The following is a 144,179-nucleotide window of genomic DNA, read 5'->3' as shown; positions in this document are numbered from 1 at the left end:
TTCAGCCTCCGGAACTGGAACAATAGCTTTGAGCTCAAGAAGTCATTCTGGAGTCACCTGGACCGCCTCTCGCTTGACACTTGAGGACACTCGGGACTCCACAAAAACCTCCCGGACCGGGTGCGAGAACTCCAGTGCATACCCATCATTGATCACTTCTAAGAACCAGTGGTCTGATGTAATTCTTGCCCATTCTGTGTGAAATTTGGATAATCTGCCTCCGATAGCTTTGACGACGGAATGGGTGCTTGTGGCTTCATTGGGGATTTTTATTACTTCCTGCACCAAGATGTCTCAAATCTCTTCCGGGCTGGCGACCTCCTCGAAAGGACTGCTGGCGCCCCGAAGCAGGTTTAGAAGCAGGAGGTGTGCAGTATCTACCCACTCTGAAGCGGCGAGAGTCCCGAAACCTAGCTCGAGGAGGGAAGACTTTCTTAGAAGATCTTTTATCTTCCAGCAACCGATTGCCCTTGGATTCGGCAAGCAGCTTTACCAGCTGATCCCAAACCGGAGCTTGCCCTTAAAGCGTAGATTACAAAGCTGGGACTTGGAGAACAAATCCGCTGCCCAATTTTGCAGCCAGAGGAGACACCGCGCTGACACCAAGGAAACCATACCTCTCACCGAGGTCCTTACCAGATCATACAAAGCATCTGCAACATAAGCGATGCCTGCTTCTAGGCGGGCGGACTGCAGAGCCCCACTGTCGCCCGTACCGGTCCCGGCAGCCAACTCCTGGACCCTACACAGACAGGCCCTCTGCATGAGGCTAGCGCAAACCGCCGCCCGAAGGCTTAGCGCGGCAACCTCGAATGCTCGCTTCAACTGGATCTCCAGCTTGCGGTCCTGCATATCCTTAAGGGCATCCACCCCAGCAACCAGGATAGTGGTTTTTTTCGTGACTGCCGAGACCACAGCGTCCACCTTTGGAATCTTCAGTAAATCCAAAACATCAGAGATAACGGGTACAGTTTCGCCATAGCTCTGCCCACCTTCAAGCCGGAATCCGGAGTCTCCCACTCCCGGGACACTAGTTTGCGAACCTTCTTAGGCAGAGGAAAAGATGTTGTGGGACCCCTAATGCCATCGAGGACTGGATTGACACCCTCGTTGTCTGACTCTTCTTGAGAAACCTTAAGTCCCAGAACTTCAAGGACCTGGGGAATAAGGGGTCTTAACTCATCCTGCTTGAACAAATGCACCATGCTGGGGTCATCCCCCTCCGCAGGAGGGTCAGCGGGCTCATCCGGATCATCAGTATCCAATTCAGCCGGATCCAGCAGCGGGTCCGGGTCTTCCGCCCCTACTACCCCAGAAGCCGGCGCTGCCCCAGACCACAGGATTGGATCTTGTGTACCCTGGGGAGAATCCCCTGTGTGGTGAGCCTGATAAGGGAGGCGTTGACGAGGGTCCATACCCCGACCTCTTTTCTCAGGCGGGTCTGAACCTGCCCCCAGGAGACCGGGCTGCTTTACCGCCGAGCGTTTCCTTGCCAGGAAAGCCTGGTGCATAAGGAGGACAAATTCTGGGAAATACCCCTCCGGGTCCCCCACCCCACTGGAGAATCAGCTGGGGTGATATCATCAGTTCCCCCGGTGAGGTCTTCCCTCACCGGGGCTAGAACAGGCAGAGAATCCTCTTCCTGCGAAGCCGAAGGCGAGACAGATGTTCCCTCCCAGAGGGAGGAAGCAAGAAGCCCTGAAGAGCCCTCTGACTCCGGGGAACAGGCTGCGCATAAGGAGGCCGCATTTAACGCCTGGCCTCGTGACCCACACGCGGGGCAGGCCTGCGATTCTGTTTTCGGTCCCATCCACAGCAGCGCGCCGATAGTCTGAAGTGAAATAGAAAAGGGCGCAAAAAAAAAAGAAACGCTCGGAGTCGCGACACGGAGAAAATTTCAGTCACGTAGGACCAGAAAAACAAACTTTTCGTGCTGCGGGTTAAGAGGCTGAGGAGAAAAAAAAAAACGCGCGCAGCCGTGCCGCGGGAAAGGAGCCTGTCTATAGTGAAATCGCAAGGCCCCCAGCAGGGAAGCAGCGAGTAAACAAGGCACATGGAGAAAAACTCACTCTTGCCCTCAGAAAATGACCCGGAGCCCCGGGAGCTGAGGGGAACACTGCTGACAGCTTCCCCGGCCGGCCTTAAAAGACCCGGTCCCTCCTGCACCTCTCCTTACCTCAGCACTGAAGACTATCAGTCAGCCGCAGGGAAACAGCTCTTTTCTTTTTTTTTTTTAAATAAACTTTACCAAGACACAGAGAAAAGCTGTTGCAGGAGACAAGGAAGCAGCTATAACAGAGATGGTGGTGAGTAGCCAGGAGCCCCTGGTTGTCAGACACCAAACTGTGGTGAGCGAAACCCTGACAGGAATATCTAATTCCCCTGACGCTCGGCTTCTACTGAGGGATGGCCCACGAAGGCGCCTAACACCTCAGGAAGCAACCGTAAACCAAAAAATTTAATTCAAACTATCTAAATAAAAAATATAACTAAAGATTGCAGGTGTGCATCTGTACCTCCCGCTGGAGTCAGAGCAATACTGAGTGGCTGCAGGTGGCACTCTCGTCATATAGCAGTGCCCAAAGTTCTAATTGTTCTCTGACTCCACCTGCTGTTAGGGATACACAACCCACTTTTCTGGACTGAACTGGGTATGTTCAGGAAACAGGCTACATCTGACACTGCGAGCCAGTGAAGAGACATTTTCCAGTTTTTTTCTTTAAAGGAAAGTCATGCTTTTATCATTTTTGAACAGACGTTTTTAGTGCACTTTGTTTTTTGATGTGTTCTTTTGTTGTTTGTCCACATTTGTGTTATCTTTCATGTTTCATGTATAGGTTATGGGAGAGTGGTAAAGTGTTTAGGCAGTGGTCACTTATGTAGCTTGAGTTAAGGGATGTTTATTTGACAAGAAAAAGTTATTTGATGAGATATTTAAACTAATAAAGCTTTTGGCATAGAGATAGAATTAAGTGTGTATTTGTAAGCAGAGTTTGAGGACTGTCCTTTGTGGTCTTCCAGTTATGGGATCAACGGTATTTTGGATAGGAGATCCTGGCCCCCACTGCTGACACTGGGAATGCTTAATCCTAACATTATATAGTATATACAATAACAAAATAAAATACAATAATGTTTAAAGAAGGGAAAAAGAAAACAAACTAAAACAGTATAGTTAGTAAAGAAGATAAATACTGAACTGATGAAATCTTGGAGAGGAATCTTGGAGAGGAAAGTGAATGATCAAAGGTAACCGAGAAAGGAAGGAATCGGAAAGGTAACAGAATCAGCAAGGAATGACATTGTAAAGGGGAAAAGCACTTTGCCTGATTAATATTTTGATGAGTAATAGATTGTACCTCTGAGTATACATCGCCATTGGAGACGAAAAATGCATAGCCTTCATCAGCTGGAACTTCATCCTAGCAGGTAAACAAAACCAAAAACCAATAAGAATAAGAATGTAACAGTCATTCTCTATTTTCTTTATAGATTATATGAAAACAAATGCATCACCTGAATTATGTCTTCATTTTTATTTTCATTGGATTTATCATATGTAAGGCCACTGGTTTTAGCTTTTTCTTCTTGTACAGTCTACAAAAAAATAGTATATTGAATACAAATTATACAGAAGCAAGAGATTCACAAGTGCCTTGGAAATTAAAAGAAAAGGATGTATTCATCTACCAAGTGCCAGATGTACTAAAGGGTATTTGGGGTATACAGGCAAAAAGCTTGTGGAAAGGCACCACTGGGACCTTTACCAAGACATGTTGTGGTTGGTGAGAGTAGGTAGTGGACAGAACTACAGCCCAAAGGCACTACACATAGAAAACACAGAAACAGAGAAATGACGGCAGAAGAAGATCAAACGGCCCATTCAGTCTGCCCAGCATGCTTTCACACTTATTTTTCTTATACTTATCTGTTACTCTTGGCCATTATTAGTAACTTTTTTGTACTAGTTACCTCCCACTCCCGCCACTGATGTAGGGAGCAGTGATAGAGCTGCACCTAAGTGAAGGAGGTTGCTAGAATAATTCATTATAGCTGTTTATTAAAGTGATCCCTAGACTTTTTAGACTGAGATGAAAAGAGAGCATGATAAGGAGAGAAATGTGTTCATTCCCTCTCCCCTGCAAAGATTTTTTGCAGGAGGGATTTCCTCAGTATTGGATCTTGAATTTTCCCTGAATAAACAGACTATTTATTTATTTATATATTCAATTTCTAAGAAGATTATGATAAATTGCAGGAAGATTTTGTGAGACTGGAAAATTGGGCATCCAAATGGCAGGTGAAATTTAATGTGGGTAAGTGCAAGGTGATGCATATAGGGAAAAATAACCCATGCTATAGTTACACAATGTGAGGTTACACATTAGGAGCTTCCACCCAAGAAAGAGATCTAGGCAACATAGTGGATAACACATTGAAACTGTCGGTTCAGTGTGCTGCGGTAGTCAAAAAAGCAAACAGAATGTTGGGAATTATTAGAAAGGGAATGGTGAATAAAACGGAAAATGTCATCATGCCTCGGAATCGCTCCATGGTGAGACCGCACCTTGAATACTGTGTACAATTCTGGTCGCTGCATCTCAAAAAAGATATAGTTGCGATGGTGAAGGTACAGAGAAGGGCGGCCAACATGATAAAGGGGATGGAACAGCTCCCCTATGAGGATAGACTAAAGAGGTTAGGACTTTTCAGCTTGGAGAAGAGACGGCTGAGGGGGGGATATGATAGAGGTCTTTAAAATCATGAGAGGTCTAGAACGGGTAAATGTGAATCAACAATTTACTCTTTCGGATAATAGAAGGACTAGGGGGCACTTCATGAAGTTAGCATGTGGCACATTTAAAACTAATCAGAGAAAGTTCTTTTTCACTCAACGCACAATTAAACTCTGGAATTTGTTGCCAGGGGATGTGGTTAGTGCAGTTAGTGTAGCTGGGTTTAAAAAAGGATTGGATAAGTTCTTGGAGGAGAAGTCATTACCTGCTATTAATTAAGTTGGCATAGAAAATAGACACTGCTGTTACTAGCAACAGTAACATGGGATAGACTTAGTTTTTGGGGACTTGCCAGGTTCTTATGGCCTGGATTGGCCACTGTTGGAGACAGGATGCTGGGCTTGATGGACCATTGGTCTGACCCAGTATGGCATGTTCAAGATGGTGAGATGGACAGTGAAATGCTAAGAGAAATTAGGGAAGCTAACCAAATTGGTAGTGCAGTAATAATGGGAAACAGAGAGTAGGATTAAATGGTCAATATTCTCAGTGGAAAAGGGTAAACAGTGGAGTACCTCAGGGATCTGTATTGGGACCGGTGCTTTTCAATATATATATAAATGATCTGGAAAGGAATATGACGAGTGAGGTTATCAAATTTGCGGATGATACAAAATTATTCAGAGTAGTTAAATCACAGGCAGACTGTGATACATTACAGGAGGACCTTGCAAGACTGGAAGATTGGGCATCCAAATGGCAGATGAAATTTAATGTGGACAAGTGCAAGGTGATGCACATAGGGAAAAATAACCCTTGCTGTAGTTACACGATGTTAGGTTCCATGTTAGGAGCTACCACCCAGGAAAAAGATCTAGGCATCATAGTGGATAATACTTTAAAATCGTCGGCTCAGTGTGCTGTAGCAGTCAAAAAAGCATATAGAACGTTAGGAATTATTAGGAAGGGAATGGTTAATAGAACGGAAAATGTCATAATGCCTCTGTATCGCTCCATGGTGAGACCGCACCTTGAATACTGTGTACAATTCTGGTCGCCGCATCTCAAAAAAGATATAGTTGCGATGGAGAAGGTACAGAGAAGGGCAACCAAAATGATAAAGGGGATGGAACAGCTCCCCTATGAGGAAAGGCTGAAGAGGTTAGGGCTGTTCAGCTTGGAGAAGAGACGGCTGAGGGGGGATATGATAGAGGTCTTTAAGATCATGAGAGGTCTTGAACGAGTAGATGTGACTCGATTATTTACACTTTCGAATAATAGAAGGACTAGGGGGCATTCCATGAAGTTAGCAAGTAACACATTTAAGACTAATCGGAGAAAATTCTTTTTCACTCAACGCACAATAAAGCTCTGGAATTTGTTGCCAGAGAAGGTAGTTAGTGCAGTTAGTGTAGCTGGGTTCAAAAAAGGTTTGGATAAGTTCTTGGAGGAGAAGACCATTAATGGCTATTAATCAATTATACTTAGGGAATAGCCACTGCTAGTAATTGCATCAGTAGCATGGGTTCTTCTTAGTGTTTGGGTAATTGCCAGGTTCTTGTGGCCCTGTTTTTGGCCTCTGTTGGAAACAGGATGCTGGGCTTGATGGACCCTTGGTCTGTCCCAGCATGGCAATTTCTTATGTTCTTATGTTCTTACCCCAATATAGACTGGGTAAATGTATCATCGGGTCACGCTAGAGAGATAACGTTCCTGGATGGAATAAATGATAGCTTTATGGAGCAATTGGTTCAGGAACCGACGAGAGAGGGAGCAATTTTAGATCTAATTCTCAGTGGAGCACAGGACTTGGTGAGAGAGGTAACGGTGGTGGGGCCGCTTGGTAATAGTGATCATAATATGATCAAATTTGATTTAATGACTGGAAAAGGAACAGTGTGCAAATCCAAGGCTCTCGTGCTAAACTTTCAAAAGGGAAACTTTGATAAAATGAGAAAAATTGTTAGAAAAAAACTGAAAGGAGCAGCTACAAAAGTAAAAAATGTCCAAGAGGCGTGGTCATTGTTAAAAAATACCATTCTAGAAGCACAGTCCAGATGTATTCCACACATTAAGAAAGGTGGAAAGAAGGCAAAACGATTACCGGCATGGTTAAAAGGGGAGGTGAAAGAAGCTATTTTAGCCAAAAGATCTTCATTCAAAAATTGGAAGAAGGATCCAACAGAAGAAAATAGGATAAAGCATAAACATTGGCAAGTTAAATGTAAGACATTGATAAGACAGGCTAAGAGAGAATTTGAAAAGAAGTTGGCTGTAGAGGCAAAAACTCACAGTAAAAACTTTTTTAAATATATCCGAAGCAGAAAGCCTGTGAGGGAGTAAGTTGGACCGTTAGATGATCGAGGTGTTAAAGGGGCACTTAGAGAAGATAAGGCCATCGCGGAAAGATTAAATGATTTCTTTGCTTCGGTGTTTACTGAAGAGGATGTTGGGGAGGTACCCGTAATGGAGAAGGTTTTCATGGATAATGATTCAGATGGACTGAATCAAATCACGGTGAACCTAGAAGATGTGGGAGGCCTGATTGACAAATTGAAGAGTAGTAAATCACCCGGACCGGATGGTATACACCCCAGAGTTCTGAAGGAACTAAAAAATGAAATTTCAGACCTATTAGTAAAAATTTGTAACTTATCATTAAAATCATCCATTGTACCTGAAGACTGGAGGACAGCAAATGTAACCCCAATATTTAAAAAGGGCTCCAGGGGCGATCCGGGAAACTACAGACCGGTTAGCCTGACTTCAGTGCCAGGAAAAATAGTGGAAAGTGTTCTAAACATCAAAATCACAGAACATACAGAAAGACATGGTTTAATGGAACAAAGTCAGCATGGCTTTACCCAGGGCAAGTCTTGTCTCACAAATCTGCTTCACTTTTTTGAAGGAGTTAATAAACATGTGGATAAAGGTGAACCGGTAGATATAGTATACTTGGATTTTCAGAAGGCGTTTGACAAAGTTCCTCATGAGAGGCTTCTAGGAAAAGTAAAAAGTCATGGGATAGGTGGCGATGTGCTTTCGTGGATTGCAAACTGGCTAAAAGACAGGAAACAGAGAGTAGGATTAAATGGACAATTTTCTCAGTGGAAGGGAGTGGACAGTGGAGTGCCTCAGGGATCTGTATTGGGACCCTTACTTTTCAATATATTTATTTATTTATTTATTTAAACGTCTTCTATACCGATGTTAGTTGAAACATCGCCTCGTTTTACATGGAACAAAAGCAACGGAAATTACAAGTAACAGGGGAAGGGGAAGGGGTACAAAAAACCAATAGGAGAGCAGAAAAGCATAGGAACAAACAACAAGTGAACTATAATGTCATAAGAACATGGTCATAGTCAAATTCAGGTCATGATCCATCACAATTCAATATTCATCAAGGGTGTTGGGGAAAGGCTTGTTTGAATAGCCAGGTTTTGAGCTGGGCTCTGAATTTGGTGATGCAAGGTTCAAGTCTGAGGTGAGTTGGGAGTGAGTTCCAGTGCATAGGTCCAGCAATGGAGAGCGCCCGATCCCTTGTAGCTGATAATAATTTATAATGATAATTTATAAATGATAATTTATAAATGATCTGGAAAGAAATACGACGAGTGAGATAATCAAATTTGCAGATGACACAAAATTGTTCAGAGTAGTTAAATCACAAGCAGATTGTGATAAATTGCAGGAAGACCTTGTGAGACTGGAAAATTGGGCATCCAAATGGCAGATGAAATTTAATGTGGATAAGTGCAAGGTGATGCATATAGGGAAAAATAACCCATGCTATAATTACACAATGTTGGGTTCCATATTAGGTGCTACAACCCAAGAAAGAGATCTAGGTGTCATAGTGGATAACACATTGAAATAGTCGGTTCAGTGTGCTGCGGCAGTCAAAAAAGCAAACAGAATGTTGGGAATTATTAGAAAGGGAATGGTGAATAAAACGGAAAATGTCATAATGCCTCTGTATCGCTCCATGGAGAGACCGCACCTTGAATACTGTGTACAATTCTGGTCGCCACATCTCAAAAAAGATATAATTGTGATGGAGAAGGTACAGAGAAGGGCTACCAAAATGATAAGGGGAATGGAACAAAACTCCCTATGAGGAAAGACTAAAGAGGTTAGGACTTTTCAGCTTGGAGAAGAGACAACTGAGGGGGGATATGACAGAGGTGTTTAAAATCATGAGAGGTCTAGAACGGGTAGATGTGAATCGGTTATTTACTCTTTCGGATAGTAGAAAGACTAGGGGGCACTCCATGAAGTTAGCATGGGGCACATTTAAAACCAATCGGAGAAAGTTCTTTTTTACTCAACGCACAATTAAACTCTGGAATTTGTTGCCAGAGGATGTGGTTAGTGCAATTAGTATAGCTGTGTTTAAAAAAGGATTGGATACGTTCTTGGAGGAGAAGTCCATTACCAGCTATTAAGTTCACCTAGAGAATAGCCACTGCCATTAGCAATGGTAACATGGAATAGACTTAGTGTTTGGGTAATTGCCAGGTTCTCGTGGCCTGGATTGGCCACTGTTGGAAGCAGGATGCTGGGCTTGATGGACACTTGGTCTGACCCAGTATGGCATTTTCTTATGTTCTTATGTTCTCTACCCAGACACAAAAAAAGAGGAGGCGGCTTACTATTAGCGGCCAAAAAAGAACTAAGATTAATCCCTCAGACTTTAAAGACCGCCCCCAAATTCAAAATTGGCCTCTTCAAATCTAATCGATTACAAATACGCCTAGTCTACACCCCCCCATGCCTTGTAGACTCTGACGCTTCCCCCCTCATAGAATTCATGGCCAAACACATAAACAATGACTCCCCAGGCATTATCCTGGGCAACTTCAACCTTCACGTTGACACGGCCCCTCTATCCCCCAACTGTGAAGCCGTTGTAGCCGCCATCAAAGCTATGGGATTTAACCAAATCATAGACCGCCCCACCCATAAAGCAGGCCACACTCTCGATTTAATCTTTATCAACTCCAATCTCACATTCACAGCACCTGTATCCCAGTCCCCTGGTCAGACCACTCGATGTTCAACGCCAACCTCACGGTAAAAGAAAAACTGATCCCTCCCCCTCCCCACAAGACCACTCTTCACTTTAGAAAATCCTGCACCTTGGAAGATCTCAGTTCCCAGCTCCCAGCTCTCCAACGAACTACACAAACTAGACCTATTAAACGCAGATTCATCCCTCTCATTGTGGCTCAACATCACCAACAGGATTGCCAACAAAATATGCCCCCTAACTGTTAAAAAACTAAACCCAGCCCTTAATAACAAGAAACCTTGGTATTCCCCAGAGCTAAGAAAACAAAAACAAGAACTCAGACATAAGGAACATAATTGGCGTAAAGACCCCACCCCCACCTCCCTATCTGCTTACAAATCATCATTACACCTTTACAGCAAGCATCCTTCGAGCAAAAAGAGACTTCCACGCCCACAAAATCCATAACTTCAGTTATGACGCAAAGGTCCTGTTCTCATATGTCTCAGAACTCACTAAATCATTCCCACCCCCCCATCCCAGACAACAAAGCCCAAAAAAAATCTGACAAACTCGCAACCTTCACCCAGAAAAAAAATCTCCAACATCTTGGCCCATCTTAGTACTTCCCCCCCACTCCCGTACTCCACCTCCTGCGAACAGAGAGCCTCCTTCGAATCCTTCAAACTGACTTCATCCCTCGAAATTGAATCCCTCCTAAAGAAGATGAAACCCTCCTCCCACCTATCTGACCCCATCCCAACAAAACTGCTACTAACCATTCCAAAGATTATATCCAAACCTCTAGCCGAAATCATAAATTGCTCCGTGTCCCAGGGAACAGTCCCGGATGTATTGAAACTTGCCTCCCTTAAACCCTTACTGAAGAAACTGAAGAAACCAAACATGGATCCAAGGGATCCCTCCAACTTCCATCCTATCTCCAACCTCCCATTTCTCGCCAAACTCATGGAGAGAACAGTCAACTCCCAACTCTCAGACTATCTCGACAAACACAATATTCTCTACCCCGCTCAATTTGGTTCCCGTAAATTCCTAAACATGGAATCTCTCCTATTTTCACTCACAGACACCTTACTAATGGGATTAGACAAAGGACAATCATACCTACTGGCACTCCTTGATATCTCTTCAGCGTTCGACACCGTTAATCACTCTATCCTACTAAACCGCCTTACTGACATAGGTATCTCAGAATCAGTCCTCAGCTAGTTTGAGTCCTTCCTGAACAACAGCACAACCCCCCATCAGCACAACCCATGGAGTTCTCCAAGACTCTTCCCTATCCCCCACTCTCTTCAATATCTATCTACTACCTCTCTGCCAACTCCTCGCTAACCTAAACTTAACTCACTTCATATACGCCGATGATGTTCAGATACTCATCCCCATAACAGAATCTCTCCCCAAATCCCTCAAATTCTGGGACAACTGCCTTCACTCTATCAACCGTCTCTTCACTAGTCTCAACCTCGTACTGAACACGGCCAAGACTGAACTCCTCCTTATCTCTCCCAACCACAGCAACTACTCCTACTCTGACCCCCCCCCCCCCCTACCTCAGCCATACAAGTGAGAGATCTCGGAGTTGTACTAGACAACCAGCTGAACATAAAAAAATTCATTAACACCACTACATAAGACTGCTTTTACAAACTCCAAATTCTAAAAAAACTTAGACCCCCCCCCCTCCACTACCATGACTTCCGCACTGTCCTCCAAGCTACTCTTTTCTCGAAAATAGACTACTGCAACTCTCTTCTTCTAGGCCTCCCCGCAACTACCACTAAACCCCTTCAGATGCTCCAAAATGCAGCCGCCAGAATCCTAACCAACTCCAGTCAAAAAACATCACTCCTATCCTCAAGGACCTCCATTGGCTCCCTATCAGCTTCAGAATTATACATAAGATTCTCACTATCATTCATAAGACTATTCACAACCAGCACTCTCTCAAGCTAAAAGAGCCACTGTGCCTCCAAAAAGACTTCAAAAAGACCAGCTAGATCGGCTTACAAAGAAACTCTCCACATTCCCCCCCTCAAACTCACTCTCCACACTTCCACTAGGAAACGTGCATTCTCCTCAGCTGGGCCATCCCTATAGAACTCCATGCCTCCAGATATACGTCAGGAACACTGCCCCCTGACCTTCAAAAAGAAACTAAAAACCTGGTTATTCAAACAAGCCTTTCCTTAGCCCTTCTGCCCTCCACACCCCTTAAACCACACCCCTCCAGCCATCTCTCAGACAGCACCTACTGCACTTTGCCATCTCATGGTCCCCTCCACCGTATGGCCGCCAATCCAGCAGCAGATACTTTGTTATTAATACATCTTAAGTGTATTTATTTATGTTATACAGCCACCAATCCAGCAGTAGATACTCTGTTAGTAATTTAGGTCAATTGCATATATTTATATTGTTATATATATTGTTAAATAGCCAAAAATCGTTATAATTTTTTATATATCGTCCAATCCAGCAATAGATACTCTGTTAAATAATTTAGTTCAATTGTATATATTTATGTTAGATTTGTAATCTTCACTTTCTGTTCTTCTTAGTTTAACATCCCTTGTTTCATTGTAATTTATCTCTTAACGCTATCAGTAGCATTCTCGCTACATTAATGTTAATGTTAAAGTTCTAATACCCCTTGTTCCATGTAAACCAATATGATATGATAACCTTCATGAATGTTGGTATAACAAAAAAAAATACATACATACCTCTTGCCTGAAACCACTGACCTCCCAATGCTGCCTCACCATCACGCTCCTCCCTGCCAGACTGCCATCTCACTATGCATCCTACGCGGAGGTTTTTCCCAAGCAAGGAGCAGATACTCTACCACCGCACCGCCAATACGACTGGGTCATCAATTTTCTGCCTAACACGGAACGCCCTTGGGCTGGGTCTATCCATTATCTCTCACCGAGACCAAGGCCATGTCTGAGTATGTGCAGGAGAATTTGGCCAAGGGCTTCATCCACAAATCCACATCCTGCACTGGGGCTGGCTTCTTTTTTAAGAAAGATGGGTCTCTCCACCCCTGTATTGATTACAGGGGTTTGAATGCCATCATCCAAAAGGACCGCTATCCTCTACCTCTTATTGCAGAATTGTTTGATCGCTTGCAAGGAGCCAGAATCTTCTCCAAACTTGACCTTCGTGGGGCCTACAACCTGATTCGCATCCGGGAAGGCAACGAGTGGAAGACGGCCTTCAATACTCGTGACAGGCACTACAAGTACTTAGTGATGCCATTCGGACTCTGCAATGCCCCGGCCATCTTCCAAAATATGATGAACAAGGTTTTCCGCAACTTGCTGTGCAAATGTGTTGTTGTCTACTTGGATGACATCTTAGCCTTCTCCAAGGATCTTCTGAGCCATCATCTGGATGTCGCCCAGGTGCTCCATCTCTGAGACAACCAGCTATTCGCCAAACTTGAAATATGCTCCTTCAAGAAGGAGAGCCTGCCGTTTCTAGGCTACATAGTCTCCCGGCATAGATTCCAGATGGACCTGGAGAAACTCAAGAGTATCCGGGATTGGCCACAGCCTACGGGCCTGCAAGCCGTACAATGATTTAATGGGTTCGCCAACTATTACCGTACCTTTATCCACAATTATGTCAAGCTAGTGGCCCCGCTCACAGCCCTGACTCGCAAAGGAGCGAACCTCAAGCAGTGGCCTCAGGAGGCTGTAACAGCACTTCCAGCACTTAAAGGCCACATTTCTCCAGGAACCTTGTCTCCGGCACTCCAATCTACTACGCCCCTTCGTGGTAGAAGTTGACGCCTCCTCCGAGGGGATAGGGGTGGTACTGAGCCAACATTTCTCCACCGGCACCCTCCACCCGTGCTCCTTTTTCTCCAAACAGTTTTCTCCTGCTGAAAAGAACTACAGGATCGGCAATAAGGAGCTCCTGGTGATCAAACTCTCCTTTGAAGAATGGAGCCCCTGGCTTGAGGGGGCACAATACCCTATCAACATATACACGGACCATAAGAATCTAGAATACCTACACCAAGCCCAGCAGCTGAACCCCCGTCAGGCCCGCTGGGCCCTCGTCTTCATCTGCTTCATCTTCACTCTTTGCTACCATCCCATAGCCAAGAATATCAAAGCGGACGCCCTTTCCCTGTCCTTCATCGCTGAGGATGTTGAAGAACCCCCGCGACACATCATAGACCTTGCACGGGTCCTACTTTCCGTCACCACTACTGTTCCTATGGGGAAGACGGTGGTTCTTTCTAGGCTCCGCAACAAGATCCTACACTGGGCTCACGACTCCGGCACTGCAGGTCACCCCAGACGAGCTCGCACCCTCGCCTTTGTACAGCACTTTTATTGGTGGCCCACGATGAGGACAGATGTCCGAGATTACGTAGATTCATGTCATGTCTGTGCCCAGCAGAAACCCCTGGTGGGCCGACCATGGGGCTTCTTACAACCACTACCAGCTCCCACGGAACCGCAGTCACACATCGCTACTGATTTTATCGTGGATCTAACACCCTCTGAAGGCAAGATGGTCATCTGGATAGTGGTCGACCGCTTCTCTAAAATGGCGCACTTCGTCGCCCTGCCTGGTCTTCCCTCTGCTCCACAGTTGGCACAACGTTTTGTCCAGCACATCTTCTGCCTCCATGGCCTCCTGAAACATGTGGTGTCGGACTGTGGGACACAAACTACAGCCAAATATTGGAGGGACCTCTGCAAAAAATTCAACATCACGCTAGATTTCATGACAGCGTAACATCCGCATGTGAATGGTCAAGCAGAAAGGACCAATCGGACACTAAAGCAGTTCCTCCGCAGTTACGTCAAGATATGACAGAATAACTGGGCATCTCTCCTTCCCTGGGTGGAATTCGCATTAAACTCTAATTCCTCTTCTGCCACCAAATCCTTGCCTTTTCATTTCGTCTATGGCAGGCAACCTCTTCCTCTGCTGCCCATACCTCTGACGGTACCTTCTCCAGCAGCTCAGCTGACGGCACGGGAACTGTTCCTCCTATGGGGGTGCACACAATTTCTCCTCCAGCAGGCCAGCCGGAGAGCCAAGAAGACCGCTGACACCCACAGGAGATTGGCTCCACAGTTCAAACCCAGCGAGAAGGTCTGGCTCAGTAGCCGATATATCCGCCTCAAACTTCCGTCCATGCGTTTAGCTACACACTATATTGGACCCTTCCCAGTGCTCTGTCGACTGGGACCTGTCACCCACCAGCTTAGTCTACCTCCATCCTTAAGGATCCACAATTCCTTTCACACCTCCCTCTTCAAACCTTTGTTGCTGTCATGGCCATCTAGAAATCTACCCAAGCCTCAACCATTAATCTCTGAGAATGAGTCCACCTACCAGGGGCGCGACATACTAGATGTAAGGAAAAGAGGCCGAAGGTGGGAATACCTGCTAGCCTGGGAGGGCTTTGGCCCAGAAGAGAATTCCTGGGAGCCCGCCACCAACATACTTGCTAAGGCCTGAACAGGCAGTTCCATATCTCCCATCTGAGGAAGCCAAAACTACCGGGGAGGGGCTTTAGAGGAGGGGGTATTGTTGCACTCACCGACCACAGAACCCCAAGGCCGGCTCCTCCTGCTCGGCGATGCCTTCCTGTCGTGCCGCCGGTTCCCGGCTCCTTGGCTTCAGCGGCCTGTCTCCTCTGTTCGACTCCACTTGCACTCTCTGATGCCAGGGCCTCCCCAGCGCATGGAACGCCGCCAGCTTCCAGCCCTGCCCGGGGTTCCCCTGCGCGCGCGTGGCTACAACCACAATTTAAAGGGCTAATGGCAGGAAATCTGCGCCCGCCCCGAAGGATGACATCAACTCGGGCCTATTTAAGGCTCTTCCAGGCTGTACCCGGACGGCTTGGCAACGACTCTCCTGCATTGCTTCCTCTTGGTATCCTGCGCTGCTTCCTCGAAGTACTTCTGTTCCAGTTCCTGATTCCTGTTCCAGTTCCTTGCTCCTTGTACCTTCACTCCTCGGACAGATCTCTCTGGCTTCTGACCTTGGACTGTCCCTCATCTTGCCTGCTAGCTGCCTGCCACTGGACCTCAGATTGGACTTCACCCTATCTGCTAGCCGCCTGCCTCTCAACCTTGGACTGGACTTCACCCTGTCTGCTAGCTGCCTGCCCTTGGACCTCGGTCTGGCCTTCACCTTGCCTACCAGCTGCCAGCCATCGAACCTCACGACGGGCATCACCCTGCCTGCCAGCTACCTGCCTCGAGCCCTCGGGTACACTGACCATACTCCGGTGCATCTCCATAGGGGCCCACCTAAGACCAGCCGGCCCCGGTACCCAAGGGCTCAACCTGCGGGGAACGTGGGCTGGTAGTGGCGAAGCTTCAGCTGGCCCCTGTCTTCCTCCAGCCTCACCTCCTGACGTTGATGACCTGCGGGGGGGTTTCCCTCTCAGGTAGCGTGAACACCAATTCAGGCCAAGGGTCCACAGTCTACATCATGCTGTCAATATCGATGGTACTCACTTATAGTTATAAGATGAACCCTGACCAAGCTGGTTTGAAGCCCAGACTCGGAAAGATGCCACAAGTAGTCCAACAGTTTGGGCAGGAGGCATGTGAAGGGATCCAAGTCATACCCCGCTCACCAAATGTAGCAACTTCTCCATTTTAAACTGTAAGACTTCCTGGTGGAAAGCTTTCTAGAAGCCACTAGCACCTGGGAGACACTATCCGATAGGGTCAGGGGCTGAAGAACTAAGCACTCAACATCCACATGATTAAGTCCAGCGCCCCAAGGTTCGGATGGTGCCGGGTACCCTGGCTCTGAGTTATCAGATCGGGCACGGTCCCCAGCCAGATAGGGGCCCTGATCAACAGATCCTGAAAGAGAGGGAACCAAACCTGTCGGGGCCAAAAGGGCACCACGAGGATCATGGTCCCTCTGCCCTGTTGAAGCTTCAGCAGGGTCTTCAAGAGGAATGGAAGAGGAGAGTACACATACAGTCGACCTCTCACCCAGTGAAGGGAGAAGGCATCGCGGCCCAGATGTCCACCACCCGGTGACAGAGAGTAGAAGCTGCTCACCTTGTAATTGCAAGGGGAGGTGAAGAGGTCCACATCTGGAGTACCCCACCGACGAAACAGTCTGGCTGCTACCTTCGGATTGAGGGACCATTCGTGTGGCTGGAAGGAGCTGCTCAACCGGTCTGCTAGTATGTTCTGAGATCCCAGGCCAGTACTTTGCTCGCAATGATATCCCCTGTGACAGGGCTCAGGACCACACATGCATCACCTCGTGACAGAGGAGGAACAAAACCATGCCTCCCTGGTTGTTGATATACGACATTGCAACTTGGTTGTCCATCTGGCTCAGAACCTCCTTGGGTGACAACCAATCCCTGAACGCCCAGAGGGCATACATCACCCGAAGCTCCAGAAAGTTAATTTGGCAGTGGGCTTCGTGAGCGGACCAGAGACCCTACATGTGGAGGCTGTCCACATAGGTTCCCCAGCCCTGAGGAGAGGTGTCAGTGGTGAGGACCACTTGAGGTGGGGCAGACTGGAAGGGAATTCCCTGCTCCAAATCGGAGAGGTTTTCCCACCAGGATAGAGATGTCCTCAAAGGTTCCATGACTGAGAGATGAGTCTCGAAGTCTTGGGAGGCTTGTTGCCATTATGACCGCAAGGTCCATTGGGCCCTTCGCATGCACAAGCAGGCAAGAGGGGTAACATGGACCAAAGCCACCATGTGGCCCAACAAATGGAACAGAAGGCAGGCAGTCACATGCCAGCTGCTGTGGATGAGGGTGCCAATGAGGTGAGGGCAAGAGCCCAATCTTGAGGCAGAAATGCCTTTGCTTGCACCATGTCCAGCCTGGTTCCATTAAAGTCCAGCTGAGGAGATGGGCAGAGGTCAGACTTTGGGAAGTTGATCATGAACCCCAAGGATTGCAGAGTCCGCTCTGTCAGGACTAAAGCACTCAGGGCCCCTGTGTGGGAATCACTCTTGATAAACCAGTTGTCTAGGTACGTGAAAACATGTACCACATGATGTCTGAGATACGCAGCCACCACCCACAAAAGAGAGATCCTCCGGAGGGGATCGACACCTCTCCTCTGGCGGGGAAGTCTCAGAGAGGGGGTCATCAGAGTACTTGGATGAAGACTCCGAGGAAGAATCGTCCCCTCAAGGGCCATAGGGGCCTTCCTCCTCACTAAGGCCATTATGGCACGAGCGAGGCCCACAGGGGATTCCAGCCCTGGGCTTCAATAGCTTTGGAGGAACTGAGGGCACTGCAGGAATCGACGGTTCTATCAGCTTTGGGGGACCGAGGGCCACAGGAGGCAAAGGCTTGGGGAAACAAGGCCTCAGAAATGCGGCACCAGCCGCATCTTCCTCCTCGGCGGACCCAATGATAGGGTACGCTTCCGAGTGAGGCATTGGTGGCCGCCGGGGAATCGAAGATCTCTCAGATACCAGTTGTGTCGGTAGGGAGCCCAACAGGATGTCCAAATGCTCGAGCAGAGGTGCCAGCATGGACAGCAGAGGCTCTGACACTAGTATGGGGGCCGGTGTCACAGGCGGCTCGATGCTCCATAGAGCTCTGGGCACCGCAATCTGCACCCTGCGGTCCAACTCCTCCTGGAAGTCCGGTGAAGTGAGGACTAATGGAGGTGGACGAGGCGTCACCAGCTCTTCCTTGGTTCTCCGTGGAGGCACGGTATCCAGCACCAATATCAGTGGGGAACGCCTTGGACTCCCGGGTATATCGGAGGATGGGGCCTCTGAGGCACTGGGTTGCTTCAGTGCAATACAGCCACCGCAATGGTACCAGAACTGGAGCCATGTGAGGATGGCAATTAGTGCAATTCTTGTGGGATCTCCCACGGTGCTCTGCCCGGTCCTTCCCCAGCGCCAAGGAAGCGGCGGATCCTGATGCCCTGGAAACTGGTGAAACCAGAGGAGACTGGTCACTATTCCCATGATCCTTGGCAGACATAAGAGGGGGAGTAATGAGAGGGAGCGTATCGAGGGGCTCCCCTCGACCTCCCGATGGCGATGACTCGGTGGTGGACAGAGCAGACTTTTTGGAACCGAAAAGTTTCTCCATCTTGTCAGGGCATGCACGACAGCCTTTTGGAGTCATCTGGTTATGCAGCTGACACCCTCGGATGTTGTGCAAAGCCCCCAGGCAGAGGATGCATACCTCATGTGGATCTGTGATGGACGTGGTCCGCGAGCACTGGGGGCACCGACGAAAGCCGGATAATGCCATGAAAAAACAATCAGTACATGGTTACATTTTGAACATTCACAAATTAAAACATAAAAATACAAAATAAGCATACAAATGGTAGCAAATCAAATACAAAATAAGCATAAAAATAACATACACCTAAAAACACATAAAAAATCATAAAAATATAAAAAATAATTAAAAAAAAACACTAAGAAAAAAAATGCTAACAACTGTAACAAAACAGCACATGAGTCATAGGAGCTTCAGTCATGGAATTTGGCTAAATTCTTAAAAGTTACCCAAATGGTAACTTTAAGAATGGGGAGGATTTCTGAGAGTGCTACCCTGAAGGCTCTGGATTTCAACTTTCTACATAAAATCCTAAATTTGGCTTCCAGAACCTCTTTTCTTGGACTCCTTTTGTGACTTATTAGTTGAGTTTTGTTATCCACTTCACCCTTTTCCATTACATTTGTATTTGGGAGGTGACTTTCTAATTTCTTTCTGCCACCCCCGGCATCTAGTTTAAATGCCTTATGGCATAGGATTTGAATTTAGCTCTTAGGATCCTTTTTTCTGCCACAGCCATCTTTGACAAAGAGCTTTTTACTGTTCCATACACAGCCCCAGCCCCCAATAAATCCAAAACTTTGTTCCTTACACCAGGATTTGAACCATACATTGAAGTTATTAATATGGCTTAGCCTCCTTCCCCTTTCCATGAACAGGTAACACTTTTGAAAAGGCAATGGTTGTCGCCAAGTGCCTAATCTGCTTCACTAGAGACTGGAAATCTCTCTGTACCTCTTGGATGTTGTTTCTAGCAAGGTCGTTGGTTCCCAGATGGATGACAATATCACCTTTAGAGTCTTTGCTTTCTTCTTTGATCACTTTGACTATTTGAATAGCATTTCTGCTGGCCGATGATCCTGGGAGGCTTTTAACTGTAGTGTTTCCCTCTAAAAGAGTTCCCAAATTAGTGCCTCTGATGACAGAGTCACCCAGCACAATGAGCTTTTTCCTTTGGTTATTGATAATTTCTGTATGCATTGGGTTTCTTCTTTCTTTTTAGATACCACTTCAATCTCTTCCACAAGAGCTTCATCATTATGTAATAGAGAGAAGGCGTTTTGAACTTGTGTCACTTGAGAGAGCGTGTGTTTCCGCATCACCGGTCTTACTCTACCAGAGCCCACAGTAATCCCATTGATTTTTGGGTCCTTTCTAGTATTAGTTTTAATGTGTTTTTGGACTAGCTGCAGAAATTCTATCTTTTTTCATGCATTTGTCTTATTTTATTTTTTCTTGTGGTATGATGTCATCATACCACAAGTGTCTTTCTCTCTCTCCGTATCATGCTCACTGCTCATAACTCCAACTAAACACACTAACCGTGCCTCAACTTCTCATAGCTGCGATCTCTGCTTCCCACTGCTCAACTCCTACACTTTTAAATGTTTTATAAAACTTATTGGTAAAAGTAATTTATTGCTGTAAAAGTAATTTTCATGTAATTGCGTAATCATAATTGTAAGAAAGGTTCACCAGCTTAGGAGGTTAAAAAGGAGGTTTCATGATTTGAGTCAATACTATGTTGATATTCCATGACCAGAGGACTGGAATGCCATTATCCTGTTGTGAATTTCCATGGAGATAGGAGCCCCTTCTACCTGTTTCAGATACTCTGTAATAGCAATGAGATGAACTTTGACTAAAGAAGTATTAAGGCCTGAGGATGAAAGGATGAATAGATACTGAAATAAATCCCTCGGGCCACAGGAGAAGTACTCCAGATGGCTGGTCTCATACTAAGTTGAGAACCCCTTCTACTTGAAATTGTTGAATCTCCTAGTTGAAGGATGTCTAGCCAAATCATCATGTCCTCCACTGCCTTTGTAAGGAGCAAAGAAGACACTACGCTGCTTTCAACATCCAAGCTGCAGTGACCAGGGATGTCAGATTTGGATGGCAAAATCTGTCTTTCTCCTGTGTGATAAGAACTGGAGAAATCCCCAGTAGAATTGAAGACTGCACTGATAGACATACTAGATATGGCAACCACAATTGCCATGACCATGTGCTGATGCAATGAGCATCATCCTTTCCTTGTCCAGAAGGTCTTCTGGACAGATCTGGTGATTAAAGAAATAATGTGTTGACATAAAATAGACAAACATTCCAGTTTATCGGAAAAAGGTCGGGAGTTAATTTGTACAAACTTGAATGCATGGAATAGAATTCTTTGACCTTTCTATTGTCTTTTGAGGCAAATGATCTTTCACTGGCTTTCCTCAGAAACTGAATAGATCATTTGCAACTCTTTAATCCAAGGGCCATTTGCACGGTTGTAATACTCTGCTGAGGTGATCCACCAACGTATTTTGAATACCTAGAACATAAATTGCCTACAGATGGGCATTGTGATGACTTGCCCATGACCAAATTTGGATGATAACCCATGCCTTCCTATTTATGTAAAACATGGCCATCTGATTATCCATCTGGATTAAAAGTTTCTTTCCTGAGAGGATGTGAGAGAAGGCTCTTAGCGCATAACAAATGGCTCACTGTTCCAATATATTTATCTGCAGATAACTCTCCATGGGGAACCACAATCCTTGTGTCCATGTAGCTTTGATATGAAACTCCCACCCCTTGGTAGAAGCATTAATAGACAGAGACACTTGATAGGGTGGGGTGATGGGATATATGTTCCTAACTAGCAAATAAGATGGCTTCTGGGAGCATGTAAGAACAGAGAATCCTCAGAGCTAGGCAAATGGTTTTCAAACTGCAATCCCCAGCATGCTACACTAATGATATAAGAGTTCAAATGACAAAGAAGGGGCTCTGGGGGTAGATTCTCAAAGGTGAAGAGTGAGTAGGGACTCCCAACATACTATATAAAATGATTACAGCTATGTAATCATTTTACATAGTTGGGGGGGTCACCAACCGCCGGGAGTCTCGCGCCAGCCCCTGCCATCAGGAGGAGCCGCCTCGCTTGCCCGCTCTTTCCCTTCCGCCGGGGCTCTGATGGTGCTGCGGCGGGACTGAGCCTCCCCTCCGACGGCCTCGTCACTCTCCCCTTCCCAGCAAGCATGGAGTCTTCCCCGCAGAGTCTGCCAGCCGCTGCTGCCTGCTCCGGACCCCGACGGCGCCTGCTTCTCTCTCAGCGCCCGGCCTGTGGCCGCTCCGTTAACTGCCGTCGAGATGCCGTTGCCAGGCTGCAGCAATCTCACACCGCTGCGGGCGCGCTGAGCAGGAAAAGCAGAGGCGGTGCAGGCCCCTTCTGGAAGTGTCCTGGCGGGCGCTGGTACTGAAGACGGGATCGGACGGGCGTGAGGACAGAAACGAGGCCGAGCGATGAACCCGCAGGCTGACAGGCCCGGCCAGCAGCCCCGGGGGAGCTGGTGGCTGAAGCTGCTGGCCCAGCTGTGCCGGCCGCTGCTGGAGCGCCTGGCACCGAGCCGCTGGCTGCAGCAGGCGCTGATGGGCTGGGCGCAGTTCGTAGGCCGGCTGCCTCCCCTGCTCCGGGCCGCAGCCTTGCGGGAGGACGAGCCGCAAGACAAGGAGACCCTGCAGCGCTGCCTGGGCTCGGAGGCCGCCTCCCATTGCTTCCTCGCTGTTTCCAAGGAGGCCGAGCTCATCCTGAATCAGCTGAGAAAGCTAGAGGAGGCGACCCTCGACGGACAGATAAACAATATGGTCTTCCATGTTTTAGGGCCCAGCACTGCGAAAGCGCAGTATTTCAACTGCGTAGGACCGGGGTTCACCCTGTGCGGTGACCTGGACGCCCTCCAGGAGGCCCTGGCCAAAATGAACCTGGAAGGACGGACACTTAAGAACTACCTGTTTAAAAGTGATTTTCCACAGGTTTTGAGCTTAGACAATCCTAGATTTGCTGCACAAGGCGAGGGTAAAAATGCTTCTAAAGAGGGGATACCAGAAATTCACCACATCAGAATGAAACGCCTAGAATTTTTACAACAACAGAGCAGGGAGGAAGTAATGCCCACACCAGACCAGGATCATGGTTACTGCAGTTTGGAAGAAGGGCACAACATAAAAGTTCTGCTGAAGGGTGCTAATCCTCCCTTTTCTAAGGAAATGGGTGGCATCCCATTTGTAGAGGTTGCTTTCCCAGAACAGGGTGGTCTCAAGGATAAAATGAGCAAAATGCCATTTGCCTGTGGAGAGGATTGTTCTACCTATGCAGAAGAAATAACAGAATTATCAAAACACATCTCTGATCAGCCAAGCCAGGGATCTCCTAATAATTTTCAAACCTGTGATGAGGCTGTGGAAGGAGAGATGTGGGTTGCAGATAACTGTGAGGGTGATGTCGACTCTGACATTGATGAAGATGTACAAATGCCTACAAGACCTGTGTGCAACAATAAATTGATTGAATATATTTTGGGGGCTCCCTGTAGCGATGAGGGAGATACAAGTTCAGATTCTGGAGAAGACTGGGGGGAGGAGGAGGAGGCAGATGAGGATGAGGATGATGGTTTTAATAGTGAAAGCACCCTGTCAGACTCTGACAGTAGAAACAAGGACCATGAAAGCCTGCATCTTTGGAACTCATTTTACAGTGTAGATCCTTATAATCCCCATAACTTTACAGCAAGAATTCAGACTTCTACATGTGTAGAAGATGCATCTGTATTAGAAGAGGATGTGTCTGATGAGGACTCCTCACGGTGTGAAAGCCCTCCTGGTTCTGAGGAGGACAGTGATTCTGAGGAAAGTGCAGATGAGGCTGAAAACCTGAAACTTTGGAATTCTTTCAGTAACTGTGAGGATCCCTATAATCCCTTACACTTTAAAGCCACATTTCAGACTGCAGCAAGAAAGCACCCAGGGTGTCATTCCTTGGACAAACAGACTAATTCTCAGTGTTGTGTTATCTTGCCCTACCGGGTGTAGCCAGAAGGAAGCCACGAAAGTGGTATCCTGAACACTGGCCAACATGGGGTTCCTTCCCAAGAAACTGGTACACTTACGAAGCGGAAAAAGGTAACATTCCTTGATAGAATTACTGAATACTATGTCAGCAAAGAGGAGGATCGGAAGGGTCCCTGGGAGGAATTTGCTCGAGACAGATGCAGGTTCCAGAAACGTATTCAAGAAACAGAAGCAGCAATTGGACACTGCTTGTCAACAGAACATCGACAGAAAATATGGGACCAATTGCAGGAGAAGGGCTGCAGCTAACATCAAGCTGTGTCTTGACGTCGCAGATAGGACAGCACGTCTATTCTAAAAGTGCCATCTTTAAATTGTTGCTTGAGATGCAATCGGGTTCAGGCTGTTTTCAGATGAAGAAGATCAGAGGATCCTCTTGAAGTGCGCGTCTCCACATCTGGAAGACTTTATATTCAAGACAAGTCCCTTACCCCATGATGCAGGGTAGACCGAAACATCAGCTGATGTCGGGGTTATGTGCATTAGTGCGTCTTTTTGGTTACACCATATGAGACATGAGATGGAGATCGCTATGAAGAAAAACAGTGAGCATGAGACCCGCCCCCTTGTGATGTCATCCAGCCCAGCGTCGAGCCGGTAAACGGCGCCATTCCATCTGGCGTCGTGCGCCGGGCATTGCGCACTAAAGGGGCGTGACAAAGGGGCACTTCCCTTTGTGCACCCCTTCGTGCAACCCTTGGTGCTAACTTCTTTTTGTTTTTTTTGTTTTTTTTTCTTTTTAACTTCTATGTTTCTTCCACTTTTGTTTACCTTTCTCTTTTTTCATAGTTGTTATCCCTTGTTAACAATTTTCATTGTTATTAATTTTAAATGTATTTGACAAAGGTAACTTTTTTCCTGCATCTCCTGTTTTAATGTAAACCGGTATGATTTGTATATTATACAAGAATGTCGGTATATAAAAATTAAAATAAATAAATGTTGATTCAGAGGAGGACAGAGAGGCAGAGACTAACAGCTAGGGATCTGCAACCCCAAAATTTTCAGTTTGGTTCATTTTTTGTTCAAGGAGAGGGATTTGGTTTTATTTGTTTGGTTTTCCTGCCATTGGCCCTTTAAAGGGCTGCAGGTTGGCCATGCGCACGCCTAGGGGCGGGGTCGAGGGTGCCGACGACGCGGAGCCCCAACAGGAGTTCCGCTATGAGGCCTGCACGGGAGACTGTGAGTGGGGGAGCCGGGGACGCCGTGAACTGGCTGCGGCTGCGGAGGAGGAGAGCCCGGAGCTGGTGGTCGAGAGAGCGAGGTGAGCAGGGCTGGCCGCAGAGCGGACGCAGCCAGGGGAGTAGATTTTACAAATTTGCGCACACGCGTACTTTTGTTCGCGCACCAGGCGCAAACAAGGGAACGTGGGATTTTAATAGATACGTGCGTAGCCGCGCGTATCTGTTAAAATCCGGGATCGGCGCGCTCAAGGCTGTGCAAAATCGGCAGCCTGCGCACGCCGAGCCGCGCAGCCTGCCTCCGTTCCCTCCGAGGCCGCTCAGAAATCGGAGCAGCCTCGGAGGGAACGTTCCTTTCGCCTCCTCCCACCTTCCCCTACCTAACCCCCCCAGCCCTATCTAACCCCCCCACCTTTGTTGTACAATTTACGCCTGCCTGAAGCAGGCGTTACTTGCGTGCGCCGGGCCGACCGCCGGCGCATGATTCCCAGGCCCGGGAGCCGTTTCGGAGGCCTCGGCCACGCCCCTGAAATGCCCCTGGGCTGGAACCACACCCATGGCCCCGTCCCAAATGACGCACCACAGCGACACGCCTCCCCCCCCCGTCCCGGAGCTTGTGTGCGCCGCCGAGCCTACTCAACATATGCTCGGCGCATGCAGGGGGTACTTCGGCTAGGTTTTCGGGGGGTACGCGGGTACACCTTTGAAAATCTGGCCCAGGACGCGCAACAGGCTCAAACTGAGACCTCGAGCCAGGGAAGCTTTTGTCCAGGAAGGCCCAGCCAGGCCTGCTACCAGAGGCCTGGTATTTTTTTTTTTTTTTTTTAAATGCCAGAAATATGAAAATTCTCAAAAGTTTTTATGTTATGTATGACGCTATTGTGCATGTTTTAATTCTTGTGAACCGCTAAGATGGATAGTCTACTACCCCTAGTGCGGTATATAAAAACTTTTAAATAAATAAAATAAAATAAATAAATGTTGGTATTTTTGTAGGATGCTAGTTTTAATTTATTCCATTTCAAATGAATCAAAAGTGGCTGCATTCGTTGCATTTTTGGCATTCTAATAAATCAATGCATATCCTTACGGCAGCATTTTGATGAACTGTAACGTACTAAATGCTGCATTTATTCCAGAACTTGACTAAGCTACAAAAAGATAACAAGAAGCAGTATATTGTGGAACTGTGAGTACTAAATGTTGCATATAATTCCAGAACTTTGACAAATTACAAAGAGATAATAATCAGCAGCAATTTTGTTGAGCTAGCTTTACTGAGTATCAGAGGAGTACTGCAATGTTTAGAGAAGTTGTGAAAATTGAAGGCAGAATTTCATTGTCAAAATTTGCAACACATAAAGAGAGTAGGATACTGCAGTGGGAACAAAAGCTAAAGCAGAAGTTGTGTTTCTAGATTTCTGAAGAAAGACAAACGGCACCTTTGTACAGACACATAATGAGAGACCCAATCTTAGAACTTCCAGATACATCCACCTCTGAATGGTTATCCTCATCCTTGATATCATTGAGATTTGAAGGGATAAAGGTTGATAGAACTGATACCATTGGTTTCATAGGTCCCACTGAAGGCCTCATATGTGTAAACGAGTCCCAGGAACCACATACACTGCAGCAGCTACATGCCCAAATAGAACAAAAACTGACCTTGCTAATAGTTAGTTTTGCTGCAGGAGAGACTTTATAACACCTCTCAGCACTTCAGCTCTTATAGTTGGGAGAGATGCTTTCTCCTGAAGACAGTATATCCAGGCTCCTATAAACTGAATCTGTTGAACTGGAATCAGGTTCAACTTGACAAAATTGACTAGGAAACCCAGGGACTGGAGGAGTCCAGTGATATTAAGGGACTCCAGAATGCCTGACAGGGAATCAGCCAGGTAAGACAGCATACAGGAACGCTTTTAATGAAACTGTTCTACTGCCACCACTAAGCATTTCATGAATACTCTCAGGGCCGCAGATATGTCAAAGGGGAGAACCTTGAATTTTTAGGATGTGCTCTTCACCACAAACATAACTAACTTCCGGTGGGAGGTGTGAATGGAGATGTGTGCATAAGCATCCTTCAGATCAAGAGCACACATCCAGCTAAGCAAGAGGTGACAAGCTGAGTGGAGCCGACAAAGGATAGTGGTAAATGGAGTTTTCTCTGAGGAGGGAGTGTTACTAGTGGTGTGCCTCAGGTATTGGTCATTGGACTGATTTTTTTCAACATTTTTGTGAGTGACATAATGGAAGAATTATCAGGAAAGGTTTGTTTTTTTGCTAATGATACCAAAATCTGTAACAATGGGGACAGCCAGGAATGTATGGAAAACATGAGGAAGAATCTAGCGAAGCTCGAGGAATGGTCTTAAGTCTGTCAGCTAAGATCTAATGCTAACAAAATGCAGAGTGTTGCATTTAGGATGCAAAACCCCAAGGGAAAGGGACAGTATTGGAGGTGAAATTCTTCTAAGCACAAAGGAAAAGCGAGATCTGGGGGTAATTGTATCTGATGATCTTAAAGTGCCAAACAGGTGGATAAAGTGACAGTAAAAGCCAGAAAGATGCTTGGCTGCAAAGGGAAAGGAATGGTCAACAGAAAAAGGGAGGGGATAAATCCCCTGTATAGGTCCTTGGTGAGAACTCACTTGGAATACTGTGAACAATTTTGGAGACCTCACCTTCAAAAGGATATAAACAAGATGGAATTGGTCCAGAAGGTGGCTACTAAAATGGTCAGTGATCATTCTAAAGTCTATGGGGATAGACTTAAAGATCTAAAATGTATACCTTTAGAGGAAAGGTGAGATAGGGGAGATATGATAGAGACATTTAAATATCTTAAAGGTTTCCATGTACAGGAAGTGAGCCTTTTTCAACATAAAGGAGGCTATAGAAGGAGGGGTAATGCAATGAGGTTGAAAGGGGTAGACTCAGTAGTAATTTTAGGAAATATTTCTTTACAGAGAGGGTGGTGGATGCATGTAACAGCCTCCCAATGGAAGTGATGGAGACAAACACAATATTTGAACTCAAAAAAGCATGGGATAAATACAAGGGATCTCTAAGGAAGTGATGAGAATTATAATGCTAAATTAATTGGATGGATGGGCGGACTAGATGGGCCATACAGTGTTTTTCTGCCATCATGTTTCTATGTTTCTTTCCAAGCCCTCAATTGAATGAAAGGTAAGATTATTCAGAGGGAGTTTATCTTTAACCTCTCCCAAACCAACAATTTGTTCAATCTTCCTAAAGCCAGTATAGGCCTCAGTCTTCCTGATTTCTTGGGGATTAGGAAATTCCAGGAACAAAATATTTGGCCACAGTCCTTGGAATGTACAGGCTCAATGTAAATGATTTCACTTCCAACTGTAGTTTGGTAGATTGAGATGGGTCTGAATTGAAGACCGAAGTCTACTGGGTCAGAGAAGGATAATAGAAGTGCATGTAGTAGCAAATTCCACAATCTTCAGACCCACCAACTGTTGATGATCTGGTGCCTCTCCTGTAAATAGGACTGGACCCTTCCTCAAACTGGTAAAGATGAGAGGCGGTACTCTGAGACTTCAAAAACTGGGAACCAGCTCAAGCTCCATCTATTGCAATCTTAGGCTGATGCTTCTCTCTCTGATACCCCTGAGCAGGAAGCTGCTGCCTCTTAGAAGGGGCTGGCCCTGTATAGCACACTGGAAAGTGTAAAAGGGGTGTTTTTGACGGAATATACACTTGTAGAAGAAAAATTGGCGTCTAGCTGGAGCCGTCTGATCCCCTGCCACAGATGTCAGTGATTGTAGTATGGATTGATGATCCTTAATCAGAACAACTAACTCCTTAACTTTATCACCGAACAGGTTGTTTCCCGTGCAGGGTATATCTGTGACTGCACATCTCAGAGGCTGCTACTGTTAGGGTTTTGAGGTGTTGGAGTGGATTCAAGGGTACTGTGGTGATGATTACTCCCACGGGGAGGAGCCCCATGAGGAACCGCAGTACTAGGCTAAACTCAGACACGTAGACACAAATGATAGAATTTATTATACAGCTTGATGGTTCTGCCAGGAGGTGGCAGTAGTGAGGTAATCCAGATGAGGAAGTCCAGGGACCCTCGGCAGAGGAGTCCAGTCTCACTCCAGATAGATGATAGGCTGCGCGAGCTAAGATAGAAAGATTTGGATGTCGGCTCCCAGTGCTGAGCTGTAGGTGAGACAGACTTGAGAATGGTTAGATTACTCACAGTAGATGGTAGCTGTATAGATGTAATACCTGGCAGGCAGAAGTAGTAGAGTTGCAGGCACCAAGACTGGGAGTGCAGGCCCTCGTGGAGCGAGTACCTGGCATCCCGAATAAGGCACCTGGAAGGAAACAGAAGGGTCCCCGAGGAGCGGGTACCCAAGTTAGCGATGACAGCCCCAGAGGGCAGAGAGAAAGCTTCCAGCAGCAGCAAGGAAGCGGCAGAGTTGCTCAGACTGAAGGTTTTCCAATCCTATCGCGATCTTTGCTAACTCGATAAGCTAGCAAACAAGGGCAGGGTAAATACCTCTTCAGGAAGGGGGTGGAGACCTAGTTGAAGATGTCCTTCCCGCACTGACCCCTTTAAGAAAGGGGCTGGCTTCGCCGCGTGTATCTAGAAGACGTCAGGGGGCGGGGCTTCCATGGCGTCAGCATCCTGGCCGCAGGGGTAGGCTCCTCGATGTCGCGGCAGGCCCCTGGGATCTTGAGCGCGTTGGGCCATGGCCAGAACTGGTAAACTCGGTCAGCCTCCTCGGTTGACCAACATAATGGTACCCCCTCTTCAAGGGCCCTCCTTAGCGGGTCATCGATCTCCATCAAATAATCCTCCTCTTCCTCTGTGGTCCAATCTTCCTCGTCCATATCAAGAGCCTGTTTGCTCATGGCCTGTAAAGAAGGGTGAATCCTTTGTTGTAAGAGGGCATGTAGATGCTGAATCTCCTGTTCCTTGTATGCCAGTACGGCTAGAAGGCCTTGCGAGGCTAGTCCCTGCGACTTCATCAATACCTTGTTCTCCAAATCTTTGCAGATCAACTGTTCACCTTCGTGCGTAGGTTCGTCTTGCAGCGTGGACACCCCTGATGGATCAGACCTCCCCTGGCGGAGTAAGGGCACCGATAGTGCCGTTGGCTCAGACGTGCTCCTGGGTAGTCCAGAAGTTTTTAAGCAAGATTCTGCACGAACGGTCCCCATTGGATCTGATCTGAAGAGGACCAATCAAACTGCGACTGATGTTTTTGTAGCCAAGGTAAATCCAAGATTATAGGACTCACTGCGTCGGGTAGGACAAAGAAGGAGAGATGTTCGATGTGATTCATTCCAATCTTCAAGGGTAACAACTGAGTGATGCGAATGACCTCCCGGGGAAGAGGATCTCCGTGCACTGATGAAAGAACTAATGGAGGTTTCACTGGTGAGGTGTGAACTTGATAATACTCTATGAGGTCTTGCCAAATGAAATTTGATCCGGCGCCCGAATCCACCAAGGCCTGCATGAGGTTATTGGAAGTAGACAACTCCAAAGAAGCAGGCAACAGAAATAAAGGTGAGGCCACCGTAAGGCTGCAGTTAACAACTTCCGCAGTCTCTGACACCACAGCGTCTTCTTTTGTTCTGGAAACGTGAGGATGGAGGATCTGACGTTACCAACACATCCTGGTTACGGGTGAGGAGTGGTTACAGCTGCCAAAACATGGGCTCGACCCAACTGCATTGGTTCTTCTCCAGGAGAAACAGGGTCCTCTGACAGAAGGATAGGGTCAGAAACATGACCACCTCATAAGAACATAAGAAAATGCCATACTGGGTCAGACCAAGGGTCCATCGAGCCCAGCATCCTGTTTCCAACAGTGGCCAATCCAGGCCATAAGAACCTGGCAAGTACCCAAAAACTAAGTCTATTCCATGTAAACATTGCTAATGGCAGTGGCTATTCTCTAAGTGAACTTAATAGCAGGTAATGGACTTCTCCTCCAAGAACTTATCCAATCCTTTTTTAAACACAGCTATACTAACTGCACGAACCACATTCTCTGGCAACAAATTCCAGAGTTTAATTGTGCGTTGAGTAAAAAAGAACTTTCTCCGATTAGTTTTAAATGTGCCCCATGCTAACTTCATGGAGTGTCCCCTAGTCTTTCTACTATCCGAAAGAGTAAATAACCGATTCACATCTACCCGTTCTAGACCTCTCATGATTTTAAACACCTCTATCATATCCCCCCTCAGTCGTCTCTTCTCCAAGCTGAAAAGTCCTAACCTCTTTAGTCTTTCCTCTTAGGGGAGTTGTTCCATTCCCCTTATCATTTTGGTAGCCCTTCTCTGTACCTTCTCCATCGCAATTATATCTTTTTTGAGATGCGGCGACCAGAATTGTACACAGTATTCAAGGTGCGGTCTCACCATGGAGCGATACAGAGGCATTATGACATTTTCCGTTTTATTCATCATTCCTTTTCTAATAATTCCCAACATTCTGTTTGCTTTTTTGACTGCCGCAGCACACTGAACCGACGATTTCAATGTGTTATCCACTATGACACCTAGATCTCTTTCTTTCTTTCTTGCATGGTTTTCCCAGGCTCGTACCTGGAGTTTCCGATCAAGCTTATCCATGAGGTTTATAAGGGCCTCAAAGGAAATGAGGAGTTCCCGGGCTGCCAGTTCGTCCTTGATCTGTGGAGATAATCCTTCCAGGAACATGGCGTTAACACAGTTCCCCTGCCAATTTAACTCCATAGCCATGGTATGAAACTCTATAGCGTATTCGCCGAGGGACTGAGACCCTTGCCGGAGGCGAAGCAGGTCGGATCCCATCGTAGGTATCCTGCCGGGTTCTTCAAAAATCTGCATAAAGGCGGAAATGAACAGGGACAAGTTGGATAGTAGAGGATCTGAGTGTTCCCATAAGGGAGAAGCCCACCCCCAAGGCTCTTCCATCCAGGAAGGAAAGAATGAAGGTAGTCTTTACCAAGTCGTTCGGGAACAATGCGGGCTGAAGTGCAAAGTGCATTTGGCATTGGTTTAAAAAACCACAACAGCGTCTTGCATCTCCGGAGTAGCGAAGTGGGTTAGAAAGAGGAATTACCGCATGATTAGATCCAGAGTTAATGATGGAGAGGCATTGAATTGCTTCAGGAGGTCCTGAAGAAGTGTTAAACGCTGAATGTCTGTCATCACTAGCTCCAAGGAAGTCTGGAGACTCTGTACTTTCTGAATAAGGCCAGGCAGAGTCTGGAGTATCTCCAATTCCTCTGCTTGAGAATCCAGTCGAGCATTCAGATGGTCTATAGCTGTTCTCAGCGTCTCCAGAATCCTTTGATGTTCTTGGCCTCTCTGGGCCAGACCTGGGATAGCCTGCAATGCGGTGAGCTGAGCTGAATCCATGGAGTTAGCAATCTGTTAGGGTTTTGAGGTGTTGGAGTGGATTCTTGGGTACTGTGGTGATGACTACTCCCACGGGGAGAAGCCCCATGAGGAACCGCAGTACTAGGCTAAACTCAGACACAGATGATAGACTTTATTATACAGCTTGATGGTTCTGCCAGAAGGTGGCAGTAGTGAGGTAACCCAGATGAGGAAGTCCAGGGACCCTCGGCAGAGAAGTCCAGTCTCACTCCGGATAGATGATAGGCAGCGCGAGCTAAGATAGAAAGTCCCGGATGTTGGCTCCCAGCGCTGAGCTGTAAGTGAGATAGACTTGAGAATGGTTAGATTATTCACAGTAGATGGTAGCTGTATAGAAGTAATTCCTAGCAGGCAGAAGTAGTAGAGTTGCAGGCACCAAGACAGGGAACGCAGGCCCTCGAGGAGCGAGTACCTGGTATCCCCAATACGGCACCTGGAAGAAAACAGAAGGGCCCCCGAGGAGCGGGTACCCAAGTTAGCGATGACAGCCCCGGAGGGCAGAGAGAAAGCTTCCAACAGCAGCAAGGATGCGGCAGAGTTGCTCAGACCGAAGGCTTTCCAAGCCTATCACGATATTTGCTAACTTGATAAACTAGCAAACAAGGGCAGGCTAAATACCTCTTCAGGAAGGGGGTGGAGACCTAGTTGAAGATAGCCTTCCCGTGCTGACCCCTTTAAGAAAGGGGCTGGCTTCACCGCGCGCGTCTAGAGGAGTCGGGGGCGGGGCTTCTGTGGCATCAGCGTCCTGGCCACAGGGGTAGGCTCCTCAATGTCGCGGCAGGCCCCTGGGATCCAGGATGCGTCGGGCCGTGGCCAGAACTGGTAAGCTCGGTCGGCCTCCTCGGCTGACCGACATAACAGCTACCTTGCAGCCATATTAGTTTACAGGCCCCAGGAGCTACCACGGAGATTCTGGCTGTGGTTTGAAAGCTTTATGGATGACACATGCTTTATGGATGAAACATGCCCAATGAAGATCTGTCTGCCTGGGTCTGAAGACTATCAGGGGTTTTAACTTTTTAACACAGTCATACAGATACTGCATCATATAGATTTAATGAACCACAATTCAGGCACTCAACATAGAGCACTGGAAAACTTTTTTGTCAAATGAGTCCAATAACTTTTGGTCTTTTTCCAGGGGCATGTTGGAATGGTCATGGGGGCACTTAGCATCTTCATTGTTAACTTGACTACCATTGAGTGATATGGGAGTTGTACCACCCCGAAACCAAGGGGACTTGCACTCTATATTTAAATCCAGTTTCTGAGACACTGGAAAGCACAATGTAAGCATCTGCCACATCCTTGTCTGGAAGTGCTGGAGAAACTTATGAACCAGGTGTTGTGGAGCGCTAGGAGAGCGATCCCACTTCCTGAGAGAGGTGTGTCCTTGGGCCGCGGCTCGACCCCAGAGGATTCCGAAGAGGGCCGCGGGAGGCGTGGCATGCCCAAGCATGGGCAGGACAGAAGCAAGACTGGAGTGATGACCAGGCGACAGGCCCTCCTCCGGACCTGCACGCTTCGGAAGACCCAACAACGCAATGTTGGTCTTGTGAACAGTCCTCCGACCGTTCCCAGCCCTTTCGGACCTACCGCAGGGTACGGCACGAAGCGGCAGGCCGGACAGAGGCCAGGACAGCGAAGACTGGAACATAGATTCAGACGAGACTCAGGAACAGGGTACTGGAAGTGCAGACATAGACTCAGAAGCAGTGAACTGGGAGTGCAGACGTAGACTCAGAAGCAAGGTACTGGGAGTGCAGACGTAGACTCAGAAGCAAGGTACTGGACGTGCTGACGTAGACTCAGAAGCAAGATACTGGAAGTGCAGACGAAGACTCAGAGACAAGTTACTGGGCGTGCTGACGTAGACTCAGGAGCAAGGTACTAGAGGTCAATACAGAGGTGAGGTACTGAAGATGCTGAGGTAGGTTCAGAAGTGAGGCACTGTAGATGCAGAGGTAGATTCAGAAGCAAGGTACTGTAGATGCAGAGGTAGATTCAGAAGCGAGATACTGTAGGTGCAGATGAAGACTCAGGAACAAGGACTAAAGGAAGACATGAGCACAGTCCCTCAGGATACCTGGCTCAGACCACTCCTGGGACTGAGATACGAGCCACCCTGTCCCACGTGTCCCTGACACTGCCTTGGAGGGCAGGTCACAGACCACGCAGAGAACAGGATAATGCAGGAGAGAACCAGGCGACGCGAACTCCGATGCTGGGATACTGACATCCGAAGCCCCGACGGCTGGCAGGGCAGAAGCTCCAAAGCGCAGGGACGAATCCCACCTGTTGGCCACTCCAGGGCCCAACAGGCCAGAAGGCTCAGGAGCCAGACAGAGACGAAGGGCAGCACAAGTAGGACTGGATTAGGAACTGGATCTGGCACCGACATCAAGGTAACAGGATCAGGAACAAGGACTTTCTCAGAGACTTGGAAACGAGGTACATGGCTTGCATCACAGATGGCCCTAATCAGCCCGCCCCGAGGGCTGATCACGGACCACAGCGTGGCTTGCCGCGAGGTACCAGGACATTGGAGGACACAGGATCAAGGTGCTAGCTTTCAGGAGATTCAAGGCAAGGTACTTAGGTTTCAGGCGAGTTTCAGGATCAAGGTATAAGGACTTCACAGAGGCTTAGAAACGAGGTACATGGCTTGCATCACAGATAGCCCTAACCAGCCCGCCCCGAGGGCTGGTCACGGACCATGGCATGGCTTGCCGTGAGGTACCAGGACATTGGAGAACACAGGATCAAGGTGCTAGCTTTCAGAAGATTCAAGGCAAGGTACTTAGCTTTCAGGCGGGTTTCAGGATCAAGGTACAAGGCTTGTAATATCTGGACTGGATCATGGATACCGGATAGAGATCGGACCTCTAGGCAGGAACAGGAACAAGCGAACATCAGGACTGGAACAACTGAAGACATCAGGACTGGAACACTGAAGACATCAGGACTGGAACAACTGGACAAGAAGCTTCAACGGAAAACATGGAACACTTAGACCTTGCAGAAAGCTGGAACACAAGGCAGCTCCTGGAACGAGGATCTCAGGAGTGACCAACTCCTTGCGAAGGCAACGACAGACTGGACGCGGAATCCTTTTGAAGAGCTGAGGTGGACACCGCCCAGGGAGGAGCCAGTAGGGGCCACACCTGGCTGGCCCTTGAAGAATAGACGGGAGGCGCGAGCTCGCGCCCTAGGAAGCTGGAGAGAGCTGGGTCGTTGGTGGCGTTCCCAGCCACATGGAGGAGCCGTGGAGAACCAGAGGAACGTCGGGGCAGCCCTGCCCTGCAGCTGAAGAATGGCAGGCTGCTGGGACGGCTCCCGGCCACGAGAACTGAAACAGGTAAGCAAGAAGTGAAGCTGGCTGCAGGCACCGGCAGGGACGACCTCCCTGCCGGCCAAGGACCTGGACTGTGCGACGGGCACCGGCAGGGACGCCCTCCCTGCCGGCTAAGGACCCCGGGAGCGGCAGAGCATGCCGGGGACGGCCCGGAGAGACAGCGGGGGTCCCGACCACGAGGGAGCGCTCGTGGCGGGTCGGCCCCGCTGCAAGCGGCAGAAGACAGCCGGAGAGGAGCCCAGACTGCAGCGAGGGACTGCCGTGGCAGCGGCAGCGTCAGCGGCCCGGCTGGCCGCGAAAAGGTGAGGGCCTGCCCGCGCTCCTGACGGGCAGGACCGTAACACCAGGATAACCACAGATTCTGCTGGAGGTTGCAGAAACTGAAGAAGCCCATAGACGTCTGTTCATAGGTCTTATCCTTTCTAACACTGATGTCTAGGCTGTTAGCCAACTTTTCCAAGAATTAGATAAGTTGGCTAACATCATACCTCCATGGTTTTCAGGGAGGTATGATGTGACAAGACCGGAAGGGGGTGAGATGGAATTCTTTAGTTGGGAATCTCTGCCGAGAAGTCAAAGATTGGTGGATATGTTTGAGGTGAACAGGAGCAGTTAGAAACAGGCTAGAGTCAAGATAGGTGGCAAGCAGGGAAGTTCAGTGGTCAGCAGTGGTCAGATGTAGGTAGCAAATAAGAGGAGTCCGGTGGTCAGGCAGTGATTGGTGGCAAGTGGCAATTAAGAAAATTCCAGAAAAGTCAAAGCCAGGGATCTGTCCAAGGGGAAGAACAGGATGGTTGGGCTGGGCAGGAGGACAAAGAGCAAAACAGAAAACAAGGCACACTGAATGTAAAATAACTGAAGACTGACCACAGGGATAGATGGACGAGACAAAGACTACAACGGAGAAATGCTAATCCATGACCCTGATGAAGAACAAGGCCACTAAGATGAAGACCTCTGCTGGTCTGGAGAAGAAACATCTAAAAAGAACTCAAACTGGACAGATCCCACTTCTTTACCCTTTAATCCATGAAGGGACGTCCCTGGAGAAGGAGAATCCAGCACTTCCTGGTAAGGACTTACAACCAGTGCTGGTAACTCCTGTGGTAAAGCATACACTGTTGTGGGTCTTGGAACATCTCCCTAAATGGAAATATTTTCTCCATCTTGAACAGTAGAAGCTCTAACCCTCCTCTCCTGTCTTCAAGTGTTAAGGAGGCAAAGAAATTCTTCACTAGCTCTGATAGTTGGCCTCTACTGTTTAGGGGAAAACATTCTGCCTCGACTCCTTATGCTGGGAGTCTGAATACATTTTGCTCCTCAAAGAAGAGTGGCTCCACTGCTTGGCCTCATGTTGAGGCTTAGAGCTCTTACCCTTGGTACCTTCTGAAAGGCCTCCATCTTCTAGGTGTGATACTGATGCATCCTGGAGGACATATAAACCCAGCTGTAACAGTTCAATGAATCATGGTCTGGGCCTAAGCATCGATAACAGTGAGTATTTGTGATGGACATATGGCGCACATAGATGCAGGCCTTAAACCTTTTGCATGGGCTTCTTGGCTTTGCGCTTCACCAACTTCAAAATCTTTATTTTTTTGCTAGAGCTTAAAAGTTCTGTTGTAGGAGCTGCCGAGATAGCAGTAAAAAAAAGTTAGCAACAAGGCAAAAAAAACAAGGAGGTATTAGGCCCCAAAATATAGAAAACAATTTTTAGAAAGAATGGAACATGTCCATTCTTTGCTTCCGTGTTTACTAAAAAGGATGTTGGGAAGATACCAGTTCCAGAGATGGTTTTCAGGGGAGATGAGTCAGACGAACTGAACGAAATCACTGAGAACCTGGAAGATGCAGTAGGCCAGATTGACAAACTAAAGAGTAGCAAATCACCTGGACAGGATGATATGCATCCTACGATACTGAAGTAGAGGAGGACCGGAAGGCTCATCTGCATACTGTTCCCAGCATCCCCCGGGAGAGGAGTCCAGAAGTCACCGCAAGCAATCCAGGGATTGACTTCCACAGCCCAGCTTCCAGAGGCCCTGCTCGGTTTGCAGTAGAGGAGGACCCTTCCATTAACTGAGTGAAGATTAATTTAACTGTGGTTTAAGAGGATTGGTAAGTATAGTTTTCAGAAATTTTTGGGCTTATAAAAGTTTGGTGAAAGGTGAAATTAAGGGATATATTCTTTAGAGTTTGTGTGTGTCTGAGGTAAAAAGCAAGCCAGAGATAGTTAATTCTAGTGTCTGTCTTTCCCACCCACTCAACCCTTGATTTTTAGGTACAAGACACTTTCCCACCCACTCAACCCTTGAATTTTAGGCACAAGACACTTTCTCATTAAAAATCAATCAGGGTCTTACCTAAAACATAATATTGTACCAGCCCTTATTGAAAGTTTAATCATCCCCTTGTAGGACCCTAGCTGATTAATTACTAAATTCACCTGTAAATTTAAAGAACTCTCATTCCAACTCCCTTAGTATCCTAAACTTAACTAGGAACTCAATAAAACTAAGATGAAGGCAGCAGTCCAGCAGCAAGAGGGGGGCTTTCCAGTCTTTTGCATTGAGTGTCACATGCTCTCACCAGGCCCAGTATACTTCATATGTATTTAATTTATAGTTTTGCCGCTGTCTTTCTACTTCCTGGCTACTCTAGCCTCCCAAGTTCTATCTCCTTGTTATATGTAACTTTGCTTGCTTTGACCTACTTGTTATTTGATTGCCTAATTATATAATTATTATTGGTTTTTCATTTACTTAGACCCCTAGTTCCATGTAAACCGGTTTGATATGAATCCTTTTCATGAAGATCGGTATAGAAAAATGTTAAATAAATAAATAAATAAATAAATGTATGATTTTTTACACGCCAGTGAGAGATTGTATGTGTGCACTCGGTGCAAAGAGCTCCTGGCTCTCAGGGAACAAGTCTGATCTCTGGAGGCTAGAGTAGCAGACTTGGAGGAGCTGAGGGAGACAGAGAGGTGCATTGATGAGACTTTCAGGGACATAGTAGCCAAGTCCCAAATCCATTCTGGCAGCCCCAGTGCTGCCTTGGATCAGAAAGGTCTCCCAATAGGAGAACATCACCCTGGTGTAGCAGGAAGTGATCCTGTAGCAAGGACCTGCTCTCCAGGTGATGTATTGTCCTCTCGCACTGAGGACAAATCTCCCAGGATACTGCCCAGGAGGGAAGGGTTAGGCCGGCCATCATAGTTGGTGATTCGATTATTAGAAATGTAGATAGCAGGGTGGCTGGTGGACGTGAAGACCGCCGGGTAACTTGCCTGCCTGGTGCGAAGGTGGCAGACCTCACGTGTCACCTAGATAGGATTATAGACAGTGCTGGGGAGGAGCCGGTTGTCGTGGTACATGTGGGCACCAACGATGTGGGAGAGAGGTTCTGGAAGCCAGATTTTGGATTTTAGGTAGGAAGCTGAAATCCAGAACCTCCAGGGTGGCATTCTCTGAAATGCTTCCTGTTCCACATGCAGGTCCCCAGAGGCAGAGAGAGCTCCAGAGTTTCAATGCGTGGATGAGACGATGGTGCAGGGAAGAGGGATTCAGCTTTGTAAGGAACTGGGGAAACTTTTGGGGAAAGGGGAGACTTTTCCGAAAGGATGGGCTCCACCTTAACCAGAGTGGAACCAAGCTGCTGGCACTAACTTTCAAAAAGGAGATAGAGCAGCTTTTAAACTAGAACAAGGGGGAAAGCCGACAGTCACTCAGCAGTGCATGGTATAAAGTCCAACAGGATAAAGATCATACAAGAGACTAAATGCTCAGTAGAATCTATATGGATAGAAATCCCATGTGTGTGGGGTAAGAGTATAGTGACAGGAGTATACAACCATCCACCTGGACAAAATGGTCAGACAGATGATGAAATGCTAAGAGAAATGCTAAGAGAAATCAGGGAAGCAAACCAATTTGGCAGTGCAATAATAATGGGAGATTTCAATTACCGCAATATTGACTGGGTAAATGTAACATCAAAACTTGCTAGAGACATAAAGTTCCTGGATGTAATAAATGATTGCTTCATGGAGCAATTGGTTCAGGAACCAACAAGAGAGGGAGCTATTTTAGATTTAATTCTTAGTGGAACGCAAGATTTGGTGAGAGAAGTAACGGTGGTGGGGCCACTTGGCAACAGTGATCATAACATGATCAAATTTAGACTAATAACTGGAAGGGGGGCAATAAGTAAATCTGCAGCTCTTACACTAAATTTTAAAAAGGGAAACTTTGATAAAATGAGAAAAATAGTTAGAAAAAAACTGAAAGGTGCAGCTGCAAAGGTTAAAAGTGTTCAACAGGCTTGGACATTGTTTAAAAATACAATCCTAGAGGCGGAGTCCATATGTATTCCACGCATTAAGAAAGGTGGAAGGAAGGCAAAACGATTACAGTCATGGTTAAAAGGTGAGGTGAAAGAGGCTATTTTAGCCAAAAAAACATCCTTCACAAATTGGAAGAAAGATCCATCTGAAGAAAATAGGATAAAACATAAGCATTGTCAAGCTAAGTGTAAAACATCTTGATAAGACAGGCGAAGAGAGAATTTCAAATGAAGTTGGCCATAGAGGCAAAAACTCATAATAAAAACTTTTTTAAATATATCCAAAGCAAGAAACTTGTGAGGGAGTCGGTTGGACCATTAGATGACAGAGGGGTTAAAGGGGCTCTTAGGGAAGATAAGGCCATTGCAGAAAGACTAAATGAATTCTTTGCCTCCGTGTTTACTAATGAGGATGTTGGGGAGATACCAGTTCCGGAGATGGTTTTCAGGGGTGATGAGTCAGACGAAGTGAACGAAATCACTGTGAACCTGGAAGATGTATAGGGCAGATTGACAAACTAAAGAGTAGCAAATCACCTGGACCAGATGGTATGCATCCTAGGGTTCTGAAGGAACTCAAAAATGAAATTTCTGATCTATTAGTTAAAATTTGTAACCTATCATTAAAATCATCTATTGTACCTGAAGTCTGGAGGGTGGCCAATGTAACCCCAATATTTAAAAAAGGCTCCAGGGGCGATCCGGGTAACTATACACCAGTGAGCCTGACTTCAGTGCCGGGAAAAATAGTGGAAACTATTCTCAAGATCAAAATCATAGAGCATATAGAAAGACATGGAACACAGTCAACATGGATTTACCCAAGGGAAGTCTTGCCTAACAAATTTGCTTCATTTTTTTGAAGGGGTTAATATTTATTTATTTAGTTAGTTATTTAAAGGTTTTTATATACCGGTATTCGTTGAAACATCATATTGGTTTACATGGAACAGAACGTGGAAAGTACATAAAACAGGGGTGAAAGTAACTTGGAGGGTAACTTGAAAAGCATTAATGGGAAAACACTATATACAAAAGACTCATATATACAAGGGTCTGATCATGTTATGTACAAATGAGGAGAGAAGTTTGGGGAGACTACAAGGGTACCATGGAGTTCAGGTTATTTGCTGAGGGACGGTGGGGGGGGAGAAGGGGCAGGAGCAGTACTATTCCGGGAAGGCTTGTTCGAAAAGCCAGGTCTTGAGTTTTTTTTTAATGTCTGTGTGCTAGGTTCAAGCCGTAGATTGGTTGGCATTGAGTTCCAGAGTGTAGGTCCGGCCAGGGAGAAGGCGCGGTCTTTTGTGGCACATAGGTGTGAGGACTTGAGTGTCGGGGCATGGAGGGTTCCCTTTGTAGGAGTATCTGGTAGGGCAGCTGGATGTGTGAAGGCGGAGGGAGTTGTTGAGCCAGTGAATGTCGCTGTTGTGTATGGTTTTATGAATAATGGAGAGGCATTTGTAGGTGATGCGATAGGGAATAGGGAGCCAGTGAAGCTGCTTGAGGACAGGGGTGATGTGATCAGATTTGCGGGTGCTTGTGAGGATTCTTACGGTTGCATTCTGTAGCAACTGTAGGGGTTTAAGGGTAGAGGCAGGGAGTCCCAGTAGCAGGGCGTTACAGTAATTGATTTTTGAAAAGATGGCAGTTTGGAGGATGGTGCGGAAGTCGTTGAGGTGGAGGAGGGGTTTGAGCTTCTTGAGGACATGGAGCTTGTAATAGCATTCTTTGATGGTAGTATTGATGAAGGTTTTGAAGTTGAGTTGGTTGTCAAATATGATACCCAGGTTTCGTACGTTTTGCTGGAAGGGGGTTGGGCACGGGTGAGGGTTGTGATTGGGATGGGGTGTGGGGTCATTGTGGGGGGAGATGATGATGAGTTCAGTTTTCGCCCTGTTAAGGGCGAGATGGAGGTTGGTGAGGAGGGAATTTATGGAGAGGAGGCAATTTTGCCAGAATTCGAGGGATTTGTGCAGGGATTCTTTGATGGGGATGAGTATTTGAACATCATCTGCATAGAGAAAGTGGGTGAGGCCGAGGTCAGAGAGGAGTTGGCAGAGGGACAGGAGGTATATGTTAAAGAGGGTGGATGAGAGGGACGAGCCCTAGGGGACTCCTTGGGGGAGATCAATGGGTTTAGATTCAGAGTTGGCGAGATGGACTGTATATTGTCTGTTTTCCAAATAGGAGATGAACCAGAGTAGGGCTGAACCAGAGATCCCAATTTCTGTAAGGCGTTTAATGAGGATATTGTGGTTAATGGTATCAAAGGCGGCGGAGATATCTAATAGGGCAAGAATGTATGAGTGTCCTCGGTCCAGGCCTTTCAGGAGGGTGTCTGCGAGGGAGATGAGGAGGGTTTCAGTACCAAAGAATTTGCGGAAGCCGAATTGGGCAGGAGATAGGATATGGTGAGTCTCCAAGTGATCGGTGAGCTGTGTGTTGACAATTTTCTCCATTTCTTTCTCCAGAAAAGGAAGGTTGGAGACCGGTCTGTAGTTGGCTGGGTCAGCAGGGTCAAGGTTATGTTTTTTAAGGATAGGTTTCACTATAGCATGTTTTAGGGAGTTAGGGACTGTGCCATGGGAGAGAGAGCAGTTAATTATAACAGCCAAGGGTTTGGCGATTGTGCTTGCAATGGGTAGGAGAGCTTTGCTGGGGATCGTGTATAATACTTTAAAATCGTGAATAATACTTTAAAATCGTCGGCTCGGTGTGCTGCAGAAGTCAAAAAAGCAAACAGAATGTTAGTAATTATTAGGAAGGGAATGGTTAATAAAACGGAAAAGGTCATAATGCCTCTATATCGCTCCATGGTGAGACCGCACCTTGAATACTGTGTACAATTCTGGTTGCAATGGAGAAGGTACAGAGAAGGGCAATCAAAATGACAAAGGGGATGGAACAGCTCCCCTATGAGGAAAGGCTGAAGAGGTTAGGGCTGTTTAGCTTGGAGAAGAGACGGCTGAGGGGGGATATGATAGAGATCTTCAAGATCATGAGAGGTCTTGAATGAGTAGATGTGAATCGGTTATTTACACTTTCAGATAATAGAAGGACTAGGGGGCATTCCATGAAGTTAGCAAGTAGCACATTTAAGACTAATTGGAGAAAGTTCTTTTTCACTCAACAGACAATTAAGCTCTGGAACTTGTTGCCAGAGCTTAATTGTTCAAAAAAGGTTTGGATAAATTATTGGAGGAGAAGTCCATTAACGGCTATTAATCAATTTTACTTAGGGAATAGCCACTGCTATTAATTGCATCAGTAGCATGGGATTTTCTTAGTGTTTGGGTAATTGCCAGGTTCTTGTGGCCTGGTTTGGCCTCTGTTGGAAACAGGATGCTGGGCTTGACGGACCCTTGGTCTGACCCAGCATGGCAATTTCTTATGTTCTTATGTTCTTATATAGTAGCTTGGATGAAGAAAGATTGAGGAGCTGACGAGGCAGTGAATGTGCGCAGGAACTCCCGTGCATGCTCAATAAAGATTTACTGAGCTTTGAGAGATGAATCCATGTTGGCACCATCAGATGATGTCACCCACACATAAGATCAAATTTTAAAAGTGTTGCTCACACTAAAAAGCCCATATATGCAAGTATGCGGGATGTGCACAAGCAACGCATATTTTAAAAGCCAGAAGTTATGCACAATTATATGTCTGCATGAGTAACATAAAAGGGGCAGAAAAGAGGCGGAGTTGGGGTGGGGCATGGGCGCTCTAGGTCAGGATAAACTGTTACATGCATTTTAAAACCAGAGGTGTTGCATTAGGCAGTCCGCAGGGAGACCTGCAAACCACAATACTTATCCTTTGGATGAGGCCTCCATACTCATTCCCAGATGTTGTGATGCTCTTCTCTGCGATACAGTTGGAAGCAATGCCGCCAATTTTCATGGCAGAACGCTGCCAGTGCTGGCTGCACCTTTGACTCCTAGGGCACATGTATACCCGATCTCCCCAGCTTTAAAGGGCCCATGGCAGGAAAAGCTTGGAGGCGCCTCCTGAAGACATCACCTAGCAAGGCCTATAAAAGGCTTCTGCAGACATCCCTCCAGTGCCTCAGAAACAGGTCACCTACAGACTCTGTATGAATTGCCTCAGTGTCCTCCCAGCACTCCCGCGTTCCTGTTTTCAGTTCCTGGTCTTCTCCTTGGCTTCAGTTCCTGGTCTTCATTCGGTTCTTCACTTCTTGTAGTTTTTGTCTCATCCATCTGTCCCCGTGGTCAGTCTTCAGTTCTTCTGCCTTCAGTGTGCCTTGTTTTCTGTGTTGCTCACACACTGTGCTGAAATATGTTGACAAACAATATGAGATATCGGTGTTAAATGTTGCTTTATTAAGAAGAATTGCCACGGACAATTGATATATATTTAAATAATATCACTATGCACTGGTGGAACAAATCACGGAAGATTAACATCTGTAAAGGAAAGTAACTGTTGCGATCCCCCCTGTTGCTGCGCTACAGGTGGTCTCTCACCTTCTTCCGGAGGCCGCCCCGAAGCCAGGACCTCGCCTGTGTTCCATCCGGGACTTGCTCCAGGGCCTGAGAGGCCTAGCTGTGCCTGTGGCTTGCTTGCCAGCGTTTGGACTTCCTGTCTGGCGACGCCCTTCTCCTAGGGGCCGGCCCGCAGCTCTCCTCCTTATTTATAGGGCCAGCGGTGGGCGGTCCTGGCAAGCTCCTCCCAGGGAGTTGCCTTCTACCTCCAGTATATAAGGACTTCCTTTTCTTTTGCAACTGTCCTGCGGATCAGGCTCTACAGTTGTCTGTAACCTTGCCGATCCAGGTCTACCGTGGTCTGCCATGTATTGATGGCTCCTTGTCCTGACCTTGCCTTGATGTCTGTTCCTGACCTTGCCTTGATGTCTGTTCCTGAAGCTGCCTGATCCTGTTCCTGTTCCAGTTCCGGTTGTTCTGCCCTGTGTCTTCGTCTGGTTCCTGAGCCTTCTGTCCTGTTGGGCCCTGGAGTGGCCAACAGGAGGGATTCGTCCCCCGGGCTCTTGAGCTTCTGTTCCTGCCAGCCGAAGGGGCTTCGGATGTCAGTATCCCAGCATCGGAGTTCCTGCTCGCCTGGACCTTTCCTGCCCTCTTCTACGATGTCCGCTTCAGCCTTGCCCTGATGTCTCCAATGTCTTGCTTCAGCCTGTCTTAGATGTCTGCTTCAGCCCCCGTCTGACGTCTTCTATGTAAGGACTCTGTCTGCCCTCGCCTCTGTCCGGCCTGCTGCCCATTGCCGTTCCCTGCGGCAGGTCCGAAAGGGCCGGGAACAGTCGGAGGACCGTTCATCAGTCAACTTCCCCGTGTTGGCTACCATGGGCGTGCGGGTCCGGCTGAGGGTCGGACTCCCTGCTTCTGTACCCGCTTGGCTCACCATGCCTGCCCAGCTCACCTCCCACGGTGTGGCTGGGGCTCCTCCCTAGCTTTCGCCGTGGCCCAAGGGCTCACCACCAGCTCGAGACGACCGCGCCCGCTCGTAACAGTAACCTAGTAAAAAAAAATTTTTTGAGCGGTTTGTGTTAGACATCTTGTTAATATAGAAATTATTAAGTAAATCTGCTTTATACAAGTATCGTTTGCTGTGCATATCTATACCGCAGCTATGGAGAATTAATTTACATTCATATATCGTGTCGGTATAATGTTTAAATTAAGCTTGGCTTTGAGTTAAAATTAAAGATGGTCAGCAAAGACAGAGAGAGGCAGACCGGTATGATATGTGCGGTTTGCGATATAAAATATTTTTATGGATGGAGTTGTCCTTCAACAGACATGATTTATATGCAACACAGAGTTGTTTTGTTAGGCACCACAGATATAATATTTAGTAAATGTTATTACTTACTGTGGCCTCATTCAGACCATGGTGAGCTGCTTTTTTAAGATCAGCTTATAAAGGGACTGCAATAATTTATAAAAACACCATTTTTAATTGAATAGTTTAATGGTGCTACTAGTGTTACGCTATTGAATAGAACGGTTTTGTCTTTTAACATATTATGCTTTGAAGCACTTCTCTGACTCAATATATTAATGTGCTTGGTTGAACTAAAGCACTCCGGAGTATTACTTTCATTTAACAAACACACATAACAGAAGTTATTGAAACATGTGATGACAGAAAGATTTCTAAACATAACTCGGCACCATGTTAATGACAGAATTGGCCCATTAATGATTTTTTATTTTTTTATTTGTATTTGAAATTAAGTAAGATCTTGATGACTTTTGCTAGGTATCATACACTACATATATGCGGATGACATCCAACTAATATTACCCATAGAGGAAACAATTGATAAGACATTAAACCTAGCAATGATGTACCTTGACATAATTAAGCAATTACTAAATCAAATGGAACTAGTAATTAACATTGAAAAAATTTATACACCTAGAACGTAAAAGCTCTGAGATAATTCAAAACCCCATCAAACTTAAAAATGATCAAGAAATAGTACTAACCGAGAAAGCTCGGAACCTAGGCGTAATAATTGACACTGAACTCAACCTTAAGCAACACATATCACTAAAAGTTAGAGAAGGATATGCCAAACTTATGGTTCTCAGGAGGCTTAAACCCCTATTAACCCAAGCGCACTTCCGAACAGTTTTACAACCACTTATATTCACCAGCACAGACTACTGTAATACACTATTTCTGGGATTACCATACGCAACAATAAGACCTCTACAAATATTGCAGAAGTCGGCTGCCAGAATACTTTCTGGTAAAAGCAAAAGGGAACACATCACGCAAACACTTGCCGAATTACACTGGCTGCCAATAGAACAAAGAGTGCAATATAAAACACTTTGCACAATTCACAAACTGATCAACGAAGAAAAAGCAGACTGGCTAAACACAGCACTACGCTTACACGTCCCACAAAGAAATCTTAGATCAGTCAATAGAGCTCTACTAACCATCCCCTCAGTCAGGACAGCAAAACTAACCCAAGTTAGGGAGCGAGCTCTTTCCTTAGCCGGACCAGCATTATGGAACTCATTGCCACTCGAAACAAGATTACAAACAGGCCGATTCAGTAAAGTCCGTGGGAGAGCGAACGAATGCCCGCTCTCCCGGTGCGCGCGATTGTGTATTTAAATTAGGTGACGCGGTAAAAACGGGGGAAAAGGAGGCGCTAGGGACACTAGCGCGTCCCTAGCGCCTCTTTTTTGACAGGAGCGGTGGCTGTCAGCAGATTTGACAGCCGAATCTCAATTTTGCTGGCGTCGGTTCTCAAGCCCGCTGACAGCCACGGGCTCGGAAACCGGACGCCGGCAAAATTGAGCGTCCGGTTTTCGGTCCGACAGCCACGGGCCGAATTCAAATTATTATTATTGTTTTTTGTTTTTTTTACTTTTTTTACTTTTCAAGACCTCCGACTTAATATCGCTATGATATTAAGTTGGAGGGTGCACAGAAAAGCAGTTTTTACTGCTTTTCTGTGCACTTTCCTGGCGCCGGAAGAAATTAGCGCCGACCCAAAGGTCGGCGCTAATTTCTGAAAGTAAAATGTGCGGCTTGGCTGCACATTTTACTTTCTGTATCCCGCGTGCATACCTAATAGGGTCATCAACATGCATTTGCATGTTGAGGGCGCTATTAGGTGCCGCGGGTTGGATGCGCGTTTTTCTCCCCTTACTGAATAAGGGGTAAGGGAAAACGCGCGTCCAAGAGCAGGCTAACAGTGCGCTCCGTTGGAGCGCACTGTACTGTATCGGCCTGAAAGTGATTTAAAACTCTTTAAAAAAGTTTAAAAACATGGCTTTTCAAAAAAGCATTTTACAGTGAGAAGGGGGAACATGAAGTTTAAGTGGAGAAGCGAATGAACATCTACACACAGCGAAAGTCACCTAGTAGCGTAATTGTATACTTTATTATTTTTATTCATCATTATTATTGAATAATTTGAGAGATATGCAGTATAAAGTTCAATTCTTGTATGGTTTCCTATTAATCATATAAAAAGACAAGATCCAGATCGCACAATTTGAACCTTATATTATGAAAACTTGTTACCGATAAATGTTTTGGCACTCTGTTAGTAAGAATTTAAACAAATGTAAATTTACGTGCCTCCCTGTAAACCGTTGTGATGGTGCACTACTAAATGACGGTATAGAAAAGATTTTAAATAAATAAATAAAAATAAATAAATTTTATTAATAGATCGAATGCTAGTTTAAACACTGCACCCTTACCTCATTTGATTTTTTATGTTTTTTTATGATTTTTAAGGAGTAAACATAACTCAACTCTGGAATATAGGTTTGGTGTTATAAAACCACACAGTTACTAGTATTATCCAGCTATAATCAATGAAAGCTAAAGGCATTATAGTGCATTTAATACTTGAAGGGTTTAGTTTAACGTCTTCATTTTTATTTTAGAGCTTTGAATAATCAACATGATACGGAATTATAGTGTTTGTCAAATTAACATTGTAATCATTCTAAGCAGGTAAATTATTTAATAACATGTAGATATAATGGAAAATTTTTTATTCATGTTTGACAAAGCAAAATTGCTTACCTTGTAATAGGTGTTATCCCAGGACAGCAGGATGTAGTCCTCACATATGGGTGACGTCACTGATGGAGCCCTATCGTGGGAAAAACTTCTGTCAAAGTTTCTAGAAACTTTTAACTGGCACTCTGAGGCCACTGAGCATGCCCAGCATGCCATGATATTCTCTGCCACAGGGGTCTCACTCCAGTCTCGTATGTAGCAATAAGCTTTAGCAAAAAATTAAAGGATAAAAGGTATGAGACCCAACTCCGTGGGGTGGAGGGTGGGTTTCGTGAGGACTACATCCTGCTGTCCTGGGATAACACCTATTACAAGGTAAGCAATTTTGTTTTATCCCAGGACAAGCAGGATGCTAGTCCTCACATATGGGTGATTAGCAAGCTAGAGGCTGTCATTTGATATGGAGGCAACAGTGATGCATTGTTGTTGAAAATGAGTCAGCCGAAGGTCACAGCACGTTGGTTGTAGAAGGAGTTGGGTTTAGACTGGAAACAAGTTCTTTAAGACAGATTGTCCATAGGCTGAATCTTGTCGCCTTCTTTGTCCAAACAGTAATGAGCTACAAAAGTGTGAAGTGAACTCCAAGTTGCTGCTTTACATATGTCAAGAATTGGCACTGATCGATAGTGTGCTACTGCGGTTGACATTGCTCTTACTGAATGTGTTTTTACTCGCCCATGGAGAGGAAGGCCTGCCTTTTCATAGCAAAACTGTATGCAATCTGCTAGCCAATTGGATAGAGTATGTTTACCCACTGCTTTACCCGGTTTGTTTGGATCATAGGAAACAAAAAGCTGATTGGATTTCCTGTGGACTGCAGTATGATTTAAATAGAAAGATAATGCACGCTTACAGTCCAAAGTATGTAAGGCTCATTCTCCTTGGTGAGAATGAGGCCTTGGAAAGAATGTGGGTAAAACTATGGATTGGTTCAAGTGGAATTCCGTAACTACCTTGGGAAGGAATTTGGGATGTGTACGGAGAACCACTCTGTCATGTAGGAACTTCATATAGGGTGCGTACATGACAAATGCTTGTAACTCACTAACCCTTCTAGCTGATGTAATAGCTATGAGGAAGATAGTCTTCCATGTGAGAAATTTAAGGTCACAGGAATCTATGGGTTCGAAAGGAGAACACATCAGTCTTGTTAAAATCATGTTCAGGTCCCATTCTGTGACTGGAGGACGAATTAAACCTCTCATAATTCTGCTGACAAGAGGTTGTATGGAGATAGGTGCATCTCCCATCTTGTTATGGTAAGTTGAGATTGCACTTAAATGGACTCTTACAGATGAAGTCTGGAGACCAGATTCTGAAAGATGGTATAAGTAGTCTAGCAGAACAGTAGTGGGGCAAGTGAAAGGATCAATATTTTTTTTGTCTGCACCACAAAGTGAATCTCTTCCATTTGGAAGAGTAATTCTTTCGTGTGGAAGGTTTAAGTGAAGCTATAAGCACTTGACATACATTGGTTGAAAGATTGAGTGGTTGTAAAATCAAGCTTTCAACATCCATGCTGTCAGGGATAGGGATTGAAGGTTGGGATGGGCAACCGACCCTGATCCTGAGTTATGAGAGTGGGAGTTATTCCCAGATGAATGGGATCCCTGACTGAGAGGTCTAGGAGTGTGGGAAACCATACTTGTCGAGGCCAGTATGGGGCTATGAGTATCATCGTCCCTCTGTCCTGTTGTAGCTTCACTAGAGTTTTGGTTATGAGCGGTATTGGAGGATACGTGTATAGAAGGCCTGAGTTCCAAGGGCGAGCAAAGGGGTCCTTGGCTGGGCTGGTTCTTCTGTTTGTGTAGAGAACAGAATTTGTCCACTTTGTGATTCAGATGTGACGCAAAGAGGTCTATTGTCGGTTGTCCCCAACGTTGGAGTATCCTGGTTGCTACTGAGGGATCAGGGCCCACTCGTGTAGTTGGAACTGACAACTGAGTCGATCTGCCACTACATTGTGTATGCCTGCCAGATAAGAGGCACGGAGGAACATTGAGTGGTTCAGGGCCCAGCCCCAAATCTGTGCAGCTTCTTGACAAAGGAGATACGAGCCCGTACCTCCTTGTTTGTTGATGTCCCACATGGCTACTGTATTGTCCGTTAGGATGAGAACAGTCTTGTGTGAAAGGCAGTCCTTGAACGCATGCAACGCATAACGTATAGCTCGGAGCTCCAGGAAATTGATTTGAAATGTTGCTTCGAGTTTTGTCCAAGTCCCCTGGGTTTGGAGAGTGTCTATGTGAGCTCCCCAACCCAAGGTGGATGCATCTGTAGTTAACGTTATCTGTGGGACTGGTTGTTGGAAGGGTAGGCTCTTGCGCAAATTGTCCTTGTTTACCCACCAGAGCAGAGAAGAACGTAACTGGTGGGTTACTTGAATTGGGGAATGCAGCGGTTGAATGGCTTGGATCCATTGTGATCGTAATGTCCATTGGGTTACTCTCATGGCGAGCCTTGCCATAGGAGTGACAGGTACAGTGGAGGCCATGTGGCCTAGTAAGGTTAGAAACTGATGAGCTGTTGCTTGTTTTCTTGAGCGAATGGAGTTTGCCAACAGGGATAATGTTTCTGCTCGATCCTCAGGTAGAAAGGCTCTTTATAGGATAGTGTTCAAGTCTGCACCTATGAATTGAAGTAGGTGAGATGGAATAAGGTGGGATTTTTGATAATTGGTGAGAAAACCCATGGAGTGAAGTAGGGAAATTGTTCGATTGAGAGAGGTAAGAGCTCCCTCTTGAGAGTGACTCCTGATGAGCCAGTCGTTTAGATATGGAAAGACATAAGTACATAAGAAATTGCCATACTGGGTCAGACCAAGGGTCCATCAAGCCCAGCATCCTGCTTCCAACAGTGGCCAATCCAGGCCACAAAAACCTGGCAAGTACCCAAAAACTAAGTCTATTCCATGTTTCCATTGCTAATGGCAGTGGCTATTCTCTAGGTGAACTTAATAGCAGGTAATGGACTTCTCCTCCAAGAACTTATCCAATCCTTTTTTAAACACAGCTATACTAATTGCACTAACCACATCCTCTGGCAACAAATTCCAGAGTTTAATTGTGCGTTGAGTAATAAAAGAACTTTCTCCAATTAGTTTTAAAAGTGCCCCATGCTAACTTCATGGAGTGCCCCCTAGTCTTTCTACTATCCGAAAGAGTAAATAACCGATTCACATCTACCCGTTCTAGACCTCTCATGATTTTAAACACCTCTATCATATCTCCCCTCAGTCGTCTCTTCTCCAAGCTGAAAAGTCCTAACCTCTTTAGTCTTTCCTCATAGGGGAGTTGTTCCATTCCCCTTATCATTTTGGTAGCCCTTCTCTGTACCTTCTCCATCGCAATTATATCTTGAGTAATTATAGCATGGGTTATTTTTCCCTATATGCATCACCTTGCACTTATCCACATTAAATTTCATCTGCCATTTGGATGCCCAATTCTCCAGTCTCACAAGGTCTTCCTGCAATTTATCACAATCTGCTTGTGATTTAACTACTCTGAACAATTTTGTGTCATCTGTAAATTTGATTATCTCACTCGTCGTATTTCTTTCCAGATCATTTATAAATATATTGAAAAGTAAGGGTCCCAATACAGATCCCTGAGGCACTCCACTGTCCACTCCCTTCCACTGAGAAAATTGTCCATTTAATTCTACTCTCTGTTTCCTGTCTTTTAGCCAGTTTGCAATCCACAAAAGCACATCGCCACCTATCCCATGACTTTTTACTTTTCCTAGAAGCCTCTCATGAGGAACTTCGTCAAACGCCTTCTGAAAATCCAAGTATACTATGTTACAATGATAAAGTGGAACCAGTTCGAAGTGCGCTTACCTCGTGCAGGAGGGTTCTCTGGGATCGGATAAAGAGTATGAAGCCAAGATAGTCCACGTCAGGTCAGGCGGCAGGCGCAGGAACCTGTCTATTGGGTAATCCAATAGACAGGGTAATCCAATAGACAGTCCAGGTCAGGGCAGGCAGCAGACGCAGGAACCAAGCAAACAAATCCAGAAGGCAGGCAGCACAGCAGGGTAATCCAATAGGCAGTCCAAGGTCAGGGCAGGCAGCAGACGCAGGAACCAAGCAAACAAATCCAGAAGGCAGGCAGCACAGCAGGGTAATCCAATAGGCAGTCCAAGGTCAGGGCAGGCAGCAGACGCAGGAACCAAGCAGACAAATCCAGAAGGCAGGCAGCATAGCAGGGTAATCCAATAGGCAGTCCAAGGTCAGGGCAGGCAGCAGACGCAGGAACCAAGCAGACAAATCCAGAAGGCAGGCAGCACCTCAGGGTAATCCAATAGGCAGTCCATGGTCAGGGCAGGCAGCGGGCGCAGAGTAATCCAACAGACAGTCCAAGATCGGGTAGGCAGAAGGCACAAGAGAAACGTCAAGCAGAGTGCACGATTCTAAACTCTATAGTGGCCGAAGCAGTGAGCGTGGGAGAAGGCTCTGATTAAGAAGCCAATCTCCCGCGCAAACTGAGCTCCGTCGGCATCTGACGACAGGGGGCGTGTCCAAGCTTCGATAGCGTGGGGATTGGCTGCCAGCGTCGAGAAGGGAAACCCTCGACGTCATTCGAGGAATCCCTCCCTATTTGGTGCGTCCGTGTGTCGACGTCGGGTGTGAGGCCTGAGGCCCTCCGGAACAGCAACGCCCCACTTCGTGCGGGGCCAGGCAGTCGACCTCGGGGAAGGAGCCCAGGCACCATTGGTGCAGGTAACAGTACCCCTCCTGCAAGACCCGCCCCTCCTCTCTTTAGGTCTGGGCTTGAGAGGAAATCAATGATGAAACCTCTTAATCAACCGAGGAGCTAACACATTAAAAGAGGGCTCCCATGAGTTCTCCTCTGGGCCAAAGTTTTTCCAAGAGCATAAATATTGAAGTTGCCCCTTAACTCTTCTGGAATCCAAGATCTCCTCCACTTCAAATTGATCATCGTTTTGTATGATGTGTGTATTTGCCTTCCACCTTCTATTCGGCCAAGTCATAATAGCAGGTTTGAGTAAAGATATATGGAAGGCATTATAAATCCGCAAGGAGGATGGTAAACGCAGTCTATAGGTGACCGCGTTGATCTGCTTCTCGATAGGGAAGGGGCCAATGAAACGAGGAGCAAATTTTGCTGAGGGTAAACGTAATTGGAGATTGCGCGTACTCAACCAGACAAGATCTCCCTGTCGGAGTTGAGGAGCAGGACACCGACTCTTATCTGCCTGGGTTTTCATTTTGACCGCGTTCTTCACTAGTAACGCCCGTGTCTCTGTCCACAGTCTGGTCATGGAAGCAATGGTTGTGTTATCCACAGGGCAATTCGAGGAACTGGTAATAGGCAGGGGAAGATGAGGATGTCTCCCAAAAACTACGAAAAAAGGAGACTTCCCATTGGCTTGACTCACATGATTATTGTGACAAATCTCTGCCCAGACCAGAAGTGAAGCCCAATCATCCTGTCGCTGATTGACATAAGCTCGCAAAAAGGTCTTTAACGATTGATTTGTCCATTCGGTGAGCCCATTGGAGTGGGGGTGATAAGCAGAAGAGAATTCAAGTTTAATTTGAAGAAGTGCGCATAACTTTGTCCAGAATTGGGCCGTAAACTGCACCCCTCTATTGGACACGATGCTGACGGGTAGACCTTGCAGACGAAAAATGTGATGCAGGAAGAGATGGGCTAATTCGGATGCAGAGGGTAATCCTGGCAAAGGAATGAAATGCGCCATCCTAGAAAAACGATCTACTACCACCCAAATGACCATATTACCTTCTGAAGGTGGCAGATCCGTGACAAAATCAGTAGCAATGTGAGTCCAAGGTGAATTAGGAATGGGTAGTAGTTGTAATAATCCCAGGGGCTTTCATCGAGGTGTCTTTTGTGCCACACATACTGGACAGGAGTCCACATAGTTCTTAACATCTGTCTCCCACCGTGGCCACCAATAGTGTCTGGAAACTAACTCTTTGGTACGCGAAACTCCGGCGTGTCCTGCTAACCGTGCATCGTGGGACCAACGGAGGACTTTTAATCGTAATCTTTTCGGAACAACTGTTTTCCCAATAGGAACCGTGAATGTAGCAGCCAGCTGAATGTGAGCCGGATCTATTATGTATCGAGGAGGATCCGGGTGTCATCCAGATCAAAACTTCTAGAGAGAGCGTCTGCTCATACATTCTTCTGCGCAGGTCGGAAATGCAGCACAAAATGGAACCTGCTAAAAAAAAAGTGCCCATCGTGCTTGCCGCGGATTCAATCACTGAGCTTTAGCCAGGTATTCCAGATTTTTATGATCCGTATAGATAGTAACAGTATGTCGGGCGCCTTCTAATAGATGACGCCATTCCTCCAGAGCCAGCTTCACTGCTAAGAGTTCCCGATCTCCAATGTGTAATTTTTCTCTGCAGGGGAAAATTTCTTTGAAAAGAAGGCACAAGTCACCAAGTGGCCTTCATCAGTTTTCTGAAGAAGAACTGCCCCCACACCTACTGCGGAAGCGTCTACCTCGAGAATAAAAGGTTTAATGGAGTCGGGACGCCTGAGACATAAGTCCTTAGTGAACTCCTCCTTTAGTTGTAAGAAGGCCTTGAGAGCCTCCTCCGGCCATTTCTGTATAGGGGCACCTTTCTTGGTAAGGACCGTAAGAGGGGCCACTAAGGAGGAAAAATTCGGAATAAACTGCCTGTAATAATTGGCGAAGCCCAGAAACCTTTGCAAGGCTTTCAAGCCCACAGGTTGAGGCCAATTCAGAATGGCTTTGAGCTTGTCTGGATCCATGGATAATCCTCGGTTGGAAATAATATACCTGAGAAAGGATAATTTGTGTTTGTGAAAAACACATTTTTCTAATTTGGCAAACAATTTGTACTCACGGAGACGTTGTAGGACTTGTCGTACGTGATGCTGATGCTGTTGCAGATTATCTGAAAAAATTAAAATGTCATCCAGGTAAACAATGACATGAGAGTAAAGGATATCACGAAAAATGTCATTGATCATATCTTGAAAAACTGCGGGAGCATTGCAAAGCCCAAATGGCATGACCCTGTATTCATAGTGTCCGTCATGCGTGTTAAACGCCATTTTCCATTCATCCCCCTTTCGAATTCTTATCATATTGTAAGCCCCTCTTAAATCTAATTTTGAGAAAATTTGAGCTCCTTTGATCCGATCAAATAATTCTGAGATGAGGGGAATGGGATACCTATTCTTCTTGGTGATACTGTTAAGTCCCCGGTAGTCGATGCAAGGTCGCAAGGACCCATCCTTCTTTTTGACAAAAAAAAAAACCAGCCCCTGCGGGCGATGTTGAGGGTCGGATAAAGCCCTGTGCTAAGTTCTCTTTGATATACTGTTTTAAAGCTGTGGATTCTGGCTCTGATAATGTATAAATCCTTCCTCTGGACCGAACCTTCCCGGGAAGAAGATCTATGGCGCAATCATACAGTCGATGAGGTGGTAATGATTCTGCTTGTTGTTTACTGAAGACATCCTCAAATTCTTGATAGGGAGCAGGAATGCCAGAGGAGAGTTGTGTGGTCTGGATTACCATTTTTTGAGCAAATTGTAAACAATTCTGGAAACAGGATGGACTCCAGACAGTGAGTTGTAAAGAAGCCCAGTCTAGGTGAGGTTGATGAATCCTTAACCAGGGTAAACCCAGAATTATTTGATTAACCGAAGATGGGAGAACATATAATTGAATGCGTTCTTAGTGTAGAATTCCAGTCTGTAATAGAATGGGTTTGGTGATGTAGCATATTCGCATTCCCACAGAATGCCCGGACACTGACATAACTGATAAAGGAATGGTTAAGGGTTCTACCGGAATCTGAAATGTTTTGACCAGATCTTCCTGAATGAAATTGCCTGCCGCCCCTGAATCTATGAAAGCATGAAATGGGACCGCCTCCTCCTTCAGCCAGATGGTTACTGGAAGTAATAATTGAGGAGAGGAAAAGTTGAGACCCAGGGAGGCCTCTCCCACCCGTCCTAGGTCCGGAAGTTTCCCGACTTGTTGGAACATTTATTAATGAAATGACCAGGTCCAGCGCAATACAGGCAGAGATTCTTAACTCGTCTTCGATGTCGTTCCTCCGGAGTTAAGCAAAACCTATCAATTTGCATAGGTTCTTCGGTGTTCCCTGATGCTTCAGCTGCCTGTGGAACAGACAGAGGTTGCTGAAAGGTAGGAGCCAAACGATAAGTCCTTCGAGAGGCGGCTCGTTCTCGAGTCCTTTCCTGAAAGCGTAGATCCAGTCGGATGGCTAGCCGGATTAATTCCTCTAAGGTATCCGGAGGATCTCTGCCAGCGAGTTCATCCTTAATATTTTCTGCAAGACCTTGTCGAAAGATGGCCAGTAAACTCCCCAGGCGAGTTCAGCTGCTAAGGTCCGGAATTGGATAGCGTATTCTCCCATGGATCGTGAACCTTGTTTGATCGTGAACCTTGTTTGATCTGAAGCAAGTCGTTTGCTGCGGAGGTAGAACATCCTGGTTCATCAAATATAAGTCGAAATTCTTTTAAGAATCGATCCAAGTTAGTGAGAATAAGATCGTCTCTTTCCCATAAAGGAGAGGCCCATGCTAGAGCTGGTCCCTCCAGTAATGAAAGAATAAAGGTAGTCTTTGTTTTATCGTCTGGAAAAGAAGCAGGTTGTAGAGAAAAATGCATTCGGCACTGGTTAATAAATCCTCTACATAATTTTGCAGTTCCATTGAATCGGGGCGGTGGAGGTACTCTGACAGGGTTGGGAGTCGCCGTAGTACTTGCTATAGGTACTGCAGGAGTATGGGCTAACGCATCGATGCGGGCGACTAAACGATCCAAAACCCCCGTTACTTGATCGAGGACTCCCTGTTGTTGTTGATTTCGGTTGGCCAACCCAGGAATGGTCTGTAGCGCGGTCAGATCGACTGGATCCATGGCTTCGGCCAACTGTTACAATGATAAAGTGGAACCAGTTCGAAGTGCGCTTACCTCGTGCAGGAGGGTTCTCTGGGATCAGATAAAGAGAGTATGAAGCCAAGATAGTCCACGTCAGGTCAGGCGGCAGAAGCAGGAACCAAACAGACACGTCCCGAAGACAGGCAGCACAGCAGGGTAATCCAATAGGCAGTCCAAGGTCAGGGCAGGCAGCAGACGCAGGAACCAAGCAGACAAATCCAGAAGGCAGGCAGCACAGCAGGGTAATCCAATAGGCAGTCCAAGGTCAGGGCAGGCAGCAGACGCAGGAACCAAGCAGACAAATCCAGAAGGCAGGCAGCAAAGCAGGGTAATCCAATAGGCAGTTCACGGTCAGGGCAGGCAGCAGGCGCAGAGTAATCCAACAGACAGTCCAAGATCGGGTAGGCAGAAGGCACAAGAGAAACGTCAAGCAGAGTGCACGATTCTAAACTCTATAGTGGCCGAAGCAGTGAGCGTGGGAGAAGGCTCTGATTAAGAAGCCAATCTCCCGTGCAAACTGAGCTCCGTCGGCGTCTGACGTCAGGGGGTGTGTCCAAGCCCCGATAGCGCGGGGATTGGCTGCCAGCATCGAGAAGGGAAACCATCGACGTCATTCGAGGAATCCCTCCCTATTTGGTGCGTCCGTGCGTCGAAGTCGGGGCGTGAGGCCTGAGGCCCTCCGGAACGGCAATGCCCCGCTTCGCACGGGGCTGGGCAGTCGACCTCAGGGAAAGAGCCCCGGCGCCATTGGTGCAGGTAACATACTATATCTACCGGTTCACCTTTATCCACATGTTTATTAACTCCTTCAAAAAAGTGAAGCAGATTTGTGAGGCAAGACTTGCCCTGGGTAAAGCCATGCTGACTTTGTTCCATTAAACCATGTCTTTCTATATGTTCTGTGATTTTGATGTTTAGAACACTTTCCACTATTTTTCCTGGCACTGAAGTCAGGCTAACCGGTCTGTAGTTTCCCGGATCGCCCCTGGAGCCCTTTTTAAATATTGGGGTTACATTAGCTATCCTCCAGTTTTCAGGTACAATGGATGATTTTAATGATAGGTTACACATTTTTACTAATAGGTCTGAAATTTCATTTTTTAGTTCCTTCAGAACTCTGGTGTGTATACCATCCTGTCTGGGTGATTTACTACTCTTCAGTTTGTCAATCAGGCCTACCACATCTTCTAGGTTCACCGTGATTTGGTTCAGTCCATCTGAATCATTACTCATGAAAACCTTCTCCAGTATGGACACCTTCCCAACATCCTCTTCAGTAAACACCGAAGCAAAGAAATCATTTAATCTTTCCGCGATGGCCTTATCTTCTCTAAGTGCCCCTTTAATCCCTCGATCATCTAACGGTCCAACTGACTCCCTCACAGGCTTTCTGCTTCGGATATATTTTTTAAAGTTTTTACTGTGAGTTTTTCCTCTACAGCCAACTTCTTTTCAAATTCTCTCTTAGCCTGTCTTATCAATGTCTTACATTTAACTTGCCAATGTTTATGCTTTATCCTATTTTCTACTGTTGGATCCTTCTTCCACTTCTACACTTTGCTTGCGTAAATGTGCTGCTATTACTGCCAGACATTTGGTGAATACTCTGGGAGCAGAGGCAAGTCCGAATGGCAGTACTCTGTACTGGAAATGTTGATGACCCACCATGAAGCGCAGATACTTGCGATGAGGAGGGAATATTGGAATGTGAGCACAAGCGTCTTGAAGGTCCAGAGAACAAAGCCAGTCTCCTGTTTGAAGACGTGGAAGCATGGTGCCTAGAGAAACCATCCTGAACTTTTATTTTTTCAGAAATTTGTTGAGATTTCTGAGGTCTAGGATGGATATGTAGGCCTTGTGGGAAATATGCGCTTGCCAGCAAGCCATTTCATCAGGGTTAAACACTAACTTCCCTTCTCCCTGACCTTTGCCTGAATAAAAGCATCACTTGTGCTTAAGTCTCTGCCTAGGAAAGGATACCTGACTATCATGTATTTCTCTGGCTTGTGCTTAGCCCTGAATTCCTGGGGGAGGGGCTGGGTGTTCCCTAGTCAGAGGCAGGACAAAGTCAGGAGGTATAGATTTCAGCAGCCAATGAAATGATCCATGCACACCCCGTGAGCCAAAGCCAATAGTGTAGGGACTCGTCTGTTGCTATGGGAAAGTAGCCAATCATGTAATGACACATCATCTGCCTTTGTATGAATGTACAATAAAAGGAAGAGCCTCGTGAGGGCTCAGCCCTTCCCTTCTCTTCCTGCCTGCGATGAAAGCTGCTTCAAGTGTGTTCCTTGCCTCCATACTCTACATCTGGTGAGCCCGACCGTGATACTCCATGCTTATTTCGGCTGGACATAGCTTAAGGTACGTACCGTTCAACAGATTTGCAATCGTAATATTTAAAAAAAAAAAGTACTTCTTAGTAATTTTTAAAGTATTTCTCAGCAAGTTTGTTCCCCACACTCGTGAGCATGGGCAATGATTTGACTGTACAGCAGAGGCTACATGCCAGGGAGCTGCAGCAAATCATCAATAATCATTATTTCATCACCAGAAGAAAAATAGCGCAAGTCAGCCTGGGGGACTTAGAAAAATTAATAAGTGAAATAGCTTGCCGTTGCCCTTGGTATTCCATGGAGGCGGGAACTCTAAATACCCAGGAATGGATTTCAATCGGCAATTGTCTTCATACGGCTCCCAGAGCTCCCATAAAGCAAAGATTAATCTGTAATCTGTAATGTAATCATGTAAGAGATCTAGGAGCCATCCTAGATAACCATCTTAACCTCAAACCATTCATAAACCGAACTACAAAAGACTGCTTCCACAAATTACATATTCTGAAAAGAATAAAGCCACTTTTCCACGCGCAAGATTTTAGATCAATCCTGCAAGCAATAATCTTCTCCAAACTAGATTATTGCAATTCTCTACTACTAGGCCTCCCAGCTTCTTACACCAAGCCTTTACAAATGGTACAGAACACAGCAGCTAGAATACTTACAAACTCCAGGAAAATCGACCATATCTCCCCCATCCTCAAAGACCTTCATTGGTTACCGATCCACTTCAGAATTATGTACAAAACCATTATGATTATCTACAAGAACATCCATCAACACACTCAACTTGACTTACAAATCCCTTTTAAAAAATACACATCCGCCAGACCCATCAGGGAACATTACAAAGAATCACTTCAGGTACCTCATGCCAAAACTTACCAACATAAATCCTACAGTTCAAGAGCTCTTTCATCAGCAGGTCCAATCCTTTGGAACTCCATCCCACCGGACTTAAGACAAGAACCATGCGCCCCAACTTTTAGGAAGAGACTAAAAACGTGGCTTTTTAAAAAAGCGTTCCCAGAACTGGATTAAATTCCCCACCCATCAGCACAAACACAAAGTTAGTGAACTGTAATAAACCCACTAACTTCATACTCAGTCACAGCATCTTATTATTATACTTCACAACAGCATCATATTTGATCATTTTTGCTACTCATCTATATTTTTATAATACTATACATATTTATTAATTGATACAGTTGGCTAAAATGTTAATATTCTTCCTTCAGTTTCCTCCCCCTTTCAGATCCTAGTTATTTTTCCTTGTTTTTTGTAACTTTCTCACATCCTAAATATTGTTATTATATCTGTTAAGTTTCATTCTATATGTGACGTTGAATTGGGAAATGTTTTACTATGTTACTCTCTGCCTTTACTCACATTGTTAATTGTAAACCGGGTTGATGTGATTCCTATCATGAAACTCGGTATAATAAAAATAATAAATAAATAAATAAATAAATCTGGCAAAAATGCACAGAGGCCATCGAACACATAGAAAAAAAAAGTTTAAAGACAGCAGTTTCAAACCATGTGCTTTTAGAAGCAGGCAAACTCAATCAGAATACCCTTCCCCCATCTTATGCTCAGTCTCCCTCAGAGACAGCAAATTCTTTGTATCAGCTCTCCATACCCACACCCAAGCCCATTCACACTTCTTTAGAAAAGCAACCCTTGAGAACAATAGAGCCACAACCTGGCCTGGGTGGGGCGATTAGCATTGAATTTCAGCAGAAACCGCAGAAAGAAAACTTTACAGGAGAAGAATTATTAGAAGGACTTCAAGCCTTCCCCATCACAGAAAAGAACCATGAACAAAGGGGGACAGAAAATGAAATAGAACATCTGGGGACACACACTCACATGGCTCCTGTGGCTTCCTCTGCGTCCACCTCAGAGAAAAGGCCCCAGGAAATAGAAAACACTGAGGTCAAAAAAACTAGCCTTCCTCCATCTTGCCTGCAACACCCTTCCCCCACCAACCACTCCCTGTACCCTCATTTGCCATTGCCTGAGACAGTCATTGATTCTGCATCACCAATTTGTCCAGGTAAATTACCATCTCAAACCACTGCTCCCAGTAACAATTTATGTGCCGCGGTCAGCATGGGATTTCATCTAGAACATGGAAATCTCACAAGAGAGGAATTATTGAAAGGGATTCAAACCTCTCCTATTACAAAAGGGATTAAAGAGCTGGGTGTGGCAGCAATAGAGTTGAGTGCAGCCCGGAATGCCATGAGCAGTGGCTATGCCCCCAGGTCTTCAAAGAAATCAGCGTATAAGACCTTGGGCCAGGCAGCTGCACTCCTGCGTTACAAGCAAAGAAAATATCAATATGAAAAAAAGGATTTAATTAGACTCCTGCGTTACAAGCAAAGAAAATATCACTATGAAAAAAAAAATGGTTTCTCTTTACAAACAGTACAGATTTGGCAAAAATGGTTTCTCTTAACAAACAGTACAGATTTGGAAAAAATGGTTTCTATTAGTCTTTGAATTCAGTTACAGAAAATCTGCATACTTTGAGAGTATTTTCCCCCACAAAGTGTATGCACAGCCTTATGTTAAAACTGTACTGAAATTTGAATAATATTCTGTGTAAATTACATGTGAAAGTTTCCCTTTTGCAAAGTTTATTTGGCTCACATTTAAAATGACTCCATTTCTCTGAGCTTTAAGTTTATAGTTTGAATTGCTAGCGTACAGAACTTATATTTTTACTGTGATTCTCCCTTTCAGGACAAAGGTAAATAAAAATAGTATCTGTCTGCAAGGAATCAGCAAGTCCTTGCCAAGCCATTGTCTATGGTCGATGTTATCAATTGTTAAACAATGCTATCTTTAAGTTCCTATTGACTGAAGGATTAACTCCTTGGGTGCAGTTCTTTTCTTTTGAGAAACACTGCTCCTCCCCCCCTTTACTGTAACTCTTGCTTGCCACTCATGGGGGAGGGAGGGAGAACTTTTGAAAAGAAAAAAAACTGGACTTAGTACTGCAGTTTCTCTCTCTAGTTTATATATGTTATAACTCAGACAGATTAATAGTAGTTACAGTCACTTTAGCGTGCAGCAGACAGAGCAGAGCAAACAGCGTGTTTAATTTCCTATTCTAATAATTATATGAAGAAATTCTATTCTGATATTCCACATTGAAAGTAAGCTCAGAGTATTATTGATTGCAACTTGGCACAATAGTTGCATTCTATAAAGTAATGATGGTGTCTCCACTAGGAGGCGCTATGCTATTCTACAAGTTATATTATATTATTGTTTTAATAATTCTGTTGTAAAATAGTTTTTATTTTTCAGGCCTACAGACCTTCTGTATTAAAGAAACTTCAGTTTTATTTTCTTTTTCACAAATTTTTACAGAATTCTGAACCTTCTAATTTTTACTGACAGAGGTTGCTACATCTAAAGCAATCCCTCCCAAGCCTTTTCTTGCAAATCCAAATTGATTTTATTAAATTGAATAATAGAATTGATTTATCCAAGGTTAAAAAAGTAAGAAGCTCACTTTTATCCTTACCTTAATAAATTTTTGCTGTATGCCAGTTTTTGATATTTTCCAGATTTACAGCCTTCCTGCCATGAGGAGATGTGAAGGTGAACACTTTGCAGTTTATTTTAACATTTTTCTAACACCTTTTGACTTTTGATTTTTGATCCTTGATCTAATTTTGTTTTTGATAACTTTTTGATAAGATTTTTAGCTTAAATTATGTGTTATCTGTTGTCTGTCTTGATGCCAAGAAGACTATGAATGAATATTTGCAGAATGAATATGAATGTGTCAGTTTTGTGTAAATGCATAATGAATATGAATGTGTCAGTTTTGTGTAAATGAATATTTGCAAGATGAATGAATATATGTCAGTCTTGTGTAACATATGTTTAATGTAATGTCTAATATACTTGTCATTTGTGATTACTGCAAATGACTTTTCCTTTAAATGATTAATTTACATTTATTGCTATTTTCCTGAATGAAAATTGATCACTGCATAAAAACTTTCTTGATAATGGGGCTACCCTCTGTCCTGAAAACTGATAATGGCTCTATTTACTGCAGCCATTCCTTTACATGAATTTTGTCAATAATTGAACATTAAATACGTATTTGGCATCCCCTACAACACCACAGGGCAAGCCATTGTGGAGAGAGCAATCATACCCTTAAGAGCTCTGGACCAAACAAAAAGAAAAAGGAGGGATTGCCCCTGAATTTTCCCCTAAGAAGGACTGGCTGAACAAAGTATTGTTTAAATCATCTAAACATATCAGGTTTACATAAGACCACAGCCATGAGTAATCATTATGGGACTAGGGTTACTCACCCACAGCCATCAGTTTTGTATAGAATATATGGGACTAGGGTTAGTCACCCACAGCCATCAGTTTTGTATAGAATATTTAATGTCTGGTACGGTCCCGTTCCCTTAAAATGGGGAACGAGGATATGTTTCTCTGCTTGCTTCCACAGTTATATCAAGCCGTGGAAAGATGGAAAGGTGTCCAGGTCTACAGGACCCGATCCCCAACTTCTCCATGAGCCTCCACAGCCCTCAGAAGGACAGAGACCGGACTCCTTGCAAAAAGCAGCACCACATGACCTGGGGACAGATCAAGGCCCTATCCAACCAATCTGCACAACTCTTAGAACAGCAAGGCCTTGAGAAAACTCCAGAGAACTTATTAGCCGCTTTTTCTTGCCTGAATGCCAACTCATTAACAATTGTGTTCTGCATCCTCCTCCTTTGCCTTATTTCTCCAGCTATGGCGATTTCAGAACAAGGACTCTGACAGAACTTTTCACACCTGTTGAATCGAACAGACTGTTGGATCTGCGCACACATGCCAACCCAAGCCCGCGGAGAATGACTGATGCATGCTGTACCATTTAACCTTACAGTATGGACTAATTATCCTTTACAGAGAGGTGTTTTCATTAACTCTCCAGTTAATAATACCATACTACACATTGGTAGCTGTATTCAAGAGACTGCCGCTCTTTGTTGTTGGGACTATTGATACAGGGGATGGAAAGGGACTTCAGGTGGGAAATATCCATATTGTAACCGAACATTTGTATTAATCACTGAACACTTGCATAATTATACCACATATATGTATGCAATTGGCAGATTTCAGGATGTGCAGTGGGAGACCCAAGCAGGTACAGAAAGTATAGAGGGGATGAAGGATTTACCCTTTGTAGTTATATAGCCCAAATGATAACCAATGACATGTCCACTAATCTGTTAGGAAACATATGGATGTTATGTGGGCGTAGAGCATATATGTACATTTCCCCAAGATGGAGAGACAGATGCACTTTAGGCTACATCCTCCCCTCATACTATGCAGTCAAAAATTTACCCAAAGCAAGGCTCTGTAACAAAAGGGAGGCGATAAATAATCCCATAGAAAAGTATACAGAAACTCAGATAGCTAGAAGCCTGTTTCCCCCAATGGGGACAGCTATGAATTAGAGACTTACACGTCCTAGCTAACTGGACGACTGCCATATTTAATCAGACAGTCCATGCATTAAAACTACTCACAACAGAAGTTTCTCAGATTAGAGAAGTAGCATTTCAGAACAGCTATACCTTAGAAACCATTTTAGCCTTAAAGGGTGGTGTTTGTGCATTAATTGGATCTCATTGCTGTGTGTACATATCAGTTTATAAAGCAAACCTTACACATACCATAGAGCAGATAGAAACCATGGATGCTGATGCACCACTTTCAGACAGAATACCAACTTCTCCATGGGACTGGCTATGGTCCTGGCTCCCTGATATTTCTGGTCTCAAAAGGGGTGATTTCTATTATAATTACTGTAATTATCTTAATTATTTGCCTGTGATGCTGTATTCAGTGCATACCCAAACCTCATATCCATATTGAAACCTTGCTCTCAGCCCGGATATAAAGATGTCTTGTATGCTGCTTAATAGGGAATCATGAGCCCTGCAGCGTTGGCACACCACCTGCACCAGCTCTGGGTGATATGGAGATTCAGGAGCTCATCAGCAGCTGGCACACCACGTCGAATTAGCTTTCTTCTCTCCATAATCCCCCTTCCCCTATTTCCAGCCCATACCAAGACATAACAGATTTCAGTAAGGGTCTAAAGCTTTATTGAGCTACCTAAACAAAAACAGAAAGGGTGAGATGTGGGAAATATGCGCTTTCCAGCAAGCCATTTCATCAGGGTTAAACACTAACTTCCCTTCTCCCTGACCTTTGCCTGAATAAAAGCATCACTTGTGCTTAAGTCTCTGCCTAGGAAAGGATACCTGACTATCATGTATTTCTCTGGCTTGTGCTTAGCCCTGAATTCCTGGGGGAGGGGCTGGGTGTTCCCTAGTCAGAGGCAGGACAAAGTCAGGAGGTATAGATTTCAGCAGCCAATGAAATGATCCGTGCACACCCCCTGAGCCAAAGCCAATAGTGTAGGGACTCGTCTGTTGCTATGGGAAAGTAGCCAATCATGTAATGACACATCATCTGCCTTTGTATGAATGTACAATAAAAGGAAGAGCCTCGTGAGGGCTCAGCCCTTCCCTTTTCTTCCTGCCTGCGATGAAAGCTGCCTCAAGTGTGTTCCTTGCCTCCATACTCTACAAGGCCTCCAGTTTTCTTTGGAATGAGGAAATAACGTGAATAGAATCCTCTTTCTTTCTGAGACCTGGATACCAGCTCTACAGCCCGGGCTCTCAGAAGGGTGGATAATTCTATTTATAGTTGAAGTATGTGATTTTCGCTGAGATGAGAGTGACTTGGTGGAAAATCTCAGGGCACTGAAATGAAATTGAGTTGATATCCTCGGTGTATTATTGATAGGACCCATTGGTCCGATGTTATTGATGTCCAATTGTTGTAAAACTTGGATATTCTGCCTCCTAGTGGTAGTCCTGGCTGAGGATTTGAGTAAAGGCTTAGTTCTCTGGATGTAACTTCAAAATCCGGTAGCAGGTCCTGTTTGAGGAGCTGGTTGGGGCCTAGCTGCTCTCTGTTGCCGTGGTTGTGGTCTTTGCTGGGTTCTGGAAGACCTGGGTCTGGATGCAGGAGGGTAATATCTCCGTTGTCTGTAGAAAGGCCGTCTGGTGTCTCTCCATGGAGGTCTGCGGCCAGTATGTGTGGAGGGATCATGTGGGAGGGAGGATAGCTGTCGTAAAGTCTCTGTTTGCTCTTTTAATTGAGACACAGCATCCTGTACCTTAGATCCAAATAAGTTGTCTCCCAGGCAAGGGAGATCCACTAGTTTATCCTGCACCTCTGGCCTTAGATCTGAGGCTTTGAGCCAGGCCCACCTCCTGGCACTGATGCCTGACAGCCACTCTTGAAGCCGTCTCATAGCCGTCGTAGGCAGCTCGGACTTCATGCTTACCGATGTCTAAACCTTTGTTTATGATAGCCTGTGCAGCCTCTTGGTATTGTGTAGGAAGGGATGGAACAAACTCCTCTATTTGTTTCCAGAGATTTCTCTGGTACTGGGTCATATATAAGTGGTATGATGAAATTCAGAGTTTATCATTGCACCTTGAAAAACTTTACAGCCCAGTTGATCCAGGAATCTATTGTCTTTACCTGGGGGTGTAGAAAAGTGGACCCTTGTTCTTCTAGATTTCTTCAGCGCCGATTCTACAACCACTGAGTGGTGGGGAAGTTGTATCTTTTGATAACTGGGTGTGGATTGTACAAGATAAGTAGTATCAACCCTTTTATTTACTGCAGGAACAGTGCAGGGATGTTCCCAGAGGCGTTGTTGTAGTTGCAATAGAACATCATGGATAGGAATTGCAACAGTTTGTTTAGGTGGGTCAACAAACTGGAGTACCTCCAAAGTTTGTTGTCTGGCATCCTGCTCTGTTTGTAATTTGAAAGGGATAGAATCTGCCATCTCCTGTACAAAAGTAGGAAAAGAAAAATCCTCCAGAGAGGACTGTTTCCTGGCATGAGGTGGTGATGGGTCAGACATAAATGCCTCTGAGGAGGCATCTGATTCAGTGTCAGACCAAGAGTCATAGTCTGGAGTTTGATGATGAGTAGGAGTAGAACTATGAGGAGGAGGAACACCAAAGGGTCCTGGCAAAGGGTCATCAAGTGGAGTGTCTTCTACATCCTCTTCTACAGGATTAGATGGCAAGGAGGCTAGCAAATCTTGGTATCGCTTGGTAAGGATACCATGCAGTGCTGCTTCTGCAGAACTTGGAACCTCAGGGAGATAAGGCGCTGTTAGTGGTTGTTTAGGCATCGGAGGTTTTGATTTTGTCGATGTCTTTTGTCTCGATACCGATGCTTTTTTAGCAGGAGGTAAGGTGGATGCCGTAGTGTAAACGGATATCGGCTGTGGAATCGACGAAATGGTCGACATCGATGTTGATAAGAAGGAGAACATCGATGCGGGAGTAGTCATCGAGGGTATCGATGGAACCGAAGTTATTGGCATCGAGAGAATTTCCGATGATGACAACGGCATCGAGAGAGGCATCGACACGGATGTTAGTGGTATCGATGACGTAAGCGTCGGAGACGGCACCGGGGTGCTCACCGGCATCGGTAGTATCGCCGGCATCGGCACGGTCGCCAGAACTTGTGGCTGTAAGGCTTCCATCACTACTTGCTTGAGGAGGATGGTTAAGTCTTGCGTAGTCGGTGGTAATAGCAATGTCGATGTAGGCGTCGATATCAATGCATTCGACGGTGGCACCGTGGGTGCGGATGTTAGCGGCACATCGCCATCTTTATGCTGCTTTGCAGTCGGTTCTCCCGGGGGGAGGGGGGGAAGTGACGGTGACACCGAGGATCGACGATGTCGATGTTTGTGCTTAGGTCTTGGTTCTGTGACTGACCTTGTCGATGACGTCGACGGGGCTGGCGATGATGCATCTCCGGATCCTTCTAGGTGACATTTTTTAAGAAGGAGTTTCTTTGTGACTCCTGTGCACATGATTTTGTCGAAGTAGAAGGTGAGGGAACTAGTTGAAGATGGAAAAGATATGTCATCTTTTCCTGTCGAAGTTTCCTACCTTTCGGGGTCATCTCCTGACACTGTTGGCATGATGAAATATCATGCTTTTCACCCAAACAGATTACACATTCAAGATGTGGGTCTGTTACTGACATGGTCCGATTACAGACCAGGCATTTTTTAAAACCCGAAGCCATGTCACTATCGACGGCCATCGATGAAAAATTCTGTGAGAAAAAAAAATCAATGTGAAAGCGCAAAAAACGCTATTAGTTTTGTCACCGTCCGGTGACAAAAGGGAAGTGAGACCCCAAATGGGAAAATATGAGAAAAAATAATTGACTTTTCAGTCAGATTTGTGAGTAAACTCACAGAGCTCCTATCTCCGCGATGCTCTCAGCAGCGCGGAAAAACGAAGACTGGAGTGAGACCCCTGTAGCAGAGAATATCATGGCATGCTGGGCATGCTCAGTGGCCTCAGAGTGCCAGTCAAAAGTTTCTAGAAACTTTGACAGAAGTTTTTCCCGCGATAGGGCTCCATCAGTGAAGTCACCCATATGTGAGGACTAGCATCCTGCTTGTCCTGGGATAATAGTGATTTTAGTTTTTTACATCATAGAAGTATTGGGATTATACGACTTATTTTGAAAATACAATTTTTTATATCTTCATGTAAACATAAAAAATTGGTTATTTAAATGTTTAAAAAATTAGTTATTAATTTAAAAATTATTTTATCTTCATGTAAACATATTTATACTTTTTGAATTCATATTTTTACTTTTTGGATTAATAACTTGCAGATTTTCTCAAACATCTAATTTATATATTTATTTTATTTTCTAGTTGAGGCACAACTTTATACAAATGTGAATGTTGTCATATTTGTAAAGCATGCAATCATAAGGTAACTGTTGTACTTACATTTTAAATTTTGATCACATTTGATCTAATAATTTTTTTTTTGTTTTCAAATTATGTGTTGTATGACTTTCTTTGTTTCTATCAAATACATGTGTTACGTTATCTCTCCTCCTCATACTGTGACACTCTATGTATGTATACAGAATTCCTTTTACGTGGATGGACCTTTTAATCTAATTTATGTATTGGGTTGATTTAATTTTATTTTTAATCTAATTTTAATTTGTTTTTAACTATGGTAATATATATGTAAATAAATGTTTAATAATTACTTTTTACAGCCCCTGATGCAGCCGAAAAGGTGAAACTTGGCCAGAGTTGGGCATTACTATAATCAATAAATTCTCTTTCCAAGGCATCGGTCTTGTTCTTGTTTTTACACATCGATGAATAATTCATGCCTGCTTGTCAATGGAGAAACACCACCTTTTAGCCTGAAGAGAATTTTTTGGAGGGTGTGAAAGTCTTGCACATATAAACCCTAAGGTCAAGCTTCCTCCCTGTTCAGAACGGACCTCGGACTGCAAGACACATAGTGATTTGTATTTGGACCCCTAAAGTGGACCCCCTTACTAGAGAAGAATAGGAGGCAGGCTATACTTAGTATATCTGACTGTATATTATCACGTTAAGAAACGAGTGCATGCTTTGTATGTTGCAAGAAAGAGATTAACAGTTGAGCCTGTTAAAACAACTTTTAATCCATGACTATAAAGAAAAATGTGTTTTATTCTGAAGCTACGCAAACAAACAAATTTGAAAGTGGAAATAAAACACTGAATTCTTACCTTGATAGCTTTCAGTTTCCCTTTCACTATTTTTTTAACAGTTGCACCAACATTGCTTTGGCTTTGAGATGCAAGACCATCTAAAACAAAAACAATTAAATGCTTTATGACTAGTCTGAATTTTCAATAAACCAGAGTTGCTTACCTGGAACTTTGATCTCAAAGATTCTAGAACTTTCAAACATGTCCTACTGCACATGTGCAGCTGTAGTTATCATCCTGCCCCCTAGGCAGAGTCTCTCAGTCCATGATATAGCTCATACATGGAGAAACCAACTCCCAACATAGAAACATAGAAATGACGGCAGAAGAAGACCAAACGGCCCATCCAGTCTGCCCAGCAAGCTACGCACTTTATCCATTTTTATTTCCCTTTTTCTCTCTCCCACCTGTTACTATTGGCTTCCAGTACCCTCCAGCCCTAATTCCCCTCCACCCCACCACCAATTTAGAGAGCAGCGCCGTATCTGCATCCAAGTGACATCCAGCTCAATTAGGAATAGCAACTGCTGTAACAAACAGGCCACACCCTTGCCCCATACTCTTACCCACCCCTGTTATTATTTTTTATTTGTTTTTTTAATTTTTTTTGGAGATAGCAGCCCTCCATCCTTCCGCTCCGTGAAGGTGGAACAATAACTACTGGCCACTGGCATCCTGCTCCGTGAATGCCTCTGTGGCTACTGCCGCTCCGTGCAGTGTTTGAATGCCTCTGTGGCTACTGCTGCTCCGTGCAGTGTTTTGCTGCCTCCACTTTATTCACGCCCTCTAGACTTGATGGATCCACAGTGTTTATCCCACGCCCCTTTGAAGTCCTTCACAGTTTTGGACTTCACCACTTCTTCCGGAAGGGCATTCCAAGCATCCACCACCCTTTCCGTGAAGAAATACTTCCTGACATTGGTTCTTAGTCTTCCTCCCTGGAGCCTCAGCTCGTGACCCCTGGTTCTGCTGATTTTTTTCCGGTGGAAAAGGTTTGTCGTTGTCTTTGGATCATTAAAGTTTTTCAAGTATCTGAAGGTCTGAATCATATCACCCCTGCTCCTCCTTTCCTCCAGGGTGTACATATTCAGATTCTTCAATCTCTCCTCGTATGACATCCGATGAAGACCCTCCACCTTTCTGGTCGCCCTTCTCTGTACCGCTTCCATCTTGTCTCTGTCTCTTTGTAGATACGGTCTCCAGAACTGAACACAGTACTCCAGGTGAGGCCTCACCAAGGACCTGTACAAGGGGATAATCACTTCCCTTTTCTTACTCGATATTCCTCTCTCTATGCAGCCCAGCATTCTTCTGGCTTTTGCTATCGCCTTGTCGCATTGTTTCGCAGACTTCATATCATTAGACACTATAACCCCTAGGTCTCTCTCCTGCTCCGTGCACATCAGCCTTTCCCCCCCCCCCCCATCGAATACAGTTCATTCGGATTTCCATTCCCCATATGCATTACTTTGCACTTCTTGGCATTGAATCTCAGCTGCCATATCTTCGACCACTCTTCCAGTTTCCTTAAATCCCGTCTCATTCTCTCCACTCCTTCCGGCGTGTCCACTCTGTTGCAGATCTTAGTGTCATCCGCAAAAAGACAAATCTTACCTTCTAGCCCTTCTGCAATGTCGCTCACAAAGATATTGAACAGGACCGGTCCCAACACCGATCCTTGCGGTACACCACTTAACACCGCTCTCTCTTCAGAGAAAGTTCCATTTACCATCACACATTGTCTTCTGTCCGTCAACCAGTTTGCAATCCAGGTCACCAACTTAGCACTCACTCCTAAGCTTCTCGTTTTATTCACCAGTCTCCTGTGCGGAACCGTATCAAAAGCTTTGCTGAAATCTAAGTAGATGACATCGAGTGCTCTTCCTTGATCCAATTCCTTGGTTACCCAATCAAAAAAGTCAATCAGATTTGTCTGACAGGATCTTCCCCTGGTGAATTCATGCTGCCTCTGGTCCAGCAATTCTTCCAACTGTAGATAGTTCACTATTCTCTCTTTTAACAGTGACTCCATTACTTTTCCCACCACCGAAGTGAGGCTAACTGGTCTGTAGTTACCAGCCTCTTCTCTGTTCCCACTCTTGTGAAGCGGGACCACCAATGCTCTTCTCCAATCACTTGGCACCACTCCCGTTTCTAGGGATCTATTGAACAAGTCACACAGCGGACCCGCCAGCACATCTCTGAGCTCCCTCAGTATCCTGGGATGAATTTCATCAGGCCCCATGGCTTTGTCCACTTTCAGTTTCTCCAGCTCTTCCCATACATTTTCTACTGTAAATGGAGTTACATCTACTCCACTCCCCTCCAGTTTCTTGTTAACTAGCGACGGTCCTTCTCCAGGTTCCTCTTTAGTGAACACAGAACTGAAGTATTCATTTAATATTTCTGCCATTTCTTCGTCTCTCTCCACACATTGATCCTTTCCATCTTTCAATTTCGCTATACCACTTTGAACTTTTCTCTTTTCACTGATGTATCTGAAAAATGTTTTGTCACCTCTCTTTACCTCCTTGGCAATCCTCTCTTCCGCTTGACTTTTTGCCGTCTTGATTAATTTCTTCGTCTCCCTCAGTTCTACCAGATATTCTTCTTTGTGCTCCCAAGGAAGGCAGAATGGTTTTGTGAGGACTAGCATCCTGCTGTCCTCAAAGAACACCTGTTACAGGTAAGCAACTCTGCTTTGTCCGAGGTCAAGCAGGATGGTATTCCTCACACATGGGTGAATCCCAAGCTATAGGCTGTCAGAGTAGGACAAAGTGGGAAACCATTGCTGAAAACACCACCTCTCTCCATTTTGCCTGTGAGGCAGCCGACCTACAAAGGGGTCTAGGCAAGAAAAACGTAGGGTTCTACAAAGAGAAAACCATAGAAAAGACTGAAACTCAAAACCACAATGTGTAGCAGAGGCACCTAAGGCAAGGGAGTGATGCACATGCCAGAAAGAAACACACTCCACATCACGGAAAACATTACAAAAAGGGTTTTGTATCAGTAAACCCTGACAACAGCAGTAGGTTTAGAACCTCCTGACCATAGGAAAAAGTCCAGAGATGCAAACAAGAGAAGAACTCTTGGACGAAGACTGCTTATATTTTCCTTTGGTGTTACAAGACAACTGAGAAACCAACTAGGGCCCAAGAGCTACCCAGAAAGAAACTGCGGTCCACTGGCATCTGATGGATAGAATGCATCTGTGGAAGTGTGCACTATCTTTGGCTGACAGGCACAATGGACAGAAAAATGAAAGCAAGGCTTGGAAGAATAATCAGCAACAACAGCAGGGTCTGTGACAGACCCTATGTGCCCTAGTACCAGACATAGCTGACCACATAGGACAGTATCAAGAGTTTCCGGGGATGAAAGGCAATTCCTGTTTGGGATCACTAGCCTAAACCCTCAAGCAGGGAGATAAGTTAGGCCTGAAGCTCACCCGCATTGCACTCTGTCAATGACAAGGCTATCCATCCTGTCTACAGGATAGTTCAGGTGAGCAGGAAGGCACTTTCGACCACCCAGTGAAGTGAGAAAAGCTAAAGGCAGTACTGGCCAGAACTTGGTGAAAAAATAGAGAAAAAGTGATGTATCATTCCCTACAGGTATATACTAAGATATACTATGAATGTCCTAGCTTTTCTTCCCTTCCCCTCGACATTTCAACTGGAATTTTGAAGGAGCAAAGAAAACATGGAGGTAGACCACTGGACTGCAGGGGTAAGAACAAGTCGTTAGGTTGTATATCTCAACCCCAAGCAAATTATCCCCCACCGCCCCCAAGTTAGAGCTCTCAGCCTGCTTGGAAACGCTGAAATTTACAGTGAATCCCCCAGGGAAGAAATCCAGAAACACTCTACCAAGATACAGGAAACTGGGGTGCCACAAGTGCAAAACCCTGTAGAAAAGGATTTCTTCACCGGCTTGGAAACTCTAAAGGTACCAGGATAGGGCAGTGTGATCTCGGAACCAACTGTCCACCAACCTGGCTTAGGTATTAATACCTCAGCCATGATTACATATACTTCTCCCAAAGAAGCATGCAGTCCAGTAAATGGTATAACCGCTGCATGAACCAGGACTCTCCTGTCTGCAAACAGGGTTATCCCTACACTGGGAAAGTGTAGCTTGCAAGCCATCGTAACCAAAGTGTAACAATTCTGTTACATGGTCCCAAATCCCCTAACTCCCTCACCCATGAATATGGCAAGAGGTTGAAAGGCATCCTTACCAATTACATAGACTAGAACCCTCCTCACTGAGGCAGGGTCCCGCAGGTGAGAATGACTAGCAATAGTGGTCCTCCACAAAAAACACCCATTAAGCTCAGCAGGTATCAAAGGTAGCACCCGAACAGGAGAAACCCCTAATCTTCACCAGGGAGCTACCACAAAGAGTAGACTGAATCTGGAATGGCTCCCTCGCAAAATAGACCTGCTGTGCCTTAGGACAACCTAAGGACAGTGCTACTGCTCGACCAGCTCTCAGATCCCGCAAGGAACAGAGAGCAACTGCCAATCAGAAGCAGTGACATCTCTGCTCCGGGAAACAGAGAACAAGATCCATCCACTGTAGGGGTGGACAACCAAGTGTCCAGGGGGGAACCCATAAGGGTCTCCCTGGAAACCCAGTCATATCTCCCCTTCCTGAAGAGACAGGGAAGCAACTGGAGTTGGGGGTCTCCTGATCCCAAAAACCTTTCCAACTCTACAGGTGAGAGTTGGGTTACAGTCAAAGATGGCTGAGATTCAGAAGTGATCAAATCTGCCACTTGCAGCCACCCTTGGATGGGATAGGCCACCATGAAAATCAATGTAGTGACCCCAGCAAAAACAGTCCAATGACTGCCGCTGCTGTCCCCTGGTCCTGGCCTATAAAGAGATATACTGATTCAAAAGAATCAAGGCTCCAGTTCGGCGATAAAACTGCAATGAATGGAGCCCCAGGGGCTTCCCCACAAAGATGATTTCTAACATGGGAGGGGCTGAAAGACATAGACCTCTTCTGAGGAAGGGGAAGATTTCTGACACTACCCTCCTAGTATCTACTTCCACAGAGGTTCGACCAGATGCTCAGTCTTAGGTCAGTTCTGTGGCTGCGACATAAAACCTGTTGTGCTCACCACGTGCAAAACACACACACCCATACAATAGAGGGCAACTCCACTGTAGCACGCTGATCAGTACTCATACAGGGATATCCCATCCTTTGGATGGCAGCACACCTACAAACCCAGTCACTGTGCTTGTGGGTAGAATCTCACAGGTGCCATCACCAAGGTGGGCAACGGTGGCCATGGTCGGTTGTCACAGGATACCACCGCAGAGCACCATGGGCACAGTCAGTCACCATGGCCTTCACTGCTGCTTTTCCTTGAGGGAAACATTGGTGTGCCATTCCCGAATCCATTTCAAGTGCTGTGTTCAGCCTCTTGGAACAATATCATGTACTGGGGGTACCATGAGGGCGATGCCATAGAACACCACCCATCACCACACTATAATCAGAACCCCAGTGGTACTGGAGATGCCAACATCACACTGGGAGTTAGTGCGACAGTGGAGCACAGCATTTGCGATCGGGTATGGCAGGGGTCATTTACTCTTCCAAATGCCTCAGGCGCTGGCAGTTGGTATTCTCTCTGTTGTTGCAGTAGACAGCCATGCCAGGTTTCTGCCATTGTCACATCAAGGTAGCAGCTTCCTCGTCTGTTCTGCGCCACAAGGTGCTAGGGAGCAATGGCAAGGAAGGCGCTATCACACACGCAAGAGCCCTCAAGGGCGATCAGGGTGCTTGCTGGTGATCCCAGTGCCTCGTCGATGGTGATCAACATTGTCGAGCATGGCAACGAATAGCATCACTAGCCAACACATCTGATGGCCTTCATAGCTGCCCCACACCTCGATGGCATCAAGGATGTCGATGGTATCGAGGTGGCTCTTCACCGCGATGGCATAGAGGGTGGCCATGGCATCGAGGCCATGCACTTCAATGGCATAGAGGGCAGTCATACACACACCTCGATGAGATCAAGGGCATCTATGGCATCGAGAACATCAATGGCCTCGAGGGTATCAATGGCATTGAGGGTGGCTCCAATGGCATAAAGGGGGACCATGGTGTTTGATGGCAGTCCTGGTCTCAGACATGGACCGGACTGCGACACTAGAGGTCGGTGCTGCTCCTCTGCCACATCGAGGCCCAAGGCGCTCGATGACGCTAAGGTCAATGCTATTCCTCCGGTGCATCGAGACTCTACAGTGCTTGACGACACCTATGCACAGAATGTCCAGCCAGCGAACTTGAAGCATGCATTACGCTTGATGGCACCCATGTGGTCCTTATGGCACTGAAGGCGGTCACACACCTCAATGACATTGAGGGCGCCCCAGCACGTCATCGGGTTCAAGGTTGATCATGGTGCTCAATGGCAGTCCAGGTCCAAGATGCAGTCTTGACATCAGCGCATCAGACCATCAGTGCACTGGCACTGATATGAACTGGCAATTATTACTGGGCATAGCATCGAAGGTACAGCAGCAATGCCGCTTGCCCAGGCTCCTGCTCACTCTCTCTCACAAGGAGACGGCACTGCCATCACAGGCAAGCAGGAGGAGAGGCTACATTTTCCAGGGCTCCTGCCCTGGAGACTAGTTCATTTGAATGTGAGGAGGAAGAGATCTCCCTCACCCCCCACAGGAATGGTGTGGTCCTCGATCTCTTCATTATCCGAACCTCCATCGATACCAATCAATCAGTGAAACAACATGAATTCCTGCCCAGATAGAACACAGGAGAGTCCCCAGGCTCAGCAGCCTGCATGGATCACCGATGAACTGTAGTCTATCAGTTCTGCCAGCACCTGACAAAGGTACAAAAACAGATAGAACAAGGAGAGGACACAAATACTAAACTGAAGGTGCAGTATTTATTTAATAAGGGATAGTATTAGACTCTGCCAGGCTGCACAGTGACTAAGGCCCGCCATGCGGCTGGCAGACAGTAGAAAGAGGAGGAAAAAAGAAAATAAAACTACTGTAATATAAGGGAAAGAAAAACAGCTGCAGCTCTAGAACAAAATCAATTACAAAAACTGTGAGGAGAGAGCAAAGCTGAATACCGTGACACACACGGCTCCCGCGACCACACAGCTCCACGGAAAAAAAGGGACTGAGGGACTCTAGCTAGAGGTAGGGTACTAACTACAGATGCACATGCTCAGTAGGGCATATTTGAAAGTATGAATTTTTTAGATCAAAGTTCAGGACCAGGCTCCATCTGATGATGTCACCCATGTGAGTATTACCATCCTGCTTGTCCTTGGAGAAACGTCTTTGCACTACTGAGAAGTAGTTTCTTGATAGATTGGGCAATACATTTATAACCTAGCTATGACCAAGAAAATATTAAGCATCATATGCAAAATTGATTTTTCTCATAAGTATAAAAGGAATAAAACTTACTAAAGATAAACCAAATAACCCTGCCCATAATATAAGCACTGGGATTTAACATATCATGATCATTGATTATAAAACCACAGAGATTTAGAGATTAAATGACAAAATCTTCCATGTAATTTGTCCAGATTATGGGTGGGTTAATTTATTTTTTTTTTGTCAAAATCATTTTTATTAAAAAGCATCACAGGTACAATTAAAAATACTTTCAAGGAGCAGATATTAGCTATATACATTACTTAAACAATGCAAATTTGAACAACTCCCCTTGTACCTTCTTTTTGAAATCTATAAGACCAAAAGAAACAAAGCCCACTACACAGTCACAACCCAGACAGCCACACACAGTCACAACCCAGCTATCCACATCCACACACATTCCACACAGTACACTTACCCCCCCCCCCCTACCCTGGGGAAGACTCCTTCAATGTCACCATTCAAAACCCAAAAGACATCAACTGCCCTCCCAAAGTGACGTTCCCACTGTAATAGTCAGGTCATATAACAATCCAGTTAGTATACAGTCAATTCCAAGAGGAATGATATCCAGCAACATTTAAAGTAGACTGAAGATCAGATGGTAATAGGTCATAGCAAGTTGACCAACAAGACTAGTATATCAAATCTCTTTCTTTCTCACTGCTTATGGCAATCATCTGTTCCATTTGCATTGAAAATGCAAGACGCCCATACCAAGCCCTCAAGTTAGGAGACATATCTGGTGTTATCCAGTCAGCTAAAATAGTACGACATGCCAGTAATACGGCAGTATGACCAAATTTATCTAAGGACAATTTATAAGAAGGAAGGGCTCCTCTTAGACCAGATAGAAGCAGCTAGCCCGTCCAAACAATAGAAGAGCCAGTACATTGAGCAACTACTGCAATCACCTTCTTCCAAAAAGGTCTCAGCACCGGGCACAAAAATAACCTATGTGCCAAAGTATCTGTCACTTGATGACATTTAATACATTTAGGAGATGAAAATCGTCCCATCCTACATCGGCGAACATCATCACAAAAAATATGATGCAAAATCTTAAATTGCAACTCTTGTAGTGAAAGATCTGGTATACTTTTAGACATGAGTTTAAAACACGAAAGCTAGTATATAGAAGGAATATCCATAGTCCACGCTTCAGTCCAGTATCAAGCTAAAGAATCTATATGCGATATTGATTGATAAATTCTGCCAAACTCACACCAACCTTTGATGGAATTAACCATTAAAATCCTATCAAAAAAAGTTGTGCAAAAGTTGACTCCCTTGTATAATTCTCAACAGTCCAATGAAAGGATTGAAGATAATGACGTGTCTGTAAATATGCATAAAAATGCTTAGTGGGTAAATTATAGTCTCTGGCCAATGAATCAAAGTCCCGCACTACTGGTGAGTCGGTAACATAAAAATGAAAAATAAATGCTAAACCTTTTTGTAACCAGGCATCAAAAAGATAATAGTTGTCTCGACTTGGTGAAAAATCAAAATTACCCATTAATGGCATTAAAAGAGAATTGAGACCAGACAAGCCTCCACGGGACTGTATCTAGCGCCAAGCCTGGCGACAAGGTTGCACCAAACTACGAGGGATATGTAAGGTCCGATAAGCCTTAGGACTTGCTTGGATCAGGTACAAAGGTGACCAAGGTGCAACCATGCTAATAACCAGTCCATCATCACAGTATGCATATTCATCAAGGATCCATTCCCCTACATAACGAATTTGGCATGCCGTAATGTATAACCTAACATCTGGCAAGCCAAGGCCCCCTTCCCCCCGTTGAGACATCAAAACCTGATATCGTAACCTCGCTTTTTTCCCCACCCAAAGACATTTTTGGAAGGAAGATTGCATCCACTTTACATCCCTGCTAGTTAGCCAACAAGGCAACATATGTAATTTATAAAGTAACTTAGGCATAATGACCATTTTAAGAAGATCGCTTCTACCAAAGATAGAAAGGGGTAATGAACGCCAAGCCTTTAGTTGGGTATCCAATTCTATCAGTGTGGTTTTTATATTCAGTTCATATAGATCTAGAGGATCTCTAGATATCCAAACCCCCAGATATTTCATTTTATTCGAAGCCCACTTAAAAGGGAACAGTCCCGGCCACTGACGTTGCACTCCGGCATCAAGGGCAAGCGCTTCCGATTTAGAAAAATTAATAGTCAGACCCGAAATAGATTAAAAAACCGTAAAACATTGAATAATGACAGGTATACTAGTCCTAGGTTTACTTACAAAAAGCAAGATATCATCCGCGAACATTGATAACTTCATTTGTTGACAACCAACATTAATGCCGCAAAACCCATCCTCTAAGCGCAACTTAATAGCCAGGGGTTCCAAGGCCAAAACAAATAGGAGCGGAGACAAAGGACACCCTTGACATACCCCACATAAAATGGGTGGGTTAATTTATTTATTTGGATTTGTTACCCACTTTTTTGAATACACAATTCACCCATAGCAGTTTACAATACATTAGAATAGCTACATGGTCTATTTTTAAACTCTTTAAAGGCTCTTGTGTGGCAGTTTTTCAATTTATTCTAATGTATGTATAGGCACTAAAGTGACTGGGTTAGAAATTGGTTCAGTGGGAGGTAACAAAGAGTAGTGGTAAACACCCTGGGTGAACGCAGACAAATTAGCATTGAAAGTAATCTTAAGTCTAAAGTAGGGGATAATCAAATTTTTGGATGAAAATCTCTTTTTGTTCAGGAACATGTACGAAGACTTGGAATTATTTTGGACTCTCGTTTTACTTTTGAACCTCACACTTCTGTATATCAGTATATTTGGTTCAAGCCGAGATCGGTTTGTACCAGTGGCATAGCCAGAACTGTTTTTAGGGCCCAAGATTAACATGGGTGGCAGAAGGCATACAGGTCTGAGCTCTACTAGTTGTACTCTCATTGATAAATAATGATTAAAAGGTAAATTTTTCAAAAACTGCACATGTAAAAATCAGTATGCTATTTACATGTGTAAATAAGGATTCACAAGTAAATTTGAACTTGTAAAAAAGGAACGTGCCAGGTGTGTTCCAGGGCAGGGCCAACATTTACACATGTAAGTTGCTATTTTATAAGCAATTTATGCATTTAGATTTGGCCACTTACTCGTGCATGTATTTACACCTGCTCTATATCTAAATTAAATGATTAGTTAAGATTCTTAAAAGTGAAATACTAACTGGGTGGAGGTCTGGGTGAAATGGTGGGAGTTGATACTGAAGAGTTAGGAGGGTCTCAATTACCTGCAGATGGACTAAGCAAACTAGTAGACTAATTGGTTAAACTATTAATTTAATTGCCACACAGGTAAAACCTGATTTGCTTGGGGGGGGGGGGGGAATGCATAAGAATCAAGCAGGTAAAATATCTATGTGTATATTTTCAAAGTTAGACGAATAAATATGCAGGTATAGCAGTTGCGCCACTTGTCCAAATAAATTCAAATTTATCCAGCTAAGTAGCGGCACTTATCTAGACAAGTTTCGACTTCTCCGGCTAACCCCTAGATGCATCAAGCCATGATTTATTTTATGGAGGGGTCCCACTATCATTGCAAGATGTCACCAGGATTTATTTATTTATTTATTTATAACTTTTATATTACCGAGGTTCAATTAACAAGGTTAATTATCACTTCGGTTTACATTACAACCAGCAAAATAACATAGAAAAAGTCTTGTTTTACAATGAATAGGGAAGAATAACCTGGACGAAAACAATTAACAGGGTAGAAATAACCTCGAAAACATAAAATGGGTGATGCAAGTATAGAGAGTAGGGTTTGTATAACTTGGGCGAAAAGTAAGGAAATTAAATAGGGGAGGACTGTGAAGGCATCAGGTTGGATAGTCTACTCATGATGCAGATAAGAACCAAGGCTGAGGTGTGTAATTATGGGAATGCTTGTTTGAACAATAAAGTCTTAAGTCTCTTCTTAAAGGTGATTGGACATTGTTCCAGCCTCAGTTCAGGAGGGAGCAGGTTCCATTGCTTGGGGCCCGAGGTGGAAATAGCTCTCTTACTGAAAGAGGTCTTGATGGTGGGTGCTTGAAGCGTGCCTCTCTGGGCTAGTCTAATTGGACGGATCGAGGTGTGGAGTTGCAAAGGTATTGTAAGATCCAGAGGAGTAATGTTATGTATGGCTTTGTGTATGACTGTTAGTAGTTTATGAAGGATTCTAAACTTAATTGGTAGCCAATGTAAGTTCTTTAAAATTGGAGTTATACGGTCCCTCTTATTGGATTTTGTGAGGATCCTGGCCGTGGCGTTCTGTAGTAGCTGGAGAGGTTTGAGTGAAATATCAGGCAGGCCGTGAAGGAGTGAATTACAATAGTCAATTTTGGAAAATATGATGGCTTGTAACACTGACCTAAAATCGTGGAAATGGAGGAGGGGTCTTAGTCGTTTTAGAACTTGGAGTTTAAAATAACACTCCTTTACTGTGTTGTTGATGAAGCCTGTGAAGGTCATTTGGCTGTCTATGATTACCCCAAGGTTTCTTACCTTGGGAAAGAAAGTAGGGGACATTGGCTGTTGAACGTTATTTAGTGGTACGTTGCCATCTTGTGTGATTAGGATGTATTCTGTTTTGTCGGTGTTGAGTAACAAATTAAGCTTTGAGAGGAGGTTGTTAGTGTGGATGAGACAGGCGTTCCAATGGAGAAGAGTTTTTTGCAGCGAGTCGGTGATCGGTATCAGGATTTTGACATCATCTGCATAAAGATAATATGTAAGTTTCAGCTCGGAGAGTAGATTGCAAAGGGGGAGAAGATAGATATTGAATAGTGTCGGTGATAAAGATGAACCTTGAGGAACTCCTAGGGAAGAGATGAAAGGGGGGGGGGGGGGGTTCTTTGCTGTTAATCTTGACTTTGTATTGCCTATTTTGAAGGAAGACTTGAACCAGTTTAGTACGGTATTTTTGATGCTGATCTCCGCTAGCCTGTCTATGAGACATTGATGGTTCACTGTGTCGAATGTGGCCGATAAATCTAGGAGGATGAGAAGACAGGGCCGTTTCTTTTCCAGGTTCATGAAGATGATATCAGACAGAGAAATAAGGAGAGATTCTGTATTTCTAGATTTGCGAAATCCTAGTTGAGCTGGGGAGAGGATATTGTTGTTGTCCAGAAACTCGGAGAGTTGTTTGTTGACAATTCTCTCTAGGATCTTGGCGATGATAGGAAGGTTTGCAATAGGACGAAAGTTTGCTGGGTTGTCTGTGGAGAGGTTATTTTTTTTTAGAAGGGGTTTTAAGATAGCCAGTTTGAGAGGGTCGTGGAGCCCCTCCCCCCAAAATTCTTTGCAGCTCTATGGCATGTTTTTTTGTCTCGCGGCCAAACACCATGGGGCAAAACAATGTACCTAGCAGCTCTTTAATGTAATGGTGGCCCAAACCTCAAGGGATTTCCTTGGCCTTTAAGGGTCGCTGTCCCCAAAAACAATATGCTATTAAAATGAGGAAGTTGAATGGAATTCAGTGCTAACCTCCATTCAACATGGGGCTGCCACTTAAGGCGGCTCCGACTCCCCCACAGTAAAAAAAAAAGTGGAGATGTTGCCACACTGCAACAGCCCTGGAACCCCAAAGTCCAAAATTACATAGTAGTCCCCCAGACCACCCCAATCCCCACCCCAAAGTGTAACTTAAAGTAGTAGCCACCCAGTCTCCCAAAGTTCAAAGTGAATGAATACTGGGCCTCCAGCATCCCCAACTCCCAATGTCCAAAATGAATGAGGGTCCAAGCCCTGCCCCCCACCCATGAAAGGTCCAAAATTAAAATAGAGGGTCCAGGGCCCCAGCCCTCCCCTTCCAGCCTACTCCCACACCTCCTGAAGACAGCATGCAAACTTTCCCAATCCCTATCATATACCAACGACACCTTCCTCTCTCGAAGAATTTTCAACAACTCTCAAGACATACAACCAGATCCCTCATCCCAATCATGACCTCCCCCTTCACGCAGTTGTTAGGTCTCACGATGTTCTCTCTTACGCTGCTCAATGCTCAGTCACTAACGAAGAAAACCCACGTTCTAAATGACTACCTCTTAGACTCAAAGCCAGACATCTGTGCCATTACAGAAACCTGGCTAAAAAGTTCAGACATAGCCCTTATAAATCAATTACCTTTACTCCTCTACGACATAATCTCAATTCCCAGACAAAAAAAATGAGGAGGTGGCCTTCTCCTAGCCACTAAAAAAGAATTCAAACTCAATCCTCAACCTGTTAAGATCCCGACCTCTACCAAACTTGAACTAGGTCTCTTTAAATCCAAGCATCTTCAAATCCTTCTAATATACGCTCCACCAGGACTGCTAGACTCCGATGCTTCCCTCCTCATAGAAATAATAGCCACACACATCAACATGGACTCACCAGCCATAATCATGGGGGACTTCAACCTCCATGTTGACGCCTCTCCGCCCACCCCAAATTGCGAAACGCTCCTCACTACACTCGAAGCCATGGGCTTTAAACAAATCATTGATAAACCTACCCATAAAGCAGGTCATACCCTCGACCTCATCTTCGTCAACTCCAATATTTCATACAACAATGTTCCGATCTGTACCCCCATTCCCTGGTCAGACCACTCACTGATATCAACAACCCTCACGACTCAAGGGAATCCTCAGCCTCCTCAGCCCCTCTCTACCATCCACTTCAGGAAAACTTGTATGTCTGACACGCTCAAAGATCTTCTCTCCAAAGAACTTCCCAACCTGGACACCACCAACCCCAACACGGCCCTTCTGTCATGGCACAATATCACAGAATCGATCGCAAATAAAGTTTGCCCTAAAGCAGTGAAAACAATCAACCCAATGCATAAAAAGAAGCAACCCTGGTTCTCCTCCGAACTTAAGCAGATAAAACAAGACCTCAGACACAAAGAAAGTGATTGGCGTAAGTCCCCCAATTCACGACTCTAACCAACTACAAACACACATTACATCTCTACAAGAATTCCATCTTACGGACAAAAGGAGACTTCTATGCCAGCAGAATCCAAGAACTCCAATTCAATGCCAGGACCCTGTTCTCATATGTCTCCCAACTCACTAAATCCCCCACCCACGTCATACCAGATGACCAAGCACAATCCAAAGCAAATGAACTAGCACTTTTCTTCCAGAAAAAAACTGCAGACACTCTAGCTCGCCTTCCCACCAACACAACCTCCCCCATCCCTACCCACGACTCCATTCCTCACCCTGGAGCTAACCTAGATTCTTTTGAACCAACTACCCCACTTGAGATCGAATCCTTACTTAAGAAGCTGAAACCTTCCAACCACCCATCAGATCACATTCCAACTAAACTTCTGCTTCTCATCCCGACGACTATCTCCAGACCTTTGACCAATATCATAAACTGCTCACTCTCCCAAGGAATATACCCCGACAGACTAAAAACAGCCTCCCTCAAACCCCTACTAAAGAAACCTAACCTGGACACGAGAGATCCCGCCAATTTCCGCCCCATATCTAACCTTCCTTTTCTGGCCAAAATCACGGAGAAACTGGTAAATACGCAACTCTCAGATTATCTGGAAGAACACAATATCCTCTATCCATCCCAATATGGTTTTCGTAAATCATTAAGTACAGAATCCCTCCTTATCTCACTCTCGGACCACATCATCATGGGCCTTGACAAAGGTCTGTCATTCATCCTGATCCTTCTAGATATCTCCGCAGCCTTTGACACCGTGAACCACACCATCCTACTAAATCGGCTTTCAGAAATCGGATTATCAGGATCCGCACACAAATGGTTCTCCTCCTTCCTCAGCAACAGGAGTTTTAAGGTAAACATTAATAATAAAGAATCTTCAGACGTCAAATCAACTTTAGGCGTACCGCAAGGATCCTCCCTGTCCCCCATCCTCTTCAATATCTATCTCCTCCCCCTCTGCCAGCTGCTTACAAAACTAAAATTAATCCACTACCTCTATGCAGACGACGTACAGATTCTGATCCCCATAACAGAATCACTCTCTAAAACGCTCTCATACTGGGAAAGCTGCTTTCAAGCTATTAACTGCCTACTCTCCGGTTTTAACCTAGTCCTCAATGCATCTAAGACAGAACTACTTCTCATTTCCCCCGACCACTCAGCCCTAACCCATCAGACATCATCCAACACCCAGATTTCACAAGTAAGGGACCTAGGAGTCATCCTCGATAACCACCTGAATCTAAAGAAATCCATCAACAACACCGCCAAGGATTGTTTCTATAGACTCCAAGTTATGAAAAGGCTCAAACCTCTCCTCCATTTCCAGGACTTTAGGTCCGTCCTCCAAACCACGCTCTTTTCCAAAACAGATTACTGCAACGCTCTCCTTCTCGGACTCCCTTTCTCCTCCATCAAACCATTACAGATGCTCCAGAATTCGGCAGCCAGAATCCTAACCAACACCAACAGAGGTTCGCACATCACTCCCATACTACGGAACCTTCACTGGCTGCCAATAAAATATAGAATAATACACAAGGCCCTCACCACAATTCATAAAACCATATACAATCAGCAACAACTAGACCTCCAGATTCCTCTCACATTATATTCATCCTCAACACCTATAAGAGAAGCGTACAAAGGTACCCTGCAAGTTCCCCCAACAAAAGCCACGCGACTATCATACACCAAAGAACGAGCATTCTCTACGGCAGGTCCAACTATCTGGAACAATATGCCCACTGACCTCAGACTAGAACCTTGCCTTCGAACTTTCCGCAAAAAACTTAAGACCTGGCTCTTCCTCCAGGCCTTCCCCTAACTTTCTAAGCCATTAATTGTCAACTGGACAGGACTCTGCTTTACCGGCTAACGCCCCGCTATGTTTAGACATTATAATTAAGCCGCCGTTTCTTTTGTTTCATTGCCTTTTCTAGTTCTCTTCAGTTACACTGTCCTATACCTCTGACTAGCCTAGCCTCCAAGTTAACTACCCTTGTTATATGTAACTTCCACTTCTAGTGAATTGTTCTTGTTTGTTATACCCTTTGTTACATGTAAACCGATCTGATATGAAATTTTTTCATGAAGGTCGGTATAGAAAAGTGTTAAATAAATAAATAAAAATTAAGTGACGGGTCCTGCAACAGGGCCAGGGCCTCCTGACTCACATTTACTGCTTTTCTAAAAGGTGTAGATATTTTATCACAGCTGGCCACCTTCTCCGTGGGCTGCAATAAAATATTTGCATGAGATTTGCATGATAAAATATTTGCTCTATCGCATGATATACACGCGTGTTAGAGCACTATCGCTGCTTGATGCATCTCCCAGTAAGGCAGCTATGTTGGATTCATGGACCCTTGAGCCGACTGGGACAGATGAAGACTCACCATGGGAAGACCCACAGTGGATGTCGAAACCGGGAGGCGGCACAGAGTAGGAGACCGGAGGGATCTTTACCAGTGGAATCCCGAGGTCCTCCCAGGAGGAGCCCATGAGGACCCGAGCCGCTTGGACTTACGGGTGGTCTCCTGTGGGCCGGTGTCTGAAGAGGAGTTCCAGAGGATCGAGAAGAGTAGAGCTGAAGCCAGGAGGCCAACTGAAATTTCACCACTGGAAGCCCGCGGTCCCCCCAAGAGGAGGTCATGAGGAACCGAGCCACTTGGACTTAGGCGAGGCCTCCTGGATGAAAGCCGGAGTCAGGAACCAGTGGACAAAAGCCGGAGTCAGAAGCCAGTGGACAAGAGCCAGAGTCAGAATCTAAGGACAAGCCGAAGTCAGAAGCCAGGAACAAGCCGAAGTCAGAATCCGCAACTAGCAACTTAAGACGAGTGAACCTCGTTGCAAGGCAAGGCATAGAGCTGGATGCAGGGTTTAAATATCCCTGCAGCGTCTGACGTCATCTCTGGGTTGTCCTCCGTGTTCCCGCGCTGGGCCCTTTAAATCTTGAGCCCCTGCGCGTGCGCGCGCGCGTCTAGGGGGCAGAGCCAGGCACGGAGGATCGACGGCGTCTCCCTCGAGGTGGGAACACCGCGGCAGAGGCTAGGCCGTGCCTTGTCGGCTGGAGAGAGGTTCCAGCGGCCCGGGCCGGCCCTGAGGTAGGTGAAGGGACCGGGGCACGGCCCGGGACCATAACAGTACCCCCCCTCCTACGGCCCCTTCCCAGGGGTTTGGGCTTTGCATGATGATCCAAGTGGAACTGGCGGAGAAGGGTCTTGTCCACGATGTTAAAGGCTGGTTCCCACGTATTCTCCTCGGGACCGTAGCCCTCCCAGGAAAGGACATACTCCCATCTACGATGGTGGAACCGTACATCCAATACGTCCTTCACGGTAGACCATGTCTTCCTGGGCCTCAGGAGCGGCAGGTTCAGGGATCTTATTGTGGAAGACGGACAAGACCAACGGCTTGAGTAACAAGATGTGAAAAACGTTATGAACCCTGAGCATCGAGGGAAGGTGGAACCGGTAGGAGACAGCACCCACCCGTTCCGTGACCGGGAATGGGCCAATGTACCTCGGAGCCAAGCACATAGAAGGAACCCGCAGGCAAAAGTATTTGGTACTTAGCCTTACCTTGTCCCCAGGGAGGAATGCTGGAGCTGGACGTCACAGACAGTCCGCATACCTCTTCGCCATGATTGCTGTGCGTTGAAGTTTCTTCCGAGTAGAGCCCCAGAGATTGTGTAACTGTTGGGCTATGAGTTGCACGGCTGGAGATGGGACTGCCAATGGTAAAGGCAACGGGGGTCGGAGACGTCTCCCATAGACTACATGGGAGGCCTACCAGTGGCCGAATGCCTATGGTGCTTGTATGATAATTCTGCCGATGGGAGTAAGGCCACCCAATCATCTTGTAGGTCTCCCACGAAAGCTCAGAGGAAGGTTTTCAAGGTCTGGTTTGTGCGCTCCGCTTGGCCGTTGCCTTGGGGGTGAAAGGAGGTCATGAAGTCCAGTTGAACCCCAAATTTCTTGCAGAGTGCTCTCCAATATTTAGCCATGAACTGCAAGCCCCAGTCGAAGGCTATATGGAGAGAAAGTCTGTGTAGGCAAAAGTTGTGCTGGGCAAAAAGACTAGCGAGCTCAGGTGCCGTTGGTAATTTAGTGAGAGGGACGAAGTGGGCCATCTTCGAAAACCTATCGACCATGACCCATATCACTGTTTTCTCTTCCAAAGGTGGAAAGTCCACAATGAAGTCGGTTGACAAATGGGTCCATGGCTCGGTGAGGATAGGTAATGGTTGAAGGAGTCCCCATGGGCGACCAGTCAGCGTCTTTTGTCGAGCGCAGGTTGGGCAGGAGCTGACGTAGAGACGAACATCTCTCCTGACCTGAGGCCACCAGTAATATTCGGTCAGCAGATCCATGGTCCGAGCGACCCCTGAATGCCCTGCGGTCGAGTCATGAGCCTATGACAACATCTTCTTGCGCAGGCGAGCCGGTATGACCATCTTACCCATAGGAACCACCTCTGAAACTGCAAGAAGGACCTTGGCTGGATAATGAGGTGGATTAGGGTTATCCTCCGTCTCTGCCGTGCGAGAGAGCGTGTCCGCTCGAATATTCTTGGAGACTGGCCTGTATCGGAGGAGGAAATTGAAACGGCTAAAGAAAAGTGACCATCGGGCTTGTCGAGAATTGAGGCATTGTGCTCGGCACAAGGATTCCAGGTTCTTGTGGTCCGTATAGAAGATCAAGGGGTATTGGGCCCCCTCCAGCCACTGCCGCCATTCCTCCAGCACGAGCTTGATGGCTAGTATCACCAATACTGTAATTTCTCTCCACCGGAGAGAATTTTCACGAAAAATAGGAACATGGTAGGGGTTTGCCCTTCATGGATAACTGGCTCAGGACAGCCCCTACCGCAAGATCAGATGCATCTACCTCTACGATAAACTGACGCTGTGGATCTGGATGGTGGAGACAGACATCACGAAGAAAGGCTTCCTTCAGCTCCTGGAAGGCACTTATTGCCGTCGGGGTCCAGTTCTTAGCATTGGCACCCTTCCTGGTAAGGGCAGTAAGTGGTCCCAGCAATTGGGAGTAATGGCGATAGAAATTAGCGACACCCAGGAAGCATTGTAGGGCCTTGACCCTTAATGGCTGTGGCCAATCTCGAATGACCGCCACCTTATCAGGGTCCATGTGGAAGCCCGTGGAAGAGACTATATATCCGAGGAAGGACAAGGACTCCTGCTCGAACTGGCACTTCTCTAACTTGGCAAAGAGACGACTGTCCTGAAGTTTCTGCAGCACTTGCCGCACTTGTACACGGTGCGTAGAAAAGTCTTTCGAATAAACCAATACATCATCGAGGCATATTATGACAGAGGTATGCAACATGTCCCTCAAGACCTCATTCATAAGGTTCTGAAAAACCGCAGGGGAATTGCATAAGCCGAAGGGCATGACCAAATATTCTTAGTGCCAGTCTCTAGTATTGAATGTGGTCTTCCATTCGTCACCGGGTCATATGCATACCAAATTATAAGCACCCTGGAGGTCCAGCTGGTAAAGACCTTAGCCCCTTGAAGCCGGTCTAGTAATTCAGGAATCAGAGGCAAAGGGTACCTGTCCCGTCATGTGATGGCGTTAAGGCCGCGGTAATCAATACAGGGTCGGCGTGACCCATTCTTTTTGGCCACAAAGAAGAACCTGGCCCCGGTGGGGGAATTAGAGGGCCGAATGAAGCCTCTATCCAAATTCTCCTGAATGTATGCCAACATGGCCCGAGTTTCCGTGAGTGACAAGGGGTAGACCCGTTCCCTAGGAGGCGTAGTGCCCGGGATCAGGTTTATGGCACAGTCAAAGGACCGGTGTTCCGGAAGGACTTCAGCTTTCTCCTTAGAGAAGACGTCCTCGTAATCTTGGTACTGTGGCGAGAGTGCCATGGGCGTGGTCAGGAGAAGCACACTGGGACGAGGGATACCTGTCAGGCAGGAGTCAAAACAGGGAGGACCCCAGGATACAATCTGAAGAAAATCCCAGTGTATAACTGGGGAATGTTTCTGCAGCCAGGGCAAGCCCAAGATGATAGGGTGAATGGACCTCTCCAGCATAAGAAATAAGATTTCTTCCACGTGTAGGAGACCAGTGTGAAGAATCAAGGGCTTGGTGCAGGTAGAAATACTCCCCGGGAGGACAGCATTGTGAATCAAAGATACCCGGATCAGAGGAATTCGGGGTTGGACCCCAATCTGCAACTGTTGGATGAGGTCTATGAGGATGAAATTCCCTCCCGCTCTGGAGTCGATCATAGCCAGCGTATCAAAGGTACCCCTGGGGTAGACGAGGGTAACCGGTACGGTGCATGAGGAGGCGGAACTTGTATTACCTAGGGTCAACTCCTCAATGATCCCTAGGGTTCTGGCGTTTCCCGGCCGCTCACCACATCGGGCTAGGAAGTGCCCCTTGCCGCCGCAATATAAGCACAGACCTTGAGTGCGGCGCCGTCTTCTCTCTTCCTGCGAGATTGGACCTCGGCCCAACTGCATAGGCTCTACGCCTTGGTCTCCGGGAGAAGCAGAGGAGGAGGGTACCAGTCGGGGAAATGTAGACCCAGAGTTACTGGGTTTACGACCGGACTCTCCCTTCCTGAAAACAGCGTTGGATTCGGCGGTCCACCTGTCCAGCCAGATCAATCAGGCTATTCAGGTCCCTCGCCGCTAGTTCATCTTGGAGTCTTGAAGTGAACCCTTCCAAGAATATGCCGTGGAGACTGTCGTCCCTCCAGTCTAGCTCGGCTGCCAGGGTACAGAATTCCACCGCATACTCGGCATGGGACAGATTGCCTTGGCATAGCTGGAGTAGTTCAGAGGCAGCAGTGGGTCTGTGAGAATATTTCGAAAGGCTGAGACAAACTGTTCCAGATTCCCAAGAAGGGGATCTTTACGCTCCCATGGTGGAGAGGCCCAGGCCAGGGGCTTCCCGTCCAACAAAGAAATAATATAACTGGTCTTGATCTGATCCTTAGAAAACTGGGAAGGCAGCAGATTGAATCGTATGAAACACTGAGGAATCCGTGGCAGTACTTCACTTCCCCCAAGTACTGTGAGGGTGCCGGCAGCTGTGTGGGCGTTGCGGGTCCAGGATCGGCCGCAGCAACTGGCGCAAGAGGTACAAGTGCAGAAGTTCCATCAATACGATTGGCCAGTCTGTCTACCGTCACCATCAGAGCATCAAGGCAGACTTGCTGTTGCTGCAAACGTTGGGCAATTCCGGGGATGGTCTTTAAGCCCGCCACGTCCGCCGGGTCCATGGCCTTGCAAACTGTTGGATTCGTGGACCCTTGAGCCGGCTGGGACAGATGAAGACTCACCGTGAGAAGACCCACAGTGGATGTCGAAGCCGGGAGGTGGCACAGGGCAGGAGACCGGAAGGATCTTCACCATTGGAAGCCCGAGGTTCCCCCCAGGAGGAGCCCATGAGGACCCAAGCCACTTGGACTTACGAGCGGTCTCCTGTGGGCCGATGTCTGAAGAGGAGTTCTAGAGGATCGAGAAGAGTAGAGCTGAAGCCAGGAGGCCAACTGGAACTTCACCACAGGAAGCCCGCGGTCCCCCCGAGAGGAGCTTATAAGGACCCGAGCCGCTTGGACTTAGGCGAGGCCTCCTGGATGAAAGCCGGAGTCAGGAACCAGTGGATGAAAGCTGGAGTCAGAAGCCAGTGGACAGAAGCCAGTGGACGAAAGCCGGAGTCAGAAGCCAGTGGACGAGAGCCGAAGTCAGAAGCCAGGGACAAGCTGAAGTCAGAATCCACAACTAGCAACTCAGGACGAGTGAACTTCATTGCAAGGCAAGGCATAGAGCTGGATGCAGGATTTAAATATCCCTGCAGCATCTGATGTCATCTCTGGGCTATCCTCCGTGTTCCCGCACTGGGCCCTTTAAATCTTGAGCCCCTGCGCACACGTGCATCTAGGGGTGGGGCCAGGTACGGAGGATCGACGGCGTCTCCCTCAAGGAGGGAACGCCGAGGCAGAGGCTAGGCCAGGCCTTGCAAGCCGGAGAGAGGTTCCAGCAGCCCGAGCCATCCCCGAGGTAGGTGAAGGGACCGGGGCACGGCCTGGGACCATAACAAGCTAGCTGGATACATCTAAAAAATGCTACTTATAGTATCCAACTATCTGACTTGGCTGGATAAGTAGCACTTTTAAGACTAACACGGCTATCTGACTTAGCCAGACAATTAGTACCTTTAAAACTTATCTAGCTATCTAACTTAAGGCCTGATTTACTAAGGCTTTTCTTCCATTCTGTTTCTACAGGACAAATGCTTAATAAATGAAGCCCCTTAGCTGAATAAGTAGCACTTTTAAGACTTACCTGGTTAAGTGCAATATATATTCGCACATTTGTTTTTAACATGCACACACATTATAGGGTTAATTTGTGCATATTTTATAACCTGTGTATATCATAAACACAGGTTATAAAACACAGGAGTAGGGGAAGGGGGTCACATGATGCAGTGAATGCAGGTAGACGCTGTGTAAAGGAGCTCTGTGAGCTACCCCTGTTGTTTTGGCAATAATTCAGTGAAAAATACCTTGACTATAAAAGGACTTGCTATAGCAGCGTTAGGAACGTATAGTCAAATTTGTAGTGATTTACCCAAAAGCCATGTTGATGCGGCTACTTGTTCCAAGCCTCTCACGCTACGCACTGGTATTCTGCATGTGGAGGAAATTTTGTTCCTCATCTTGGAAAAGTCCATGCATCCAGTCATCTTGGGGCTACCTTGGCTGCGGAAGCACTCTCCTGTAATCTCATGGGATACCCTCCAGGTGGCGTCCAGGAGGCCCTCGTGCTTCGACTCCTGTTTGACCGCTGTTACTCGACCACTGGTACCTCTGCTGACGACTTCCTTGGCACTGCCACCCCACTACCAAGATTACCTCAATGTCTTTTCTAAAGAGAAATCTGAGATCCTCCCGGAGCACCGCCCCTTCGACTGTGCGATCAACTTGCTCCCGGGTACCACACCGCCACGAGGATGGGTCTACCCGTTGTCCCTTCCCGAGACACAGGCCATGTCCGCATACATCCGGGAGAACCTGGACCGAGGGTTCATTCGACCATCCAAATTCCCGGCTGGAGCAGGGTTCTTCTTCGTAGCGAAGAAGGATGGGTCCCTCCAACCCTGCATAGATTACCGTGGCCTGAACAGCATTACCCAGCGGGATCGGTACCCTTTGCCTTTGATCCCGGAACTTCTGGACAGACTACAGGGGGCCAAGGTGTTCACGAAACTGGATCTCCGTGGAGTGTATAACCTAATAAGGATTCATCCAGGTGACGAATGGAAGACAAATGGCCACTACGAATACCTGGTCATGCCCTTCAGTCTCTGCAATGCTCCAGCGGTTTTTCAAAACCTCATGAACGAGGTTCTAAGAGATATGTTACAAAGCTCGGTAATTGTTTACATCGATGATGTGCTAATATACTCCAGGGACTTAGAGACGCACCGCCACGATGTCCGACGAGTACTACAGAAACTGCGAGACAACCGACTTTATGCAAAGTTTGAGAAGTGTCTCTTCGAGCAGGAATCGCTACCCTTCCTTGGGTACATCGTATCCTCCACAGGTTTCCTTATGGATCTGGAGAAGGTCACGGCGATCAAGGATTGGCCGCAACCAGTGGGAGTGAAGGCACTCCAACGGTTCCTGGGGTTCGCCAATTTCTACCGGCAATTTATCCCCCACTATTCCCAGATGGTGGCCCCGCTGATGTCCCCTTACCAGAAAGGGCGCCAACGCTAAGAAATGAGCCTTTCAGGAACTGAAGAACGCGTTCCTCCAAGACATCTGCCTCCGCCACCCTGACCCTCAATGCCAGTTCATCGTGGAGGTCGACGCCTCCGACATAGCTGTCGGGGCCGTTCTAAGCCAGTTGTCCAATGGAGGCAAATCCCTGCCGTGTTCCTACTACTCACGCAAGTTCACGCCCGCCGAGAGGAACTACGGCATAGGGGATAAAGAGCTTCTGGCCATCAAACTTGCATTCGAGGAATGGCGCCAATGGTTGGAGGGGCCCCAGCACCCGGTAATCATTTACACAGACCATAAGAACTTGGAGTATTTGTGCCGCACCCAGCGCCTTAACTCACGGCAGGCGCGCTGGTCACTCTTCTTCAGCCATTTTAATTTTTCCCTCCGTTACCGTCCGGCGTTCAAGAATGTTCGAGCGGATGCTCTCTCCCACACGATGGAGACAGAAGATATTACCAACCCGCCTCAGTACATCCTGGACCCGGCCAAAGTTCTTCTGGCAGCATCCGAGGTGGCCCCCGCGGGAAAGACTGTGGTGCCCTCTCGTTCCCACAAGAGAGTGTTAGCATGGGCCCACGACTCCTTGACCGCTGGACATCCAGGAACAGCCAGGACCCTGGAACTTCTGACGGAGTTACTGGTGGCCGCAGGTCAAGAGGGATGTCCGACTCTATATACAGTCGTGTCCTACCTGTGCCTGGCAGAAATCCTTGCACAGACGCCCCTGGGAGCTCCTTCAGCCGCTACCCATTCCTACTGAGCCCTGGACTCATCTTTCCACCACTTTTATTGTAGATTTGCCTGTTTCAGATGGGAAGACCGTGATCTGGGTCACGGTCGACCATTTCTCGAAGATGACTCACTTCGTGCCTCTCACTAAACTACCTTCGGCACCAGAATTAGCTACCCTCTTTATGCAACATATCTTCCGTCTACATGGACTCCCTTTGCACATAGCCTCTGACCGTGGTCCGCAGTTTACTGCAAAATATTGGAAGGCCCTTTGCAGGAAGTTTGGTGTACAACTCGACTTAACAACAGCCTTCCATCCCCAAGGCAACGGGCAAGTCGAGCCTTAAAGGCGTTCCTCCGTGGGGGACCTCCAGGATGATTGGGTCACCTTGCTACCGTGGGCAGAGTTCTCTTATAACCGCCATAAGCATTCTGCGACCAACCAGTCCCCATTCCAGTTGGTCTATGGAAAGACGCTGAGGCCTCCTCTGCCATTGCCTTTGAAGGTACCGTCCCCTGCAGTTCAACTGACGGCACGACAGTTGCGTAACCTCTGGAGAGCCACCCAGGAGAAACTCCGTCTGATGGCAGCCAAGGCTAAAAGATATGCAGACAGGTCACGGCGGCCTGCCCCGGCCTTCCTTCCAGGGCAGAAAGTATAGTTGAGTACCAGGAACATCCACTTATGGACTCCCTCTATGCGCCTGGCCCCCAGGTACATTGGTACATTCCCGGTAGTGGAGTGAGTAGGGGTGGTCTCCAACCGGTTACATCTGCGGTCCACCCTGAGGATCCACAACGTGTTCCACGTGTCTCTGCTTAAGCCTGTGGTGCTCTCCACCTTTCATGACAAACCTCCGGAACCACTGAAGCTGAGACAGATGTCACCTATACGGTGAGGGATGTTCTGGATGCGGTGGGAATACCTCCTCTCGTGGGAGGGGTATGGCCCGGAGTAGAATTCCTGGGAGCCTTCTTCCCATATCCTGGACAAGTCTCTTGTCCATCAGTTCCACTTGGCTCATCCTGCTAAGCCCGGGCCCCCGGGAAGGGGGCATAGGAGGGGGGGTACTAAGGGACCGGGCCATGCCCCGGTCCCTCCTCCTACCTCGGGGCTGGCACGGCCCGCACGGACTTCTCTTCGGCCGCGCAGGTCCGATCTGCAGCCCTGCCGCGGCTCTCCCTGTGCGAGGGAGACGCCACCGACCCGACGTACTTGGCCCCGCCCCCTAGGCGTGCGCGCGCCCAGGGGCTGAAGTCTTAAAGGGGTCAGCACAGGAAAATCATAGAGGACGCCCTGGATGACGTCAGACGCTGCAGGGTATTTAAACCCTGCAGCTTCACTAGGACAGGGCCTTGCAACGAGGTTCTCTCAGTTCGCTGAGTTTCTAGTTGCTGCTTTGGATCCTGGATCGTCTCTTCTGTCTTCTGGCTTCCGACCCAGCTTCGTCCATTGACTCCTCTTCAGCTTCCGCCCCTGGCTTTGGTTTCGGACTTCTGACTTCTGGCTTCTGACCTGGCTCCGTCCCACAACTCTGACTACAGCTTCTGCCCCTGGCTCTGGCTTCAGACCTCCGACTTCTGGATTCTGACCCTGCTTCGTTCTTGGACTCCATCTTCAGCCTCTTCCACCACCTCAGGTATCCAGTTTTTGCTGGCCCAGAGGATTCTCCTAAGTCCCAGGGGAGCTGCGGGCTTCCAAGGGTGAAGATCCTTCCAGCCTCCTGGGCTCAGCCGGCCTCTTCATCCATCTCTTTGGCCGCTGCCCAGATCCTTGGTCGCATAGGGTCCCACCTAAGTTCCTACGGGCTCCTCCTGGGGGGACCATGGACTTCCAGTGGTTAAGTCTTCTCCGGAGTATCTTAAGCACCGCCTCCTGGCTGTGACGCCTCCTGTGGGTTCCCACAGTATACCATCTACAGTCTCAGCCGGCCCAAGGGTCCACAATCATAACAGTTATAGCCCACTTTCTCAATTTTGCCCAAAATTTTTGCGTTTGACACCGTGAACCACTCATGCCTCTTACAGCGTCTAAAGGACATTAGCATCACAGGATCAGCATTCAAATGGTTCCAATCGTTCCTTGAAAACAGGATTTATAAGGTCAAGATAAACAACAAAGAGTCTCAACCGATAGAATCCAAGATGGGGGTACCACAAGGATCATCCCTCTCACCCACTCTTTTCAATATTTATCTCCTCCCTCTCTGTCACTTACTTTCCAAACTCAAGCTAATTCACTTCCTATACGCGGATGACATACAAATACTCATCCCGATTGCTGAATCCTTACACAAAACAATGTCATATTGGAATAAATGTCTCTCAGAAATCAACACCCTACTCGACAGCCTCAACCTGGTTCTAAATAAATCCAAAACCGAAATCCTCATTATAGCTCCTGAAAATCATACTGCACCCATCACCTTACCAGCCAGCCAATCCCCTGCCACCTCCAAAGACATCATATCACCACAAGTAAGAGACCTGGGTGTACTCCTAGATAACAGACTCAGCCTCAACAAATTCGTGAACAACACCACAAAAGAATGCTTCTTTAAATTACAGGTAATAAAGAAATTAAAACCACTACTACTCTAGAGAGACTTCCGCTTGGTTCTACAATCCATCATACTCCCGAAACTGGACTATTGCAACTCACTCCTTCTGGGCCTTCCCGCCAGCTCCACTAAACCACTCCAGATGGTTCTTAACGCTACAGCAAGAATTCTCACAAACACCAAAAAAAGGGATCATATCACCCCCATCCTCCAGCACCTGCATTGGTTACCGATTAAACACAGGATTCACTTTAAAAGCATCATGATGATACACAAGGCCTTATATAACATCTCTCCTCTCAATTTAACTTTTCAACTACAGCTACACACTTCCAAAAGACCGACGAGAAATGCTTATAAGAACATGCTTGTAACCCAGCCGGCGAAAACCTCCCTGAGGAAACGAGCTCTATCCACTGCGGGTCCCACACTCTGGAACTCGCTCCCACCGGATCTTCGTATAGAACCTTGCCACACTACATCCAAAAAGAAGCTAAAGACCTGGCTTTTCGCACAAGCATTCCCGGTCATCTAAGAGTCGAAAGAATACAATCTCTGTATTCTACCAAAGGATAGACTTTGAACCACCTTCCCCTGTACATAGGTTTGTACATAGTTTTCCCAGCAGCATTATCAAAACAAATTGGACATGCTAAACACATGTCGTTTCTATAGTTTCTTCCTATAATCCCTGTTATGCCCACCTCTTTATCTGTTACCTGTTTGAAGTGTTTTTTCTCGTTTCAATGTAAATCGCCCTGCGAGGCGTTAGTTTCATTTCCTTGTAAACCGAGGTGATATGTATTTTATACAGGAACCCCGGTATATAAAAACTAATAAATAAATAAATAAATAAATAAATAAAAAGCTCAAATTATGCAGGCATATTTCAAGTGCAAAGAAGTAAGATATCAGATAGATAATGTACTGATTCTTCAAGATTTTTCCCCCATGTGGTCCATAAACATAAAACATTCTCAACGACCTGTGCCGATCTGGAATGCAGACATATATATTTTTCTCTTCAGTATCCCACTCGGTTACATGTCTGGGTTAATAGCTAGGCAAATATTCTGGAACCCCCTGCAGCTGCCAAAGCCTTTTTAGCTTCGATTTGAGAACAAACAGAATCTGCAGGATGAATCTGTACTGGAACAGATGATCATCATATAGCCAGTTGGCTGGTTTTCTGTATACTTTTTCTGCTACCGCTAATGCTGTTAGCAGTGAAAGGCGGTTACATGATGGGTCCCAAATTTTTGTGCCTGAATTTTCGTCGTATATTGACAGAAGTAGGCTGATGGGAGACGGAGGGAGACCAGCAAGGAGGAGACTGACCACGGGAAAGATGAAGGATGCTGGAACATAGAGACTGGACACAAGAACAGGAGAATGGAATGCAGGAAAATGCTGAAGCAACTAACACTACCTAGGAAGGTAGACAACCTATTGCCAAGGCCCCAATTGTAGGAAGAAGGAGCCTTAAATGGCCAGAGCTGATGAGGTCATCAAATGGAGCCGTGGGCTTTTTCTCATTGTAGTCCCTTTAATTTGAGAAGAGAGGCACACGTGTGCCTAAGGGAGGCGGGTCTGAACGCGGGGCATCAGCGACGTCCCAGATGTGTCAGAAAGCTGCGTGCAGCCGGAATGGCAGCTGTCGTCGCTGGACCGGGGTACAGGTGAGAGTAGAGGTCTGTGGGGTTAGCCCACGGACCACTGATCGTAACAGTACCCCCCTCTTAAATCTCCTTTTGCAACTCACTCTCCAAAATGCCACACTGCTCTGATCTCTACAGCAGGAGATGCTGCTGAGCCCAGACGCCACTGTTCCGCCTCTGCAGCCAGGAGACTGTCCAGCACTGCTAACTCTGTCTTCTCCATGCTGCCGGGAGCCTCTGCCTAGGTCCAACTTCATGGCTGGGAACACTGCCGATGCTGCCTTCTTCACAGCCTGGGCCGCCAATTTCCCTTCTTGCTACTAGCGTCCCCTAGGTGTGCGCGCTTGCCTCTGCTAGGAATTTAAAGTGCCTGTGGCAGGAAAAGTCTTACAGCCCTTCTTGATGATGTCTTGCCTTCAGCCCTATAAAGGGCTTTCCTGCCAGTTCAGCTTTGCCTTCGCAAGGAGTTGCTTTGCTCCTGGAGTTCCTGTGCCATCTCTTCATTCCAGGAGTCTTTGCTTATTCAAGACTCTTTGTTTCTTGTTCTTCATGGGAGCTCCTTCATGTTGACTGTTCCATGTTCTGGTCTCATTGTTCCTCGTCCAAGTCCTCTGAGTCTTCACCTTATCCAAGTCTTAGTCAAGTTCTGGATGTTCCAATCTTCGTTTCCAAGTTCTGCCTTCCAGCCCCTCTCTTGTTCATTCTCCAGGCATGCCAGTGATGTGGACCATGAACAGCCCATTGCAGATTGTTTAGGACACCTCCAGGCACAAGGCCTGTCTCCAAGACTGTCTTCGCTGGGTCAAGTCCTCAGAGTCCATCCTTGTTTTAGAGTTCCAAGTTTCAAATTCCTAGTCCTGTTCTTAGTTCCAGTCTCGTGGAGCTTGTCCAGCTAGTGGATCTCCTTATTCCTCGCTCCAAGCCATGTTCCTTGTTCCAAGCCATGTATGAAGAGATGTTCTGGCTTTCGTCCATGTCCATGTTTCAGTGCAGAGCCTGGCTGGCCCCCGACGTGGTCTGTGACCACTCCATGGGTTGTGTAGGGCATGCAGTGGGCCAGCATGGCCCGAGACCATCCCTTGGGATGTGTAGAGCGCACTGCTGCACAGAGCCCATTTGAACCTGAACCTGAATCTGATCTGGAGCCTTCGTCCAAATTTCTTGTCTCCAGTGGCTTTGTCCGTGTTCCACATCTTAAATGCCTTCGTCCATGTTCCATGTGTCCTGGTTGCCAAGAGTCTTCAGAGTCAAGTCCAAGCCTTCGTCATATCTTGTTTTGTGTCTTCAACCTCCGTCTGTCCTGAAGCACAATCTGTTCCCAAGTGGCAGGTCCAAAAGGGCTATCGAGTGGCCAGAGGTCTATTCCAGAGACCAGCATTGCATTGTTGGGTATCACTCTTGGTGCGTGCAGGTTCAGCAGAGGCCTGAGTGCTACATTCCAAGTCCAAGCTATGTTCCAAGTCCAGCCTCAGCCTGGATACACTTACCTCCCACGGTGCGTATCTTTGCACCTTGCCTTGAGGTCATGTCGTGGTTCAAGGGCTCACTCTCTCAAGCAAGCAACTGCATTCCCATGCTTGCAACACCTCCCTCCTGAGGCTGTAGCTTTGCAGGGATACCAGCCAAACAAAATCCTTTGAACCCTTATGGGTTTTTTTGGCTCTGGAGGGAGTTTTGGAAACCAAACAAATTGGTTTTGTCCCCCAGTTCATGCAATTCTGGGGATAAGACTATCCCTCAAGCAGAGGGATGGTCTTATCCACAAGGACTGAGACCTCCTTCATCTTTTCCAAGCCTAAGCAGAAAGACCCAGACAAAACTGTACGAGTCTCTCTGTCTTTTCATTGTATTTCTTCCATAGGTTGGGTCCGCAGAGTTGGTATCCCTTCTTCTTTGTCCTTTTCAGGAGACTCAATTTCCTTCTTAACAACCATGTTTTTCATTACTAAATCTTTTTGTTCGAATTGCTCCTCTTCCAGATGTTCTTATAATTGTTCATAGACTATCTTAATAGTATCTACTGGGAGGTGTTGCAATGCTGTTGTGTTTCCCTGGATACCCTACAGGGGGTTGGAAGCCTCGGAAGAGTAGAGGCCATGACCAACGGGCAAGAAAGGTCTTCAAATTCCATACAGGACCCGGTACATTCCTGTCCCCAACAGAACATCTCCAACATAGACCAGTTGTATTGTAGCTGATGCCTCCTCAGCCATGGCAGATCTAAGATAACTGGACTCATGGATCTGGATAGGACATAGAAACTAATGGTCTCTGTGTGAGAGGGCTCAGCCTTAATGTAAGTGATACTGTAGAGCAAGTCACCAATCCAGGAAGGGGGTTTCCATAATGGACGAGAGAGTGAAGTGATGGAAATCATGGGGATGCGGAACCGATGGATAATCTCTTCTTGAATAAAATCCCCCCCCTCCCCCCCGGCACCGGAATCCACCAAGGCGTGAACTGTAAAGCATGTGGAGGACTGATGTATTTTGATGGGCAGGAGGGAGGCAGAGTAGCCAGGCCTAAGATCATTTGCTCCAGTGCCCCTGAGTGGGTATGGTTACCCTTCTTACCGGGCACTGAGCTAATAGATGACCAAGGCCCCAATGAAAAAACGCGCCTTCTCAATAGCTGGACCTACTCACTGGAACAATCTACCATTGGACCTTCGCCTTGAACCTTGCTTACGGACTTTCAAGAAAAAGTTGAAGACTTGGCTATTCACGGAGGCCTTCACCTAAAGTTTCCTAAGCTAAAAATAAAGTTATACGCTACCTTAACTGTAACATACATATAATGTTCTCCATGCATAAGTCTTCAATGCACCACATACTCAATATCTACCCTGTTTGTTGCATACTCACAGTTTTATTGATTTTATTTTATTTTATTATTATTATTATTACTAACATTATTACTATTACTATTATTATATAATTTATATTTGTATTATTTGTTTTAATGTTTATTGTTCCATGTACACCATGCCCATGGTATTTCTAATTCTGGTTTTCTGTAAACCGAAGCGATATGTACTTGTACATGATCTTCGGTATATAAAAGCTTTTAAATAAATAAATAATAAATAATAAAGACAGAGGCCTAATTGATGGCATCGAGTCCTCCGTTCGTGAGATGGTAATGACCCAATTGCATGGACTCTTCAGATAAGCCCCCTAGTGGCGTGATGGGGTCAAGCGTAGAAGGATATGATGTCCTGGAGAGACTCTTTTGGACTCAGCATGTTTTACAGACATGCTCCTGGAGGCGACTATCAATTTTCCTGGTTAGATTGATGAGCCCTTAGAGCAAGGTGGGAAGTTTCACCTAGTAAGCCCATCCTTAATTTTAGGAGCTAAAATTTCCAGGAATATGGCATGTAAACTGTCCCCTACCAGTTTAGTTCTGTGGCCAGTGTTCATAGCTGGATGGTGTAGTTCATTAATGACCAATTTCCTTGGCACAAGTGCAGGAGGTCAGAGCCCATCATGGATAGCAGGTCAGGTTCATAAAAAACCTGTTTGAAGGCTGAGACAAATTGTTGAAGATTCATGAGAAGGGGATCTCAGGGCTCCCATAGAGGAGAGGCCCAGGCCAGCGCCTTTCCATTAAAGAAGGAGAGAATGATTGCTGTCTTTGTGATGTCACTGGGGAACAGTGCCACCTGGAGGGAGAAATGCATGTAGCATTGGTTAAGGAATCCCCGGCACTGTTTCGGATCCCTGGTATATCAGGGTGGGATTGGTAATGGAATTACTGGCTGGTAGGTTCCTGGGACCGGCGCTGGAAATGCAGTGGATGGTAGTGGGGCAGTGGGTAGAGTCAAGAAGTCAAGGTGCACAGTGGTTCATATCCACGACAAGTTCTAAGGCTGAATGGAGGGTCTGCAGTTTCTGGGCTAATCCAGGAATGGTTTTCAAGGTAGCTTGATCTGCCAGGTCCATGGCCTTGGCAAACTGTTGACTGATGGTGAAGTGGACCCTTGGGCTGAGGAGGAGTTGACGCTACCTGCTGGGAGGAGCCCTGCAAGTCCCCACCATCAGCAGGCAGAGCTGGCTGATGCAGAAGCCCCATGGGAGCTTCGTCAATATTAGCTCACATTCCCCTTAGGTTGAGCCCTTGGGTGCCCAGGCCAGCTGGTCTTAGGCGCGGGCCTCTGTGATGAGTGGTGTAGAAGAAGCAGGCCAGGTCAGAGGAGGTTGCCAGGAAGATGGTAGAGATGAGAGGCGAGATTCAGGCTGAGGTCGGTGGCAGGCTATCCATCAGGGAGAGGAGATCCTGACTGCGGAACATGGCCGGCAAAGCAGCTGAGAGACAAGATACATGGCAACCGGAATTAGGGAGAGTCATATTGCAGGCAGAGGTTGGTGGCAGGCAGAGGTCAAGCAGCATCAGGTCCAGAGCCAAGAGTCAAACCAGGAATCTGACAAAGAACATTGATGGAGATGAAGGACCACAGAAGGATGCTGACAGGAGACAGAGGGAAACCGGCGAGGTGAAGAGTGACCACAGGAAAGATGAGACTGGACTGCCAACACAGGGATGCTGGAACACAGAGTCTGGACACAGGAACAGGAGACTGGATTGCAGGAACACACTGAAGCAACTAACATACCTAGGAAAGTAGACCTATTGCCAAGTCCCTGATTGCAGGGAGGAGGAGCCTTAAATGACCAAAGCTGATAAGGTAATCAAATAGGGCCACAGGCTTTTTCCCTCCACGGTCCCTTTAATTTGAAATGGGAGGTGTGCCCAAATGCGAGGCATCGGCAACGTCCCAGGTGCATTGGAGAGCCATACACAGCCACGAATGGCAGCTCTCGTCGCTAGACTGGGATAAAGGTGAGAGTGGTGGTCTGTGGGGGTTGGCCTGTGGACCACTGATCATAACATGTAGTGACGCGTGGACCAATGGGTCTAAGCTGGGGGGGAAACAACACGTGACAGACTGACCCTGATTTCCCCCTTAAATCTGTGCAGGACCAGGCATAGGGCCGGGTCCACCTTAAATTCCACATAGGGAGAGAGCTCTGTGGGCGGGACCCTGCTGGGGCAGGGAGAGGCCCAAGGGTGTGACCAGCTGAGGTAGAATAAAAGTGTAAGCATATCTGGGTTCAGAAAACCCCTATCTTCCCAGGAGAGGCAGCTCCCGTAAATCTATGCTGACCCAAAGCCCATGGACTGGGAAGTGTATTGCAATGGAAGGCAGTCATTTTGTTTTTGAAGTAAGGTTTATGTTAATAAACTGAAAATGCTTTTGAAAAGGCTAGAAATAGTGTGCTTTTATGCTCCAACCAAGGTGATTCTCTCAATCATCTTCACAGGGACACAAAATGAAATAAGAAAATTACTTCCTTACCTGCTAATTTTCGTTCCTGTAGTACCAAGGATCAGTCCAGACGGTGGGTTATGCCCCCGTCCAGCAGATGGAGTCAGAGCAAACTTTGTAGGGTGCTGGCATATTAACCCGTGCACCCTCCCTACATCCTCAGTATCGAGAATATCAAAGCTAGAACAACAACTAGGAAGGATGGATCAAGTGTAAAAACCAACAGGAATAAATTGAAGTAACAATACAACTTGCAAAGAGAGCTGTTGAACTGTCACCAGAAAGCGGAGGCCAAAGACTCTCACAACCAAGAGAGAACAGAACGAGTCAGGAAGGGAAAATGGAGATCGAGCAGGATAAAGAAATCCAGCATCCCAAAAGGCAACGGGTGGGCGTCTAGACTGATCCTTGATACTACAGGAACGAAAATTAGCAGGTAAGGAAGTAATTTTCTTTTCCCTGTACGTACCAGGATCAGTCCAGACGGTGGGATGTACCAAATCTTCCCTAACTCGGGTGGGCCTCTGATAGCCCTGCTCGAATGACCCTGCCACCCAAAAGACCCGGAGGCCGATGACGGCAAGAGTAGACAGTAATGTCTGGCAAAAGTGTGAAGCGATTTCCAGGACGCAGCCCGACAAATTTCCTGAGATGAGACCGAGCTGAGATTCCGCCCAAGAGGTTGACTGAGCACGGAGTGAATGTGCCTTGATTCCCACTGGAGGGGCCTGTCCCGCCCCAATGTGCGCAGTTACTACGGCTTCCTTGAACCACCTTGCGATCGTGGTCTTCGTGGCCTGAGATCCCTTTCGTGGTTCGGACCAGAGAGCAAACAAGTGGTCTGAGACCCAGAAGTCTTGATGACCTCCAGATAGTGGAGTAGGCAACGCTTGACATCCAAATGCCGGAGAGATCTGGATTCGTCGGCGGGAAAAGACAGAAGGTCCACCGTCTGATTCACATGAAACGTGGAGACGACCTTGGGAAGAAAGGAAGGCACCGTCCGGAAGGAGACTCCGGAATCCGTGAATCGAAGGAACGGTTCCCTGCAGGAGAGCGCCTGAAGTTCCAAGATGCGACGTGCGGAAGAAATAGCCACCAAGAAAATAGTCTTGAGGGTGAGATCCTTGATGGTGGCATGACGCAGGGGCTCAAAGGGAGGACCTGCAAGAACCCTGAGTACCAGGTTAAGGCTCCAAGAAGGACAGGGGTCCTGTACTGGAGGGCGTAGATGCTTCGCCCCCTTAAGAAACCTAGCGACGTCCGGAAGAGACAGGAGGGACGAATGCCCTGTGGTCCGAATGAGTGATCCTAGTGCTGACACTTGAACCCGCAGGGAGTTGTAGGCAAGCCCTTTCTCCAGACCGTCCTGGAGAAAGGCCAGGATCTGAGGAACTGAGGCCCTGCTAGTAGAGGTGTCATGCGTGGAGAACCACAACTCGAAAAACCTTCCAGACCCTCATGTAAGCAACCGACGTTGAGGTCTTCCGAGCCGTGAGGAGGGTCGAGACTACTGCATCAGGGTAACCTTTGTGCTGGAGCCGCCGCTGTCCAAAAGCCCGGCCGCAAGACAGAAGCATTCTGCCTGGTCGAAAAATACTGGGCCCTGATGAGGGAGATGACCGAGCCGCAGGGGGCCGCCCACTGCAATGTTGAGTAGGTCCGTGAACCACGGTCGCCTCAGCCATTCCGGAGCCACTAGGATGACGGGCCCTAGATGGGACTCTATTCTCTGAATCACCTTGCCCACTAGGGGCCAAGATGGTAAGACATAGAGGAGGAGACGATCCGGCCAGGGGAGAACCAGGGCATCTACGCCTTCCGCACCGTGTTCCCGCCGACGACTAAAGAATCTCGACGCCTTGGAGTTGATAGCTCTGGCCATGAGATTCAGCGAGGGCATCCCTCAGCGACGAATGAGGCGTTGCATCTCCTTGCCGGAAAGAGACCACTCCCCGGGATCCAGACTCTGCCGACTCAGATAGTCCGTGTGGACATTGTCTACTCCCGCAATGTGAGAGGCCGCCAAACGAGATAGAAAACACTCTGCCCATGACATCAGGAGGGCTGTTCCGAGAGACACCTGTCGACTTAACGTGTCGCCCTGGCGGTTGATGTAGGCTACAGTGGTCGCATTGTACGACAGGATCTGTACCGCCCGATTCCGCACGAGGGGAAGAAAGTGTATGAGGGCCAGACGGACCGCTCTGGTTTCCAGACGATTGATCGACCAGGTGGCTGGTGTCGTCGTCCACAGTCCCTGTGCCGAGCTCCGGTGACACACTGCTCCCCAGCCAGTCAGGCTGGCACCGGTGGTGACCACCACCCAATCCGTGAACTCAAGAGGAGAGCCTTGAGCCAGATGCCGGGGATCCAACCACCAGCGCAAGCTGTTCCTGGCAATCGGCGGGAGAGGGAGGGCGACCTGGTAGTCCTGTGACCCCAGTTTCCAACGAGAGAGGAGAGCACCCCCGGAACGAGATCGATCGTGAAAGCCATGGAACCCAGGAGCTGGAGATAGTCCCAAGCCGTGGGTTCCTCGAATGCCTCGAAACCCTGGATCTGCTCTCGAATAGCCTGCGCTTTGTCCGGGCGTAGAAAAAAACCTTGCCCTGAGTCATGTTGAAGCGTGCTCCCAAGAAGTCCAGGCGCTGCGAAGACTGGAGACTGCACTTGGTGAAATTCACCACCCAGCCGAGAGACTGGAGGAGTTGGACGACTCTGGTGACCGCCACCTGTCCCTGAGATAGGGATTTCGCCCGAATGAGCCAGTCATCCAGGTAGGGATGGACTAGGATTCCCTCCCGACGTAGAGTGGCCGCCACTACCGCCATGACTTTCGTGAAGGTCCGAGGGGCGGTCGCCAAACCGAATGCGAAGGAACTTCTGGTGAGCCTTGCGGATGGAAATGTGAAGATAAGCCTCCATCAAGTCAAGAGAAGCGAGGAACTCTCCCTGATGTACTGCCGCCATCACTGAACATAGGGTCTCCAGGCGGAAGCGAGAAAACCCGAAGTGACTTGCTGACTTCCTTGAGGTCCAGGATGGGACAGAAGGCTCCGTCCTTTTTGGGTACCACGAAGTAGATCGAATAGTGGCCCAATCCCACCTCTCCGGAGGAGAGGGGAGAGATGGCCCCCAGATCCAGAAGTCTGTCAAGGGCCTGCCGTACAGCAAGTCGCTTGTGGCTCGAACTGCAAAGCGAGAAGAGGAACCTGTCTGTTGGGATGCAAGCAAATTTCAGCGCGTAGCCGTTCCTTAGAATATCCAGGACCCACTGGTCTGAAGTAATGCAGGCCCACTCCCCATAAAAGAGGGAAATGCGCCCGCCGATCCGGGGCTTCGGGGAGCGGGTGAGCCTGGCATCATTGGGAAGGCTTGGCCGACACTCCTTGCAACGATCCCTCCCTGGGTTGTCGATAGCCACGAAAGGAACGGGGCCATGACTGTGATCTGGTGGAAGGCGTCCAAGGCGCCGGCTGTCGGGAACCACGAAAGCGGCGTTGAGGCGGGGACGAGTTCTTAAGGTGGTGAACGGGTGGTAAGGCCGCTGCCGGTCCTCGGGCAGACGATGCACAGCGCTTTCCCCCGGGACTGGATGAGGTGATCAAGGTCTTCGCCAAAGAGGAATTTGCCTTTAAAGGGAATGGAAACCAGCCTGGATTTGGAAGAGGAGTCTGCCGCCCAATTGCGAAGCCAAAAGAGACGCCATGCCGAGACCACGGATACCATGGGTCTTGCCAGAACTCGCATCAGGTCATAGAGAGCATCCGCCCCATAAGCTATCACAGAGTCGAGGCGGTCAGCTTGGTCTGCTTCTTCCGGTGGCAGTTGTTGCGAGGTGAGGAGGTGTTGGGCCCACCTGAGCCCAGCCCTCTGGTCGAGAGAACTGCAGATGACCGCACGGACTCCCAACGCCGAAACCTCAAAAAACTCTCTTGAGGTATACTTCCAGCTTTCTATCCTGGAGGTCGTGGAGGGCCGTGCCCCTCGTGACTGGGATCGTGGACCTCTTGGTGACTGCCAAGACCGCTGAGTCTCCCTTCGGAACCTTGAGGAGGTCGAGGAAATTCTCTGGGAGGGGATAGAGGTTTTTTGGTTTTTTTTTTCATCGCCCGGCCAACCTTGAGGGAAGCCTCGGGAGTGTCCCAATCGCTAGCCAAAAGTTGAAGGAAAGATGAATGGATCAGGAAAGCCCGGGACAAGAGGCGCAGTCCCGCCAGCACTGGATCCCCCCTTTTTGCTAGACGAGGTGATGCCAGGCGCGGAGGGCCCTGGGGGATTGACAGGCGGCTCGAGATCCAGCTCCTGTAAGATGTGAGGAATGAGGTCCTCCAGCTCTTCCCTGCTAAATATGCGAAGAACCCGCAGGCCATCGCCATCCAACTGAGTGGCCAGGAGGGGGTCATACCCTTGTTGTTAAGCCAGGTCCCCCCCAGATCTGGAAGAAAGGAAGCTCCCCCCACCGGGGGGTGCGCAACGTGCACCCTGGGAGGCCCCTGAGGGGTCCCCCCGCGTGACAGGGATCCAATGCAGGAGTCTCCGCTAGTCTGGGAGCCATGGATGGGAGAGACTCTATGCTGAGGTGCCTGGGATGCTCCAGGCACTGTACATAAGCATTGTGCAGAAGCACAATGAACTCCGTGGAAAACGCGGGGAGGGGGCCATGCACTGCAGGAGCCAGCCCCGTTCCCGCTTGGGAAAGGGGCCGGCTCCTGCAGTGAATTAATGTGCGCCTGTGCGACCCGGCTGGGTCGCACAGGCGCACATTCACTGCCGGTGGGGGTTGCCGGAGGCCGCTTTCGCCGCCGGCTCCCTCCGCCTGAATTAATGCGCGCCTGTGTGACCCGGCCGGGTCTCACAGGCGTGCATTAATTCAGGCAGAGGGAGCCGGGTGGTCGTGCATTCATCCAGGCAGAGGGAACCGTGGGCCGTTTTCGCCACCGGTTCCCTCTGCCTGGATGAATGGCCGTGCGATTTCAGCGCTGAAGGCAGTCACATGCCGTGACGTCACGGCATGTGACTGCCTTCAGCACTGAAATCGCACGGCCATTCCTTCACTGCTGGTGGCCGTGCATTCATCCAGGCAGAGGGAACCGTGGGCCGTTTTCGCCACCGGTTCCCTCTGCCTGGATGAATGGCCGTGCGAAATCGGGAGGAAGGGAGAAGGGACTGCCGTAGCAGGCCCGAGCCTTGCTACTTTTTCGTTTTTTGTTTTTTTTTGCTTCGGGAGGGGACCGGACGGGCTGCAGGAGACCGGACTGGGGCTACACCGGAGACCGGACGGGCTGGACCGGAGACTGGACAGGACCAGGGCGGGTAAGCAATGTTTTTTACACTACACTACACTACACTAACTCCTACTAGGGGGAGGCGGTAAACTAACACGTTAAGGCCGCGGCAAAACAGCGGGTTACTGAGGAGATAGTATCAGCGCCCGTTACAGTATCGGAGGGGAATAGCTAATTCCTTCATTATACAGCTTTTTCGTTCATTTACATGCTGGGTGCGGAAAGGGTTATGCGTCTGTTTTAGGAAGCGCTAGGGACGCGTGAAACTGGAGACTGTATCGCTGAATCGCCTTACTCGTCTGTATTGTGCGCTCCCAGCACGTTACAGACGGGCAATCTTTAACTGCACGTTACTGTATCGACCTGTAAGTGTGGAAAGAAACCACCAGTGAGGGGAAGCACCAGGTTCCCCTACTCCTATCTGTTGGAGTCAGAGAGATACTGAGGATGTAGGGAGGATGCACGGGTTAATATGCCAGCACCCTCCAAAGTTTGCTCTGATTCCATCTGCTGGACGGGGGACATAACCCACCATCTGGACTGATCCAGGTACGTACAGGGAATACTAGGTGATACATTTAAAACTAGTAAGAGAAAATATTTTTTTACTCAGCTCATAATTAGGCTCTGGAGTTCATTGCCAGAGGATGTGGTGAAAGCTATTAGCATAGCTGCTTTTAAGAAAGGTTTGGACATGTTCCTGGGGGAAAAGTCCATAAACCATTATTAAGATGGAGTTGCAGAAATCCACTTCTTATCCCTGGAATAAGCAGCTTGGAATCTATCTACCCCCTTGGGATCCTGCCAGGTATTTGTGGCCTGGATTGGCCATTGTTGAAAATAGGATACTGGGCTTGATGGATATTTGGGCTGACCCAATAAAGCAAGTCTTATTTTCTTATGTTCTTAACTGTGAACAAAACGGAGAGAAGAAATAAAAGGGGATTGCCAAATATGTCTGTGAGAATGTTTGCTCGTATGGGAATGGTCATTTCTGGTTAATAATTAATCTTGGAGCATATGCTGCAGAGTAACACTTGTGAAATTAGAATTGTGGAATATCCTCTAAAAATTATGTCATCACCTACATCAGCATTAAAATTACTCCTTTGATTCAAGGCCTGAAAATAGCTCATCTTTGATCAGTATGTCTTTGAAAAATATTTCTGTTTCTACTTCATAATATATACAAATAGAGAGGAAATACAACTGATTGACTTCAAATAAGTGATAAAGAAACTTAGTGATATCTATAATTTGAAAAGCATGCTATTAATTTACCTTCGCTTGAAACTGGATCTTCAGGGCCCTCTGGTTTATCAACTGTTATAACATATTCATTTCCTTCAGAAAGCTAGAAAAATGTATTTGCAAGTTAAAATATTATAAATATAAAAAGACTGTAGACTATATTTAATACTTTTGTTTACTATGCAATATTTGATATCATTTGAAAATTTCTCTTAGCTCTTTTCCCATGAGGAAAAATCCTTGAAAAGAAAATTTGATGTTAATTTGTCTTCGATTAAAATACTTTTTTTTTTGGCCCAAGTGTTTCCTCCCACTCCTTTGTGCTTCCAGCTCAGTCAGAATCAGGACTGGGTCTGGGGCTATGAGCCTTTATTCACAACATCTCGAGGAATTCTCCCCTATTTTATATCTCTTCCCCCTAAAATATTTAGTCTGGTCATTGCAGTGATGGTCCTGGGCCAAGGGCCATGCACCAAGTTTCCTTCTGGAAAACGGCAATCATAGGCCCTAAATCTGGCCATTAGGTGTCCCCTTAAGCAATGACCACAGTATTATATGGGTCGTACCTTTTGTGAAACTTGTTTTGACAGATTGGCTCAGCCAATCAGTGTTCACATCTGGGTTAAGCATCACCTATTGACCCTCCCTCTCAGCCAATCAGTGTTCATTTCTGGTCCAAGCCCCTCTGCTTGATGATGTCATGGGAAGTATGTCATAGCCACTCCCAAAACACTCTCCTTTCTGACAATGTCACGAGGGACTTGCACCTTTCTGTCCCTTTTTGATGACGTTGACCGGAACTAGAAATATTTTTATCCAAGATGGGGCTGGCTGTAAGGGGACAGCAAATGATGCACGTCCAAGATGTCAGCTGTTGTATGGGGACAGGAAATTACATCGTAGCTGTGCATGGGCAGTCAAACCAAAACTAAATGCATTTTACCTGAGATGCCACTGACCATATGGAGGTGGTCAGGTTTGATGTTGGAGGCAATGACATCACCATTGAGCATGCTCAGTCAACAACTCTTGTTTAAAGAGATGGAGTATAAGGAGGCAGCCATGTTGAATGAATGACATCACCACTGAGCATGTGCAGTAACCCTTTAGTTTGCACATGACCATTGCTTTTAAAAATAAACAATAATATGCTGAAAGTATTTACTAGTTTTTATACTCTTGTCACTAACTTTATTCCCAATAGCTCAGATGGAAGAGCATTAGACCAAAAATCTAAAGACCCTGGTTTAAACCCAGATTGTGGCAGTCCTTTTCTAAAAAATGTTTGCAGTTCATCAATGGATATGTTTTGTTTAGAATGTATATTACTAAAAAGACAAACCATGCTGAATTATTTTTTTTGTCCAAGCAAGCCTATAGCTTGAAGGAAAAAAGTAAAAGGGGAGATGTATAATTTTACCCACACCCCTTCCTTATATTTTAAAATGTGTATTACTGTGATGAGTTGAGCCAGAGCGGAGTCTCTGTGCTGTAAAACTTTGAGGTGTTTTCCTCAATGGGATGGTTACTTTGCAGGAAGGAAAAGCAAAATTGCTTACCTTGTAATAGGTGTTATCCCAGGACAGCAGGAAGTAGTCCTCACATATGGGTGACGTCACCGAACGGAGCCCAGGCGGGAAAACTTTCTGTCAAAGTTTCTAGAAACTTTTGACTGGCCCTGTGAGGCCACTGAGCATGCCCAGCATGCTATGATATTCCCTGCCACAGGTGTCTCTCTTCAGTCTGTTATATAGCATAAAGCGTTAGCAAAAATAAAATAATAAAGGTATGAGGCCCAACTCCGCGGGATGGCGGGTGGGTTCTGTGAGGACTACATCCTGCTGTCCTGGGATAACACCTATTACAAGGTAAGCAATTTTGCTTTATCCCAGGACAAGCAGGATGCTAGTCCTCACATATGGGTGAATAGCTGTTACAGTTTTGGCTGCAGTGCAACCGCCTCACCACCAGGGGTCCCTCTAGTGCTGGCTTTCCGGACAGGCCCAGTCCATCTTATCTGTCCACTCTGTGCTCTGGGTGTGTCCTTATAACCCTGCCTGACAGTTGCCTCGGTGCTTCGGCATCGAGCTCACCTGGGCTCCCTGCTCTAGCCTTGCGCGGCCTTCGGGCCTTGCGCGGCCTTCGGGCCTCCTTCCTCGCTGTTCTCACCTGGCCTACGGGCCTTCTGACCTGCCTGCTCTGCTTACGGTGTGTGGCCTACGGGCCTTCTGTGTATGTGTGGCCTATGGGCCTTCTGACCTGCTTGCCCTGACTACGGTGTGTGGCCTACGGGCCTTCTGTGTATGTGTGGCCTACGGGCCTTCTGACCTGCCTGCTCTACTTATGGTGTGTGGCCTACGGGCCTTCTGTGTGTGTGTGGCCTACGGGCCTTCTGACCTGCCCTGCTTATGGTGTGTGGCCTACGGGCCTTCTGTCTGTGTGTGTGGAGCCTACGGGCTTTCTGACCTGCCTTGCCCCGCTTATGGTATGTGGCCTACGGGCCTTCTGTGTGTGTGTGGCCTACGGGCCTTCTGACCTGCCCTGCTCTGCTTATGGTGTGTGGCCTACGGGCCTTCTGTCTGTGTGTGTGTAGCCTACGGGCCTTCTGACCTGCCTTGCCCCGCTTATGGTGTGTGGCCTACGGGCCTTCTGTGTGTGTGTGGCCTACGGGCCTTCTGACCTGCCTTGCCCTGCTTACTGTGCCCTGACCCAGCCTGAACTTAGACTCTGCTCATTGCCGCCTGCCCTGACCCAGCCTGAACTTAGACTCTGCTCATTGCCGCCTGCCCTGACCCAGCCTGAACTTAGACTCTGCTCATTGCCGCCTGCCCTGACCCAGCCTGAACTTAGACTCTGCTCATTGCCGCCTGCCCTGACCCAGCCTGAACTTAGACTCTGCTCATTGCCGCCTGCCCTGACCCAGCCTGAACTTAGACTCTGCTCCTTGCCGCCTGCTCTGACCCAGCCTGAACTAGACACTGCTTATTGCTGCCTGCCTTGACCCAGCCTGGAACCAGACACTGTTTCTAGCTTCCTGTCTCTCTCCACCTGGAGCCACCCTGCTGGGTGGTGTTCACGCCTCCTGACCGGAGCCCAAGCGTAACAGTATGCCGAAGCCATCAAATTTCCAGGGGAAGAGATAGGTCTGTGTCCTGCCGGTGAGTCAACTTTTTCACTAATTCAAGATGCCTCCTTCTTTAAAGTTTTATACTTGCAATTCCTGTCAGACTTTGAATTATCCAAGCTATCAGAACTGTCTAGCCTGTGAACTTGTTGGTCAGGAACACTGGTCATGCAATAATTGCAACAAGAAAAATGTCTCTGTCTATCAGGAATGTTTGAACTGTCTGGCTCCTAAACCAGGGTGGTGGAAATGCTCTTGTCTTCCGTGTTTGTTACCACCAGGCAAACCCTGCCCCCGGTGTTCTGCTCTAGGACCAGCTGTGCCATTAAAAAAAGCTATCAGCTCTCCTAACCAGTATTCTGTTTCTGGCTCAACTAAAACAGACATTTTTGCTGGCAGTTTGTGGATAGAAAAACCCAGGACTTACCTGGCCAAGAAGGCTTCTGTGACACCAGTGCTAGAGCCTCAGGAACAGGTTTCTCTCAAATGGAGAGAGTTGATTAACTCTAGCAGGGCTCTGCTGCCCACAGCTGCTGTTGAGACACTAACGAGCACATTCCCTAGACGTCCTAGAACTGCCTGTGCCTTCTCTAAACTGCTCCTCCAGAAACAAAATAAGGAGCCTCAGAGTGTGGCTCGAGGTATCAAGCCCACAGCAATGCTACTTGAGTCTTCTATGTGCACTGCTTCAAACCTTGCTGCTCTGCCATCTGAGCCTGTTTCATCACCCCAGGGGGGGGCCAAGCCTGCTGCATCGCCCCAGGAGGGGGCCAAGCCTGCTGCATCGCCCCAAGAGGGGGCCAAGCCTGCTGCATCGCCCCAAGAAGGGGCCAAGCCTGCTGCATCGCCCCAGGAGGGGGCCAAGCCTGCTGCATCGCCCCAGGAGGGGGCCAAGCCTGCTGCATCACCCCAGGAGGGGGCCAAGCCTGCTGCATCACCCCAAGAGGGGACCAAGCCTGCTGCCTCGCCCCAAGAGGGGGCCAAGCCTGCTGCATCGCCCCAGGAGGGGGCCAAGCCTGCTGCATCGCCCCAAGAGGGGGCCAAGCCTGCTGCATCGCCCCAAGAGGGGGCCAAGCCTGCTGCATCGCCCCAAGAGGGGGCCAAGCCTGCTGCATCGCCCCAGGAGGGGGCCAAGCCTGCTACATCGCCCCAGGAGGGGGCCAAGCCTGCTGCATCACCTCAAGAGGGGGCCAAGCCTGCTTCATCGCCCCGAGAGGGGTCCGATCCTGCTACAACGCCCGGAGAGGTGTTCCAGCCTGCTGTTTCATCCCGAGAGGGGCCCGAACCTGCTGCACTACCCCGAGAAGAGCCTGCTAAACCGGTCCTGCTGCCACCCCCGGAGGGGCTCAAACCGGTACCACTAACAGACTTTCTAACTCAGCCATCTGAGCCTGTTGAATGGCTCCAGCTGTTGTTGCCCTCGGAGGGGTCAGATCTCATCTTTGAGTACCCCCTGCTAAGATGGGACCCAGGAGGAGGGGGAGGCCTTGAGGAGGGGGTACTGTTACAGTTTTGGCTGCAGTGCAACCGCCTCACCACCAGGGGTCCCTCTAGTGCTGGCTTTCCGGACAGGCCCAGTCCATCTTATCTGTCCACTCTGTGCTCTGGGTGTGTCCTTATAACCCTGCCTGACAGTTGCCTCGGTGCTTCGGCATCGAGCTCACCTGGGCTCCCTGCTCTAGCCTTGCGCGGCCTTCGGGCCTTTCCTTGCCTTGCGCGGCCTTCGGGCCTTTCCTTGCCTTGCCCTGCGTGGCCTTCGGGCCTCCTTCCTCGCTGTTCTCACCTGGCCTACGGGCCTTCTGACCTGCCTGCTCTGCTTACGGTGTGTGGCCTACGGGCCTTCTGTGTATGTGTGGCCTATGGGCCTTCTGACCTGCTTGCCCTGACTACGGTGTGTGGCCTACGGGCCTTCTGTGTATGTGTGGCCTACGGGCCTTCTGACCTGCCTGCTCTACTTATGGTGTGTGGCCTACGGGCCTTCTGTGTGTGGCCTACGGGCCTTCTGACCTGCCCTGCTTATGGTGTGTGGCCTACGGGCCTTCTGTCTGTGTGTGTGTGGAGCCTACGGGCCTTCTGACCTGCCTTGCCCCGCTTATGGTATGTGGCCTACGGGCCTTCTGTGTGTGTGTGGCCTACGGGCCTTCTGACCTGCCCTGCTCTGCTTATGGTGTGTGGCCTACGGGCCTTCTGTCTGTGTGTGTGGAGCCTACGGGCCTTCTGACCTGCCTTGCCCCGCTTATGGTGTGTGGCCTACGGGCCTTCTGACCTGCCTTGCCCTGCTTACTGTGCCCTGACCCAGCCTGAACTTAGACTCTGCTCATTGCCGCCTGCCCTGACCCAGCCTGAACTTAGACTCTGCTCATTGCCGCCTGCCCTGATCCAGCCTGAACTTAGACTCTGCTCATTGCCGCCTGCCCTGACCCAGCCTGAACTTAGACTCTGCTCCTTGCCGCCTGCTCTGACCCAGCCTGAACTAGACACTGCTTATTGCTGCCTGCCTTGACCCAGCCTGGAACCAGACACTGTTTCTAGCTTCCTGTCTCTCTCCACCTGGAGCCACCCTGCTGGGTGGTGTTCACGCCTCCTGACCGGAGCCCAAGCGTAACAGTATGCCGAAGCCATCAAATTTCCAGGGGAAGAGATAGGTCTGTGTCCTGCCGGTGAGTCAACTTTTTCACTAATTCAAGATGCCTCCTTCTTTAAAGTTTTATACTTGCAATTCCTGTCAGACTTTGAATTATCCAAGCTATCAGAACTGTCTAGCCTGTGAACTTGTTGGTCAGGAACACTGTTCATGCAATAATTGCAACAAGAAAAATGTCTCTGTCTATCAGGAATGTTTGAACTGTCTGGCTCCTAAACCAGGGTGGTGGAAATGCTCCTGTCTTCCTGCCCCCGGTGTTCTGCTTACGGTGTGTGGCCTACGGGCCTTCTGTGTATGTGTGGCCTATGGGCCTTCTGACCTGCTTGCCCTGACTACGGTGTGTGGCCTAGGACCAGCTGTGCCATTAAAAAAAGCTATCAGCTCTCCTAACCAGTATTCTGTTTCTGGCTCAACTAAAACAGACATTTTTGCTGGCAGTTTGTGGATAGAAAAACCCAGGACTTACCTGGCCAAGAAGGCTTCTGTGACACCAGTGCTAGAGCCTCAGGAACAGGTTTCTCTCAAACGGAGAGAGTTGATTAACTCTAGCAGGGCTCTGCTGCCCACAGCTGCTGTTGAGACACTAACGAGCACATTCCCTAGACGTCCTAGAACTGCCTGTGCCTTCTCTAAACTGCTCCTCCAGAAACAAAATAAGGAGCCTCAGAGTGTGGCTCGAGGTATCAAGCCCACAGCAATGCTACTTGAGTCTTCTATGTGCACTGCTTCAAACCTTGCTGCTCTGCCATCTGAGCCTGTTGCATCACCCCAGGAGGGGGCCAAGCCTGCTGCATCACCCCAGGAGGGGGCCAAGCCTGCTGCATCGCCCCAGGAGGGGGCCAAGCCTGCTGCATCGCCCCAGGAGGGGGCCAAGCCTGCTGCATCGCCCCAAGAGGGGGCCAAGCCTGCTGCATCGCCCCAGGAGGGGGCCAAGCCTGCTGCATCGCCCCAGGAGGGGGCCAAGCCTGCTGCATCGCCCCAGGAGGGGGCCAAGCCTGCTGCATCGCCCCAGGAGGGGGCCAAGCCTGCTGCATCGCCCCAGGAGGGGGCCAAGCCTGCTGCCTCACCCCAAGAGGGGGCCAAGCCTGCTGCCTCACCCCAAGAGGGGACCAAGCCTGCTGCATCGCCCCAGGAGGGGACCAAGCCTGCTGCATCGCCCCAGGAGGGGGCCAAGCCTGCTGCATCGCCCCAAGAGGGGGCCAAGCCTGCTGCATCGCCCCAGGAGGGGGCCAAGCCTGCTGCATCGCCCCAGGAGGGGGCCAAGCCTGCTGCATCACCTCAAGAGGGGGCCAAGCCTGCTTCATCGCCCCGAGAGGGGTCCGATCCTGCTACAACGCCCGGAGAGGTGTTCCAGCCTGCTGTTTCATCCCGAGAGGGGCCCGAACCTGCTGCACTACCCGAGAAGAGCCTGCTAAACCGGTCCTGCTGCCACCCCCGGAGGGGCTCAAACCGGTACCACTAACAGACTTTCTAACTCAGCCATCTGAGCCTGTTGAATGGCTCCAGCTGTTGTTGCCCTCGGAGGGGCCAGATCTCATCTTTGAGTACCCCCTGCTAAGATGGGACCCAGGAGGAGGGGGAGGCCTTGAGGAGGGGGTACTGTTACAGTTTTGGCTGCAGTGCAACCGCCTCACCACCAGGGGTCCCTCTAGTGCTGGCTTTCCGGACAGGCCCAGTCCATCTTATCTGTCCACTCTGTGCTCTGAGTGTGTCCTTATAACCCTGCCTGACAGTTGCCTCGGTGCTTCGGCATCGAGCTCACCTGGGCTCCCTGCTCTAGCCTTGCGCGGCCTTCGGGCCTTTCCTTGCCTTGCCCTGCGCGGCCTTCGGGCCTTTCCTTGCCTTGCCCTGCGCGGCCTTCGGGCCTCCTTCCTCGCTGTTCTCACCTGGCCTACGGGCCTTCTGACCTGCCTGCTCTGCTTACGGTGTGTGGCCTACGGGCCTTCTGTGTATGTGTGGCCTATGGGCCTTCTGACCTGCTTGCCCTGACTACGGTGTGTGGCCTACAGGCCTTCTGTGTATGTGTGGCCTACGGGCCTTCTGACCTGCCTGCTCTACTTATGGTGTGTGGCCTACGGGCCTTCTGACCTGCCCTGCTCTGCTTATGGTGTGTGGCCTACGGGCCTTCTGTCTGTGTGTGTGGAGCCTACGGGCCTTCTGACCTGCCTTGCCCCGCTTATGGTATGTGGCCTACGGGCCTTCTGTGTGTGTGTGGCCTACGGGCCTTCTGACCTGCCCTGCTCTGCTTATGGTGTGTGGCCTACGGGCCTTCTGACCTGCCTTGCCCTGCTTACTGTGCCCTGACCCAGCCTGAACTTAGACTCTGCTCATTGCCGCCTGCCCTGACCCAGCCTGAACTTAGACTCTGCTCATTGCCGCCTGCCCTGACCCAGCCTGAACTTAGACTCTGCTCATTGCCGCCTGCCCTGACCCAGCCTGAACTTAGACTCTGCTCCTTGCCGCCTGCTCTGACCCAGCCTGAACTAGACACTGCTTATTGCTGCCTGCCTTGACCCAGCCTGGAACCAGACACTGTTTCTAGCTTCCTGTCTCTCTCCACCTGGAGCCACCCTGCTGGGTGGTGTTCACGCCTCCTGACCGGAGCCCAAGCGTAACAATAGCGAGCTAGAGTCTGAGTCATTTTTTATGAAGGCAACAGTGAAGTATTGTTGTTGAAATGAGTCAGACGAAGATCACAGCAGGTTGGATGTAGAAGGAGTTGGGATTAAACTGGAAACAAGTTCTTTAAGACAGATTGTCCATAGGTTGAATCTTGTCTTCCCTCCTTGTCCAAACAGTAATGAGCTGCAAAGGTGTGAAGAGAACTCCATGTTGCTGCCCTGCATATGTCAAGGATTGGCACTGAACGATAGTGTGCCACTGAGGTTGACATTGCTCTTACTGAGTGTGCTTTTACTCGCCCTTGGAGAGGAAGGCCTGCTTGTTCATAACAAAATTGTATGCAATCTGCTAGCCAGTTGGATAGAGTATGTTTCCCCACTGGGTTACCTGGTTTGTTTGGATCATAGGAAACAAAAAGCTGATTGGATTTCCTGTGGACTGCAGTGCGGTTGAGATAAAAGGATAAAGCACGTGTTAGCTTCGTGGACCCTTGGGCCGATCGGAACCAGGAGATGGAATACCTTAGAGAGGTAGGGGCACCGGTTCCAAACGGGAGGCGGCGAAAGCAGGCTCGCGGACTACCGGGAGAAAGACACGAAGGGCCCTATGCGACCAAGGACCAGGAGATGAAGCTGACCCGGTGGGAGAGGTGCTTCGCCCTGGAAGCCGGTACTCCCCCGAGAGGAGCTCGTAGGAGTCCGGCCGCTGGGACTTAGGCGGTTCACCCTGGAAGCCGGTGTCCCCCCGGGAGGAGCCCGTAGGAACCCGGCCGCTGGGACTTAGGAGATCCCTATCGATGGAGAAGTAGCTCACCAAGCCCGGGTCAGGTGTCGGAGAATCGCTGTCAGCCGGTCCGCGTCTAGAGCCAGAGAAGTCGTTGTCAGCCAGTCCAAGTCGAGATCCAGAGAAGTATCGTAAGCCAAGCCGAGTCGAGAGCCAGAAGACACCGAAGCCGAACCAGGGTCAGAAGCCAAGAAGAACCACAAGCCAATCCGAAGTCGAAAACCAGAAGATCAAAGTGACGAGCAGGAACACAGCAACTGGGAGCAGGACGAACCTGGGAACCTCGTTGCAAGGCAATGGCTTGGCTGTACTGCAGGGTTTTTATACCCTGCAGCGTCTGACGTCACCCGGGAGCTTCCCCTGCCAATTTCCTGTGCTGGCCCTTTAAGGCCAGCTGAGAGACGCGCGCGTGCGTCTAGGGGGCGGGGCCAGCCGCCGAGGAACGCCGACGGATCGGAAGAGGCCGGGACGCGATGCCAGAGGGCCCTGCAGGCCCGAGTGAGGTCGGGACAGGCCGGGGGCGCAGCGCCCGCGGTCCCTGCAGGCCTGGGAGGCCGGAGCCAGCGACGCTACCGCCGCGGGGTGAGTGTCGGTCCCGGGGGCGCCCCGGGATCGCAACAGTACCCCTCCTCCTACGGCCCCCCCCAGGAGGACGCGGCTTGTCCGGGTGCGCCCTATGAAACTGGAGGAGAAGGTCTTTGTCGAGAATGTGCGAGGAGGGCTCCCAAGAGTTCTCTTCAGGACCGTACCCCTCCCAGGAAAGGAGATACTCCCAGTGTCGACGACGGAACCGAACATCCAGGACCTCCTTAACCGTGTACGTGGCTCCAGGGTCAGTCGCAACAGGAGTGGGCTCCGGAGGCTGAGGTCGCAAGTGGGAGTGGACCACTGGTTTGAGAAGAGAGACGTGGAAAACATCATGAATCTTCAGCGTGGATGGGAGGCGTAACCGATAGGACACTGCTCCTATGCGTTCAGCTACCGGGAAGGGGCCGATGTAGCGAGGCGCCAGTCTCATGGAGGGAGTCCGCAGCTGAATGTGTCTGGTGCTCAGCCAGACCTTTGTCCCGGGTAAGAAGACAGGTGCGGGGCGTCGAGACCGGTCTGCATACTTTTTGAACCGGGCCGTGGTCTTGTGAAGTCTCTCCTGGGTGGAGAGCCAGAGCTGATGGATCTGCTCCGCTGTCAGCTGTGCTGCCGGGGAAGAGACCGTCGCAGGTAAGGGCAAAGGAGGTTTGGGTACTTTCCCGTAAACCAGTTGGAAGGGGGACTGTAAGGTGGCCGAGTGTTTGTGTCGGTTATAAGAAAACTCGGCCCAGGGAAGAAGCGAGACCCAGTTGTCTTGGAGGTCCCCCACGAAGGCTCGGAGAAAGGCCTTGAGAGTACGATTTGTCCGTTCGACCTGGCCGTTACTCTGCGGATGAAATGCTGTAGTTAGGTCCAGCTGTACCCCGAACTTCCTGCAAAGAGCCCTCCAGTACTTTGCTGTGAACTGGGGGCCTCGGTCTGAGGTAAGGTGCAAGGGCAAGCCATGTAGCCGAAAGATATGGTGGACAAACAATGTGGCCAGTTCAGGAGCCGAAGGCAGTTTGGCCAATGGCACAAAGTGGGCCATTTTTGAGAATCGGTCAATGGTGACCCAAATGACGGTTTTCCCCTCAGAGGGCGGCAACTCCACAATGAAATCCGTGGAAATGTGCGTCCACGGTTCCGTAGGAATGGGAAGCGGCTGCAGGAGTCCCCATGGTCGACCTGGTAATGGTTTTTGCTGGGCACAAGTAGGACACGACTGCACATAAAGCCGGACATCCTCCTTCATCCGTGGCCACCAATAGAACTCCGTCAAGAGCTCCAAAGTTCGGGCAATCCCTGGGTGCCCGGCCGTGAGGGAATCATGTGCCCATGCTAAGACCCTCCTCCTGGAGCGGGCCGGGACTACTGTCTTGCCCGCGGGTCTGACGTCAGAGGCGGCTAGACACACCTTAGCTGGATCCAGAATGTAGCGAAGTGGTTCTGGGGTGTCCTCCGTCTCAGTAGCACGAGAGAGAGCATCTGCCCTTACGTTCTTGGCCGCCGGTCGGTAATGGAGAGTAAAGTTGAAGCGGCTGAAAAAGAGGGACCAGCGTGCCTGCCGAGGGTTGAGTCTTTGGGCACGGCACAGGTATTCCAAATTTTTATGGTCGGTGTAGACTATGATGGGGTGTTGGGCCCCCTCCAGCCACTGGCGCCACTCCTCAAAGGCTAGCTTGACTGCGAGTAGCTCCTTGTCGCCGATACCATAGTTTCTTTCGGCGGGAGAGAACTTACGAGAGAAATAGGAGCAGGGCCAGGTTTTCCCATTCTTGTCGAGTTGAGCCAACACAGCCCCTACCGCCACGTCGGAGGCGTCCACTTCTACCACAAATTGGCGCAAGGGATCGGGGTGTCGGAGGCAGGTCTCCCGTAGAAAGGCCTTTTTAAGTTCCTGGAAGGCTTGTGTTGCGTTGGGGGTCCATTTGTGGGCATCAGCTCCTTTACGGGTGAGGGCCGTTAGAGGCGCCACCAGGCTGGAGTAGTGTGGAATGAAGTGGCGATAGAAGTTGGCGAAGCCTAAAAAGCGCTGGAGCGCTTTCACCCCATGGGGCTGAGGCCATTTCTCAATGGCTGCGACCTTATCCGGGTCCATCTGGAAGCCCGTTGAAGAAACAATGTATCCCAGGAAAGGCAGCGAGTCTTGTTCGAATTGGCATTTTTCCAATTTGGCGTATAGCCGGTTCTCTCTTAGTTTCTGGAGTACTTGGCGAACATGTTGGCGATGAGAGGCAAGATCCTGGGAGTAAATTAGGACATCATCCAAATACACGATAACCGTAGTGTGCAGCAGCTCGCGAAGAACCTCGTTCATCAGGTTTTGAAACACAGCTGGGGCGTTGCAGAGACCGAATGGCATGACGAGATATTCGTAGTGACCGTCTCTGGTGTTAAAGGCGGTCTTCCATTCGTCCCCCGGGCGGATCCGCACTAGGTTATACGCCCCTCGGAGGTCAAGCTTGGTGAAAAAGCGAGCCCCTTGAAGGCGGTCTAAGAGTTCCGAAATCAAAGGCAATGGATAACGATCCCGACGGGTGATTAGGTTCAGGCCCCGGTAATCGATACAGGGGCGAAGGGACCCGTCCTTCTTCCCTACAAAAAAGAACCCGGCCCCGGCGGGGGAGTTGGATGGTCTGATGAAACCCCGTTCTAGGTTCTCCTTTATGTAGGCCGACATAGCCTGAGTCTCTGGCAGGGATAGTGGATAGACCCTCCCACGGGGTGGCGTAGTCCCTGGTAGCAGAGTGATTGCGCAATCAAAGGGTCGGTGTTCCGGGAGTAATTCGGCTTTTTCTTTGGAAAAGACGTCGCGGAAGTCGTGATACTGAGGCGGAACCGTCAAGGGGGTCGTGAGGAGAGGTAGTGTCTGCAAAGGACGAGCGGGGAGGCAGCGATGGAAACACGCTGAACCCCAAGACGTAATCTGAAGCGTGGCCCAATCGATCGTAGGCGAATGTTCCCTGAGCCAGGGCAGGCCCAGGACCACGGGGTGAATAGATTTTTCAAGAATGAGGAAGGACATCTCCTCCCTATGCAGGGCTCCGACTTGAAGCTTCAGCGGGGTAGTGCGAGTAGCGATGACACCCGGGAGGGGGACCCCCTGGATAGAGGAGACTCGCACGGGTGGTTCCTGAGGCAGGACCTTGAGCTGGAGCTGTTGCACCAGTTCTTGGAGGATAAAATTCCCCCCGGACCCAGAGTCTAGCAGGGCTAAGGTGTCAAACCCACCCTCAGGCAGACAAAGGCGTACCGGTACGGTACATGGGGAGTTGGGTGAAACATTGCCTAGAGTTAACTCCCCGCTAGACTCTAGGTTCGGGCGTTTTCCGGGCGCTCGGTACAGCGGGCTAAGAAATGTCCGTTGCTCCCACAGTAAAGACACAGTCTTAGGGCGCGACGGCGCCTCCGCTCTTCAGAAGATAGGGGCCCTCTCCCCAATTGCATAGGCTCTTCTGCCGAGGTGGTCGCGGCAGCAGGCTGGGAAGGTCGGGTACGAGGCGGAGTGACCCTGCGACTGGTCTGTCCCGACGTGGGTCTTCGGTCCCGGAAGCGGCGCTGGATGCGTCGATCCACTCGCCCAGCCAGCTCAATCAAATCTTGAAGATCGTCAGGCAGGTCCCGGGCTGCCAGTTCGTCCTGGAGCCGTGGTGAAAGTCCCTCCAGGAAAATGCCATGCAAGCTGTCTTCGCCCCAAGCCAGCTCAGAGGCGAGGGTCTGGAATTCCATCGCGTATTCTTCCAGAGGCCGATTCCCCTGTCTCAGCTGGAGCAATTCGGAGGCGGCTGTGGAGGCACGGGATGGTTCATCGAAGACTCTTCGAAACGACTTGACGAACTGCACTAGGTTGTTCAGTCTGAAGTCCTGGCGTTCCCAAAGGGAAGAAGCCCAGACCAATGGTTTCCCATCCAGGAGGGAAATGATGTACGTCGTCTTGACTCGATCCGTGGGAAATTGTGCGGGCAGCAGGTCAAAACGAATATAACATTGATTGAGGAATCCTCTGCATGTCTTAGGATCCCCTGAGTACCGGGCTGGTGCGGGCATCTGTACAGGAGTGATGGAACCCATACTAGCCTGAGAGGAAGATGCCACAGGAGCTACTGCGGAGGCCCCCTCCACGCGATCCGCCAGGCGTTGAACTGTTGACATCAAGGTTTCGAGGCAGTTCTGTTGCTGCTGTAGCTTCTGGGCTATGCCCGGGATGGCTTTGAGTCCAGCAAGGTCCGCCGGGTCCATGGCCTTGCAATCTGTTAGCTTCGTGGACCCTTGGGCCGATCGGAACCAGGAGATGGAATACCTTAGAGAGGTAGGGGCACCGGTTCCAAACGGGAGGCGGCGAAAGCAGGCTCGCGGACTACCGGGAGAAAGACACGAAGGGCCCTATGCGACCAAGGACCAGGAGATGAAGCTGACCCGGTGGGAGAGGTGCTTCGCCCTGGAAGCCGGTACTCCCCCGAGAGGAGCTCGTAGGAGTCCGGCCGCTGGGACTTAGGCGGTTCACCCTGGAAGCCGGTGTCCCCCCGGGAGGAGCCCGTAGGAACCCGGCCGCTGGGACTTAGGAGATCCCTATCGATGGAGAAGTAGCTCACCAAGCCCGGGTCAGGTGTCGGAGAATCGCTGTCAGCCGGTCCGCGTCTAGAGCCAGAGAAGTCGTTGTCAGCCAGTCCAAGTCGAGATCCAGAGAAGTATCGTAAGCCAAGCCGAGTCGAGAGCCAGAAGACACCGAAGCCGAACCAGGGTCAGAAGCCAAGAAGAACCACAAGCCAATCCGAAGTCGAAAACCAGAAGATCAAAGTGACGAGCAGGAACACAGCAACTGGGAGCAGGACGAACCTGGGAACCTCGTTGCAAGGCAATGGCTTGGCTGTACTGCAGGGTTTTTATACCCTGCAGCGTCTGACGTCACCCGGGAGCTTCCCCTGCCAATTTCCTGTGCTGGCCCTTTAAGGCCAGCTGAGAGACGCGCGCGTGCGTCTAGGGGGCGGGGCCAGCCGCCGAGGAACGCCGACGGATCGGAAGAGGCCGGGACGCGATGCCAGAGGGCCCTGCAGGCCCGAGTGAGGTCGGGACAGGCCGGGGGCGCAGCGCCCGCGGTCCCTGCAGGCCTGGGAGGCCGGAGCCAGCGACGCTACCGCCGCGGGGTGAGTGTCGGTCCCGGGGGCGCCCCGGGATCGCAACAGCACGTTTACAGTCTAAGGTATGTAAGGCCCTTTCTCCTTGATGAGAGTGAGGCCGTGGAAAGAATGTGGGCAAGACTATTGATTGGTTTAAGTGGAATTCCGTGACTACCTTAGGGAGGAATTTAGGATGAGTACGGAGAACCACCCTGTCATGTAAGAACTTAGTAAAAGGTTCATATGTGACAAGTGCTTGTAACTCACTTACCCTTCTAGCTGATGTAATGGCTATGAGGAAAATAGTCTTCCATGTAAGAAATTTTAGGTCAGTGGAATGTATGGGTTCAAAAGGAGAACGCATAAGCCTTGATAAAACCAAATTGAGATCCCATGGTGTGGCTGGGTGTCTAATTGGTGGTTTGAGGTGAGTCAAACCTCTCATAAACCTGCTGACAAGAGGTTGTGTGGAAATAGGTGCATCCGCTACCTGGTTATGGTAAGCAGAGATTGCACTTAAATGTACTCTTACAGATGAAGTCTGGAGACCAGATTCTGAAAGATGATATAAGTAGTCTAGTAAAGAATTTGTAGTGCAAGTGAAAGGATTTATGTCGTTTTGCGTGCACCACAAAGTGAATCTTTTCCATTTGGAAGCATAATTCTTCCGTGTGGAAGGTTTACGTGAAGCTATAAGTACTTGAGATATATTGGATGAAAGATTTAGTGGTTGTAAAATCAAGCTTTCAACATCCATGCTGTCAGGGCTAGGGATTGGAGGTTGGGATGGCGCAACCGACCCTGATCCTGAGTTATGAGAGTGGGAGCTACTCCTAGACGAATGGGATCCCTGACTGAGAGGTCGAGGAGAGTGGAGAACCACACTTGTCGAGGCCAATATGGGGCTATGAGTATCATGGTCCCCTTGTCCTGTTGTAGCTTCACTAGAGTTTTGGTTATGAGCGGTATCGGAGGATACGCATAGAGTAGGCCTGAGTTCCAAGGGCGAGCAAATGCGTCCTTGGACGGCCTGTTGTTCAGGTTGTATAGGCAACAGTAGTGGTCCACTTTGTGATTCAGATGTGATGCAAAGAGGTCTACTGTTGGTTGTCCCCAACGTTGAAATATCCTGGTCACTATTGTGGGATCCAGGGACCATTCGTGTGGTTGGAATTGACGACTGAGTCTGTCCGCCACTACATTGTGAATGCCTGCTAGGTAAGTGGCCTTGAGAAACATGGAGTTGTTCAAGGCCCAACCCCATATCTGAGCTGCCTCTTGACAAAGGAGGTACGAGCCTGTCCCTCCTTGTTTGTTGATGTACCACATGGCTACTGTATTGTCTGTTTGGATCAGCACAGTCTTGTTTGTAAGGCAGTCCTTGAAGGCATGCAGAGCATAACGTATAGCTCGAAGTTCCAGGAAATTGATTTGAAATGTTGCTTTGAGTTTTGTCCAAGTGCCTTGTGTCTGGAGATTCCCTATGTGAGCTCCCCAACCCAAGGTGGATGCATCTGTAGTTAAAGTGATCTGTGGTATTGGTTGTTGAAAGGGTAGGCCCTTGCATAAATTGTCCTTGTTTACCCACCATAGCAGAGAAGAACGTAGTTGGTGGGTTACTTGCATCTGAGTATTTAATGGTTGAATGGCTTGGATCCATTGTGATCGTAAAGTCCATTGTGTTATTCTCATGGCTAGACGTGCCATGGGTGTGACGTGAACTGTAGAGGCCATGTGGCCTAGTAAAGTTAGAAACAGGTGAGCTGTTACATGTGTTTGTGATGTGAACCACCTTGCTAGCAATGAGATTGTTTCTGCCCGGTCCTCTGGCAGAAAAGCTCTTGCCAGGTTGGTGTTCAATTCTGCTCCTATGAATTGAAGCAGCTGTACTGGTGTGAGATGAGATTTCTGGTAATTGACCAAGAAACCCACTGAATGTAGAGTTGCAATTGTTTGTTTGAGAGAATAGAGAGCTCCTTGTAGAGACTGACTTCTGATGAGCCAATCGTCTAGGTATGGAAATACATGAGCACCTCTTTTGCGTAGATGTGCTGCAATGACTGCTAGACACTTTGTGAATACTCTGGGAGCAGAGGAGAGACCGAAGGGAAGGACTCTGTATCGGTAATGTTGATGGCCCACCATGAAGCGCAGGTACTTGCGATGAGGAGGGTATATTGGGATGTGAGTATAAGCATCCTGAAGATCCAGAGAACAAAGCCAATCTCCTTTTTGAAGAAGAGGAAGCATGGTGCCTAGGGAAACCATCCTGAATTTTTCTTTCTTTAGAAATTTGTTGAGATTTCTGAGGTCTAGGATGGGTCTTAGGCCTCCTGTTTTCTTTGGAATGAGGAAATAACGGGAGTAGAATCCTCTTCCCTTCTGAGAACGGGGCACTAACTGAATTGCCCTGATTTTCAGAAGGGTGGATAATTCTGTTTGAAGAAGAATTAGTTGAGACTCTTGTTGTGGGGTGGCTCTCGGTGGAAATTCTGGTGGAATTGACAGGAAATTCAGTTTGTATCCTTGAGCAATTATAGAGAGCACCCATTGGTCTGTTGTTATTGTTTCCCAGTGAGTGTAGAAGTGGGATACCCTTCCTCCCACTGGAAGTTGTGTGTGAGGATTTAAAGGAGTGGTTTGTTCTCTGGGCTGTATCTCAAAACCCAGTAGCAGGGCCCGTCTGAGGTGGGGGTTGAGGACGGGGTGCCCTTGGCTGTCTAGTTTGGGCACGTTGCTGCTGAGGCCTGGTGGATCTACCCCTTGATGACTGGGAGTAGTATCTGCGCGGTCTATAGTAAGGCCTCCTTGTTTCTCTCCGAGGAAGCCGACGAGGAGGCTGTGTGGAAGGATCCTGAGGCATCTGAGACAATTGACGTAAAGTCTCTGTGTGTTCCTTCAGTTGTTGGACTGCCTCTTGAACTTTTTCTCCAAATAGGTTATCTCCCTTGCATGAAAGATCAACCAGCTTTTCTTGCACCTCAGGCCTGAGGTCAGAGGCCTTAAGCCATGCATATCTTCGTGCAGAGATGCCCACAGCTGCAGTCCTGGAGGCAGTATCAAAACTATCGTAGGCTGCCCTTACTTCATGTTTACCTGCTTCCAGGCCTTTATGTATAATGGCTTGTGCAGGTTCTTGAAGCTGTTCAGGCAGTGAGATGGTGAGTTCCTCCATCTGCTTCCATAAATTTCTCTGATACTCTGTCATGTACAGCTGGTATGCAGAGATTCTGGAGTTTAACATTGAAGATTGGTAGATCTTCCTTCCCAAGGAATCAAGGAAGCGATGATCCTTGCCAGGTGGGTTGGAGGAATGAGGCCGGATTCTTTTTGATTTTTTCTGTGCAGATTCAACTACCACAGATTGATGTAGTAGTTGAGCCTTCTGGTACCCTGGAGTTGATTTTACCAAATAGGATGAATCCACTCTTTTGTTTACAGCTGGCACTGTAGATGGGTGTTCCCAAATACGGTGCTGTAAGTCTAAAAGCACTTCGTGTATTGGGATGGCTAAAACTTGTTTTGGGGGATCCACAAATTGTAGGACCTCTAAAGTATGTTGCCTAGAGTCCTGTTCCGCTTCCAACTTAAAAGGGATGGTGTCTGCCATGTCCTGTATAAAATTTGAGAATGACAGATCTTCAGGTGGAGACTTCTTTCTGGAGTCAGGAGGGGAGGGATCCGACATGAAATCCTCTGAAGAGGATTCTGTATCTTGGCTATCCCAGGATTCCTCTTCCTCTTGTCTATGAGTGGATGTTTTTGGAAAATGCAGACCTGATGGACCTGGTAATGGGTCTTCAGCTGGAGTAGGTGGAAAAAGCTGTTTATCAGGTTTCTTGGGTAAGGTGTCGATGACATCTTGGTATCTCTGAAGTAGACGCTGTGAAGATGGTAGGTCATGGACCTCATCCTCATCCATAGGTATGGGTCTTGATGGTATTGGTGTTGGTCTCGACGTCGACGTCGAGAGTATACTTGGATTTTCAGAAGGCGTTTGACAAAGTTCCTCATGAGAGGCTTCTAGGAAAAGTAAAATGTCATGGGATAGGTGGCGATGTCCTTTCGTGGATTGCAAACTGGCTAAAAGACAGGAAACAGAGAGTAGGATTAAATGGGCAATTTTCTCAGTGGAAGGGAGTGGACAGTGGAGTGCCTCAGGGATCTGTATTGGGACCCTTACTGTTCAATATATTTATAAATGATCTGGAAAGAAATACGACGAGTGAGATAATCAAATTTTCAGATGACACAAAATTGTTCAGAGTAGTTAAATCACAAGCAGATTGTGATAAATTGCAGGAAGACCTTGTGAGACTGGAAAATTGGGCATCCAAATGGCAGATGAAATTTAATGTGGATAAGTGCAAGGTGATGCATATAGGGAAAAATAACCCATGCTATAATTACACAATGTTGGGTTCCATATTAGGTGCTACAACCCAAGAAAGAGATCTAGGTGTCATAGTGGATAACACATTGAAATCGTCGGTGCAGTGTGCTGCGGCAGTCAAAAAAGCAAACAGAATGTTGGGAATTATTAGAAAAGGAATGATGAATAAAACGGAAAATGTCATAATGCCTCTGTATCGCTCCATGGTGAGACCACACCTTGAATACTGTGTACAATTCTGGTCGCCGCATCTCAAAAAAAGATATAATTGCGATGGAGAAGGTACAGAGAAGGGCTACCAAAATGATAAAGGGAATGGAACAACTCCCCTATGAGGAAAGACTAAAGAGGTTAGGACTTTTCAGCTTGGAGAAGAGACGACTGAGGGGGGATATGATAGAGGTGTTTAAAATCACGAGAGGTCTAGAACGGGTAGATGTGAATCGGTTATTTACTCTTTCGGATAGTAGAAAGACTAGGGGGCACTCCATGAAGTTAGCATGGGGCACATTTAAAACTAATCGGAGAAAGTTCTTTTTTACTCAACGCACAATTAAACTCTGGAATTTGTTGCCAGAGAATGTGGTTCGTGCAGTTAGTATAGCTGTGTTTAAAAAAGGATTGGCTAAGTTCTTGGAGGAGAAGTCCATTACCTGCTATTAAGTTCACTTAGAGAATAGCCACTGCCATTAGCAATGGTTACATGGAATAGACTTAGTTTTTGGGTACTTGCCAGGTTCTTATGGCCTGGATTGGCCACTGTTGGAAACAGGATGCTGGGCTTGATGGACCCTTGGTCTGACCCAGTATGGCATTTTCTTATGTTCTTATGAGAGGTCTTTTCTCCGATGGAGGTGGTAACATAGACCTCGTAGCAGTCGATGGTAGTTGCGCGTAGATCGACGTCGACGTGGTGATTATCTGTGGTGTCGACGTCGATTCCTCTAGTGTCCTCGGCGTCATGGAGGACACCGGCATCGGTGGTCCCACCGGCATCGGAAACATAGCCGGCATCGATGCTGGAAGCATCGGCATCGACGATCCCGTCGGAATTAGTTGCTCCTTGAAAGCCTTTGAAATCGCTTGTCTGATGATCTCAGACAATTCCGGCATTACAACTGTTGGTACCAGAGCAGTTGTAAGCGGTGGCGAAGGCTGAGGCGTTGGAACCGCTGCAGGGCCCTGCAGGGGTTCAGGTATTGAGATCGGAGGAGTAGGCCCAGACCCCGAGGTTTCCTCCAAACGTAGCCGCTTTGTAGTCGACGGATCGTGGGACTTTGACTCAGTCGTCGATGACCGTCTGTGTCTATGTCTATGTTTAGACTTTTGCGGGTCAGCGGATGTCGTCGAAGTGGACGAGGAGGAGGAACGATCTCCCGACGGTCCCGGGGTGGACTTTTTAAGCAGTACGCGCTTTGTCGCTCCAGCCAGAGACGATTTGGATGAAGTCGAAGGTGATGGTATTAACTGTAAGTGGAACAAATGTTCCATCTTTTCTAGTCGGGATTTTCTTGTTTTCGGCGTCATCTCGGCACACTGCAGGCAATTTTGTACGTCGTGTTTTTCACCGAGGCAAATTACGCACTCGAGATGTGGATCAGTTAACGACATCTTACGGGCACATACCGGGCATTTTTTAAAACCGGTAGCCATATTGAGATCGACGGCCGTCGAGGCAAAAACGGAATTTTCTGTGAGAAAAAATTTCTCCTAAAGAGAATAATATGAGAATAGGGTACTCACCAGCCGGTGAAGAAAAAACCCCCTGAGAGCTGTGACAGAGAATATCGATGAATATATGTGACTTTTTAGTCACGAAAGTATTGAGAAACTTCTCAAAAGCTCCTACACTGCGATGCAAACTGCAGCGCGGAAAAACGAAGACTGAAGAGAGACACCTGTGGCAGAGAATATCATAGCATGCTCAGTGGCCTCACAGGGCCAGTCAAAAGTTTCTAGAAACTTTGACAGAAAGTTTTCCCGCCTGGGCTCCGTTCGGTGACATCACCCATATGTGAGGACTAGCATCCTGCTTGTCCTGGGATAACTACATTTCCCAGGTGCCCTGGTAGTCAGCCTCAGGAAGGGTTGGGGGCAGGGAAACACAAGGGCGGTTTCTTCCTAGGGCGGGGCACTCTATCTGACATAAAGAGAGTAGCCCTCCAAAGAGGAGGGGAGAGGAGAGCTGGAGGGAAGGCAAGTAAGATCCAAAACCTGAGGCTGGGGGATGGTGCCCAGGCAGACCTTTTCCACTATAAGCTAAGTCATCTCTAACAGATGGTTTTTAGAACTGCACAGCAAGGGGAGCTTGTGGCAGTGAAAAGAGTTGTTTTACTTAATTAAGGCAGCTGGGGGAAAAGAGGTAATTAGGACTGGCAGCTGGCCTACGGAGACGTTCCTGCAGTGGGGGAGGTTTCAGTACTATGTTATACTTGGGGAAAGTAGAGTGTACTGGGGGAAAAACCTACTTTGCCCACATGTTGTGCAGGGGAACGTATACTAGAAACTCAGAGTGAGGAGCTTGGTTGGTAATACTTTTTATGTTGAGTGTTTTGCCTTTCTGTGGAGTTTGGTTTAATTAATAAACTTCAATACATAAGAAGCTTCTGCCTGGATGTAATATGTTGTTTTAAAGGGCTGCCAGGGAGGTGACCCTTACTCTAGTGGAGAATGAGGGAAGTTTGGTCTCAGGGGCCTAGTTGTAAGAGGGCCTTCCCTTACAAGTGGTGCTGACCCATAGCCTCCTTGCCTTATGGTTATCCTCTACTCCTGTCTCGTGGGAGAAACTTCAGGAAGGGATCTGCTATAAAGGACTTTGTGGAAGCAGTCCTTGATAATTAGCCCCGAGCCCGAAGTCACCACTGAGGACCTGCCACTAGGGGCACCATCATCGCCACAATTACTAAAAGAGAAAAAACATGCTGTATTATGTTTCAGAAGCAGGAAGCCTTATCTGATAAGCCAAAAATATGAAATGGATTTTTGTTTTACATTCCTTAGCAAGCAGTGTGCAGCATAGGTGTACAATTTCAGCCTATGCCCCCACCCCTCCTCTGCTGTTTTTGCAACAGAAGGTTGCAGGTTACACCGATCTAATCTTTTATTTTGACAGCTATACATTTTCACAAGGCAGATGATAGGGAAAACGTCCTTTTGTAAAATTTAAAGGACTGTGCTGAGTAGATATTTTACAAAGAAAAGATATAGCTACCATACTGGTATGAGACAATGGGGCTGAAATAAGGTGTGCTGAAGCTGGAGGGTTTGTACGCGCGTTTTCCCACACAAAGCCCTATCGAGGATGTAATAAGGGTTTTGAGCGTGGGAAAAAAAACGCATACGAACGCGCTTACTGACCCACTTTTTTTCCTCGCAAATGCACGCTAATGGCATGCAAAGGAGTTGATTATCTAATCACGAGAAATTCAGGGAGCCACGTTAATGCTAGTGCGGGTTTTTTAATGCCAGTTTTTTACTGCCACAGTCAGGGCACGAGTTAAGTGACAGTGCTGACTCAGGGGCCATTTTATTCCACTGCTTGCATTGGTGTGGTGTGATTGTGTGTCTGTGCAGCTCTGGTGTGATTTCTATGATGGAGATTTCTGATTGTGTCCAGCTATTCCTGATGCTGTGGTATAAACTAATAACTGGAAGGGGGAAAATAAGTAAATCTGCAGCTCTAACACTAAACTTTCAAAAGGGAAACTTTGATAAAATGAGGAAAATAGTTAGAAAAAAACTGAAAGGTGCAGCTGCAAAGGTTAAAAATGTTCAACAGGCTTGGACATTGTTTAAAAATACAATCCTAGAGGCGCAGTCCATATGTATTCCGCACATTAAGAAAGGTGGAAGGAAGGCAAAACGATTACCGTCATGGTTAAAAGGTGAAGTGAAAGAGGCTATTTTAGCCTAAAAAAACATCCTTCAAAAATTGGAAGAAGAATCCATCTGAAGAATAGGATAAAACATAAGCATTGTCAAGTTAAGTGTTAAACATTGATAAGACAGGTGAAGAGAGACTAAATTAATTCTTTGCCTCCGTGTTTACTAATGAGGATGTTGGAGAGATACCGGTTCCAGAGATGTAACATCAGGACTTGCTAGAGACATAAAGTTCCTGGATGTAATAAATGATTGCTTCATGGAGCAATTGGTTCAGGAACCAACAAGAGAGGGAGGTATTTTAGATTTAATTCTTAGTGGAATGTAGGATTTGGTGAGAGAGATAACGGTGGTGGGCCCACTTGGCAAAAATGATCATAACATGATCAGATTTAAACTAATAACTGGAAGGGGGACAATAAGTAAATATGCAGCTCTAACACTACATTTTCAAAAGGAAAACTTTGATAAAATGAGGAAAATAGAAAAAAACTGAAAGGTGCAGCTGCAAAGGTTAATAGTGTTCAACAGGCTTGGACATTGTTTAAAAATACAATCCTAGAGGCGCAGTCCATATGTATTCCACACATTAAGAAAGGTGGAAGGAAGGCAAAACGATTACTGTCATGGTTAAAAGGTGAGGTGAAAGAGGCTATTTTAGCCAAAAAAAATCCTTCAAAAATTGGAAGAAGGATCCATCTGAAGAAAATAGTATAAAGCATAAGCATTGTCAAGTTAAGTGTAAAACATTAATAAGACAGGCGAAGAGAGAATTTGAAATGAAGTTGGCCATAGAGACAAAAACTCATAATAAAAACTTTTTTAAATATATCCAAAGCAAGAAACCTGTGAGGGAGTCGGTTGGACTATTAGATGACCGAGGGGTTAAAGGGGCTCTTAGGGAAGATAAGGCCATTGCAGAAAGACTAAATGAATTCTTTGGTTCTGTGTTTACTAATGAGGATGTTGGAGAGATACCGGTTCCAGAGATGGTTTTCAAGGGTGATGAGTCAGATGAACTGAACCAAATCACTGTGAACCTGGAAGATGTAGAAGGCCAGATTGACAAACTAAAGGGTAGCAAATCACCTGGACCGGATGGTATGCATCCTAGTGTACTGAAGGAACTAAAAAATGAAATTTCTGATCTATTAGTTAAAATTTGTAACCTATCATTAAAATCATCCATTGTACCTGAAGACTGGAGGGTGGCCAATGTAACCCCAATATTTAAAAAAGGTTCCAGGGGCGATCCGGGTAACTATAGACCAGTGAGCCTGACTTCAGTGCCGGGAAAAATAGTGGAAACTATTCTCAAGATCAAAATCGTAGAGCATATAGAAAGACATGATTTAATGGGACACAGTCAACATGGATTTACCCAAGGGAAGTCTTGCCCAACAAATTTGCTTCATTTTTTTGAAGGGGTTAATAAACATGTGGAGAAAGGTGAACCGGTAGATGTAGTGTATTTGGATTTTCAGAAGGCGTTTGACAAAGTCCCTCATGAGAGGCTTCTACGAAAACTAAAAAGTCATGGGATAGGAGGCGATGTCCTTTCGTGGATTACAAACTGGTTAAAAGACAGTGAGTAGGATTAAATGCTCAATTTTCTCAGTGGAAAAGGGTAAACAGTGGAGTGCCTCAGGGATCTGTACTTGGACCGGTGTTTTTCAATATATATATATAAATGATCTGGAAAGGAATACGACGAGTGAGGTTATCAAATTTGCGGATGATACAAAATTACAGGAGGACCTTGCAAGACTGGAAGATTGGGCATCCAAATTGCAAATGAAAAGTGGACAAGTGGAAAAGTGGACAAGTGCAAGGTGCTGCATATAGGGAAAAATAACCCTTGCTGCAGTTACACGATGTTAGGTTTCATATTAGGAGCTAACACCCAGGAAAAAGATCTAGGCATCATAGTGGATAATACTTTAAAATCGTCAGCTCAGTGTGCTGCAGCAGTCAAAAAAGCAAATAGAATGTTAAGAATTATTAAGAAGGGAATGTTTAATAGAATGGAAAATGTCATAATGCCTCTGTATCGCTCCATGGTGAGACCGTATCCTGAATACTGTGTACAATTCTGGTCGCCGCATCTCAAAAAAGATAAAGTTGTGATAGAGAAGGTACAGAGAAGGGCAACCAAAATGATAAAGGGGATGGAACAGCTCCCCTATGAGGAAAGGCTGAAGAGGTTAGGGCTGTTCAGCTTGGAGAAGAGACGGCTGAGGGGGGATATGATAGAGGTCTTTAAGATCATGAGAGGTCTTGAACGAGTAGATGTGAATCGGTTATTTACACTTTCGAATAATAGAAGGACTAAGGGGCATTCCATGAAGTTAGCAAGTAGCACATTTAAGACTAATGGGAGAAAATTCTTTTTCACTCAACGCACAATAAAGCTCTGGAATTTGTTGCCAGAGGATGTGGTTAGTACAGTTAGTATAGCTGGGTTCAAAAAAGGTTTGGATAAGTTCTTGGAGGAGAAGTCCATTAATGGCTATTAATCAATTTTACTTAGGGAATAGCCACTGCTATTAATTGCATCAGTAGCATGGGATCTTCTTAGTGTTTGGGTAATTGCCAGGTTCTTGTGGCCTGGTTTTAGCCTCTGTTGGAAACAGGATGCTGGGCTTGATGGACCCTTGGTCTGACCCAGCATGGCAATTTCTTATGTTCTTATATCCTGTGGGATCGACAAAGGATAACAGCAGCAAAAGGTTTGGCAGGAGACAGAAGTCATGGCAGAAGAGAGAGGATCTGGAGGGAGCAGGCAGAGAGGAGGGATCATGAGGAGCAGGATGTTCCGGCTGGAACAAGCCACAGAAGTGTACGGAGGGAGCGGATATTTCGCCTTAGGACTACACTGCTGGAGATGCCAGAGTCAGATGTGGTGAGGACCTACAGACTGAGCTCCAGGGCTACCATTGGTCTGTATGAAGATCTCAGAGAGGACATTGATCCCCTCACAGAATGTGGACATACCCATACCTGGGAACCTTTGACTTCCAGTCACCCTGAGATTACCATGAATTAGCGAGGGCGGGGGGAAAGGGGGGAGGCAAACTGCACAGTGGGACCGGATGCTCACAAATTTGCTCTCATAAACACTCTTACATGTTCACACTTATTTTCACTGCTCATTCTCTCACATGTCTATTTACACCTTTACTTCTGCCATTCTCCCACCAAAACACACACTCACTCACGTCTCTCCCTCTTCCATACACACATGCCCACTCACTTTCACACCCATGTTCACTTGCACTCAGCTCTCTCCTACTCACGTACATACACTCTCAGATCTCTTCTTCCTACACAAATACACACTCACTCACTCTCACAGACATGCTCATTCATTCTCTCTCCCCACCTTTCAAAATACACTAGCAACAATAGACTCTAACTTGGGATCCTGGAGCAGCAGCAGCCTCTTCCTTCTCCTCCTGTGCTGTGGAAGTGGACGCTGCCTGTTTCTTACTCCTCATTTGATGCACAGGCAGGAAATCGCAAGGCAAACAGGATGGGGTGGGCAAGTGACTAGATACAGGAAATAGGTTGTGCAGGAGCAGATGGTGTCATGAGGAAGCGAAGTTAAGAGTTAAAAAAGTCCGGAGATGGTAGAAATCACTATCAAGTTCCTCCTTTTTCAGCCATGCAAGACCAATGACGTTCCTTTCTTCTTTCCGGGTCCAAGCAGATTGGTTTTGCTGCAGCACCCAGAGATTTCCGGTATTGGCCCGGAGACCCGGTAATTCTTTTAGAATTCCGGAGTCTCTCATTACCTTACCTTGTCTCTGTCTATCACAGCCCCAGTCCTTGAGCCTCGTACAGCTCCTGTATCAAGTCTTGCCTTGTCCAGCTCCTGTATCAACCCAGCTTGTCCCACCTTGCTCCAGACTATCTAGCTGTCCAGCCTTGATCCAGACTTTCCAGCCTGTCCAGTTTTGCTCCAGTCTGTACATCCTTGCTCCCGTCTGCATGATGTACTGCCGCAGCAAAGACCTACTGGACCCCAAAACCCAAGGACACAACCTGTTGGGTAGGGGGCTAGCTAGGCGGAAGACTGGCCCTAGTCCTGCCCATGATCTAGCCCTGCATTCCTGTACCCTTATTTGGGTGATGTACCCTCAATCTGGAAACTCTGACAGCATATCAATGGCTTTTAAAAATTACTATGACATTTACATGTATAACTCCTTTTAAAATTACCTCGTATGTGTGCTGATGAAATTCAAATGTACGGCCCTATAGGTGTAGACAGAGAAGCCACTATAATTAAACGGAATGACTGTCTTTCTAAAGTTCAACAATGGTTAGCAGTCAGTAAATTAAAATTAACCATGGCAAATCTGAGTTTCTCTGGTTCAAACTTGTGTTTCAACTGCCTCAAATTCAAATTGGTTCTCAGATTATTTCTGCAAAGGAAAAAGTTAAAATCTTTGGAGTCTATTTAGATTCCCAACTAACCATGCAGAAGGCCTGTTTCTACTAACTGCTTCCACTTACTTTATAGACTGTATTTGCTTATATTCCCCTTTAGATGTTGAGGGCAAAGGTGATCATGCAATGAAGCCACAAGGACTGGTTCAGCAAGAATCCTGTAGGAACTATGAAACTAAACAGCTTTCAGGATATATGCTCCCGGAGGCTCTCTAGTGGGCCAGCATTGGATGTATTCTAAAATGAGGGCTGATATAAGGAGCCCTATCCTGACACACCTTTGCAGGTCCAATAATCCTCATAGAGTTTGCCCCATGATCCTACTGTTGCCTGGCCTTTTACTTGCATGTTCCTGTTGCATCTTCTCTTCTGTTCTGTCCTGGTCCTTGGACCCGCTCCTGGTCCTGCTCAGTTTCTGATTTCCTACTTCCGCCTGGTAACTCCTGGCAGCCCCTTGTACCCAAGGGCCAAACCTGAGGGGATGGTGGCTAGTTAAGGCAGAAGACATTGGCTTAGGACTGCCTAACCTCTCCTAGGTAGTATTTCCTCTCCATCCTCAGCGAACCAGGCCGTGACATTAGACCCCTTCATTCTTCTCAATAGATTCTTTTAAGTGTCCCAGTAACTACAAAGAAAAGAGTTTGTATTAAGGAATTCACTGCTTTACTCTCTTAGAATGATCTGGCTGTCTTCTGAAAGCAATGAAAAACATGGCTTTTTACCAAAGCTTTGAATGTATTGCACTATGTTCTGTGTAATGGGGTAGCCCTCCAGCTACTCCTCTGGTCCTTTCAGGCCTGTCATGGGCTGCAGTGCGAACTCTTTGGACCATGGTCACATTGGCAGTGCCTGCTCTGCAAGCAGATCTGGTTCTAACAGGTGGCAGGCGACAGAAGACAAAGATGGCAGAACTAAAGAAGTGATGTAATCAGACAGGCAAGGGTCGGGGCAGGTGGAGTCCATTTGTAGAGAGGAGTACTAAGCCAAGGTCAGGGCAGGCAGCAAGCAAAGCAAGGTCAGAACAGTCCGCATCAAAGCAAAAATAGGAATAAGAGGAAGCGAATGCTCCGATTCAAGGGTAACAGGAACTGTTTCTCAGACAAGTGTGAAGTGAACACTTAAGACAGTGCTTACATCTTCAAACTGCACCACAGGACTTCCTGTCTTTAGCCCTATATAGCTTGATACTTCCAGGGTGTGTCCCTAATCAGTTGCAGAATGCACGGCAGAGCCAGGATGCCAGAGGCCATGCTGGAAGGCCACAGAGAAGCACAAGACACCAGACCAGGACAGGGGTAGAGAGATATTGAGAGCTGGACACAGTGCAAAGCGCTGGGATTGGTGACATGTTACATTCTGTTAATTATATTATAGTAGTTTTGATATGTTGAATTTTGTGGGGGGTTTTGTTTTTACACAGCCTTGTAGCCTTGCAGGAGAAGCAGTCAATAACATTTAAAATGAAATAAAATAAATAAGCTATGATACACTCCATTGCATTCCCTGGGTCCTCCGGCAAGGGGAGGAGGAAGTGATGGCCTCACCAATACCATATCCCCCACCAACACAAGTGACAGTGATGGCCCACCCGATTGTAAAAAAAATAAATAAGTCCCGGGCCACACCCTACACCCCTTTCCACTCTCTGCCCCCAAAAGGTAGAAAACAAATAAATGTCCCTCCCCCACCCCCATTCCCACCATCCTCCCACCCATACCTCCCCATACCTAAACATTTATCCTGCATCATGGCTGAGTGCACCCAAGCCATGTGGCCAAAGTCCGATTTCCTTATCCTAGTCGATTGGCTGTGGAAAGGTCAGGTCAGTGCCATTCTGGAAAATGGCCCCGATGTATGATCCATTTTTAGGTACTGGGGACTATGTGTGTTTGGGGGGGGGGGGAAGGAGGGCCAGGACACTAATTTTTATTTCTTTTCTGGGGGAGGGTGGTAAAGCGGGTGGGGACTGTTGCTGTCACTTGGGGGTGGAAGGAGGGGAAGGGGGCCATCACTGTTACTTGGAGGGGTATGGCAGCAGGGGGGCCATCACTGTTACTTGGGGGATGGGGTGTTGGTATGGCATCAGGGTAGAGCTGTCACTGTCACTTGGGGGTGGATGTATGGCAGCAAGGAGGATATCTGTCACTTGGATGGGTGGGGGGTATGGTAGTGGGGGACCAGGGCCACATTTTAACTATGGGGAAGGGGAAAGGGGGGGCCAGTGCTGTCAACCAATGGTTCTTTTTTTGTATTTACATTTAGGGGGCATCATGGCTGCTTCAACTTTGGGCTGACCCCCGCTCAACCCCCCTGTTTACCGCAATTTTTTTTCCTGCCACTTTAAATGTGTGGTGGGAACCTTGGGACCTGCGTTAGGGCTCCGGGCCTCCCGCCACACATCTAACACATTTCAATTAGGTGTTGTTATTTTATCACGGCTGACCACCTTCTCAGTTGGCTGCAATAAAATATTTACATCATATTGACTAGTAATGATTTTATTTGTATGCATTTGCATTATTCATGCAAGCAAATCGCATGCAAAACATGTCATTATAATAAGAGAGGGTATCTGGGTGGGGAGATGTAAAAGATTGCGTATATCATTCGATATATGCTATATAACACATGTTAGAGCATTAACTCAGCTTGAAGCATCACCCCTTAGGAAGAAAAACCTTGAATAGGTTTCTCTTTCAGAAAGGAATCTGGGCAAGATTCCTTTTTAGAGCACTTCATAGCCTTTTCATGCACTTTGTCCAACTTAGAGTCATGAACTGCCTGTGAAGAAAGAACAGAGAAGCCTCAGGGTTTCTTCCACTATATTGAAATGAACACGCCTCCAAACATCTTCTAATTAGAGAGTGTCAGAAAAACATTTTAGTTACTCTTGCTGACAACACTGTAGCAACACAGACATCATTAGTAAGGGACAGGGACATTTAGAACCCCCTTACAAAGCATGAGACAAATATATTATATGAATTTATTTAATCTTAAATAAAGTCTATATATCTGAAAGTAGGCTTTTTCTATTTTTTATCTTTTCAAATGTTACTCAAACAGTACAGGAAATAGTCTGCAATGATGCCACAGTAGGGCTCTACAAATGGATAACAAGATTGCTCATTTTGGCAGACATGATTGAAAGCAAACAACAAAAGCAGCCTTCATTTACCATGTAATACCCATCTTTGACTTTCCCTTCTGTTTCCATTCTGTCTCCAGATTACCCCAGTTTCATATATCCTTTTTTATTACCACAGTGTTCCTGGTATACAACCATGGCGTTGCACACAGTGATAAAATCTACAATTTTCCTACACAATTCTCCCATGGCCATAGTCATGGAAATGCCCATTCCATCCAGCTCACAGAGCAAGAGCCCAAAGAGTGTTCCAAAGCTCATGTTTGCATCTTGAAATGGGAAATGCTAACACAGAAGCATAAGGTTTAGTTGGATATTCTTGCACAACTAGCTGATTAAGTATGGCTGAATATCTGTGTGTAAGGAAAATGTTGCTGCCTATAACTCTTATGGTAGTGGATCCTTGGACCAGGATGAGAGATGACACCCACATGTAGCACCCAGGTGAACTCATCTCCGGAAGGTGGAAAGTTCTGCAACATAATCTTGGCACGGAGTCCTCGGAAAGGTGGTGAGCACGCAGTCCGGGTTCCAAGCAAAGGTCAAGACAGGCGGCAAGCAAACACAGTCTGGGTTCCAGGCAAGGGTCAAGGCAGGCGGCAAGCAAACACAGTCCGGGTTCCAGGCAAGGGTCAGGCAGGCGGCAAGCAAACACAGTCCGGGTTCCAGGCAAGGGTCAAGGCAGGCGGCAAGCAAACACAGTCTGGGTTCCAATCTGAGTCAGGCCAGAAGACAGTATTCAACACCACAGGTCGGGGCGGGCAGAGAGCAACGAAGTCCAAATCCAGGCTAAGGTCCAGGGCAGGCAGCGAGCAACGAAGTCCAAATCCAATCCAAGTCAAGCCAGGAAACAGGAGAATCAGGGGAACAGCAGACAAGCACAGGAACCTGTTGCAAAGGCGTCCTTCCTTCCTCCGAGGGAGTTTAAATCTCCCTGGCTGATGATGTCATCTTCCGGGGCTGGCCTGGTTTCGGCGTCGTGGCCCCTTTAAGAGGCGGGGCTCACCGCGACTTTCCTGAGGCTGCTCCCCGACGTCCAGAAGCAGTCGCGCCGCGGCCCGTGCGCTGCTGCCCGCCACGAGGAAGATCCTGAGCCGGCCACGTGGAGGAGGTAGGGAGGTCTGGCCGCGGGTGAGCGCGGCCGGGGTTCACAACAGTACCCCCCCTCTTACGCCCCCTCCTGGAAAGGCCCGGCTTGTTGGGATGCAGAAGATGAAAGTGATGAAGTAACGATTTATCCAAGATATTCGCCGCAGGTTCCCAGGAGTTCTCCTCTGGACCAAACCCCTCCCAAACGATCAGATACTCCCACCGTCTATGGTTACGGCGAACATCCAGAATTTCCCGTACTTGATAGATGGGATCCTCATCAGACTCGACAACAGGAGATTGGTGTGGAGTATCATGGAATGAAGAGGAAATCAGAGGCTTTAGCAAGGAGACGTGAAAGGAATTATGAATGCGAAGACTGGTGGGAAGTCGCAACCGATAGGTTACAGGCCCCAGACGTCTATTGATGAGAAACAGTCCGATGTATCTGGGAGCGAGTCGCATGGAAGGAACCCGGAGGCGTAAATGACAGGTGCAGA

The sequence above is a fragment of the Rhinatrema bivittatum genome, chromosome 7 (genome assembly GCF_901001135.1).
Source record: "Rhinatrema bivittatum chromosome 7, aRhiBiv1.1, whole genome shotgun sequence".
Taxonomy (NCBI): domain Eukaryota; kingdom Metazoa; phylum Chordata; class Amphibia; order Gymnophiona; family Rhinatrematidae; genus Rhinatrema; species Rhinatrema bivittatum.
The sequence above is the reverse complement of the archived record's forward strand: the minus strand, read 5'-3'. Positions refer to the sequence as shown.